Raw genomic sequence first — 144,179 nt, 5'->3', positions numbered from 1 at the left:
TACAAGTTTGCCCTCTGCCCCAACACATTTTCCCAAGTGAAGGGAAGAACTTAATATATTCTGTTATATCATCTAAATGTTCTCAATTAGAAATTTGAAATATTAAACATCTACTTCTAAAAAGAAAAATGCCTCTGCAATGTGAAGAAATTTACCTCCTAAACATGTAACAGAGATGAACTGCATTGGAGAATTAGGTTCTCACCAAAGCTGGTTGATATTAAATAAGTTGGAAGTAAGGAAAATTCAAGGAGGCAGTCAGACCTCAATATGGAGACACTGAGTGACAGAAGAGGGGCCACTGGGTACCCAGGGAAGTAAAAGAACAGAATGGAAAGGAAAAGAGAGAAGTACCACAGTTAAATTTTCCCTAAAGCTTAACATTTTCTTTGGACTACACCTGACTCAGAAAAGTAAGGAAATTCTTCTCTGTGAGTCTATTCTAGACTGCATGACTCCCAGAACTTGGGTTAGATTTTTTTAGTGAATGCTTTATTTGAGTTACATTTATTATCTGTTAACAGACTTCTGAACACTGGTTTCATACCTAATTATGAAAATTTTTTTCTGGGAATGTGTGCCCACTGCCTATTTGAAGTCATTAGAAAAAAAATTTAAATTGACAGAAGCTAGTGAAATCTTACAAACTGCAACTGGAAAGGAGAAAAATGAGCATCGGTTCTGAGGACAGTGGGCAAATGCATAGGCGCACCTCAAAGATGTTGCAGGCTCTGTTCCAGACCCCAGCAACAAAGCAAGCCTGGCAATAAAGAGAGTCATAACCTTTTTGAGGGTGGAGGGTCTTACTCCCTTTTGTAAAATCCACAACCTCTGTGAAGCACAATAAAATGAGGTAGGTCTGTCTAAAGATTCAAGCCATTGCACAAGATGAGAACAAAATAGAGGGATAGTCAGCCACCACAGCTTCAAGGACAGGAAAAGGAGGTGTGGAAAAGCTGACCCTTATCAACTCAAGGTGCCAGAGAACGGAGCACAGAGCTGGCAGAACAGCTGCACATTTAAAGAAGAGATCCTGACAGCAGCCAAACTGAAGGAATGAGACCCCAATCTAAATATAAATTCTGCACAAATCCCTGAATGACAGCTGAATTACTTGTGTGTGGGGAATAACATGTGAGGCATGGTGGGAAATCAGGTAGAGACCAGAGGAATCCACTCTTGAATGGTAGATATGCAGGCAAGAGCTGCAAGTTTGGTGCTTTTATTACCCAGTACATTCTATTACACAGTAGTTAGTTAAGTTTAAAAGACTGATAATACTATGCACTTGTAAGAATGTAGAAAAACTAGAACTCTTATCAATTGTTGATGGGAATGTAAACTTGTTCTACTACTTTAGAAAATAATTTGGCCTCATTATAAATTGAAAATGTATGATTATCATATGACCTATCAATCATGTTCATAGATGGTATTTTCCCAACAATGAAAACATATGCCCACACAAAGCTCTGTATGTGAATGTTTATATCAACTTTATCATAATAGCTGAGATATGGAGATAAAACAAATGTCCATCAATATGTGGATAAACCAGTTGAGGTATTTTTTTAAGTAGAATACTACTAAGCAATGTAAAACGATTAAACAGCTGATACAACAATAACATGGATACATCTCAAAATCATTAGTTAAAGAAGCCAACACAAGAGTATATACTATATTATCCCTTTTGTATGAAATTAAAGAAAATGCAGACTAATCTACAGTGACTAAGTAGTTTGGTGCTTTTCTATGTTGAAGGAGACTACAAAGGAAAATGAGGAAAGTTTGGGGGGTGATGGAATTGTTACATAGGTGCATACATTTGTCAAAACTCTTCAAATTGCACACCTAAAATGGAACAGTTTACTGTATATAAATTATGTCTCATTAAAATTATCAAAACACAGATGGTAACTTGTAGTTTATTGGAGTGATTAAAAAGTAGTTTTCCATATGCCTTTAAACAATTACCTACATAATTTGGTCCATTTTTTAAAAATAGAAAAGTCAGCTATACTTATAACTAAAACACAAAAATGTAGCATGTTGTGTTGGATATTTAAACATTTCCTACTTTCTCCGTTTTCCCTTCATTTGTGTGCACAGCATTCCTCCCATCCCCACACTTCTCTCTTCACACTTCTGACATTTAAAAACGCTTATCACCTGAAAGTTCTTTTAACAGTTTAGAAGTTCAATGCATTAAAAATGGGTACTTTAAAGAAAAGACCTTTTATAATGAGAAAAGAAATACTGGGAGAAGGAAAAGAGGCAGATACTTTCTTTTTATTTGATATCTACAGAAGGCCTTTAGATATTTTATAGCACTATGGTAAATGTTGAGATACATCTTTCCCCTTCTCAATTAACAAAACCATAATTTTGCTTGATATGGCATCACTCTCAGCTGAATATCCAACAAGTAAACAAGTACAATAATAGCACTTCATTCTCTCACCTCCCTTACAATGAGGGGTGGCCATCTAGCACAGTTGTGACTAATGAGATGTAAGAAGAAATGGCTTATAGGGAAATCTTAATAAGAGGTTGATGCAGTTTGGGTATGATTTATATGTTATGCCATTCCACTTCTTTTTTCTTAAATATACACATAAAGCTGAAGTAAGAGAAGCTATCTTGAAACCATAGACTATAAGCCTAACAATAACTCTAAGGCTGATGAAGTAGAACCTGAGCCCTAATGGCTTTCTTGAGCTATCTAGTCAACCCTGTATCTTCTCCATCTGAACCTTTTGTTTGGGGTGGGGGGAGCTGATTGGATTAAGCTGAATTTTATATACCACTGAATTTATGTGCATGCAACCCCTCCACAAAATCTCTTTTTACAGATAGAAGAATGCAGGCAAAGAAGGTTAAGTAGCTCCCTTCATGAAATTCTCATGTTACTTTTAATCAATGGCTCAGTTCTGAAATCCAGGTCTTTTGACTCTCCATACTATAAAAGATTTTCCAATATATGCAAAAGTCTATAGAAGAGAAGAGTTAAAACAAATTTATTTTTTCAATGATACAAATGTAGAAAAGCTAAAGGAAGCCATTAGAATTTAACACCTTGAACTTAGATACTCACATTAAAGGATTTCATTTGTATTAAGAGTAGCTAGGATTTGAAGTGAAATATACTTAACAGAGGTTAAAAGTACTAAAAATTCATATATATGAATTATATATATAATTATATTATATATAATTATTATACTATAATTATATAATATATACATATATCTCTTCTTGAAATGAAACTAAATTAACAAAATATATTTAAAATATATATGCTCTTGGATAGGAGCAAAACATCACTAAGATACTTGTTCTCCTTCAGTTAATTTACAATCTCAATAAAAATAAATATCTAGAAGCTAAGTAGGTCTACTACAAAGTTCATCTAGAAATCAGACAGGCAAGAATATTCAAAAAAACCTGACACCTCCCTCCCCCAATAAAACAATCATGAATAGCTCCAACAGGCATTAATAAACATTATAAATCTAGCATATCTAAAACTACATGATATTAGCATATAAATATCACACATACACACAAGATAAATATGTGAGTTGATGGATGGGTTAATGAACTTGAAGAGGAAAGCCTTTCATATATAATGTATACGTTTATCAAATCATCATGAATCCAGAGTTGTCCATCCTGCAGCCCACAGGCCTCATGCAGCCCAGGATGGCTGTGAATGCAGCCCAACACAAAATCATAAATTTATGTAAAACACTATGAGATTTTTTTTGTGATTACATATTGCAGTGTATTTAATGTGTGGCCCAAGACATTTCTTCTTCCAGTGTGGCCCAGAGATGCCAAAAGTTTGGACACCTATAGTAGACCATGCTGCAAGACATGGGCCCAACTCCCAGTGGCAAACATTTACTGCAAAGCAACTTCCTAAAAACCATGCTAAAACCTTCCAAGGACCAGTGTAACCGGTCCAACCACTTTTGCCTTTTCATTTGCAAATAGCCCTCTTCTGTGATGTGATTAGTGGCATTGGCTCCTTTGTTTTCTGTAAGAGGTAACCACCTAAAGTGAGCCTGTGCAGAGTTAATGAGGACTTTCTTGTAATGTGCCCAGTAAGACAATAAAAGCTCATTGGAGCAAGGGCTGAGGCTTTTGCTCCCCTTGAGAGAAAAGCCATCCTGTCCCTTTTCCTCCACTGGACTCGGTGGTCAGTGCGAATGTCTCATTTCATCCGTAATGAAGCGGACACTGCGGGCTGGTGTCTGCATCAGACACCCCTGAACATTTTAAGTATCTTACAGTTTTGTCAATTATACCTCAATAAACCTGAAAAAGCTCAAAGATTTATCCAATTTTGTCTATAAATTTAGTATACAACCAAAGTGAAATTAATATTATTATAGTCATGAGAAAATGAAAAAGATCCATTTCTTATACCATTCACTAGGATAAATTCCAAAAAGATCAGAAATTTAACTAGTGAAAAGTATAACCATATAAACATTAGGAAAAAACATGGATATATTTCTCTGTAACTTTACTGTTGGGAAAATGTATCTAATTACAAGTCAAATCCATATACAAAAAAAAAAATGGTTCATTTGATAAATACATCATACAAAAATAAACATTTCATGGCAAACAACCACAATAGTGATAGACAATATAAAGCACCATGACATAATAATAATAATGTATAACCTATATTATAAACAAAGTACTAATATCACCAGAATGGATGATTTTCTAGAAAAAAGAAAGTGAAGTAAAACTGGCAATGTGTAAGAATGAATAGTTCACAGATAAAGAAATACCAATGCCCCTTAACCACATGGGAAAATGCTCAACCTATTCATTCAAACTGAATTCAAATTAAACCTAAATTAAACTTCCTTTTGTCACCTACAGATGAAAAAAAACACCAGAACTTTTGACACTACACTTCACTGACCAGGTTGGTTTAAATACTTCATTTCAGGTATGGCTGGTAGGAATGTAGAGTAGAACATGCACAAGGAATTCGGTAAGGCAACATCTGGCAAAATTATACGCACATTTACCCTTTGACCCAGCAGTTCTACTTCTATTGATCAGCCCCAAAGGGACACTGACAAAAGTGTTAAAATGGCAGGTGTAGAAGGATTTTCACACAGCAAGTGCCCAACAAAAGGGACCTGGTTGAATGAACAATAGTTCATTCTCAGAGTAACATTCTACACAGCTACAAAATATAATAAAGGAAATATCTGCTTTATGATTGAGTAATCTCCAATATCTGTTCTTTGGTTGGCACACAATGTTAACTTCAGGTATAAAACATAGTGATTTAACACTTATGTATCTTAATATGTGACCACCATGATAAGTCTAATAACTATCCATTCCTGTTAGTTATTTTTATTTGAAAAAAAAAAAGATGGAGAAATTGGGTACCGAAGAAATTAGGATAAAAAAATATATATATACATTTAACTATAACTGAAGTTTAAATCATATTTTTTAATTAAAATAAGGGAAGAAATAGGGTTCTGTAGATAGTGACAAAAGCTAGACTTCCCTAAATATATTGTCTTATAGCCTTTATATGGAACTGTCAATATTTTGCATAATTGTAAAACAAAAATAAATTTAAGAGTGATCTCAAAAAGCATGGATTTGCAATGATATGAATAAACCTAACTGTGCATTAAGTTGATGGCATAATAACAAAAAGCAAAACTATTCCAAGTTACTCTGAAACACAGTAATTTCATACATCCCAATAGTATATGCACTAAGCCAAAAAAAAAAAAAGAGAGAGAGCTCTTTTAAAAATTCTTCAACTGTTTTCATTAACTATATTTTTTATGGCAGTATCAGTAGTTTTTATTCTAATACTATTGCATAGTGTGTATTGTGGGATAAAAAATTATATTAGTGTCTTTGAAATCCAGAATTTTATGCAGTGGAGATAGAAATGTAAGATTGATGAGATGAAATAAAACCCTGTAGGCCTAAATCAAAATGGAAATGGTAGCATAAATTTATAGCTTTAGACTTTACAAAATAAACTACCATTTCCAAGCTGTGTTCTCTGAAAAAAGCCTAGAAACAATGACCAACTAGTAGTATTGATAGTTCTTGGTATCCAGATTTTCATCTTTAATGAGCTCTAAACACTATTTCTCACTAAAAGTAATTGGTCTTCCTGGGGCAAGACTGACTCAAGGTCTAGGGCAAGAAATGGGCCCGGTTGCCCTTTGTCATAACACAAAGCAAGAAGCTACCAGTGGGCAGTCAGAAGGAAAGAGCCAACAGCCAAAATAAACAGTTCCCATTACACAACAGGAATAACTGTGGATTATGCAGATAAAAGCTACAATGGGTTGAAGCATGGTAAATATGTTTAAATGCATGAACTCATAACCACCATTGGAAGACTGGCCACCATTGGCAGGTGCTATTTTTAAAAGGAGTCAATAAAGGGAGGCTATAAGCATTTATCCGTTCCTTGGGGTACTCACATATTGATGAAATATGAAGCAATTTTTATAGAGGTATTCATGCTAATAAAACCAGATTCATAGAATTTGCAATCTCTACTTTACAACCCCAAAGAGAATAATGGATTTAAACTATAATTATTGACTGTTAAAAATATACAAATGGTAGGCATAATATTCTTATAATAAAATATTACAAAAATGTTGAACAATAACTATAGATTTTATAATATTAGGTCATCTTTATCAACTTTTAGGTGTATTAACCATATCATAGCTATTTAAAAAACACTGTTTAGGGATACACACTAAAGTATTTACAGGTAAAATGGTAAAGTGTCTCATATTTGCTTTAAAATGATCTGGGTCTTATTGGCAAAGCCTATATTGATTATCTCTTAAAGCTGGAAGGTTTGGTTTTTGACATTATGCCTCTACATTTATGTATGATAGATATTTTATATTATGGAAATTTAAAAACATTTCTTCCCCGAACTATGCACGCATACACAAAAGAGCTGAGTACAGGTGGTTGTGCAAGACCTTCTAGAGCAGTGGTATTCACAAAATGCTTTCCTAGCTCTCTGTCCCACATGTTAGTTTTACCTGTAGAGCCTAAATCTACTGTTTACACTGCAGGGACAATGAATGGTGACAGGGAAATATGGCACATGTGGCTGGTTAGAAGTGGGAAAACAGAAGACTTATTCACTGAAATCATTTAAAAATAGGATATCTTCCCCAACAAAAGCATTACACATGACCTTGTCTAAATGTAGAAATATAAGAAACTGGCATGGATGTTCTCATGGAAAATGCTGCGTAGAGAATTACTTAACTTACCAAGCTAAAATTCAAAGGCTTCCATTCATAATTGTATTATCAGAGCACCTTCATATTACCCAAAGTTAAATTATGTTTTATGCTGCAGAAATGAGTATCACATAGCTTCCTTTTTCCCTAAAGCAATATGGAGAAATCAGAAACAGGGCCAATTCAACGGACTTTGCACTGAACTTCACTTTATTTTGAGTCCAGTTGGATATATGTACAAATATGTTTCTATCTTCCCTAAGATAACCAAAGGATGATTAAAGTTACTTTATATATGATAAATGAGGTAAAAAGATTTCACAGTTAACTAAAAGGACATTATTAAAATCATAAAGACTTTAGTTTTATTCAAACAACTAAAATTACAGTAGATAAAGACTATGAATTCAGAAAATTGTATTGTTTCATGGTTTGACAGGTTTTTGTTTTCCACATAGTATTAATTAAAATAAAGTTTTATAGTTGTGTACCTAGTTTGCTTTTTAAAACCTTATAAAGCTTTCAGTATAATATATCTATTCCTGATGAGTGGGAAAAATGTTGGGATACACATTATTCCTACTGTGGTTTTTTATGTTTTTGTCTTGATTGTAGAAAAATAAAAAAAATAAAAATCTAGCCCTGGCTGGTGTGACTCAGTGGATTGAGCACCAGCCTGCAAACCAAAGGGCTGCTGGTATGATTCCCAATCAGGGCACATGCCTGGGTTTCAGGCCAGGTCCCCAGTAGGGGGCATGTGAGAGGCAACCATACATTGATGTTTCTTTCTCTCTCCCTTCCCCTCTGTCTAAAAATAAATAAATAAAATATTTAAAAATAAATAAATAAATATTCTTTTAAAAGAAAGGGAAGGGCAAAAGAAAAGACAAAGACAGAAAGAGAAGATTGTGATGCTAACCTATAGCTCTACAATATCACTTTATATAGTTCTTTTTTTTTTTGAAGGGATAGAAACATAACCTTTATGTAATTTTGTATTTCCAACAAGATATAATGATACTCTGAAAAAGAAAGGACTCATTACATGAGGCAAATGAATAGAATAAATAACATTATAAGATAAACAGTTTGGGGTCTCAATGATGCAGTCTAGCTCTGTTTAGTGATGTGTGATTTGCAAGTCTCCATTGCCCCGGTCAGTCATAAAGATATTGGGATTATTGCACTGAAAATAGGTAGGGAGTTATGCGTGTGCACATGTGTATCCCTAAGAGCTACTGCATATAATCTGACTTTGAAAAGAGTCTAAAAGTTTCTTAGTACTTAAAAGTTTAATTAGAGTACAGTTATTATAGAATCTGTACTTTAAATAAAGCTCAGTTTAAAATAGTAACATATTTTTTAATTATTTTTTGAAGGTTTTATTTATTTAGTTTTAGACAGAGAGGCAGGAAGGGAGAAAGAGAGGGAGAGAAACATCAATGTGCAGTTGCCTCTCACATGCCCCCTACTGGGGACCTAGCCTGAAACCCAGGCATGTGCCCTGACGGGGAATCGAACTGGAGACCCTTTGGTTTGCAGGCCAGTGCTCAATCCAGTGAGCCACTCCAGCCAGGGAAAAATACTAACATATTTTTATTTCACACTTAAAGGAGAATATTGGAAAGTCTCGTACCTGTATGCTTATACACACATACAAAAGAAGATCTCATCCCTTTAATCTTTTTTCTGTGCTAGAAATGTCCATTAAAAACTCCTATAGTTTGTATATAAAATCATTTTGAATATTACCTAGAGGAATAAGATATTAATTACCTCTTGGGGTATTAATTACCTCCATATTGATCAGTTAATATAAAACCAGCCTAAGATCATGACTATATCACCAAAGGAACATATTCACAAAAGAATTAGCCAGATTAACAATTTATTAATGGATTTAATGAATTAGTCAAGTTAATCAATGTACCAGTAACTAAAAGTCCAAATAAGAAGATAATCCATGACTAATTGTTAGTTCCCTAAATATAGAGGCTGCTTAAATTTAGCTATATATTACATTATGTTGAAGACAAATATTAAAATATTAAATATTATCAACCTATTCTCAATTTTGCTATTATAAATTGGCAAATCAAATCACTATAGAATTCTTGAACTTCGAAAATATTTAAGTACATTTACTGATAGCATAACCAAAAGCATGCAATACACTCTAGCTGGTAACTTAGAAAAATATACCTCTTACAAGAGTTTACCAACAAAATACCATCAGATCCCATGTTTTTGCTGCCTTGGAGGGCCATGTGGTGATTAACTTATTCTGTTGGCAGCAGGAACATTTTAAGGAAAAGAAATCATATTGACACACTGTTTTATTTTTGCACACACTGCTAAGTTTAGTTATAAGCTAATTATATGTGAAATATGGTGTGTCTGTTAATGTATGAACCTTGATTGTGTTTTTAATCAAAGAAATAATTTAAGGTCTGTATTTCTGTGCTGTGTTCATCCAATAACTGATGTCCACTGGGAGGAATGAAACAGAGCAGAGCTGGTGGCTGCAGGTTGTCTCCAGTGACAGAGCTCAAAATTTGCCGTTCAATCTCCAACCAAGTTTCTGGGCAAACCTAGACTCCTAGCATCAGTCTGAAGCCAACCTGGTTTCAGTCAACTGATGGTATCAAGATACCAGCTTGTCGGACCAGGTCACAGAATGTGGTGCCGTTCTGCCACCTAGTGGTTGATTTCTCACACGTGACTTGGCAGCGCTTTGTGTTATGTCTGTAAAGCGAACGTTGATGCTTGGAATGGCCAGCAGAAGCTTGGTTCATCACTTTCTACTATGTGAAAAAATAAAAGGTGAAATACAAATGCTCTTGTATGTGTAATATACCAGACAGGTGGGGCCCTTCTCAATTTGGTCTCTCTGCCCACTGTCCAACCTAACCCCCGCCAACATACTTCCATAAAGACCCACTTACTGTTTCCCAAATGCACTGTATTGTCTCATGAGCCTCGCTGGAGACATAATTCCTTCACTTATTTGGCTGCACCGAACAACATCCCTACAGCTTTTAACTTGGTAATCATGTGTCCTCATGAAGCCTCTTCTGACTCCCAGTCAATTTGCCACGTGGTACTGTGTCATATAACTGCTCTCATTCCAGTCGCCCTTTTCCATACCCATCTTACCTTCTAGACAGTCCTTTGAAGGTAAGGATTTTACCTTTGTATCTTTGGATTGCCCAAGCACTTACTGTGCCTCTGGCCCAAAAATACATGATATATGTATTGATGTGTGCGACCCTTTGGAAGGGGTCTCTAATTCTAAATTTAGTACAGTTATTTTCACAGAAAAATAAGCAAACACTTATTGAAAAACTTTTTTTAGGCACGAAACCAGATTTCTGTGTTTCCACATGATTTAATTTCATATGTGTAAATTTTTCAGCAAATTTGAATCCTTGGCCTTATAACAAATTGAATCTTGAGTAGTGCTGGGAAGTTTTTCCAAGATTGATTGTAAAAGAAAAATCTTAAAAATTTGTAAATATTGTTTCAAGTTTCATCCAGCCTGAAAGGGTGAAATAAAAAATAAAACTGGAAAGTATATATACTTTACCTGAGAAATATAATTCCCAGGATTAGTCTCCAGCTGTGAAAAACATTCCATCTCAAACATGCAATATAAATTTTCATGGTGGTCAAAAAAGTGTCAATAATTATATAAAACCACCACCTTTTACTCAAGTGAGCTCATGCTGGCCTATCTTCAAGCCACATCTGCCTGCTGTATCAACCAAAATAAACATTTACTCATTTCCATATTACATAACTGAAATAGTTTGGAGGAGTTGGCTTAGATTTTTCTTTCATGATCTGCTGAGGTTACAGCTAAATTCTGGTTCAGAATTTTTATTGCCCAAAGATATATAATCAAAGATAAAGTTCAATGCTCGAGGTTGACATGTGGAGTTTGCAAAACTATTGGTTATGCACCCTAATCCCCTTACATGTAGATGGGACATTTGATATGGAGAAGTATTAACAGCAAAGGCTTAAAGGGCCTTGATAAATGATTTTGTGTGGCACTCTTTAGCAGGTAACCAAGTACAATCCATCATCAAAATGTTCTTATGTGAGAGCTTAGCATCATTTCTCATGCCTTGGATGACTGTTTGGCAGATAACTTTGATAAATTTAGAATAAACAAAATACCTTCTGTGATAATTTTGTTTAACCAGTTTTAAAAGGGATAAAGAACAGAACTATATGAATTGTTATAAAGTACCATGTATATCATAGCATATATGTGAAATCTTGGCTTATTAGCTCAACATGCTTTTAAGGACGTAAAACTCAGAGCAATGAAATGTCATCTTTTGGAAGGGAATTATGTTAAATGTAAATGTAAAATTGTCTTAAATTTAGTTGAAATGAAATAAACCAAAATTCATTTGATAGAAACAATCTGTATTTATTGTTCTCTCCTTTTACATTGGAGAGATGTTTTATTATTTTTTATTGCTAGCTAAATTCTGAATTTTCAAACCTAAGAAAAGCTTGACTGGTATTATGCCAACCCAACAAACCTTTAGCTCTATACAGACTAGTTTCCAAATTATTAATATGTCTTGGGAATTTTCAATACATAGATGCCTTGGTCCTAGCCAAAACCCACAGAAATAGAATCTCTGAGGGTAGATCCTGGATTCTATTGCAGAAGCTCCCCAGGTGATTCCTACATATGGCCTCTTAGACAGGTGAGTAAACTGATTGATGTTTGAAAATTGGTTCTCAAATTGTGGTCCTCAGAGCAACAGCGTCAGTATCACCTGGCAGCTTGCTAGAAATGCAGATTAACGGAGCTCACTCATATCTACTGAATCAGAAATTCTGGGGGCGGGGCCCAGAAATTCGCTTTTTAACAAGACTTTCAAGTGATGCTGAATCATGCTGAAGGTAATGTTTGAGAACCACTGGGTCTGAAAAACAAGTTGAAAATGGATTTAATGCAGTAACATTTATCAAATGCTCATTGTTTTGAGAAAACAAGCTAAGGCCCCCTAACCCTATTGAAGGCACAATATAACCAATTCAATTATGTCTTTGTGATGTTTAAAATGATTTTAAACAAGTTATTTACTTGTTAATATCTCCATTTGTAGCCATTATTTATTCTCTGTAGGTTATCATTATAGATACTATAAGCAATGGGTTAAGTTTAAACACTTTTTTAAAGGACCTTATTATAATGCCCCTTTCTTGAATTTTGAAAGTTTTACAGAAATCACAGAATTTGGAGGGACTACTAGGGGTGATCATTTAGCCTCATTTTATAGATTGACCAAATGAGAGGCAAGATTACACTTTGAAAATGGGGCAGGAAGCCTTGCCCTTGAGAGCAGAGCCCTAGATACTTACACAGCTCTCCCAAATAGTGTATGGTTGTCAGATCATTGGGGCATAGACATTACTGTTATAACACAAATGTAGGAAATGAAGTTAAATTACTTTTTTGATAAACACTCATCTGGTAAATATTTGGGCTCAGATTCTAAAACCAGATACTATAAATTCCAATCCTATGCTCTTTACATTAGATCCCGCTGTCTAGTCTATCAAAAACACATGCTAGGCATTCAATATATATTTGTATAATTGAACTAAAAAATAACCTCATTTTTAAGATGAGGAAAAGAAAATCATTAGTTTTCTATCCTATTAATTCCCTCTGGAGAGAGATACCTTAAGAAATAACACTGGAATTCCTGGCCATGAGCATAAAATATGAAAACCAATTTATCTACATTGAGAATACAGATTCGTGAAGGTACACAATGAATGAAAATTCTAAAGTGTTCAGTATAGTGCCCAGAGAATATCCAGTGTGAATTTTTTCCAGTATCAAAAGCTTGAATTCACTATTCTTCAGACTATAAAACACATTAGTACTACCACAATCTCAAGAGCTCATGTATTAAATACCCCATCGACATTGTAAATGAGTCATTTATTTTTTGGACATCAGATTTCAGCTGAACTATTGAATTTTTGTGTAATAAGTATGAATTGCTCCACACCATTCAGAATGCCAGATACCTCACATTTCTTTATCTTCAGTCAAATCAAAACTAGATTCTAGCTACCAGGTATCATAGTTGACAAAGCCAATATCAATTCATTTTCAAGTCCTGATCCTCATTATTGATCAGACAAGAACACTGATGTTTACTCTAAAGTTCAGTAAAATGAAGTCTTGCCCCCAGCCCTCCCCACCCCACACATGCTCCTTAATGCTGGTCATTGGCCATTGGCCCTTGCTCAGGCCTGAGGGATGATCAGATGATTGCCACTTTGCATTCCTTTAGTCAGTTCTAAATCACCCTATGGGGACCTCTTAAAGTCCCTCAAGGCATGGAATCTCTTCAAGGGCCCCTGAGTTATGGTTCTCAACACCCAGTCTTCTCAATGACCCACAAGTTATCACTTTCAAGACTTTTGCTCTAGGTATGCTTCAATGATTCAAGAACCAATTCTCAAAATTTCAGATTTTACTGCTCTTGTCCCAGGCATCCCAGTCGCAGGAACCTCCATGGTTTGAACAGGCTGCTTTATTCTCCAAACCTCAACACACAAAAGCAGTTCTCCTCCCTCCTTCTTACAATCTCTCCCAGCACCCAAACTATTTGCTCGATGAACCAATACTTTACACCTTCTAAACAAAAGAACATGTGGATTAGGTATCCACCAGATTTTCCTCTCATTTTATGGAAAACTTTTCTTTCCCTAAAATTCCAAAAAGCCATGTATTTCCCTTGGAGCACAGAGAGGCCATATCTTACAAATGTAATTCTGGCCACTCTGGTAAGTCTAAGGCAAGTATTACTATTAATAATGATGATATGATAATCAGTTAAACATAAAAAAGTATATTTTAATATATTACTGTGAATATATATCACTTAACTTCCCAGGAGCTCTGTGTAACCTAGGAGAATTATGAAAGAATACAAAAGCCTTCTTTCATTTTTTTCCTAATTAACCTTAAAGATCACTTCAACTCCTTCCATAGAGAAGCTTATGAAAAGAACAGAGTGAATGTACAGGAGACCCAGTAATCTTCAGTGACATCTTCTATCAGTAAAGTACAAAAATTATGTGTATGGTCCCTCACAGACACACTCACAAAACACATCCCATGGATTCCATACCTCACTCATGGACACTTCATAATGTTAGAGTAGGTAGCTACATATTAATAAAGGAAGGGAGCAAAAAGAATAAGACATCAAACATACTAAAGTAGGGAGCCCCCTGAGCGCTGGCTGAGGAGGGGAGAGGAGCTGGATATGGAGTTCAATACCAGTGGCTAATGAATTAATCAATCATGCCTGTGTGATGTAGCCTCCATAAAAAAGCAAAAGGAGTAGGTTTGGAGAGCTTCTGGGTTGGTGATCTCGTGGAAGTTTTGGGAGAGTGGTGCAGCGGGCACAGGAGCTCTGTGCCCTGTTCCCACACCTGGCCCTCTGCATCCCTTCCATGTGGCTATTCCTCAGTCGTGTTCTTTGATAATAAACCGATGATATAGTAGTGGTCTAACCCTCCAGATAAAGAATATGAAGGACTTGATAACATGATTCGTGCCCTTTTGATGCTCAAAGTTGCACAAGAAAAAAATAGTTTCCAGGAAGATGGCACCTTTGCTCTAGGCAGCGTGTTTCTCGGCTTCTGGGAAGAGGAGGGAAACTCGTGGTTGGATGGAGAAGGGGAGCAAGTGGACTAGATTACCGAATCACTTCTGAAAGCAGGGCATCAAAAATTATTGCGATCATTGAAAAACCAAACATTAAGGAGATTGTTTCAGGACAAAAGGGACCTAGGGATCAGTGCGGGGACTAGGGGTGTGCAGTCCCCAGGCCCAGTGCTCCCGGGTCTGCCTTGGGGCTCCCGGGAGAGGGGAGTTGCTGCTCCCTCCCCTGGATACGGGGGTTGAGCAACTCCAGGGGAGAGCTTGTTGCTTGAAGGCACAGATTGGCCAGTTGGACTGGGAGGGAATCACCCAGGGACTATGAACACCCACCCAGAGACCTGGGAGAAGTGAAGGCCTCCAGCCGGCATGACCAGGGGCAGCCTGGAAGAGCACCCGCACCCCTAGCCAGGTGGGAGTGCAGATCGGTGGAGGACCCAGAGCCGGGAGGGGCTTGGGCGTTTTCAGGTCTCGGGAGCCAGCAGTTTTGATCTGGGGAAGTGCAGTATTCCCCATTGGGAATACCGACTAGAGCACTGTGAACCTGGAAGGGTCTCGGCACTTAGGGCGTTCCTAGAGCCTGAATCTCAAAAGTTTGGTGGATGGGCACGCCCTTTTATGACTCCCAGGGAGGGCGCAGTGAATCCCAAAATGTCGGGGGTGCCTCCTGAGATCATAGAGCTGGAACCCTGCAGAGACCCCAGAGTCCAGAAGAACGTGGCAGTGAGCTCCGGAGAGTGAGTGTGCTCATGAGCGCCCAGGGTTCCTGAGAGACTTGCTGAGATCTGGCTGGGAAGAGAGAGAAGCATTTCAAAGGTCCCTCAGCCAGCTGAAGCCAGCAAGATTAGAAAAACTGGTCTGGCCAGTTAGAAACCAACAAGAGGTTTTTTTTTATTTTTGTTTGTTTTGTTTGGTTTTGTGGCTGTTGTTGGTTGATTGATTTTATCTTGTGTTTTAAGTGACATTTTATTTTTCAATTCTTATTATTTTTATATCTCGCAATTTCCTATGTTTCTCTTCCATTCGTCCTAATAATATTCTTTCCACTCCAAATTTATCTCTCCTGCACTCCATCTTCTGATTTTCTTTCCATTTTTTTTTAAATTTTGCAAGTTACCATAAATTTGTGTTATCTTTTTCTCACCTTTCTGACATTTTTTATTTTAATAATATTTTTGTATTCTTTTTCTTTTTGTATAATCTTTGCTTGGCTGGTTATACTGTCATCTGATAGGTTCACCCTGGTATCTCAGTCGCAGTGTGTTGATAATTTACTATCCTTCATCTGTGTTCCATTAATAAACCTCTCAAGGTTCTATACTCTTGATTCTTGTTATCTAGATCTCATTGATTCTGCCACAAGACTGTCACTTTACTATTACTGTTAATAAGACCTAGTCCATACAATTGTAAATACTACTCAATACCCCTACCTGATCTCAGCTCACTTTGCAATTTCCTGAACTATACTATTGTGGGGGTTGTCTCTATTCTTTTACACACTACTCCTATATACTAATCTTTAATCCAAACCTACCTTAGAATGTGACCTCCCAAAGCCTCACAGCTTTCTAGATCCAACTATCAATCCTCTCATCCCCAATAAGACTCTTACCCTCTTTCCATCCTTTCTAAAACGTGGATAGTAGGGTGGAGGATGACGGTTAACACTATAAGGAGCCAAAGGATAACCCATTTCTTCTGTACTGGCTGCTAATGTAAATATCATAGTATACTGTCTTGCTCTCTTAAACCATTTCGCCTTACTCCTCCAACTGATCACAAAAAAAAAAAAAAAAAAAAAAAAAAAGAGTAGGGGGAAGTTGTGAACACCAGGATACACAAAGGAGATTCCACCACTGAATCTCACAAGTATTCTACCACAGAAGTTCACACCATAATTGCAAGGAACCAGAACAGATCAATTTAAGAAACAGAGGCTAACAAGAAGAAACCCATGAACAATGAGAAAACAAAGAAACAACCCCCAATTGAAGGGAAATGAGGAAGCCTCAGGAAAAATGCTAAATGAAATAGAGGCAAATCAACTATCAGATAGTGGGTTCAAAACAATGATTACCAGGAAGTTCAATGAGCTCACAATGAGCTAGCAGAAATTAGAGGGAAACTACATCAATCTCACTGAAAACTACATAAACATGAAAAAGGAAATAGAAACTCTCAACAAAGACCAAGAGGAAATGAAGAATACAATTTCTGAACTGAAGAACACAGTAGAAGGAATGAAAAGCAGGATCGATGAAGCAGAAGATCGGATTAGCGAGCTAGAGGACAACGTAGAAAACAACATCCAGAAAGAGCAAGAAAAAGAAAAGAGGCTCAGAAAGAATGAAGAGGGATGAAGAGAAATGCAAGACAATATGAAAAGTAATAATATCCATATAATAGGGATACCAGAAGGAGAAGAAGAACAAGGGATCGAAAACCTAGTTGAACAAGTAATGAAGGAGAACTTCCCTAATTTGATGAGAGAAAAAGTCACACAAATCCAGGAAATGCAGAGTCCCAATCAAGAGGAACCCAAAGAGACCCACCTCAAGACACATCATAATTAAAATGGCAAAATTTCAAGACAAAGAGAGAATCTTAAAGGCAGCAAGGGAGAAAAAGGAAGTAAGATACAAGGGAGCCCCAATAAGGCTAACAGCTGACTTCTCAATGGAAACACTTCAAGCCAGAAGAGAACGGCAAGAAATACTCCAGGTAATGAGAGCCAGAGGGCTGCAACCAAGGCTACTTTATCCAGCAAGGCTCTCAATCAAGATAGAAGGCCAAATCAGAAGCTTCCCAGACAAAAGAAGTCTAAAAGAATACACCTCGACCAAAACAGCTCTGCAAGAGATTCTAAAAGGACTGCTTGCTTCAAGGAAGGGAAGGAAAAGAGAGAGGGAGAGAGAGAGAGAGAAACGCACGTAAATAAAAGACAATGAATAAGTACCTATCAATAATAACCTTAAATGTAAATGGATTAAATGCGCCAATCAAAAGACATAGAATAGCTGAATGGATAAGAAAACATGACCCACATATATGCTGTCTACAAGAGACCCACCTCAGGATAAAAGACCTACACAGGCTGAAAGTGAAGGGCTGGAAACAAATCTTCCAAGCAAATGGACAGGAAAAAAAAAAGCCAGGGTAGCAATACCCATATCAGACAAAATAAACTTTCAAAAAAGGTCCATAAAGAGAGACCCAGAAGGTCATTTCATAATACTCAAGGGAAGAATCCACCAAGAAGATATAAATATTGTAAATATATATGCACCCAACATAGGACCACCCAAATACATCAAGAAAATCTTAGAGGACTTCATAAAAGATATGGACAGCAACACAATTATAGTGGGAGATTTTAACACCCCACTATCAAAAATGGACAGATCTTCCAAACAAAATATCAACAAAGATATTGTGGCATTGAACAATACCCTTGATGAAATGGACTTTACTGATATATACAGAGCCCTCCATCCAAAAGAAGCTAAACATACATTCTTTTCAAATGTACATGGAACATTTTCAAAGATAGACCACATGATAGGACACCAAACAAGCCTCAAGAATTTCAAGAAAATTGAAATCATACCAAGCATTTTCTTGGACCACAAGGGACTGAAGCTAGAAATCAACCCCAAGGAAAAAAACCCAAACACTCAAAATCATGGAGATTAAATAGCATACTATTAAACAATGAATGGGTCAAGAATGATATTAGGGAAGAAATCAAAAGGTTTCTGGAAACAAATGAAAACGAACTCATAACAACCCAAAACTTATGGGACACAGCCAAGGCAGTCCTGAGAAGGAAGTTCATAACGATACAGGCCCACATAAAAAAGTTAGAAACATTCCAAACAAACAACCTAACCCTACGTCTACAAGAACTGGAGGAACAACAACAAAGACAGCCCAGAGCAAGCAGAAGGAAGGAAATAACCAAGATCAGAGCAGAATTAAATGACATAGAGACTAAAAGCACAATTCTAAGGATCAATGAATCCAAGAGCTGGTTCTTTGAAAAGATAAACAAAATTGACAAGCCTTTAAGCAGACTCATCAAGAGAAAAAGAGAGAAGACCCAAATAAACACAATCAGAAATGAAAGAGGAGAGATTACAACAGATACCACAGAAATACAAAGGATTGTAAGAAATTACTACAAAGAACTGTATGCCAAGAAATTTGAAAACCTAGGTGAAATGGACAAATTTCTAGAAAAATATAATCTTCCAAAACTCAATGAAAAAGAAGCAGAAAGCCTGAACAGACCAATAACAACAAAAGAAATTGAAGCAGTAATCCAAAAACTCCCAACACACAAAAGCCCTGAACCAGATGGTCTCACAGGAGAATTCTACAAAGCATTTAAAGAAGAGCTAACCCCTATCCTTCACAGACTATTGTCCAAAAAAATTCAAAAAGATGGGAGTCTCCCAAACTCTTTTTATGAGGCCAACATCATCCTAATTCCAAAACCAGATAAAGACACAACAAAGAAAGAAAACTTCAGGCCAATATCACTGATGAACATTGACGCTAAAATCCCCAACAAAATACTGGCAAACCACTGGCAAACTGTATCCAACAACACATTAAAAAGATCATACACCGTGACCAAGTGGGATTCATTCCCGGGATGCAAAGATGGTTCAATATTCAGAAATCAGTAAATGTAATATATCACATAAACAAAAGCAAAGACAAAAACCACATGATCATATCAATTGATGCAGAAAAAGCATTTGATAAGGTACAGTACCCATTTATCATAAAAACACTTGGCAAAGTGGGAATAGAGGGAGCATTCCTCAACATAGTAAAGGCCATGTATGAGAGACCTACAGCCAACATCATACTCAATGGGCAAAAATTAAAATCTTTTCCACTAAGATCAGGAACAAGACAAGGCTGTCCACTTTCACCACTTCTATTCAATATAGTACTGGAAGTTTTAGCCACAGTGATCAGACAAGAAAAAGAAATAAAAGGCATCCAAATCGGAAAGGAGGAAACAAAACTGTCACTGTTTGCAGATGACATGATAGTATACATAGAATATCCTATAGACTCCACCAAAAAACTGCTTGACCTAATAAATGAATTCAGCAAAACAGAAGGATACAAAGTCAATATCCAGAAATCAAAGGCATTTCTGTACACCAACAATGAAACAGCAGAAGCAGAGATCAAAGAAAAAATCCCATTTGAAATAGCAAAAAGAAAAATAAAATATCTAGGAATAAACCTAACCAAAGAGGTAAAACACCTGTATTCAGAAAACTACATAACACTCAGGAAAGAAATCAAGGAAGACACAAACAAATGGAAACATATACTGTGTTCATGGATTGAAAGAATTAATATCATCAAAATGTCCATACTACCCAAAGCAATTTACACATTCAATGCAATTCCTATTAAAGTACCAATGGCATATTTCACAGACATAGAACAAACACTTCAAAAATTTATATGGAATCATTAATGACTCCAAATAGCTGCTGCAATTTTGAGAAAGAAGAATAAAGTAGGAGGGATCACAATACCCAACACTAAACTATACTACAAGGCCACTGTAATCAAAACAGCCTGGTACTGGCATAAAAACAGGCACATAGACCAATGGAACAGAACAGAGAGCCCAGAAATAAACCCAAGTCTCTATGGTCAATTAATATTTGACAAAGGAGGAAGCAACATAAAATGGAGTAAAAATAGCCTCTTCAACAAATGGTATTTGGAGAACTGGACAGCCACATGCAAAAAAATGAAACTTGAACACTAATTTACACCATATACAAAAATAGATTCAAGGTGGATAAAAGACTTAAATATAAAACGTGACACCATTAAAGTCCTAGAGGAGAACGTGGGTAGGTAAATCTCAGATATTTCATGAAGAAACTTTTTTACTGACTTGTCCCCTAGAGCAAGGGACATAAAGGAAAGAATAAATAAATGGAACCTCATCAAAATTAAAAGCTTCTGCACAGCTAAAGAAAACAGTATCAAAATTAAAAGAGAACCAACTGTATAGGAAAACATATTTACCAATGATATCTCAGACAAAGGTTTAATCTCCAAAATATATAAAGAACTTACATGAATCCACTCTAAGAAGACAAGCAACCCAATTAAAAAATGGGTAAAGGACTTGAACAGACACTTCTCCAAGGAGGACATACAGAAAATCCGAAGACACATGAAATGATGTTGAATATCACTAGCTATCAGAGAGATGCAAATTAAAACCACAATGAGATACCACTTCACACCAGCCAGAATGGCCATCATAAACAAAGCAACAAACAACAAGTGTTGGAGAGGTTGTGGAGAAAAGGGGTCCCTAGTGCACTGTTAGTGAGACTGCAGACTGGTACAACCACTGTGGAAAGCAGTATGGAACTTCCTCAGAAAACTAAAAATGGATCTGCCTTTTGACCCTGTGATTCCACTGCTGGGTCTCTATCCTAAGAACACCAAAACACCAATCCAAAAGAACCTGTGCATCCCAATGTTCATAACAGCACAATTTACAATAGCTAGATGCTGGAAGCAACCAAGATGTCCATGAGTAAATGAATGGATCAAAAAACTATGGTACATTTACACAATGGAATTCTATGCAGCAGAAAGAAAGACGGAGCTCCTACCCTTTGCAACAGCGTGGATGGAGCTGGAAAACATTATGCTAAGCAAAACAAGCCAGGCAGTAAAAGACAAATACCATATGATCTCACCTTTAACAGGAACCTAAACAACAAAACAAAGAAGCAAGCAAAATATAACCAAAGACACTGAAATAGAGGACAGGCTGACAGCGACCACAGGGGAGAGTAGAGGGAATTTCAGGGGACATTGGGAAGAGTTCACAGGAACAAACTTAAAGGACACATGGCCAAAAACTAGGGGGAGGGTGGTAATGGGAGGGAAGTGGGGAGGGCTGGGAGGAGGGACTGGACTGGGAGTAAAATGGAGAAAACTGTATTTGAACAATGATTAAAATAAAATTAAAAAAAAACATACTAAAGTAGGGAGCTGAATTGGACACTAAGCCTGTTCCACTAAGAAGTGGCAGCATTCATAGGCTCCTCAGAAGACTGCTGCAACCTCTGCTCTTGGGACCTAATCCCCATAACTGATGGAAGGATTATTGCTAGTCATTAGCTGGGATTACCCCAGAAAAGATAAAACAATAAAAGGGGAGGTAAGCATATGCCCACAAGAAACCAAGATGGCACAGGGGAAGGTTCTACTAGGAGACATGTGCAGTAGAAGCCATCATGGTGACCATAAATGCTTGTCTGTCTAGCCTGGGAAAAGAATCTGCTTGGATAAGGGACACAGAAGCCCAGAAGATCTAGGAAATGTATTGGTTGGAGGAGGGCCCAGCACAAACTTACAAAGGATTGGGAAATTGATCGGTTAGTTTGAAAGAGCACCTGGTCCTTCCCAAGCCCGAGATTATATAATCAATCAGCCTAACAAAGGCAAGTGCTCTCTTTTTATTTCTTTCTCTCCCAGTAACAAGCTTTCATGCATTCATGTGCTTGCCCATTCTCTATCTGAAACAGCCATGCAGGCCTCGAAGCTACATGGAGCACAGCAGCTGCACAGGCTCCAAGCACAGGCTCCAAGCACAAACCTGGATATGGCAATACACTGCTGGCCAGATCACAGCTGGAGACAGAGATGAAGCTAGCTGGTCAGGAACAGAGGGTGAATTGAATGAAGCTCTGATATGGACTGAATCCATGGCACAGAATGTCCGGACCTTGGTATTTTTTCTGGGTTTGATGAAGACAAGGCTGGAATTCTTCCACAGGGGCACAGAGACAGTCTTTTGTGTTTGCTCTAGATCTAAACTTCAATAAATCTTACTGCCATACCTCATCCTCCTATCTGTCGTCCTTGAAATGCTTTTCTCATCACAAGGACCCCATTTCTACAGGCAGCAATATGACAAGCACTATAAAGGTGGGGGTTGAGAATAGCGATTCATCCTAGTCTGGATATACTGGGAAAGCTGATTATTTAGGCAAATTAGTTAGCAAATCTTGAGCCTGGCCTTGGTAGCTGATCAGATGTAGACAATAAAGAAATTAAAGGTAATGGAGGAGTCAGGTTCATTTTTAATGTATTGAGTTTAATGCTTCTGAGACATGAATGCTTCCTGGGGACAAGTCATGCCATAGACGTTCCCAGTAGAGGGATATTTAGGTCTGGAACTCAGGAGAGAGGTCCAAGCATTAAAATTTCAGCTTTGAACCAAAATTTCCAGCTGCAAGCATCAGAAACTTTAAATTACCTTTTTATTGTAATTATTTTAATCACTTTATTGCTAAAGCCTTATCTTTCCTTGCATTCTACTAATCCCCAGAATTTAAATTCCTGTGCCCTCTTTTTCAGGAGAGAACTAACTTTGGGTACAGTGTCTATCTTTGGATGTGTTGGGGGGGTGAGGGAGTGGGGAAGGCAACTTGCTGTTAAAAACTAATGCTGAGAGATTTCAAAGTTTTAAATAAACTCCAGGGACTCTGAGACCTTGCGGTTGTAAATAAATTTGAAAAATGTTCTGTATTTTATCATCATGAGCAAAATCCCAGGGGTCTAAGACCACATTTATGGAGCTAATCAGTTAATGTAAATAAGTCATCTTCAGCCGTCAAAGATAGCTTAATCTTAGTAAGTTGCTACTTCCCTCATGGTCTCTTCCAGTTTTCTTCAATAAACGAAACCATCCTGTATTTAATCTATTAAATCTACAAAGCTTTTTCTCTAGCAATGTCTCAGCTAAAGTGATTTGGGTCTCTCTCTACCAGACCCACTCTTTTTTCTACAAGCCTAATCTGCCAGCTCTAGTTTGGACCTCACTGACCACCAATAGCCATCATGTCTTCCTGCCTGGAGTTTAGAGTTGGATAAGCCTTGTTATGAATCCTGGCTTTCCTTGTCCCTGCACTCCATCCTCTACTTACTACTTCGAAAAACTCTGGCAAATTATTTAGTATTTCTCAGAATCTCTTTCCATAGGTGTAAAACGATGATGATTATATTTAATTCATGGGAGGTACTGTGAGGATTAATAACATATCTTAAGGTAACTTTGCACTTTAATGGATAAAAAAAAATAATGGTTTGGACATCATAAATTTTTTTTTCCTTTTTTTTGTGCTTTTCTTCCTTCTGCCGCTTTTCACTATTCCCTTCTTCACTCGACTATACCTTTATTCCCACTCCCTCCATGACCCTCCTCACTCCCCCTCCTCTTCCCCTTCTAATTCTTCCCTTGCAATTGTGTTAGGTATTTTTTACATAATAAAGGTCCAACCATAGAACTCCCAGTTTAAATTTTTTTAATTCTCCCAGTGTAAAGGTAAATATCCAAATCCTTTCATCTTGGTTCTCAACGTAACTCTTTAGGAACATGGTAGATGCAGTAACAACATCAGCAAAACTGCCCTTTATGGTGTGGTTACTGCATGGAGGGAAATACTAGAGATGCTCATTCTTCATCATCATGGAAGTCATACAAGGAAGGTATCATTACCATGTTCTATAAGTAAGGAACCAAAAGGTAATGGAAAGTCACTTAGTTGTCCCTAAAAACACAGCCACTAGGTGACAGATGCCAGTACACTGTGACTCTAAAGTCTATGTTTATTCCTAGTACTATGCTGCCTCCTTGGACTCTTCCCAACTCATACATATTCCAGCTCTGCATCTTTGTACTTGACATTTTTTAAATGCTCACCCAAGGGTATGTTTATTGATTTTAGAGAGAGAGGAAGTGAGAGAGAAACATCAGTGTGAAAGAGAAACAGATCAGTTACCTCCTGTACACCCCCAACCAGGGATGGAACCTGCAACCTAGGTATGTGCAACTGGGAATTGAAGCAGCAGCCTTTTGGTGTATGGGACAACACTCCAACCAACTTAGCCATCTAGGGCCAGGGCCATACTGCCATTCTCTGCACCCAGGATGCCCTTTACTCCCTGATCTACATGAAAAACCGAAGCTCATGTTTCTCTGCCAGCTCAAATGTCCTGTCTTTCCTGCAGCATTTTTGATGTCCAAAGGCAGATAGTAGCTTCCTTGAGGCCAGAGCACATTCTATATAACTGTCTATATAAATAACTATTAAAGCATCAGTAAACTGTGAAATCCTCAAGGGCAGAAACTATTTTATTCATCACTGAATCACAGCACCTATCACACTGCCTACTATATATTAGGATTCCAATAAATCTTTCAAAATCTTTTACACATTGCCTGATTTCCCCTATTTCATGCAGCCCTCCACAATGACCTTCTCTCCAAATGTTAGCATGCCCCAGAGTTCAGGCCCTGAATTTTTTTCCACTTATAGACTTGCTTCTTAGATTCAGTCCCTCGACTCTAAATACTATCTAAATGCTGATGCTTGCATTTATTAGTGTAAAATTCATATACTCAGGCTGATTCAGCTACAAACTTAATAGTATATGTCATAGTTAAAATATATAAAACTGAGCTCCCCATCTTCCCCACAGTTTTGCCATCTACAGTAATGGCAATTTCCATCCTTCCAATTGTGGCACTGGGGTCATCCTTGATACTTTACGTTCTCTGATAGCCAGTGTCTAATTCATCAGGAAGTCTTATCTCTTTATACATGAGATAAAGCAATAATCTATTTCTTCCATCCCAATTGCTACTACCTTGGAAAAATGATCACTATTATTGCACCTATAGCCTCTTGTTTTCTTCCAGCTCCATTCTTCTGAAGTTTAATCTCCATGTGACAGGTAAATTGATCTGTTTAAAATATAAGGCAAATCACCCCTTTGCTTAGAACCCTCTAATGGCTTAGTATCTCATTCAAAATCTCATCCAAAGTCCTTACAATGGCCTACTTGTCCCGATATGATCCATACCCTATCCCTACTTCTTTGATTTTATTTCTAAATCTTCTCTCCATGTCTCCCATTTAGCTCCCTTGATGTTCTTTAAACACATAAAATGTCTCCATCTTAGTGTCTATATACTTTCTGCTCCTTTTAGAACTTTTGTCTTTCCAAATGCTCATATAAACTTCTCTCACTTTCCTCAGGTCATTGCTCAAAACATGTTCTGTCTATAATAGTGCACACTCCCACCCCCAACTGTCACTCTCTGTTGCCTTACAAGCTTTAGTTTTTTCTCCATGGCGATTATCACCATCTGGCATAATGTAGGTCTACTTGATTATTTGTTCATTATCTATTTCCTGACCGAATGTAAGAGTCATGAAAACTGGAACTCTTTTTGGTTCATTGCATGATCCCACTTCCTAAAATAGTTCTAAACTCAATAACACTTAAATTTCTTTCATCAAATAAATAAAAACATAATAACCAATGATATAATGAAAACAATCAGTGTGGCCTGGACAAAAACCCTACATCCCCATTTTTTGCCTAGTTTTATTTTTCCTTGACATTTTTTTTGCCCAGTTTTATTTATCACTTGACAATTTCTCTCATACACATTGAAGCATAAAATGCAATGAAACACCATAGGAAAGATAACTGCTTCCTGTGACTTGGCACTCAGCACACTGAATCAAACCCCATGATGTTACATGGACCACTGAACAAATGGATTAAGTCCCATTTGCTTGGCCAAAAATTTAACTTTGACCATTGGCCACTTTATTATACACAGGGACTACTGATGGGAGAGTCTCAAGGAGAAGCCAAATGCAGTTCAGTCCTCCTGAAATTCTCCCCAGAATAAGTGGCAATTATAAGTAGACAGTGAGGGGTAGAGGGGATTGGAGGAGGGATTCATAGAGAACTTAAGAGTGAGCTGCCCTGAAATATGCTCTCCTCAAGCTTTCTTTGCCTTAAGGTTAGTAAAGAGAACTCAGAGTAGATTAAGTCTAAATCAAAACCCCTGAGAGTCAGTTTCAACAGACTATCGAGCCATATATGTGTTCTTGAGTAAAGGCCCATGAAACCTTTGCAATTTTTTGAGCTGAAATTTGTCTTTCATTATCTAAGACAATACTAAGAATATTGGACCAAACTTCATAAAATTAAATACTCCCCAAAAGTAGAAATCTTGTTGCAAGCTCTACTATGCCAGTATAACTTTCAGATCCTCAGATACTCTTTTATTGAGGCTATTGTCTAAGTGATTTCTTTGGAGTATAGGTCTATTTACACAAACAGGGTATGGCTAACAATAATTACCCATATAAAATTTGTTTAATTAGTTAATGTAAATGAAAGATTTCTTATTAAAACTTCATACACAAGGGAAATATCCCTTAAAATTAAGCTTGCTCTAGAACATTTTAATAACTGAATGTATTTAGCCACAGCAAAACTCTTGGGGAAAAAAGTATGCACTTATCGTGCATGCATAGGTGTTAGAAAGTCTGGGACCTTACTGTTGAGGTCAAATGTTTCCATTCTTTTCTGCAGATTCATGCTCTCAATGAATCAACTCATTAAAAGAGCGAACCACAGATATCCTTTCAAAAACAAGAAATGGGCAGATCTTTCATAATAAGACTGTTTCAGAACTGATATTAGTGATTCTTGGTGACTTCAAGGAAGCCCTTTAGCAAAAATATGATCAAAACTATTGATTTTAACCTTTGAATAAAAAAACTGACTCAATTTAACACGTATATACAGGTTGCTCGTTTTGTAGTCTTTAATTTCCTTTGTCCCCTGGGAGAATACAAAGAGGTGTAAGACCCATCTCCTGCCTTTAGGGCCTTTATAAATGAATAAGTCTGAAGGCTCCGACTAACATTACAAAACACAAGAGATGATATTCGATATGAGACAAGCAGGAGATATGTGTCAAATGCTTGGAAAATTTTGACATTGAGAGATCCCACTTCACTGAAGAATTCAAGGGAAATCACACACACACACATTCATCAATGAGTTGACCTTGACGGTTGAGGTGGATTTGAGGAAACTTTTATAGAGAGAAATAAATTCTCAAACAGTAACTCAGAGATAGCCAAGTTCAGGATATGTTTAGGGAATATGATGGGATGGTCCGCATGAGAGGCAGCTTTTAAGATGACCTTCAATGATCCCCACATCCTGATATTCACAACATCATGTTGTCCCTGCCCTTTGAGTGTGAGATGGACCTAGCAATTTGCTTCTGATACAGTAAGTCAAAAGGGGTAGGATGTCATTTCCACAGTTAGATTACAAATGACTTTAACTTCCATATTGCTATCTTCCTTCTATTGCTATCCTGGCTTGCAGATTTTGATGGAGCAAGGTGCCCTATCAGAGAGGCCCATGTGCCAACAAACAGAGAGCAGTATCTGGCCAACACTGAGACAGAAACTAAGGCCCTCAGCTCAATAACCTAAAAGAAACTGAATCCTGCCAACAGCAATGTGAATGAGCTTGGGAGCAGATCCTTCTTCCCCGTAAGAACCTTGGAATGATTATAGCCACAAGAGACACCTTGACTTCAGCCTGTAAGAGGCCCTGAAGCAGAGGATTTAATTAAGCCACGTGCAGATTTCTGACCTAAGTTACAGGCACACCACAGAAATATTGAGGTTTCAAACCCAGACCACCATAATAAAGCAAGTATTGAAATAAAGTGAGCTGTAATAGTTTCTCTGGTGGAGGGTCTTGCCTTCAATTTTTAAAAATGGCAACATCTGTGAAGCACAATAAAAAGATGTGTGATAAAATGAAGTATGCCTGTACTGTGAGACAAGTGTTGGTTTAAACTGCTAAGTTTTGGAGTAATTTGTTATCAGGGACAGATAACTTTTGCAGCCCAGATTGACTGTAGGCTATTGCCTGGAATAATTATTTACATGGGGCTTTACTATTTCCAAGAGCACTTTCTCATGCATTGTCATTTAGTTTTTAACAAGCCTTTGAAATAGAAAAAGCAGGTGAAATACGCATTTTATAGATCAGGAGAAATGGCTGTGGTTTTATGGTTTATACTCAGTGTTATACAACCATCTAGCTTTTTGTCTTTAGTTCAGTGCTCTTTTCATTGCAATACTCAGAGAAATGGAAGGTTGAAAGTGTGAAAGATTTAACATATACCAGGATTACAGTGTTTAACGGGGATGAGCAGAAATGCCAAGTGCCTGCGCACCAGGGGACTGGTTTTGCTATTTATCTTTGCCTTCCAAACTCTTAAAACCTGGATGCTTTATAAATAAATCTTCTACCAATTTTATAGCTTTGTTTTGGTTTTTGTGTGCTTCTTCTAAGTATGCCACTAAAATGTCAAAGTATGTCGACATTTCAGTTCATTTTGAATGGCCTTTGATTTTTAAAAAATGGAATAGGTCTGACAGGCACACAGGCAGGTTCTCCATATGGTACGTAGGTATACATTGTAATGCATTTTACTGGGCTTTCTGGAAACTACTGGCCTACCTACTAAATACTCAGACAGTTAGTGTTTATTTCTTACAGTATTTTTATTTATTTATGTTACTATCAAGAAATCATAAATATATACTCCTCATGAGTGAAATATACAGAACAATAATGAATTTTTCCTGATAAATCAGTTAAGATGAATTTTACTTTAATACAGTACTACTCTCAATAATACTAAATATTGCTACATTTAGTAACATGTACACCCCCAGTCCCTCAGATTTTCATAATTTCTAAACATTGAAGGCTTTTACATTCTTTATTCTTAGCTTGCCATCAGTTTGCCAGTTACAAGTTTTCTGCTGTTAATGTTTTTATTCTTGGATTAGAAACTTACATTTCTAACTTCCTGCCTTTTCTGTGAAAAAAGTAACCCAGAAAAGTGACAATAATTGTAATGATGGTTTTTAAAATAGGACTTGACTCAAGAGTTTAAGCTGAAACATGGTGGAGGTTATGGGAGCCATCCAGCAGGGGTTTGAAGCTTCCACCATAGTAGCTGAGTTAACCTTAGACAACTTAAAATATTTCGTGCTTCTAAAAATAATGATTCTTATCTTATCAAGTTGTTATGGGGACAAAAAAAGATAACATTTTAAATATGAATTTGAATCCCTGGTGGTGAGCAGCAGATATTAGTGTTCAGTAAGATTTTCCCAAGGCGATTCCAGTGAGCAGCATTCATTTAAATCAGTGGTCTCAGTCAGGCTGCACGCCAGGGTCATGTTGGTGGCTCTTCCAAATAACCAATGCTTGGTCCCTGTGTTATTTCCCATTGCTTCTATAACAAATTACCACAAATTGGGTACTCAAAAAAGCATAAATATATAAATTCACAGTTCTGAACGTCAAAAGTGAAAAATGAGTCTCTCTGGATGAACCTCAAGATGTCAGTGAGACTGTTCCCTTCTTGAGGCTCTAGGGGAAATTCCACTTCCTTGCATTCTCTGGCTTCCAGAGGCTACCTGTATTCCTTGGTGTGTGGAACCATGGCTCCCTTCTTCCATCTCCAAAGCCTGCAGAGTAATCTTTCTCACACTGTACTACTTTTACACCAGCTCACCTGCTTCCTTTCCTGTACCACATGTAAAGAACCCCGTGATTACTTTGGGCTCACCTGGACATTTTAGAATAATGCAAGGTCAGTTGATTAACAACCTTAACCCCAACAGCTACCTTAATTCCCCTTTTCCATTTAAGAAACTCACAGGTTCCAGCAAGTAGGACTTAAACATCTTCAGGAGGCTACTGTTCTGCTTACCGCAGGTTTCACACTCCAAAGACAAACGTAATTGCTCTTGGCAAGAATGTGTTTCACACACTCATGAGGTAATTCTAATGCCCAGCTTCCTTTGAAAAGTACTAATATAAATATTACTAGGAGCCAATGAAACATTGTGCCCACAAAATGTTCAATAATGGCCAAATTCGATTTGGAAGAATTCAATTAAATATATTACATATTAAAGGCAGTAAGAAGTTCTGTAAAAGAGAAATCTGTCCAACTTTATTTAACCAGTCTCTCAAACTTTTCTAAGTAACACCTATTTGGAGTAACACCTATGAAGAGCCCAAGGAATTATTTTTCTACTTAAGTCTTTTGAGATCTAATGTTCTTGGGAAGAAAATGAGTATAATGACATCTTATTTTGTTTTCTTTAGTCAGATATTTTTCTAACTTTTGTTTTACTATTAAACTATCTATTGAATTCAGGACATGATCAAGATGTTAAAATTCTAATTTAAGACAATCTATTCATTATTGTATTACTACACATATTAATAAGAACCGCATGGTCAACATAGATAATTTAATCACTATTTGAAAAGAGAAAGCTAGATTTCAAAATATAACTGTTCTACTAAATAAAAAATTTGGTTTCTGCATGCTCATATCTGAGGACTGGTTTGTTTACAAAAATCATATATGACTTCATAGCATAAATACATTTGAAGCACTCTGTTTTATGTATGTATATTGTAAAGACAGTTTATGTCTGAAAAATCATGAAAATTAGGTCTATGTTTCCTACAAGGCTCACAAATATATAAAACATTTAACTATTTTCCTCAAACTTCTCTGCAGAAATCTACCTTCTTGAATAGCAAGTAAATTGGAGCATATGGTGTTTGGAAAATTTTATGTACATTAAAAAGAGACTCATGATTAATAATTAAAGTAATTTCCCAGCTACATTCTCATCATTTAGAAGAGGGATAATTCAGAACAAATAATCAAAGGGACTGAATAAACAGGTTTGGCAGTAAAACAGCAAGCAGGCTACTTTGGAAAGATTCTCCCTTTAGAAAAAATAAGCCAATGGTTATTTCTGATTAGTGAATTATCTACATACAATGGTTAGACTGTCCCCAAACACAAACTAGATTTACAGTTCAGGAGAGCTTTTAGGGTCAGAAATTGAAGACTGTGAAAGTTGAGTTCATGCTATGGTTTAAGGTTGCCAAGAATATGTTCAACCACTGTCTTCCTGCCTTACTCAAAAAATACTGTCCAGGGCTTCTTTTTTCCATGTTGGAAGTGGCACACGCAGACTTCCCACATAGGGTGGTGGTTAACTACCCAGCTCAATAACCCAGCCACCCACGTTGAAATCCTGACTGCACATTTTACTGAGTAGTGACCTTAGATAGGTCACTAACCTCTATGGCCCTTGATGTCCTGCATACAGTAATGATACCTCAATGCTTGGAACTTAGTAAAAGACTCACTAAATATTACCACCTATTTCTACTTCACTATATTTACACTTATTATAAAAGTGATACGGTTAAATGGGTGGACAAATTGATTTAGTGTTATTCAGTAAAATTTATTAAAAGCACATTTGCAATTTATGCAGGAGGTTAGGAAACTAACTGGAATTTAATTTGAAATACTATTACATGAGATACACATAATTTTCCCACTAATTAATACCATTGATTTTTTTAAATAGAAGCAATTTTAAAAGCTCAATTCCCATGCTCTCAAATAAAAACATTAAACCCAAAAGGGATTGATTCTCATATTTTTAAGCACAAAAAATAAAGAACAAAAATGCAAAGTTGCAAAGATTTTATGATTGAACAATTTTACTCTATTAAGATCTAAAACTACTTAAGATTCTTGAAAGAAGCTTCTTTTAATACTTCAGATTCTCCAATTCATTTATTCAGAATTATGATGTGCCAGTCACCTGTCACCATACTAAATGCTGAACAAAAGTTGGACAATTATTAAAAAGCATATGAGAATTCATAAATTGAAATTTGATTGACATTAACATTTTTATATTACTGACAAGGTCATCAAGTTTTAGAAAATGTTTAAATGACTTGCTCATAATCCCTCAGTCAGCAAATGCCATACTTAACTTCTATAACTCCCAGTTTGTCTACCCAGCAAGTGTTGACCTTCACAAGAGATTTTGAAGTATGAGGAAAACAGTTATCCTTATATCGAGCAAAGGAGGGAAAATGCAAAACTGAAGATTTTTCTTAGCATTTATTTCAATTTTTAAAAAAAGTAAAAACAATCTTTTAACTTTCTCAGAAGACATTGGATATTAAAAAGCCTTGAATTTAAAAAGTAGATTTATTTTGAAATTACTGTAGCTATTAGCTATTAGCAATCTAAGGTAGAAACAATCATCAGCTGTCTGCTAGCAGTTAGGGCAAGAAGCTCACGCCTGTTCACTTTTCTAGTAATGTCATTCTGGCTGCTGGTTTACAGCCTGAGATTCTTGATCTGATCTTTGTCTGACCTGTGCTATTTACCTCATTCCAAATGACAACAGTCCTGTTTTTCTGACCTCCTTACATTGGGCTTCTGCAGTGTGCTGGACTGAGTATGTCACTGGGGTTCTGACTATGTTTTATCATTCTTCTGATTCCTACCAGTCCACACACATTGTCAAATTGAAAGGAATTGCTTTCTTTCTCTAATATTTGAAAAAACACAGCCAGAAAATTTAAATCCTGACTCACTCACAACAAAGTTTCTCTGTATCCAGCACTGTGCTGGGCATCACATATTACAGGGTTTCATTGTTCTTCTCCTGCACTATTGTAATAATTTGAGGTTGGATCTTCCTGCTTCCAATCTTGCCTGCACACTCTTCTAAAAGTCCAATCCAATTATACTGTGTTATTTCCTTGATTTAAAAAAGTAAAAACACTACACACACCTATACACATATACAAGTGAATTCGAGTTTAAAAAAAAAACAACAGAGAAAACTGATAAAGTCTGCATTCCAGCTAACAGTAATGTACCTCAGTCAATTCCTTGATTTTGACACTGTACTATAATTGTATGTCGCCACTGGAGGAGGCTGAGTGAGACTCTTCTACTGTATACTTCCTATGAATCCATAATTACTTCAAAATAAAATTAAAAAATTAAACCTCTAAATGGATATCTTCACATTTTCAAAACAAACATGAAACTCAGTATTGTATCTCTGCATGTCCTCCAAAGTGGAACCACTTAAAATGTCATAACTGTGCCTGGTTTGTACTAAGACATTTTTGCCTGAACTTCTAAGGACGTCTCCCCACCCCTGCAGGTTTTGACCTGTTGCACACTTCTCTTTCAAGATGTACCTCAAATGCTGCTGCTCCCTCCATGCATTGCCTGATCCCTCCAATCAGCTAAACACCACATCCTCACCCACAAAATCTGTACCATCTCTCTTTTAACACACTATAATTTTTCACTTTGAGGACTGATTTTCAGCCCCCCCCCTCCCCTAAACAGTAAGCTCTTACAGGACAGAGTTGGTATCTCTCTTATATTTTTAGTCCCCATAGACCCTAGTAAGTGCTTTGTTCACCATTTATTGGAGTGAAATCAGTAATTCCTCTTTCAATATGCAAGGGCCACTGTCTTGTAAAAGAGGAAATGGAAGTCAGTGGGAATCAACTAATAAATCAAAAATAAGCATGTGGAAAGGCAAAAAGAACATGTCTTTTTAATCTAGTGTTTATGTTTCAGATGTCTTTTCTTTGAAGAGTCTTTGTTAGACACAGCAGAAAACAAAGCTGTTCTTCAGGGATAGTCGACTGCTCTGGAGCTGAACTCAAACAACAGAGTCAGCCTACATGACATTAAGGCACAGTCTCTGGTATTCACTGCATAGAAGCTTCACGTCAGTGTAAAGAAATGCCAAATTAATAGGATCTCTAAAACCACACTGCAGTTATACCCTTCCCTATATTTTTTTTTCTGAGTAAGAATGTCTTTCTCTCAGTTTACTTCCTTTTATCTTCTCATTATTTCTCTCCACTGCTCAATAATAAAGGGTTCAGCTAATCCCTCCAGGATCACTGGGGTATAGTTCTTATCAAATAAGCTTTGCAGTTACCTCAACCTGAGGTTTCTATGTTACTGCAAGGTAGTGTTTCAATCCTGAGGCTCAAATAATTATTTGCGTAGCACTCAGTCTGACACAGCATTATATTTCAGCACCCATTTTAAGGAAAGACTGTATAAGCAAATAAACAATAATATTTTTTAAAAAAACATCTTATGCATATCCATTTACTTAATGTAAATCCCTCTGTCTAGTTTCCAAATTTGCTAAAACAACTTATTTTAATCTATTAATAAAGATGAGTTTTATTCAGATAATGTTCCCTACCTTGAACTATTTTTTTTTTCATTTGAGGTGACTAAGCCGCTGACATTATACAATAAATTCTCATTCAACAGAGCATATTGAGGGCCTCTGAAATGACAGGTACTGTGCTAGACACATACTTCATTTGTTTTCCCAGTCTTTGTGATGAATTGGAACATGGTGAATACTCCTTCTAACACCAGTCAGTGTCTCCTTGTTAGTGAAGGGGGTTTAATAAATAAACTGGAGTTGGTGGCAGCACCTACGGTTTGCACAGTTCACGGGTTTCATACAGGAATCAACCCAGAATCTGGCCTCAGTGGCACAAAGATCTGATAAAACTGAACTGACTAAAAATTATTTCTTTAGTTGATTAATTATACTTTTTTTTCTCATCATATATCAGTTGGTAATGAACTAAAGGTCAGTTTAATTTTTGCTTAACAATTGATCCTCAGTTGAGGTAATGACTTTAATTATGGAATATTTAAAATAAACTTATCAAGCTACAACCTCTTTACCTCCTCCACTGAATAATTTCTTTCAAAATTTGCAAAGTCACAGAGAAGAGTATGTTTATCAAGAACAGTGCCCTGCAAATATGTTTTGATAATTACCTTAAGCTCAGAACCATGATAACTCTGTTCAATGTAATCTAGAGTTAGCCTGATACAGATTTTAAATTTTATATAATAATTCCAAACAAACCAATGTTTTGGCATCACATAACTTCACAGAAGCATTAGGAAATCCATTTATTTTAACTCTGTGAATTTATGAAGAGACAAACTTACATTAGTATTAATTGCAGAGATAGAGGTTTCTAGGTGCCATTATTTTTAATGTCCTTAATAAAATTTCTTTGAAGAAATAACCAGGAGTTAGGAGAAAAAAAGTCTAATTTTTCATAGATCTCTCATCAGGAATAAGAGTAGAAAATATTTATAATCTGGAGATTTGGGGGAAAATAATACAGGTTGGTATAATTTATAAAGGGTACTAAATGAAGTAAAATATAATGAATCAAATTTATAAACACTTTAGTTGTATACACACAATAAAAAAAACAAGAATTTGATCATTTCAAGGTCAAAAAAACACTGTATATACAGAGCATATTAATTCAGGGTTGTCTTGAGAAACTAAGTTAAGCCTTGAGAATGTAATGAAAGCTTTTGAGGAAACAAAAACATTAAAGCAATTGGGTTTTGTTGTTTTTTTTGGGGGGGGTGTTGGTATCATTGCTTCTATCATGTGTGTATAAATTTTCTTTCATGAAAGAAATACAACACTGAGCTGCTGCCCTCAGAGTATTCTCTGGATAGAGCAAATTTCAAGATTTATTCACAATAAATATTAAATAAAAGAGAAATTAGAACATGAGCTGAAATCTAGGATAATATGTAGAATTTGTATCTTTATTAATAATATAAAACTTTTACAGATATAGAAGAGAGTGGAAGGAGAACCATGGACAAATTTAGTAACCAGGCAACCTAGAAGTGAAGATTTTTTTTTATTATAAAGCTAGGTTAGAATTATTTTAGACAGCCAAATTTAAAAATTTATAGTTCAAATGTAAGACTTGAGGAGAGTAGGCAAAAAATCCAATGGCATGCCAATCTGGCAATAAATCAGTGGGAGAAGCACCTAGAGTGAGTGACTTAAGAAGCTGGTGTGTATGTTCATTTGTGCAGTGATAGGAGCTTTCCTTAAGGTGGTAGTAATTGGATTTGAAAGTCAAGGGCAAATCTTAAATTTCTATCAAGTGAAAATATAGTATAACTTAATGATATGATTAGTGATACCTGAATATTTGATAAAGTAGATAAGAGTTAAATTTAATTGAAATTTTCAAGACTATGAGAATACAGAAAAAAATGTCACTACATAAATTTGAGGTGTGAGAAGGGCAGTAAATATAAAAATATTGAGAGTAAATTCTAAACAGAGTTCAAAGGATATATAATGTAATTAAGGAATCTCCAAGTGGAGGTTATCTATAGGCATTTTGAAATGTGTGAGTAAATCCTGGATAGTGGTTTGGGCATATATGTCAGTGTTGTGAAGCATTAATAGAGAAATTACTTTAGTCCCTGAGTGTTGAAGATGTTTCCAAAAATAGGGAACAATGGACAGTCATGGAGGATCCTCCTCAGAATAGAGTAGAAAAAGAAAGAAACAGAATAACAGAAGTTCAGAGAACAGTGTAGTATGAAATAAATCTAGGAAATGGGTCACTTTTATCTTGTGCTTCTTTTTTCTTCTAGGGCTTTTGAGTTCTCTGCAATTGGCCAACAAATAGGAAAAGAGAAACAATTTTGGAGGTTTTATGGACCAACTTTGGAAACGGTGTGCATTACTTTTCCTCACATGCCATTGTCTAGAACTTAGTCACATGGTCTTACTTAATTGCAATTGTATTTGGGGAATGTAATCTATAGGCTCAGAAAGAAGACGAATGTGGTGTGTGGGCAGTTATTCTTTGCTACTGTCAGTTCTGGGGATATATCTGATTAATAATGATGAAAGGACAGGGACCAGATAAAATCTCAACATTTAATTTTTTTATGCTATTCATATGAATGTGGAAATCAAATAATTTTTTTCTTCTTTCAACAAAATCATCAACATTCTATCTTTAATATTGCCACTAAGTCCATGAATTTAACAAAGTACATTTCCCTTATTAGTAGTTATAATAATACTGATATTAACTATTAAAAGTGTTTGTGGGTGTTGGGGAGGAACAAACTTTCCTCAAGGTTCTTTTGGCTGGTCTAATAATCAAATTGCCATGAGACAAATTAGCAATAAAAAATAACCGAGTTTAATACATACCTATGTGTGGGACCCCTACAAACTTGAGAATCAGAAACTCGACTTGCATGAAAAGTTCAGAGACAGAAAGGGAACATGGGTATGTAAGACATCCTGAGGTAGGAATGAGGTAAGGTGCCTTAGAGGCTTCAAATGTTCATCATAGGATTATAAGAAAAGCAGATGCTTAGTAAATGGAAGTTTGACCTGCCCTGTGGGTAGGTCAAAAGAGGGTATCTCTGATAATTCCTTATTATGGGCAAGCCTTCTATTTCAAGTTCTTCTAGGTAGGTAAGGGAGAGACAAAAGTTTCTCTTAAGCCTGAGGCTAAAGTGGCCTTTATCTCAAAAACAATCTGCATAACACAGAGTCACATCTTGTGATGACTGGTTGTGAACCCCTACATAAGGATATTAAAAAATTTGAATGTGTTATATTGTGATAGAAATATAGTAAGTTAAGTGAACCAATGTACCACTCACTCATTTTTTGTGGGTAAACACACAAAACAAGGAGGAAAGCTAGCAGCACTACAGAGAATTTCACATTCTGTGGACTGCATGAGGGAGAATAAGCAACAAAACAGTGGACCTGGGAGAATCAGCCTTGCAGTAAAGGTGAATAAGCACCATTCTTGGTTGCCCCAAAAGTGGGGACTCATGTTATCCTTAATAGCATTGTAATGAGATAAATAACATGCACATGAAGCAAAAAGTCATTCAAGTCAGAGAAAATAGAAAAGTCTAATGAACAAGTCTCTTAAAAAGTTCTGAGATGACAGGAAAAAAACGAATGTAAAAGGATTCAAATTAAATTTGCTTGTCTCAGCTTGCAAACATATTCTCTCATCAATGTATATATTGATAAGTATCACAATGTCAAGTGGTTGCACTCTAACATCATCTTTTCATCATCCTTCCACTCTTTGCTGACAGGAAGAAGAAGCTGGCTTGAAAAATGATAGGTCTCATTGATCAGCATAATTTGGTGGGGAACTGTTGCAACCTATGGCTTAGATTTAGATGAGTCGTTCTCAAACTTGTCTACACTTAGACATTGAAACATAGGAAAAAATTAAATACTGATGCTTGATTCCCATCCCTACCCATTTTGGCTCTCTTGATGAGAGCTGCAGTTTGAAAATCTGAATTGTTAATAAATTCTGTGGGTCATTCTCACATGCAGCCAAAGCTCAGAAACACTAATCTGGATTTTTCTCCCTGCTCTCTTTCTATTGCTCAGGGAGTTGGGCCCTCTCTGAGAAGAGAGAATCCAGGAGACTGGAATTAAGAGTCAATACAGATTATTACTTATTAGCTGGATTTTTTATGTAAAATGTGTTCTTAAAAGAAGGAAGGGAGGGAAAGAGAAGGAAGGAAGGAAGGAAGGAAGGAAGGAAGGAAGGAAGGAAGGAAGGAAGGAAGGAAGGAAGGAAGGAAGGAAGAAAAGGAAGCGCCAAAATGGACTCACTTGCTAACCAAAACTTAACAACTAACCTAACTACAGTTTCAGCATCTCCCAGGTATAGAATTTTAAACCAATCAGTCTGGAATTTTCTGATTAACATCTATGAAGTAATTGTCTCTCTCTATCCCCTGTAGAAAGAAGAGACATTCTGCATGATAAAACCATTGCCTCTTCTTTCCCCTACAAAAGAAGTCAGGCCTAAAAATAACCAATTTTTTTCTTTTGTTAAAAGTTCCCTTGCCCCAAGCTTCTTCCTATAAATACCTCCCATTTTACAACCCTGGAGTGCCCTTCTAGTTGCTAGGTGGGATGCTGCTGGATTCATGAATGGCTTAAGAGAGCTAATTAGGATTAGCTTCAAATTTATAGGATTAAATTTTGTCCTTTACATGCTGAATATACTCATTTGTGTTTATGATGTGTCAGACATTGTTCTAGAGTCTTGGAATTCACCAGTGAACAAAACAAAGTTCCCTTCTCTTCTGAAGCTTCCATTAGTCAGGAGAGACACAGCAAATAATATAATAAATGAATAAATGCCTTTGAATATGAAAAGGTGATAAGGTGCTATATACATAAATAAAAAAAAAAGTCTGGCCAGGTAAGGGGAATCAAGAGCAAAGGGAGGAGTGAGGTAATTACAATTTTAAATAAAGTCACCAGGGAAGCCTTTCATCTGGCCTCTGCTAAGCACTTTCTGCATCTTGTTTCATTCTTTTTCCCTTGCATCCTTGGGATATTATTATCAACATGACACAGAGAAGTAACTGAGGCTCAAAATGGTAAAGCAACTTGCTTAAAATCACACAGCAATAAGGTTGGTTGCAAAACCATGAACAAAACTCAGGTTTGTTTGAGCCCAAAGCCAGTGTTCTTATTCACTTCACACATTCCCTCTTTCTTTGCAGCCTTATTTATCAAATTAATACATCCAGTTGTGTTCCCTCCATTTACACACTACATTGTTCTTCCTGGAGTGTCAGTCTGAACTAATGCTCCCACAAGATCATCTGCATGTAATGTAAGCCTAAATGCTACATTTAGGAAAATGATGTCAGATTGCAAAAGAAGATATGTATGGTTTTCCTCACATCTCTGAGTTAGCCTAAATATGTGCTGTTTTCAATGACTCAAAAGCTAAAATCACAATGTCCAGTTTACTGATGTTTAATGACCATCTTCTCACTGTAACCTCAAGTTGCTTAAGTGGCAAGACATCTCCCTTGAGCCTCTTTATGGGGCATTAATCACATCCCAAAGACCTACTTCTTTTTTTAAATTATTTTATTGTTGTCCAATTATAGTAGTCTGCATTTCCCCCCATCACTCCCCCAACCTCAGCCAAACCCACCTCCCTCCTTTGCTTCCACTCTCCCCCTTGGTTTTGTCCATATGTCCTTTATAGTAGTTCCTGTAAACCCTTCCCTGCATTGCCCCCCACCCTCTGGCTATTGTTAGATTGTTCTTCATTTCAATGTCTGTGGGTATATTTTGTTTGCTTTTTGCTTTTGTTGATTATGTTTCAGTTAAAGGTGAGATCACATGGTATCTGTTCCTCACCACATGGCTTATTTCACTTAGCATAATGCTCTCCAGTTCCATCCATGCTGTTGCAAAGGGTAGGAGCTCCTTCTTTCTCTCTGCTGCATAGAATTCCATTGTGTAAATGGACCATAGTTTTGGGATCCATTTATTTACTGATGGGCACTTAGGTTGCTTCCAGCACTTGGCTATTGTAAATTGTGCTGCTATGAACATTGGGGTGCATATGTTCTTTTAAATTGGTGTTCAAGGATTCTTAGGATATAGTCCCAGCAGAGGAATTGCTGGTCAAAAGGTAATTCCATTTTTAGTTTTCTGAGGAAATTCCATACTGTTTTCCACAGTGGCTGTATCAATCTGCATTCCCACCAACAGTGTACTGGGGTTCCCTTTTCTCCATAACCTTGACAACACTTGTTGTTTGTTGCTTTGTTTACAATGGCCATTCTGACTGGTGTGAAGTATGTCTCATTGTGGTTTTAATTTGCATCTTTTATGGCTAGTGATGTTGAGCATCTTTTCATATGTCTCTGGGCCCTCTGTAGGTCTTCCTTGGAGAAGTGTCTGCTCAAGTGTTTTGCCCATTTTTAAATGGGTTTGTTTAACCCATACAACTCCTGGAGTGGAGTTGTATGAGTTCTTTATATATTTTGGAGATCAAACCCTTGTCCGAGGTATCATTGGAAAGTATGTTTTTCCATATAGTTAGTTCTCTTTTCATTTTAATGCTATTTTCTGTAGCCATGCAGAAGCTTTTTAATTTGATGAGGTCCCATTTTTCCGAAAGCCTACTTCTTAATACAGTTATGATTATACAGTTACAGTTGGGAGTTATGATTTCAACATGAATTTGAGGGGAACACAAACATTCAGCCCGTAACAGAGGTGAATACAGTACTTGATGAAACTGTCAAAGTGCCAGGTGATCATGCTTCCATTCCTAAATATGTGTTGGATGTTGTAAACCAAAAAATGGGCTCTATAGAAAGTCACCTCCCAGGGAGATCTGATCATAAATCTCTAATTGGGCTGGTCGAGATGGGTAGTCATGCTTCAGGCCTGTAACTTTTTAGTAAAATGTTCAGATTTACTTTAAACAAGCCCTGTCCATTGTTCTTGTGCATCTAGGTTAATACACTTTTGAAATAAGCATACCCACCCTCAAGAAAGCACATAATCTTGTTAACTATCCTGTAATCCAATGTCATCTACCTTCTTCCACCTTCTTGTAATCTTCCTTGGGTTCCTTCCTTAATTTCAAATGCATAAAAGAAACTGTAAAACTGTTATTCTCTGGAGCATTTGAGATTTTGCTCTCAGGCATATGTTACCAGTCTTGGCTCAAATGAACTCATGAAAATTCTCTGTAGGTCTGAATATTTTTTGTGTTGACAATATAAAACCTGGTTGTGTGTGTGTGTGTGTGAAATTATATCCTTCCCGCTGCAACATTTGCAACTCTACCATGATGTTGGAAGCTATATGTACATATTTAAATATCTGGTTTTAAAGCTTTGTTGTCCACTTTCCACTACCTTGAATTAATAACTGATTTTATCAGAAAATTTCCTTGAGAGTTAAGTTCTTTTTGCTCCAAGATAGTATTTTAGACACGGAAAAGGAACATCTGATTCATTAAATTTAGAGTATCTAGGGAGAATAGTTAAGTAAATCAACATGGGCACTGTGAATAGTCAATCTTGTTCTATATTTAAAATATATCTTTGGTATATTTCTTCTCAAAGTTCTTGTCCAAGTCTTTCTTTTCCATCCCTGAGGAACTTACTGTACATAGGTCCCTTCAAATATCCACTGTTGCTCATGGAATACAACCCAGGATCCTATGTGGTCCATGCATCTGGCCCCTTCAGAGCCTGGTTCCTACTAGCTCTTCACCCTCATCTCATGGCATTTACCACCTTGACCACTACATTGCAAGCACAGTGGCCTTCTTCCTTCCCCATGAACATGTCCAACCCTTCTCTACCTACAGACCCACATGTGTTTCCTCTTCTGGCAAGCTTTCTCCTCAGTCTCATCACTTAGGTCTCACCTGAAATGCCCTGTTATTTGTAGCTATTCGTCTAAGGTAGCATCCACAGTTAATCTCTCTTATCCTACTGTTTTTCTATGCACTATTTAAAAACCTCTTGTTATCTTGTTCATTTGTTTATTGGTAATTTTCTGCTTCACCCAGTAGAAAACAGAACCCCTAGGCACAATGACCTTATCTATACACATAGCCATCTAGATCTACAGCAACTAGAATCCCGCCTTTAGTGAATACTTGTTAAATCAAAAATTAATGAGTAAACATCTGGATTATATGTGACAGACATTAAGACCTGATACATTTGTTGTCTACTTTCCACTACCTTAAGTTAATAACTGATTTTACAAAAAAGATTTCCTTGAGAGTTAAATTCTCTTTGTTCCAAGGTAGTATTTTAGACATGGGAAAGGAACATCTGCTGTGCTGTATTTAGAGTATCTAAGGAGATACACTTTATCCACAACATGAATGAAATATTTTATCCACAATGTGAATGAAAATAAAGAAAAAAATGGAGAAATAATATGTTTGTCTATGTATAGGTTTATGTATGTATCTTAGGAATTACTTTAAGTGTAAGAATGTATGCTCTGGTCTTTCAGATCACAGAAAGATATACATATAATTCTGAATTATGAATTTTGTATTTTCTATTATATAAAAATTTCCTTTATACTGGTTTTGTGAGTACTTGCATTAATTTTTGGGAGAGTTATTAACACATGGACACATTTGACCTCTTATCTTCTGTGATCCAGTAGCAGAGAGTGCGAAGCCACTGATAGTTTCTAATACCAGGGAATAATAAAATATAACAAGGCCTTCAAATATGCAAAGGAGAAAAGACATTTGACAGTTTTATACTACTTACAGTTTGAAAATTCAAACTAGGTAGTGCTCCATTAAATGATCCTGCTTTAAATGTGTTGAAAAGAAACATGAGAAGAGAAAAAAATGACTTTGTAGTTTTACTACAGTCCATCTCCAGTGCAAAAACAGTGGATGAGAGAAATTTAATGTTTGAGGAAATACTTTTGTCAGGAGAAGGATTCCCAAGAGGTCAATAAAACTGCAAAAGTTACCTTTACTTCCCCGGCAAGGGTGTGGGCTTATCTTGAAAAAAAATAGGAAAAATTAAGAAAGCATATTGCCTTAAGAAGGATATAAAGGGGAAACTGTTCATTTAAAACTCCTACAGACAGCTTTTGACTCACGGTTGCAGATCTCAGCAACGCTCTGACCAGTCAAATACTTGTACCAGGAACATAGGAGGACACCAAGAGACCATATCAAGTTTACATACTTTCTGCATTTACATTTTCTCTATCTCAAGTGCTTCTTATATCTGCAGTCCTTTGTCATCAAGCTGAATGAAATCTTCCGGCATATGAAGGTCTGCTTTTAAGATTGTATTATACTTATTTTTATAGATTATTTTTTCTCCTGTCCGCAGCCAAGATAACTAATATTATTCAAGTGCTTAAAAGATATATTGCTTGCACTTTGCAAACAATACTAGGTATCGCCTCTGGTTAAGTCTTTATGAAAAAAAGCTGCTTTTTCCACATAAGAGAAAACTAGTGTGGCAGGACAACAAAAGACTTCCACACAGGCATTCTTAAATCTGAATGAACCTGCTGGATTGATAAGAACACTAATACCGCAATTAGCATATGACTCAAACTGGCCTTCCAGCAGTACCTCAGAGCTATATAATTCCTTTTCACTCTTTGTCATTCTCATAAGGGAAAAGGAAAAATAAATTCTAATGTACATATTAATATTGGAGTTCTGTGAAAGAAAATGTAAACTTCTCTAGGAGGATGAATGATGATAAGATTTTCTGTATGGAAATCTCTTAAGAGTGAGAATAAGCAGCACGACTTCGATTTCTTAAACACATACATGCACACCTGGGCAAATCTTCTGTTCTTAAATTATGACAAATATTGGTGGTATATCTCAAAATCACCATTTTTAGACATAGAAATCAGGTGTACAATAAACTAAAAGAGAAGTCAACACATTTCTCAAAAGGGTCCTTGAAAAAATGCAGAAAAATTATATTTAGATTATTTTAAAATCTTATTAACAGTCTGAACCTTATTAAATACTAATGATTATTAGTTATACTTTTGAGACTATAGAAAAATTGTCTGTGATATCATCCCATCTCCAGCCTTTTCTAGAAACCTTTTCTAGCTTCAGCCATTCTTGTATTCAAAATGACCTGTTCTGTCAGCTAAATTATTCTAAGAAGCTCATTTGCATTAAAGTTCTAATGAGTAACAGCGGCTTGATATTTCACCCAGAAGGATATTTTATTTAAACAAAGGGAAATAGAGAGAGAGAGAAAGTTTAATCTAGAGAAATCATTCTTAAATGGTAACATTTTAGGTATTCTTGCCAGTGCACACATGTCACAGAAACAGGGCCCTCTACCATTAATATCACAAAAGATATCTTTTGTTTGGCTTTCATGTGGCCCATTCCCCTGAGACTGTGGCTCTTCTGTTTCAGCTCACGTGCAAAGCACCTGGAAAACTACTTGAGACACAGATTGCTTAGCACTAGCCCCATAGTTTCTGATTCAGTAGGTACGAAATGGGGCCGAAGAATTTGTATTTCTAATTATCTCCAGTGCTGCTGTTGATGGGCACACTTCCAGAGCCACTGAGCTAAGTTTATGATTCCCATGCTTGTCTGAAATTATCTAAGGAGCTTTAAAAATACAAATGCCACTTACAGAGACCCTGGTGTCATGTTGTCAGCCATGTGACCTAGAATCAGTCTTTTTAAAAGATCCTTGGTGAGTCTAATGTGCAGCAAACTTTCTGATCCACCCACTCACAGTTCTTTAATGATAATAACATATAATTATACAATACTTTTCTGATACTCCCAACTTTAACTTAACAATATTTGAAGTATGTTCATTAAACACTAATTGTGTGTCCCATGCTAGAAGTACCCTGGCTTGCAAAGTCTTGTGTGATCTGACCCCTGGAAATCTTTCTGACCTCACATCTTACTCTCAGCTCTGTCTGCCCACTACCTCTTTGATGCAGCCACAACGGCCTCCCCGTGACTCCATCAGTTCATCAGTACACTCAGGGCCTTTGCACTCATTCCTCGTCTTCCAGGAACACTCTGCCCCTATGACTTCCTTCCTCCCTTTCTCTAGTTCTCACCTCAAATATCACCATTTCAAAAAGGGCTTCTTGTCCCCTCTATTTAAAAGATCCTTGCCTTATCTCCAGTCCATTGGCTTTATTCCTTTTCCTTCTTCATTTGTCTTCATAGACTTAGTACTGTCCAATACTAGCCAACTTAGTACAATTTATTTATTTATTGCCCATCTCATTCCACTAAATACAAGCCCATGAAAGCAGAGTCTACGTTTCATTCACTACTATTTTTCCTGTGTCTAGAGATGTGCTTGACATACTATAGACACTAAATAAAATACTGTTGAACAGATGGGAATACAATGAAAACAAGATGAGCATGTCTTCTTGTCTCATGTCAGCTTGCCTTTGAATGAGACTCATGGGGTTAAAAAGAAAATGGGCACTAAACAATATAAAGAGAATGGTCCGTACAGCTGGAAGAGTACAGAGGAAGAGCAAGGAAACCAGCCTGCAGTGGCCAGAGAAGGCTTCCCAGAGGAAATGATTTCTAAACTAAGAACTGAAAACGAGTAGGCATCTTCCAGGAGACAGCTGGCAGAAGTGCACCGAGTAGAGCACATCGATAAATTCAAAGAAGTTCAATAAACAATTCAGCCTGGTTCTACTCAATGTCCACTAAGAATAAGTGGTAATATTGAGCTACAAAATACATAAATATAACTCATATTGAAATCGAAGATTCAGACTGATGGATTTTTAAAATCCTTTTTCCACCCTACTATTATTCCAGTAGATAATATTGAACAGACAGTAAGTTCTCTACCAGCATTTTGATGAATAAGTATATGAATGAAGGAATTGCAACCCAGTACAGTTCAGGGACTGCATTTATATTTCTTTAGTACATTACATACTAAGGGGCCTCAAAAAAATAAATATTGATCAGTGATCCCTACAATGAATGATACTCACACTTTACTCAAATTCCAAACCATATGACTCATTCTACATAAATATTAATTATATCTGTCATAAGAAAGCAATTATTGTTTCACTCCATTAAATTTCTCCAAAGGTTACCATGAAATGTGACTATGTTTTCAGCTTCAATTTTATGCCAAATTTTCTTTATGAAAATGATCCAATAAATTATTTTGTGTTAAGACGATTCTTTGTACTAACCAAAAGACAGACATTTTTCTTTTTTTAAACCTGCCAAACTCACAGAATAATATATTCAGGTTTTTGTAATCTTTTTATCCTATTTTTAATCTTGAGATACCACATCCTTTCACTGCGACAGCTCAAAAATGATATCACAGAGGAAATCATACTGAATATATCTCTGACACTCTAATTTTTTAAGTAATTAAGTTAGATTTAATAAACATTTACTTTTTCAACTTCAAACACCTTCTATTAGAATCCTGAAGGTATCAAAACTTTGATTCAGCCAAAATGAGCAATATCTAACAAACCCATCACAATTTTGTTTGGCAAACTTTACAGTGGCCAACAATGATTCCTGCCTTCTGGTATTCTCTCTCGTGTACTCCCTTTGCCTTGACCAAATGGGTTGGGCCTATCAATTTACTTCTACAAATTAAGTATGCAAAAGAGATGAAATGTTACTTTCAAGAGCAGGTTGCAAAAAGACTTTTATCAGGGACATACTCTAGTTCTATCTCTCTTTTGAGTCACCAGTTGTGCTTTTGTGGAAACATTCAGGTAGAGCCTACATAGAGGCCTACCAGGTGAGGCCTACCAGTTGAAGCCTACCAGTGCCCATATATGAGAGAGCTGGGAAACAATCTTCCGAAGAAGACCTGCAGTAGCCATGTAAGTGACCTTGGAGAAGGATTTCACGGCCGCAGTTGAGCACTGAGACAACTTCAGTCCTGGCTGACAACACACCTTGAATGCAACACCACATGATGCTCTGAACCAGAGTACCGAGCTAAGCCACACCTAGATTCCTAATCCATGGAATCTGCGAAATAAATACTTGATGCTTTAAATGGATAAATTTTAGATAACTTGTAATTAGGACAGTAATTCCAAGAAAGATGTCATTATTTGGTTTCTGCCTTCAAACTCTCGCCTCCCTGGTGCCTCCTTCTGAGGCAATATTGTCTTCTCAGACAATGTTAAAGACTGGATAGAGCACTGACTCTGGAGCTCGACATGAGTGTGAATTGCAGCTCTACTCTGATAAGTAACAATATGTGATGAGAGCATCTATCTACTCATAGTCTGGTAGTAATTAAATGAGACAGGAATTTAAATTTCCTCGCTGATACTTAGCATTCTGTGATTTAGCTGCTTTTATTGTCCCTTCTTTACCTCCCTACATAGACATTCTCTGCTTGAGTTCTCCTTTCTCCACTTTGTTTTACATCAACTTATCTCATTCTCCTGCCTTAAGCATTCTTTCAAGAAATATGTATTAACACCCACTATTTGCTTTTATATATACCATATTTTTCAGACTATAAGATGCATTTTTGCCCCCCAAATTTGGGAGGAATTATGGTTGTTAATGCTGCTGTTGAGTTCTGTTTACATTTACATTGGTGAAATATTATGTTATTTATGTTGTTAAATATTTTACCACATGTTTTGCTTCAAAATTTTTTTTCCTATTTTCCTCCTCTAAAACCTAGATGTGTCTTATGGTCCAAAAAATATGGTAAGTGTCCTCAGGTACACAATTTAGAGAATGCTATTTTAGACAATTGGGGGGAGTAACTTTGCTCTTGATAAAGACTAATTCGAGGAGAAAAAAGACTTAGGGAAATCAGGTAGGAAATGACTAGAGTGCTAAGTAAGGACAGGGTAGTGGGATGTCATTAGTAAGATCATTAGGTGGCAGAAGCAACAAGACAGGTGTCTGATTAATGGAGGAGTAACAGGGAGAGAGGAGTTTAAAGTGACCCAGAGCCTTTATCATTTAAATCAGGTACTTGGTTCCTTCCTTTTAGGTGTCAAACAGAAAAATTCAAAGAGTTATAAAAGAGACACTGTCCTCAGGAACTAATGGATAGGTAGAGAATGCTAAACCAAAAACAGAGCAAACCCATTAGATGGTAAGGTTTCTTCAGTGTTCATAGACTTTGCCCACAGAGCCATTTTTCCTTTCCCTGTGGAGCCTCGTTTCTCCACGTCCTCTACCAGTGCCCTTTGCCTTTATAATCCTTTTCCCATTTCACTTCTTTTTCCAGAAAGGAGTCCGTTCATTTAAAACTAAGTGTAAATTTAAATAGATGGCTTTTTCTTTGGGGTATTTCTAATTTAAGCCTTAGTTTTAATACATATTAAAAGCTTTACATTTTAGATATAAAGTGCATCAACAAGGGGGACAAATTTAAATACTTAGAGAAAAAGAAAAATGTTGAATTGCCCTAAAAGTCACAGGGCACAAACCTATACTTTGTCAAGTATAGCTCTGGACTTGCAAAGGGGAAAAAAGGAACACCCCATCAACTTTCCTCCAAACACCTGTGACATATACTTTGCAGCCCCATCTCCTAAAACATCTGGGAATAAGGACAATGAGATGAACATTTCTTCAAGTGCAAGTCACTATTATTTACATCACTATAGACAGAGTAGTTTATTTAAAAACATGCAGATTTGTAGACTTCATCCCTAAGAATCTCTAGGTTGGAGAGCAGGAATCAGAATTTTTAACCAACATTTCTAAATGACTTTTTAATGACCACTAATACTCAAGAACTATTACATAAATAGAACATATAGAAATTATATTAGAAAGATGGTTTAATATAAAATATAGGCAAAGAACACTTGCTTAATGAATTTAGGGGCTATTTTTCTTGCCAGTGGCAATGCCAGAAACAAATTTCACTCTGAACTTGCTTTAAGTAAGTTAATTATAGAGGAATTTACCAGTGTTCCGCAGACTGGATTTAGAGTCAGCTTGGAACATTTTTATTATCTTGATTTAGGAAGGATTTATTTTAAATCAATCCAATTTAAAACAGCTAGTCATTTAATCAAATTTTAACCAATAAAGGTATTTAATTATTTAACTTTACCTCTGTCTGTTGTTCACAAACTTAAAATAAAGAACTTTTTGTACAACATGTAAAATGTAAATTCTAAAATAATTATTTTGGAATACTTGCACAACATCACAAGACAATTATTATTTTGTATGCCATTATCAGACAAATATGATACTCTGTAAGGTTGATTATCTCCATTATAAATATATAAATTATACCTTATATATTTATATTAAAATATAAATTAAATTTTTAATATGAAAAGCAAATTATCTGCATTTTGGAAATTTCCATCAAGAAAATACAGATATAAATATATATGTAATACTGTTTAGAAAAAGATTTCAGGTGGAATTTAAACGTTTCTAGAGGTACATGTTCTGTGTTTAATTTAGATGTTGCATAGATGAAATTTGCCCAGGTGAACATAAAAAATTAAAAGGATATTTTACCCTGTTAATTGCCTTTATCATATCCCTTTTGTTTATTCTCAGACCAGAAGGGGAAAACTATATTTTACTTGCTTGAAACTCAATTTTGCAATTAGTATTCATTAAAGCAATATTTTCTATCCTTAGCTAAATATAGAGATCATCAGGAAACCTCTTAAAAAGTACTAATGCTCAAGTTCAACTACAGACCTATTTGAGGGGCAGAGTTGGACTATTATGTGTTGTAGAATCTCACTGGGTAATTCTAAAGTCAGGCTAATGTTAACATACTGATACATAGAAAAAAGGCAGTAGTTCTACATATGCAGAAGACTCTGATGTTGCTAGCTGGGCTTATTCCATAAATAGCTTCTGTTAATGCAATCAAGCTGTGTATGTGACTCATGCTCTTCATTACTATTGTTTGTGTGTGCATGTGTGCATGTGTTTGGGGATTTGTTTGTTCATTTGCTTGTTTTTATCATTAGCAGTAACTAAACATTTCTGACTGATTCACTTTGGACATTGTACTCAAACTCAAATTTTCCCTTACATGTCCAAATTGTCCGTACCACCAAATATTAGTAAGGAAATAGCTGAAGATAGCCCTTGACTTGTTAGGTATCATAAATTTATCTTACATTTTTTAAAATATATGACCTGAAATACCTGAAAATCTGTAGATATAAAACACTTTAAATAAAAATTAAAACATAGATCATTTCCAGATTTTGCATAACTTGGTTTCAATATGTAAAATCAAAATTATTCTAAAATCACATATAAGACTATTTAGTGATAAGGCCATGAGAATATACTAAATATATATAAAGTGAAAAATTCAAGTTGAAAGATATGTATGATATAATCTCAGGTTTATTGGAGAAAATGAGCATCCATATGTACAGAAAAAAAGACAAAGGATGTAAAATGAAATTAACACTGCTTATGTCTAGGTGATGAGTGTAGGTAATCTTATTTTTTATACTTTCAAAAATTTTCCCCAATGAATATTGCGTTAATGAAGAAGCCAGACTACTTCTAAAATGGCTTTATGCAGACTTATGATTTATAAAACAAATTATATTAGGTTTGTTTCTTAAAAATATACTAAATATTATTTGCTTTTAAAAAATAATGTAAAACTACTCACTATACCCATACTTTCATAATTGTTAAATTCTTAAATTCAAGAAGAAATGATTCTGCCTGTTTTTACCTTGGCAGAAATTATCTAAGTTGAGCTGATTTGGCTTATACATCTTACTTAGTTGGATTCACACATTTGCAGAGCCCAGGAAGGCAAATATGTTAAAAAATATGCAGGAAAACATCCACATGCCAACTTTAATTTTGTGTCTTCATTTTCTAATTTTTTTCATCTTCTTTTCCTATGCTTTTCTTTCATTTTTAATAGCACATTAAGAAAAAAATTAATTATGACACTTTATTAAATGTCATTGGTATAGTGACTGCCACATGCTAAGCTACCAACATACAAGGTCTATATGGAAAAAGTCCAGTCATTATTAATATAACGAGAAGGGTTAACATAACATAGATACAACCTGGCAGCCAAGGAGGGTGGACTGGAACACACATGCATGAACAATGACCACTTCACTGCATTAGTCAGTGGGGGCGGTAGACACCATTGAGTGAGCATATGTACTGTGTGACTGTCCCATTCAAAATGACTGAGCAAGTAGAGCAATAAATTTGCATCAAATTTTGCATTAAGCTTGAACAGTCCTCTGACCAGAAACAATTCTGATAACTCAGAAGGCCACAGCTACAGGCAGATGGTGATTAGCAACATCATCACAACACACACCCACTCATGCACACATCTCATACAGAATACAGAGCTTTCTGGTGAAATGTCAAATCACCTAGGTTACTCAGCCCCCCTACAGCCCAGATTTGATGCTCTATGACTTCTGGCTTTCCTCAAAGTTAAAATCACCTTTGAAAGGGAAGAGATTCAGGATGTTGATGAGATTCAGGAAAATATGGCAGGGTAGCTGATCCCAACTGGGAGAACTGTGTGAGGTCCCAAGGTGCCTACTATGAAGTAGACTGAGGCATCATTGTCCTATGTACAGTATTTCTTGTATCTTGTATTTTCTTCAATACTGTCTCTCTTTTTCATGCTACATGGCTAGATACTTTCAGAACAGAGCTCATATATGAAATAAACTGTGCAGCCTAGCTTTTGGAGCTGTGAGCCAGGCAAGAATGAATCAATTGTCATTTGTCCAGAGATGTCTCTATTTTTATAGAGCAATAGAAAAAAATCATTGTCTAATAATCAACCTTAATTTAGGACCCCATTATTAATAGTATGAAATATAAGTAACATTTAGAACAAAAATAGATCAAGTGATATGATTTTTGAGAAAGAGCTTTGGGTTAATGACAAAGGAAATAAAGGTGAGAGACAAGGCTGAAACTGCTACAAATGAAGTAGAAGGAATTAGTGGATGCTGGACATTTCATTGGAGACTTCCTACATGGCTCAGAGCTGATGGAAGCTTTCTCTCCTATATTTCTCTTTCTCTAATTATGTTTCTCCAAGTTAGTTAGAATGGTACTTACTCAGCAGCCATTTTCCCTTTACTTTTCTGGGAAAAAGGCATTTATATTATATGTAATTTTAAAAACCAAATTTCTCAGAAATCCTGTTCTTAATAATAGTGGATTAGTAAAAACTTATTTAAAAAAACCTTTTGAATGATATGTAATCATGCACATAAAACAGGTAGGACAAAAGTAGATTTACAGTTGTGAGTTTACAAAACACAGTTTTATTTATTATTTGCATTTTTTCTATACAAACAATTATAAACCTACTTTTGCCCCACTGTATATAATATTAAATAACAAAAGTAGGATACAAATTTATAAATAAGGTGAGTTAGCAACTATTTAAAAATAAACATATATGCCTAGGAAAACAGATTGAAAAATAAATATATCAAAATTAAAGGTTGTTAATAGTTGTGTCTGTGAGGAGGAATTAAAAATGATTTTCAAGTTACTTCTGCATTCTTTCCTATTTTCTAAAATGCTTAATTCAAAAAAGGAACTAGCTGTTCCTCAAAATATAGTCATATCAAAAGCATATAGAGTTAGATATATAAAGTTAAAATACTTTGAAATGAAGAATTTTTAAGCTAATAGCCCAAGAACAATAAAAAAACACCTATTTAGACATGCTGAATGTAAAGCTTAAGAATTAATACTATTTAAAAACAGTGGAACAGTCAATGGGGAATACTAGAATTTAATGGAGACACTTTCTATACTTTCTTAATTAATCATATTTTTACATATACTATTAGTCACATAGTATGAGGGGGGAAAACACAGAATTTGTGAGGTCAGGATCTGAATACACAGAAAATAAATTAAGATCTATAGGCTATGCTTCTCAAAAAGCAGGTGAAGACATATTAACTGATTGTTGATGGTTCCAGAATATCTCTGAATACAACGAGACAGTCCAATATAGCATTTCAAGGTGAAAAAATGAATTTGATATTTAGACCGAATATTAAAAGAATATTTAGACTGAAAGACGTGGGGGGTTGCATTAGTCCCACCTCCCTATCTTCCTAGATAAGTCTCTACTTAACACTTCCCCGATCATAAGGTAGCCTATGCATCAAAGAGTCTTTCTACATTCACATTGTCCCTAACTACTTCTCTCAAGTTATGGAACAAGAAGCTACCTAAATTTAGCCAAAGATCTCATCTACAAAACCAGCCTTCAACAGTTGGATGACAGTTATTATGAGCTCAGCCAGACTAACCTCTTTCAGACTTCTCTTTGTTGTTGTTAGGGTTTTTTTAATGCTCTAGCTTGTTGGTTTATTCCTTAAAAATTGGCACCAAAAACTAAAGACTACTTCAGATTCAGAAAGGGAGTTTCACAGGAAGTGTGTCTTCAATTTCCACCAATACTCCAAGTCACAAATTTCACCATAGTAATTTTTGCAATGAGAGTCTCAATGCATTGTTGGATATGCACACACACACACACACACACACACACACACACACGTATAGTGAAAGGAGTGAGGTATGCTGCAGGAATATGTATTTGGTGATTAGCTATAGGATGGATTTCAGAAAGAAAGTATACAAATGCAGAACAGTGACAGATAAGTCTGGTCACTGGACAAGAGCATTATGTGTCATCTAAGGAGTGATTGCTCTATAGAAGCATCATTCTGGTGACTAGGGACAATGTGGATTGAATGGTAGCAAAAAAAGAGGCAGGAGGATATGTTGGAAGACTGTTGCAGTCATCTACATGAAAATGATGATGTTCTAATCTAAGGTGCTAAACTTGTAGAGAAAGGTCATAACTGAGATATACAGAGTTAGAGTCCAATTTGGTGTGGTCAGTAGTGGCATGAAGACATCTGAGATTATGCTGTGTTTCATTTCACTTTTTTTAGGCATGCCTAGTAATTTTTATTTAATTTTGCAAGCCTGAGGTAAACAGCATAAGCAATAAGTTTTACTAGTAAATAAAAAGCCATTCTACCAATCTACTGGTAATTAATACATTAATAAGAGTTAGGAAGCATTTTACTGAAAACACATAATTGAGAGAAAATATTTATACAAAATTATAAAATGCTTATAAGAATATGTACATTTAAAGGAAGACACAAACTCATTTTAATTTATAGAGCTAATTAAAGCCTTAAAAATTAAGTAAAAATTGAAATATTGATACTATTTGCTAAGTGAGGAAATCTACAACATCAATGTGGATATTTAACAGGCAGTTGCATATATGGGCCACAGATTGGGAGAGAAATCTTGACCAGAATTTCACTCATGGTTCCCAAAATTATATAAATTTGCAATTGAAGTGACATGATCTTGAAAAATCTAAAGACAGAAGTCTTCCTATGACGTGAACATTTTAATGCTTTCCCATCTGCTCTCTCAATGGCTCTACTGGCACCTGAGTGCCTGACTTCTCCTGCTGTAGAGCATCCTTTCTGAAGAATCTCTACTCTAATAAAAACATTCCCCACATCTGAACATTCTAAAATTTACCTTCCTGTATATTCTAATTTTATTTTTTCCATTTAGATTGCATTTCTTACTCTGTACTTCATTTTATATCATCTCATGCTACTATTCTACATCATTGTTAAAGGCTACATTGTGTTTTAGTGCATACATGAGCCACAGCTTTTTTGTTTGGTTTTCATTTTTATCTCTTCTCCATCACCATTCATCCCCCATACACTCTTTTACCTCTCCCAACCCCACCCCACCCCAATCACCACACTGCTGTCTGTGTATGGCCTCAGTCACTATTTCTAGCTTCATTCAATGCCACACCACAAACTTCCTGTGAGTAAAGGTAAGAATATGTAAATGATTTGTAGCCTCTTGTTACATCTTTAGCTAGAAAAGCAATTTTCTTTTCCATTCACAATCAGCTCCAAGAAAGACCAGCTTTAAACAAGTGTCTGCTCTGCAGTATCTGGTGATGTCTATCTAGGACTACAGGTAGGATGGGAAGTGATTAAATGCACCGGCTGGGCAGCTGGACTACTTGGGTTTAAGTCCCAACTCTGCCACCTTCAGGCTTTATATTCCTGAGCCAGTGACTTGACTCTCTGTGCCTCACCCTCCCATCTCTGAAGAGGAGATGATAGGATTTACTTTCTGGTACTGTCATGAGGAACACATAACCTGACACAGGGAGAGCACTGCAATAGTGCCTCATAAGTGTTAGCTACTTTTTTACTATTTGTTGTTATTAGCATTATTTTACCTATCCGTCAGGCTTTCATAAAGCATTCTTTATATCTGCCAAGACATTATCAAAAAAATAAAAAATATATTATTTACTAATATTGTCAGTTTCCTATAATGAGAAAAAAAAGAGCATGGGTGAAGAATTCCTATTTAATATGTGCCAGGAAAAAAATATGCTAAATGTTTATTCTATTATGACGCCTGTACACTTGTAATATCAATCAATAATTTAAAGATATATAATGAATATTTTATGGGTTATAGCTATTGTCAACCACTCATAATTCCCGGTTATGTATAGCTTCAATAAATATTTAATATCTTTAATCAAAAATAATCAGGGTTGGAAGGAAATTAGAATAGGCAAGTAGAAGTACAGTTTATTTTGAAGTGGAAAACCCTCCATGTAGCCAGAAGAACTGACCATTAAATACAAAAATCCATCAGCTTTGCACTGCAGCGGCACTACCAAAGAGACAGTCCGGCCAGCACTGTGTCACCAGGCACCTCCTGGCAATGGTGTAGGACACACAGCTGTCATTTCATCTTTAAAGTTACTGTGGGAGACTCTGGGGGCTGGTCCACAAGGCTGCAAGGTTCTTTCAGTGTCTTAAAGACTTGTTTACTTTATAAGGATGATTTTGTTATGAGTAACAGTAAATACAATTTACACACTCTGGTTCTTGTTACTGAAACATGAAACATCAGGTATGTTTTATCACACCTTACGCTCCATTTCTCTTCCATTGTCTCTTCTCCATCCTCGTCTATGTGCATTTCATTTTCAGCCTCATGTCCATCACATAGCAAATTGACTGAAAAAGTATCACCCACCAGACACATAACAAATCTTCTAGAAAACAGACCATTTCTCTTCTGCAACCACAGATCAAAAGCTCTGAGGGTCACTCAGTTAGGACCAGCTTAGGTCACAGTCCCTTCACTGATCAATCCTTCTGCAAGAGAGATGTGATTTTCCTGAGTCATAGTGGCAGGGCAAAGGCAGAATGGATCATAAGGATGCAACACATTCCTCAGTTTAATGTTTTTTTAATGTGAATGATGCCATTTCCACAGTTTCATCGAGTTTACATTCTGTGCTTGGTATTATATAACAAACAATAATTTTAAGTCTATTGTGATTTCAGATTTTAAACAATTACTGTAAATTAAATAAGATTATACTCCCCTCCCCCCCCAAAAAAAATCAGGAAAGCTTCCTCCACTTATCAATAAGAAGGATCACTTTAAGAGTGCTATTTCATAGCCACAATTGTGGAGTCAGGTCTGAGATTCCTATTCTTAAAAGCATCATTTCCTTCTATTTCATGGAGCTAAACCACCATCCATAGGATAAATATAGGAGCATTGTTTTAACAGATGCCAGTAAGTCTCCAGGTGAGTCAGCTGTGCAGTGTGACCATAAGCTACGGCAGCAGATGTTGTCACATCTGGTGCAGCTCATATCATATAAGGGTTAGTACTTGCACAGGTGATGGAAAGTCTTTGCTAAACCAGCATATTAACACAAATGTTTAAGATATATTATCTTAACTTAGTATCTATTGAATTTAAGATTGTTGGAGATATTAATTATTTGAAGGTATTTAGGAGAAGGAACAAACACACTTTTCCAGGAGTTTCCTACCAACATTTTATCTGGATATTCTTGGTTCATTCAGCTGTAAGTCAATATAATACATAATTACATCTACAACTTGTTTGAATGATGCATGAGTAGTTTTTGCTTCAGGATTCAATTTTATAACTTCCTCATAGTTAACTTTATTTTCTGTCAATAGATGCAAGAATTCTGCATTTTCAATAATTTGACAGAACACTTACTACACACCCTTGGTTATGGGTTGTCTTCCAGTAAATCATTGAATTCTTTAACTGGCCCCAAATGGGCTAAAACAATAGAGTCTTAATTATTTCCTGTTATTCTGGGTTTATCATAGCACTATAACTCAGGTAACATTTTTCACCTATATTTATCAAAGGCTGAAGCAGGAATTTATATACATTTGTTATGTGTATAAATGATACATTTGTTATGTGATAAATGAAACAAGTCTGTTTACTGAATGTTAATGATTCCATAAGACTAGTCTTATCTTTTATTTTTTCCAAAACAGGACAATGTTTGCCTGCATTATCTTTTAAAAATATTCTAGATATACAGACTGAATCAAGAATACAACCTTGAATTGAAAAATTAAAAGACTTCATGGTGACTTAAAAGTTTTTCACATTAAGTAGAGAAAGTGTATTATCTAAAAATAATGTGGCTACTCATGTGACTTTATTTTCTCTCACATGTTTCTTGGAATAATTCATTATCCATCCATGCTGATTTTTGTGTACTGCACTAAATTAGTAAAGACAAAAGATTTATATTTTTAAAGTTCTAGAATTAGCTAATTTTTAAAAAATTTGGATATAAACTGGATTGCTGCAAATGTTGATTTGATTTCTTCTTTGAATTTCTGATTCTAGAAGCTGCATACCCTGAATTTTATGCCATTCCTTTTGTAAGTAAATGTGACATATTCTCATTTAGACCTACTCTCCAATTTTGTAGAGTTGCTCTCTAATCCAATTTTCTCTATTGATAAATGACTAACTTTTCTCTAAGCCTCTGAGCAGCATGAATATCAGCAGGTAATTTCTCCCAGTTGGTGTTCAATATGTGGATCCCATGAATTTTTTTTCAACATGTATACCAAAGTCAGTTTGTTAAAATCTTTGGACTACCCAAATCTTTGATGCCATGGTAGAACCTTTTTAAGTATAGTTGTTAAAATTTCTATATTGTCTCTGTTGCATAAGAAATATTTATAATGGATCAGCTATAATTTATAAGTTAAATTTGAATTTCTAAAATAGGACAAGAAATTAGATTCTTGGCGAAAAAAAACCCTGTGTGCAAAACTATAGTTATTCATTTTTACAAGGCTCTAGCTTACATGTAATCCATAAACATTTTACTTAGTAAATTGACTTTATCGTGTCTTTACAAAGACTATATAATAATTTTATGCCAACAACTCACTTTTCCTGTACATTCATCATTGCTTTTTAATGTTAATTAAACTGAATCATTAGCATAGCATGTGTAAAATTGCTACCTCCATGACCCCAGCCTCCTGGTATTCAGTGTTCTGCAAACTTCCTCCTGACTGTGAACTATCTAGTGATTTGCTTCTAATAATATATAAGATGGCAAAGAAGACGGAATGTCACTTCTGTGATCAATCTATAAAAAAATGTGATTTCTGTCTTGCATCTGACTTTTGCCTTCTTGGCTTACATGCCTTGATGAAAGAAGCTGCCAAGTTGGAGAAACCAACATGGTCATGAACTAAAGGTGGCCCCCAAAATAGCCAGCTGGGAACTGAGGCCCTCATTTCAACAACTCCCAAAGACGTAAATTCTTCCAAAAACCACATGAGTTTGAAGCCTAGCCTTCCCATGAGACCACACGCCTGGCTGATACCTTCATTGCAGCCCTGGAGAGCTTGAGAAAAAGATTGAGTTAAGCTGTGCCCAGACCTCTGACCCCCTGAAGCTGTGTGATAATAAAAGTATGCTGTTTTAAGTTTATGGTGATTTGCTAAACAACAACAAAAATCTAATGTACCTGCCATTAATAAGTTTGAGAAAAAAATCAAAGCTAATTCAAGCTCAAATAAAAAGGACAGAGTAATCAGGTATACTAGCGAATAAACTAGTATCATGGTACTTTCAAGGTCTTACAGAAGGACTGAACAGCATTAGATTCCGTTAAGTCAGTCAAATAAAGGTATATGGAAAGTTTTAAACACTTTTGGGTTCACGTGTTCCACAGGGAGCACATGACACTCTCCTAGAAATTGACTGTATAATGGAAAACAGGAAAGACAAGGTCCCTGCTCTCATGGAGCTCACATTCTTGTAAAAGTACAGTACAAAGTAAGCAAATAAACTAAAAGGAATCTCCAAATGTAAGTTCTAGGAGAGCAAGAATTCATCCCCTTTCACTGCTGCATGACCCTCTGACCTTTCAATAGCCCCTGCCCCATTGTAGGTATCCAAAAACTTTTATTGAATCAATAAGTAATTAATTAAGTGAAGAGATTCAAAACAGTATAATGTAACAGAGCGACTAGAATTGTTACTTTAGTTAGATGGAGGAGTTTGGGAGAGGCTATAAGGAGAAGCTGACATGTGAGTTGAGACACGAATGATGAGATGGAGCCAGCCTTTTGAAGATTGAGGGAAAGAGCAATTAGAGGAAAGAAGGCGACAAGGTCAAAGACCTGGAGGATTAAGGGTGCAGCCTGTGGCTGGGGACAAGTTCACACGTAAACACAGCGAACCAACCTGTCCGGTGACTGAACCAATGACACTGCCAACAAGTATGTTTCCTGAGAAGCCTTTCAGCATAAGCAGAAAATACCATTAGACTATTCAAATGCCCCCAAGAAATAGTAAATAACTTTTCTTTGTGAGGGTGATAGGAACCATGCTTAGTGTTCATTATGGGTTTAACTATCCTCTGATTAAGAAGGTCATTAACATTATGATTTTGTAAAGTGAACATTCGTTAAAGATGTACCTTAATGGAAGACGGTAATTTTATTGTGGTTAATTCACTTTCTCTCCAATATAGTACACCATCCCCATCTATTATTTCCCTGTACTTTTGTAAGGGTGATTCTCTTAATCTAAGAGGCAAATGAGAAGGGTAATTTTGCCAAGTTTAGCACTGGAGTTGTGATTATATTGAAAGCCTCTGTAAGTCTCAGAATAACTCTAAAAATATCTGTACCTATTGTCTTTCTTCTTATAAAATTTTAATGAAAGTTTACAAATAATGAGGAAATTTTCTAATACTTACTTCATCACAAGAATTCAGTTCTGTATAATTCAGTCAGTCATCTGGTTATACAATGATTATATATATATATATAAAATGAATATGTAAATTATATATTCATATATAATATATTACATATATTATATATATTCACATATATTATATATAATGAATATATAAATTAAGTTTCTACTTACTTACTTATCCATTACTCTGTTCCCAGACAATAGTGGGTGAGGTTATACCATGTTAGAGTTTAAGTTTCCAATGTTTTGTCTTAAATATAAACTAAATGATGTAGTCCACTGTCATAGTGCTTTGGAGGGGTATAGAGAGTACCTCAAAAGATAGCTGACATCTTCCAGAGCAGCTTACCAGGGTAAATTGCCGAAACAATAATTAGCAGGATATTGACACCCTTTAAGGAATATGTAATGTAGGTAAGAATGTATATGGACTCTGTGTTGCCTTTATCACAACAGTTAGTGCTGCATTTACTGAGAAGAGGCAGTGAGTAGAGAGCTAGGAGCCTGAAGGGCTACAGCACCCTCGTGGCACCCTGAGTCCCTGCAGTAACATTTCCAGATCCATATCAAGGGTAGAGGATTGAGCATTTCAGACAAGTGGAATAGGGTCTTACTCCTGAATCAGAAGAGTTTCAGCATTTTCCATCCAATTATCTCTGGGATTTGCCAACCTAAGAATAAATAATGCCCACTCATCCCAAAGGAACTGCTGACTTCTATCTTTAGGATCACTACCAGTAACTACTTCCTACATCCTTAGGGTATGTTTCACAGTGCTCATGTGCAGGGGGCTCTCAGCTCTCTTATAGTTCCATTATTTTCCTTTTATTTAATTCATATCTTCTGCTAAGATTAAGTGCCTGTAGAGTGACTTGGAGGCACTGGTCACTTTTTAAAGTTGCCAACTCACTCTCTCTCTCTGATGCTTGTCCATTAAAATAGGCTTTACCAAAAAGCTTGGAGTTGTATATGGCATGTAGAATGTGTTATAAAAGGACAAGCTGCTGCTGCTACTACTACTACTACTGCTACTATTTGATTCAGACTTATGATAAATTAATATCCATTTGACTTTTAGCAATGACCCCAAGTGGAGGAAATACCTTTCTAATTTTCACCCCCTTTCTCACCACCAACAGACTGAACTCTTAAGCAGGGGTTATAAAGCAGTATAGACTTTGAGTTCCTCTTTTAAAAAATTACATGTTTTTTGTATCTGTACTGTATCTTCTCCTAAGGGTTTAAATTGTATTTCACTTGACTATTTTAAACAGTGATCTGAATGATACCTATTGTACAACATATTTTACTGTCACTCTGTTGTAATTATCAAGAATAGTGTCAATATCAAGTCTGTGGGCTTCATATCTGTTTCCTCAGAATAAGGAATTTTTTAAGTCCCATTAAAATAAATCCCACCCCACCATTGCTATAGACATAACAGGAAGTGCCTAAATTCTGGAGATAATATGCTTATTACCATCATCCTTTATATTTTCACCTTATAACATAAGAAACTGGGATTCTTTTTTACTTGTAATTAATATTAGAATTCATGCATTCCCAATTTTTGAATCTAGGACTCAGCTTATCTTCATCTGTTTACATGGTACTTTGTAAGAATAGCATTAACCTTCATGTACAATCAACCTCATACCACTTCCATTACACTACCATATCTTCTAACACACTCTCTGAATCATACATTTGCCTGGAAAAAAATTAGTGTACTGCACATTACTTAATTCAGAGCCATGCTGAATAACAAGCTCTTCTATCTGTAAGTTGCTTTAAAAAAATCTGCACAAGGGAAAGGTCAATGTTAAAATCATAACCATAAAAGTGATAATCTAACATACCCTGTGAACAAAGTTTAGTCATTGAACCAGAGTATATATTTTAGATAATTGAAACTGCACCATTAATATTTAATAATCTATTATGAGGTTTGTTATTTTGTGACCTGAAATCCCAGTCATAAGCTGTGGAAACAATGAAATTCAAGGTCAAGCAGTCAATTACCTGGATATGATATGAATATAAATGTCATTCTTCCCTCAATCAGGGGCTAAGAGAACTCTTAAGAAAACAGGGCATCCTCTTCTCTACCCAGAGGTAAGTCTACAAATACCACAGTAATGCACTGTCCTGATTCTGAATATAATACCACTGACCAATTATAAGTGAGTCATTTTAGTATTTTTGCATTAGCGGTAAGGATTTTTTCCTGTTTTGCCCCTTTTTACCATTGATTTACTGGATTGGAACCAGTCTCCATATGCACTGCAATCAACTGACCTGCTCAGGAGGGAGCAAACATAAAATCAAACCCCAAACCACCTTAGAACAGTATCCTGTTACTGTATCCCCATGTACAGAATCTACATTATAAGCTCTACTTATTTGGGTAGAAAACAATAACCTCAATGAGACAGTGAAACACACTGCCTACTGAAGGATTAAGGGTCAATAAGTAGCAACCAATGTCTCTTCCGAGTTTGGAAACCATGGGAATATAGAAGGCAGACAGAGAGGAAAGGAGCAGGGATTATGGGGATTGTAACAGACTTACTAATGCTTCACCCTTGACTCACAGCTCCTGGAATAAACAACCCTGATTCTGTGGAGAAAGGCAATTTATTACAAGGCAGAGTGTTGACCAGAATATACTATCAATAGGCAGACAGATAAGAAGATGACCAGAAGTAGCCACACCAAGTATCTCAGTTCTGTTAAATTTTTTTTTTAAAGCCAAAAATACTACTCCCTACCCCTAGGAAACAGTAAGAGAAGGAGCTGCAAGAAGTTTGAATTGCTTTCCCCATATATATCTGTCCTGAGGAGTTAAAAGGAAATTCCTTCCTCTTCCCTTTGAAAATATGAAGAGTGAAGAATAAGTTTTCTTGTTTCAACAATAAACAGAAAGTGCCATCTTCTTTCTATAGATTCTGAATTTAATGGTTGGTTAGATTTTGTTTTTATAATTTATTATCCATTTCAGTATTTCTTTCAAAACTCAGTCACAGAAGGATAACATATCTGATCATACCTATGTAGAAATACCAGAAAACAACTACCTTGACATAATTAATAAGTCTGCCCTTAGTTGATATGGGCTTGTTTTAAAGTTCATGTGAGTTAAAAGAATAATTTTATTTTCAGAAAAAAATAGTTGTAAAATCATACATAGGAGAAACACACACAAAATTGAAAGATTTGTAATTGTAACATTTCACTGATCTAAAAAATAATCTCCTTAACTCAAAAATAAATATTTCTGCACACTTGATTATAAAATTTTCTTGTGAATAATGGTTATTTTAAATTATACCATATTCATCAAAATATTAAACAATGACAGTTTGAAGTATTAAAGTCTTATTACATTTTAATACATTTTTCTTGAAATGTAGTTTTAAATTCATACATTTTTCTAAAATAATTCAAATGTATTTCAAATGGAGCATTCATTGAGCATTTTTTAAATGGGCCTAAATAACTTGATTGTACTACTTAATCTGCAAGCAAGAGAAATGAAAGAAAAAAAAGTTTGACATTCTACTTGTTCCCTCCTAATCATAAATTTCAACCTTATGTTTTGTACTGTCATCCAGTTGACTAGCTATTTCTCCATGTAGTATCCAAGACAGAGAAATCCTCAATTGTGAGATACATACACAGAGTAAAAGTGGAGTGAAAGGATTGCTTACCAGCCATGATTCCTATCTCAATTTCTGAGGCATATGCTACAGCAAGGGTTGTCAAATGCCTATTAGTCATCCTTGTTAGACATTCCTTTACAGGCACATAATTTAACCTGACATACTCAGAAAACAATAAAAAGTCAAAGTATTGTATGGTTCATTACTCCTTTGCAAATAGAAAAGTTTTATAAAAATAATTTTATCTTCTATGATTTAAATACATTTTTGTCAAAACTTCAGAGCTGAAAAATTATTTGATTCAATTTTTGGACAATGTCTCCCCTTGAAACTAAGAAGCAAACTAGTCTTCCATTTTAAATTCATGAGAAGACTCAGACTCAATATTTTTCACACAAAAATTAAAACTTTTTTCTTTATATAATAATCTATATTTTATCTCCTCTAGGGTCAGTTTTATAAATTAAATTTTCTAATAGATCATATTTTGTGAATATTTATGCTACATTTTTAAGTACATAGGGATATTCTAATTTTAAATTGCAACATTAGTGTCATACAATGGGCTTTTTGCCTTGTTTCTTCACCTATGTTCACTGGGATGCTCAATGTAACTTTATTACATCTGCTGGCAAAAGCATCCTTTCCCTAAGAACCAAGACTTCTTGTCATACTGAGCCTCAATTTTCAGGGATATGAAATGCACATTCCCCAAGTGAATCACTACAAGTGAGTTGGTACCTGAACCCATCTATTCAACCCATCAGAAGCACAACATAATATTTGGCTGTTATTTCAAAGTATATGTCTAAGCTGCATCTTTCTCTATACCTTTAAGAGATCATTTCAATGTTTCATGAGGTCCAGAGCTTCTAGGTGGTATGAATATGGTCATGTGCCTATTGTCAGATGCTCACTGCAAAGTGGGTCACTTGATCTGAAGCAAGTAAAAGAGCATGTTGCTGAAGGATATCCTCCTCAGAAGGCTCTTCCTTCAACACTGTCTTTGAGGGCCACATCTGCAACAAGGCAGCAACAGTGCATTTGGACTCATACCAATCTATCAAGCTAACCCATCCATGAACCAGCTCAGATATTTTCCACCTATGGCCCCTGGTCATAGAAACCTTCACAAGATGTGAGTATGTACAGAACATTGGATACCTACAAAATTCATCATGGTAGCAGGTCCCTAAATTTTAATATGGTATGTTTCACTCTCTGGAGCATATGATTTTAATACAACATCAAAAATATTTTCCACTTCCTGCCCCCAGTACTATTGATCTGATGTTATTTTGTCAAGTGTTTCCAGCACTTGGCTATTATAAATAATGCTGCAATGAACATAGGGGTACATAGATTCTTTTGAATTAGTTTTTCAGGTTTCTTCAGATATATTCCCAGCAGTGGAATCAGTGGGTCATAAAGCAGTTCCATTTTAATTTTTGAGGAAACTCCATACTGCTTTCCACAGTAGTTATACCAGTCTGCATTCTACCAACAGTGCAAAAGGGTTCCCCTTTCTTCACATCCTGGCCAGCACCTGTTTGTTGATTTATTTATGATAGTTATTCTGCCAGGTGTGACATGATACAGTATTTCATTGTGGTTTTAATTTGCATTTCTCTGATGATTAGTGACATTGAACATCTTTTCGTATGCCTATTGGCCATCTGTATGTGCTCTTTGGAGAGGTATCTATTCAGGTCCTTTGCCCATTTCTTAATTGGATTGTTTGGTTTTGATGTTGAGTTTTACAAGTTCTTTATAACTTTTGGATATTAACCCCTTATCAGATATATCATTGATGAATATGTTTACCCATTCAGTGAACTGTCTTTTCATTTTGTTGTTAGTTTCCTTTGCTGTGAAAAAAATTTTAGTTTGATGTAGTCCCATTTGTTTATTTTTTCTTTTGTTTCCCTCACCTGAGGAGATAGATTAGAAAAAATATTGCTATGAGAAATGTTCGAGATTTTACTGTCTATGTTTTTCTCTAAGGTTTTCATGGTTTCCGGTCTAACATTTAATGCTTTAATCTATTTCCTATATTTGGTATCCTTTAGATTTTAAAACTCTGGAGCAATATGCATCAATAGGATTTGAGGTTGATGCGGGATATGATTATCTTCTATAGGACAAAAAACCACTCTGAAATCTGAAGAGGTAGGTTCAACCAGAGACACAACACATACGTGGGCAAGAAGCTGCTAACAGTATAAACTTGTAGATATATTGAAATGGTAATTTTGATGAATTGCTGGAGGCTGACAAAGAACTAGTATGAGACCCAGAAACTCATTGAGGTAAATATTTGAAAAAACATTTTTGTCTATTTTTTCTCTAGGAACCTCACCAAGTTGCATTATGAGGTTTAGAGAACGATCTCCTTGTGGCTCTTGCAGGGACTGGGGGAAAGTCCCCACAATTTACTAGGGAAAGGATGAAACTTTCAATAAATGATATTGGAGCAATGGATAGATCAAATAAATAACAATAATGGTAAAAAAAACTCCTTTTTTACACCATTTATTAAAAATTAGTTCACAGTGGACCACAAACCTAAACATGAAAGGTAAAAAAGATATTCTCAAGATCACCTTACTTTGGGTAATGCAAATATTTCTTTAATAGAATATTTAAAAAGCACTAACAACAAAAGAAAAAATAGTGAATTAGACCTTATTAAAATTAAGTATTTTTCTTTATTAAAAGACTCCATTAAGAAAGTGAAAAGAAGGACTTCTGGCCAAGATGGAGAAGTAGGTAGACACACTTCACCTTCTCGCACAAAAATAAGAAGGATAACAGCTAATCTAAAAACAAAAAAAGAACCAGAACTGCCAGAAAATTGAACTATATGAAAGTCCAACAATCAAGGAGTAAAGAAAAAACATTCATCCAGGTGGGAAGGAAGGGCAGAGATAGGAAGTCCAAGCAGAGAGGACTTGCAGTGGAGGCTGGTGGAACAGGTGGGCCTACATTCATGTGTGGCAGACAAGAACCAGGAAGGACAACTGAGGAGTGAGCAATCCCAGCCCAAAGCCAGACTACCCAGCCCAGTGTTCCAGTGCCAGGAAAATAAAGCCTCATAACCTCTGGCTGTTAAAATCAGTGGAGGTGGTGGTGGTGGTAGAAGAAACTGCTGATGCCTCAAGAGAGTCCATTTAAAGGGCCCACAGGGTCCTAGAACACATGCAAACCCATCCACACAAGGAATCAGCATGAGAGCAGCCAGCCAGAAGGGCACCAATTGTTTATGGGAAGTGAGAGAAGTGATTGAAAACCAGAAAAGAGCCAAGAAAGTGGTACTGATCCCTCTTGACCCCTCCCCCACATACAGCACCACAAAGCAGAAAAGTGGGTTGCCTCACCATGGTGCATAACTAAGGCTCCACCCCTTACAACATAACAGGTGCACTGACGTGGAAGTCAAAGCAGCTCTACCTAAATACACAGAAACACAGGGAGGCTGCCAAATAGAAGAGACAAAGAAATATGGCCCAAATGAAAGAACAGATCAAAACTCCAGAAAAAGAACTAAGTGATACAGAGATAGCCAACCTATCAGCTGCAGAGTTCAAAACACTGGTGATCAGGATGTTCAGAGAAATGATTGAGTAAGGCCACAGAATAAAGGAAGAAGTGAAGGCTGTACAAAGTAAAATAAAATAATATATATACAGGGAACCAATAGTGAAGTGAAGGAAGCCAGAATTAAATTTAACAATTTGGAATGAAAGGAAGAAATAAACATTCACCCAGAACTGAAAGAAGAAACAAGAATTCAAAAACTGAGGAGAGGCTTAACCTCTGGGACAACTTTAAAAGTACCAATATCTGAATCATAGGTGTGCCAGAAGGAGAAGAGGAAGAGCAAGAAATGGAAAAGTTATTTGAAAAAAATAATGAAAGAAAATTTCCCCAATCTGGCAAAGGAAATAGACATACAAGTCCAGGAAGCTCAGAGAATCCCAAAGAAGTTGGATGCAAAGAGGGCCACACCAAGAGCCATCATAATTAAAATGCCAATGATTAAAGATAAAGAGAGAATCTTAAAAGTAGCAAGAGAAGAGAGTTACTTACAAAGGAGTTCCCATATGAGCTGATTTCTCAAAGAAATGTAGCAGGCAAGAAGGGACCGGCAAGAAGTATTCAAAGTGATGAAAAACAAAGACCTACATCCAAGAGTACTCTATCCAGCAAAGCTATGATTTAGAATGAAAGGGCAGATAAAGCTTACCAGACAAGGTAAAGCTAAAGGAGTTCATCATCACTAAGCCCTTATTATATGAAATGTTAGTTAAAAAGACTTAAGAAAATTATGAACAGTAAAGTGACCACAAACCCACAACTATGAACAACCGAACGTTAAAAAAAAAAGCAACAACCACAACTGAACAAACTAGGACAGGAACATTATCATAGAAATGGAGATCACATGGAGAGTTATCCTCAGGGTGAGGGACAGGGTAGAATGGGGGAAAAGGTACAGACCCATGGACATGAACTGAGGGGAGGGAGTGCTGGAGGGAATGGGGATACTGGGCAGAGAGTGGCAAAGGGAAAATATGGGAAAACTATAATAGCATAATCAATAAAATATACTTAATTTTTTAAAAAGAAAGAGTAAAAAGATAAGCATCAGGCTGGGAGAAATTACTCAGTGCACATATGAATCAAGACTCACATCCAGAATATATAAAGCATTTCTACAGATCAATAAGAAAAAAATGACAACTTATTTAAAAAGTGGGAAAAATACTTAAATAGTTACTTCATAAAGAGCACATCCAAATAGTCAAAAATAAAAGGGCAGGGGGAGGAGGAATGTTGTTCAAAAGTACTACTTTTCATGGAAATGCAATGAGAAAGATATGTTTAGCTAAAAACTCAGCATTTTGGTAGTTAGCATAAATTTTAAATTTTTAGTAGAAATTAGGAAATATTAAATATTTAAGATAATTTAAAATGAGGGTTAATTAAATTTGCATTAAGTTTATCATATAACTAATAAAATATGTCTTAGCTACCCTATAACACACACAGATACTGAAAGAAATTACACAAAGTTTTATTTATGTGTTTTATGGAATGTGCTATAAAAGTTTTAATATTTCCAAAAAGAGGCAGCATTACTATTCTACAACATTTTTGGGAATGACTATTGAGAATTACAAGTATTAGTCATATTTAAATACATGGAAAGGGACATTTTTAGCATTCACCAGTTCTTATTATTCTTCTGCTTTACTCCAAAGCTAGGCATTTTTTGACACTTCCATCAAGGGACAGTGGAGGAAAAGATGCTAACTGAAAATTGTCATGACCTCTATTATCACCACTCTATTATACAGCTAAATTCAGGCATACACTAGGTCATCCAAAACCCTGTTTTTAAAGCCAAGCTTCATACTTAACAATATTAGATATGGCAGGGAAAGATAGGTATAAAAATGTATTTCTTTAGTTCAGTGTTATTGAGATTTGAAAACCTGGGGGCAATGTGCATTAGCAGGACTTGAGGTAGATGAGGGATATGATTCTCTTCTAAATAATAGGAGAGAAATTATTTTGAACACAGTTGCTTTCAAATGATTTTAAGATCAACTTTAGAACAATTACATATGGAAGTTCAAGATGAGGAAGCTGGAAAATCTATGCAAACAGTCAATCAGATCAGTTTGAAAGACACAAAATTTTGTAAATTGTATCTCATAAATTCTATAAAATGGAGATGAAATGATAGAAATATCTCTCACCTGTGAGTTGTCTTAGGCTGTAGAAATCAAAGCAAAGATAAAGGAGAAAAAAATTTCTATTTGTAAATTCAAAACTTGATCCTTAGTAATATATGCAAAATTAGGTAGAAATGATTGGAGTATCTAAACGTTGCCACTATACATAGTAAATGAGAGCAATGTGTTCTCAGCTTTGTAAATAATAGATACTAAATGTAACTGAAAATGAAACTTAAACTGACATTGTCCTAGATTTTTAAAAGTGTGTTTTAATTATTAAAAGAATTTTCAGTTTTTTTCATTGTTGAAGATGGGCTTAGCATCAACCTCTACAGGGTTAAAAAATGGTATTAAGACAATCATTTTTGAGCCAATTCAACTTAAGATATTTTCCCTATACATTTCCTTTCAAAAAGGGCTTATTTTGAATTAGAAAATAAAACATACCTGGCATTTTCCCCTGGTTGATTCTCTAAATCATAGTTTTGCTTATTTGAAAACAATTGCCCAGGAACATAAAGTAAAATAAGTTTGCTGCCAGGAACACATTCTCAACCTCTTGCCCCCAGATGAGTCTCTAAAACTTCATACATCTTATGATCCATCTAATGATAGTGAGGAATAAATTGCTTTTATTTGTATATATTTTTTCTCCACAAAATCTATTGGGTTGTCAGAGGAGAGCCTGTGTTCCTACAACGCTATCACTCAAAAGTACTAAAATGACAAAATACTTCTTCCTGGATCTGATAAAGAAAGCTTTTTCCTCTAAAAAAAAAAAATAAGTCACTAGGAAATAAGTTCTCTCAGCCATAATCCAAGTTAAATATCAGGAGATTTTTTAGGATTTCACTTCTTCCTTCTGCTGGTTCAATAAAAGGCAGGAGGAGTTTAGAACTTCTTTTGGACTTAGTATTTATTTAGCTGATCATCTGAAAAAGAAGATATCTCTCCAAATCATTACTATTTCATGGGCCTGTGCAGGCTTACTCATTTCTGCAGTTAGGGTCACATCCCTTTTGATCTCAGTTACATAGATAGGTTTTGGAACTCTGACACCCGTTTCAGGATTTAAAACTAGATCTTCCTGCTCTGCCCTGTGAACAGCCCTCAGCCCACATTTCACCTGTGACAACTCCCCGTTTTCACAATCCCTCATTATAGCATTTATTTATTCATTACTTGAGCATGCCCTGTGTCCCAAGCTATTCCTGGATATTGAAGTGATTGATGATCAAAAAAAAATCTCTCCCCATTTACAGGTTATATTTTGTCATAATAGGATATAGAGAGATAAATTTAAAAAGTGTAAAATTTAATTATACAGGGTGGATGACAAAGGGGTTCTATGGAAAGTAACCTTACAGGGTGATCTGACCATAAATTTCTAACTGGGCAGGTCATGGTGGGTAGTCATGCCCCAGGCATATAACTCCTTCAATAAAAGGCTTATCTTTGTTTTGAGCAAGCTCTGTCCATTGTTTCTGTGCATCTAGGTTAGCACACCTTTAAAATGTCCCCTATCAGACCCTTCCTTCTAAAGTGTGACCAATCTCAAGAGAGCACATAATTTTAGCTATCCTGTAATCCACTCCCTGCCTTGCTCTCTCCCACCCTCACGAAAGTCTCCTTCCAATCCCTCCTTAATACCAAATGCATAAAAGAAACTGCAAATTGTTATTCTCTGGAGCATTTGAGATCTTCGTCCCTGGCATATGCTATCCATTTTGGCTCAAATAAACACATAAACATTCTCTATAGGATTGGATATTCTTTTTTTTCATAGGATATACTTTTTATGTATATAATCTTTATTATATTTTGCAGGGTCAGACATTCTTATGCCAACAATAGTATTTTAAAAAGTAACAGGTACTATGGAAATAAAAAAGGATAGGGGAGATAAGGAATATGGAATGCAATTTTAAATGCAGTGGCCAGAGTAAGCCTGACTGAAAAAAGACATTTAAGTAAATCTTAAATGGGGTGAGGTAATTATCCCAATAGATATCTGGTGGAAGAACGTGCTGAGCAGAGGTTTGTCAGTACAGAGGCCTAAGGCACAAATAAAGCTAACCTGCTTTAGGAACATAAAGAGAGCTCTTAACCCTGGAGATAACCAAGAAGAGTATCAGCTGAGGCCGTGGTGAAGAATGCGACATTTACTTTGAGACAATGGGAGCCAATAATATGGATGTGATCCATCCTAAATGTTCAAGTCACTGTCTTGAAAGCAGGATGCAGATGCAAGGACTACTAACAAGAGGCTACTGCAGCAATCCGGAGAGAACTAAAGGTGGCCTGGCCCAACTGGTAGGACTATTTTAATAGAGGTGATAAGAAATGGTCATAAAAGGAAGACATTTTGAAGTAAAAGCTAGCAAGATTTCCTAACCAAATGGCTGTAGGGTGAGTAAGAAAAGGAAAAGAAGACTCCAGGTTTTAGACCTGATATATCACTGATTGTATTCATCAGCATAACTGTATAAAAAGAAAGAGCAAAAAAACAGAGAAATGGAGACAGACACAGAGAAATGGAGACAGAAAGAAAGAAAGAAAGAAAGAAAGAAAGAAAGAAAGAAAGAAAGAAAGAAAGAAAGAAAGAAAGAGGAAAGGAAGAAAGAGAGGAAATTAGATAAAATATTAAACATTACATTTTAACTTTTTATTACTGCGTTGTGGATGACTTAAGTGGAAAAGACAGTTTTCCATTTATTATGCAAATCATTTAACTTCCTGACCTTCAGTTTACATGTCTCTAAAAATACATATCATCCATTAAGATGTTGAAAGAATTTAATAAGAGAACATAAAATGCCTACCATACTTTTTCTTCTTTTTAAAAGTTAGGTAAAGGAAAAGTGTGTATCTAGATACTCCACATCAGTAAATCAGCTCAGGAATTGGCAAACATATTTTTTCAGCTGTCATTAAGTCTCTATATACTATATTAGGTTTACAGTTCTTTTATTTTCTCTGCCTATCAAAAGTTACCCTAAATTCATCTAAAAATGATCATTTCTACTTTTTGAGAGCAACGCAATACGAAGCAATTTCACGTCAATATGTTCCTATTGAGACTGAGTCTCAATTATGATTTTTCCTAAGTGGAAACCAAAGAGACACATATTGTACCAAATAGAAAAGAAAAAGGAAACATGGTACTCAAGTTGTCGATGAATTGACAGCCTTACAAGGTAAACTCAAATCTATATCATAAAATAAACTAGAGCATTACTCTACACTGAAGAAATAACTCTCTTCAGCATGTTAGAGATTTTTAAAGTATATTTTATTAATTATACTATTACAGTTGTCCCATTTTTTCTCCTCTTTATTCCACTCTGCCCTGCAACCTCCTCTCACCAGCATGCCCCCCCACTTAGTTCATGTCCATGGGTCATACATATAAGTTCTTTGGCTTCTCCATTCCCTATACTATTCTTAACCTCCCCCTGTCTATTTTGTGCCTACCATTTATGCTTCTTATTGCCTGTACCTTTTCCCCCATTTTCTCCCCCATTCTACCCCTCCCTGCTAATAACACTCCATGTGATCTCCATTTCTGTGATTCTGTTCCTATTCAAGTTGTTTGCTTAGTTTATTTTTGGTTTTGTTTTTAGGTTCAGTTGTTGATAGTTGTGAGTTTGTTATTTTACTGTTCATAGTTTTGATCATAGTCTTTTTCTTAGATAAGTCCCTTTGACATTTCATGTAATAAGGGCTCGGTGATGATAAACTTCTTAACTCTACATTATCTGTGAAGCACTTTATCTGCCCTTCCATTCTAAATGATAGTTTTGCTGAATAGAGTAATCTTGGATGTAGGTCTTTGCCTTTCATTACTTTAAATGCTTCTTTCCAGCCCCTTCTTCCCTGCAAGGTTTCTTTTGAGAAATCAGCTGATAATCCTATGAGAACTCCTTTGTAGGTAACTGTCTCCTTTTCTCTTGCTACTTTTAAGATTCTCTCCTTATCTTTAATCTTGGGTAATGTAATTATGATGTGCCTTGGTGTTATCCTCCTTGGGTCCAACTTCTCTGGGACTCTCTGAGTTTCCTGGACTTCCTGGAAGTCTATTTGCCAGATTAGGAAGTTCTCCTTGAGTATTTTTTCAAATAAGTTTTCAATTTCTTGCTCGATCTTCTGGCACCCCTATGATTCAGATATTAGAATGTTTAAAGTTGTCCTGGAGGTTCCTAAGCCTCTTCTCATTTTTTTGAATTCTTGTTTCTTCATTCTGTTCTAGTTGAATGTTTCTTTCTTCCTTCTGCTCCAAATCATTGATGTCAGTCCCAGTTTCCTTCCCTTCACTGTTAGTTGCTGGTATATTTTTCTTTATTTTACTTTTCATAGTCTTCACTTTTTTCTCTATTTTGTGACCATACTCAGTCATTTCTGTGAGCATCCTGATTACCAGTGTTTTGAACTCTGTGTCAAACAGTCTGGCTATCTCTTTCTTGCTTAGTTCTATTTTTTGGAGTTTTTGTTTGTTCTTTCATTTGGGCCATATTTCTGTCTTGGCACACCTGTTATGTTGTGAAGGGTGGAGCCTTAGTATTTCCCATGGTGAGGCAATCTACTTTGCTGCTTTGTGGTGCTGTATGTAGGGGAGGGGTCAGAGAGGGAACAATGCTGCCTGCTTGGCTTTGGGCCCACTTTCAGTCACTTCCCCCACTACCCACAAGTGAATTGGATCCTTCTGGTGCTGATTCCCAGGTGGGTGGTTTTGTGTATGTTCTAGGACCCTGTGGATCTCTCCAACAAACTCTCCTGTGAGGCTGGGAGTTTCTTCCACTGTTGCAACCCCACAGGGGGGTAAAAAAAGCCCCACAGATTTTTATAGCCAGAGGTTTTGAGGCTTTCTTTTCCCACACTAGAACTGTTACAGAACAGAGCTGGCGCGGGGGGAGCTGAATGATATAAAAGGCCCCCCCCTTTTCTCCAGGGGTTCCTCCCCACCTACTGGGTTCGTTTTGCCCGTCACCTGAAGAAAGATGTCTCTTACCTGGCTGGCGTAGCTCAGTGGATTGAGCACGGGCTGGGAACCAAAGTGTCCCAGGTTCGATTCCCAGCCAGGGTACATTCCTGGGTTGCAGGCCATAACCCCCAGCAACCGCACATTGATGTTTCTCTCTCTCTCTCTTTCTCCACCCCCCTTCCCTCTCTAAAAAAAAAAAAAAAAAAGAAAAAAAAGAAAGATGTCCCTTAATACCAGAGATCAGTGAAAGGGAAAGGAATTTATTATTTATTTGAAATAACACAAACTAAAGTTCCTCACAAATGCATGCAGTCCTCTGGGCATCCTCCATGTGGCAAAAAGGAGCACTTCCAAAGTCTCATGGTCCTGACTCTCACCCAAGCTGCATGGTCCCACCCAAGACACCAAAGCCACATGGTCCTAAACAGACACGTGGTCCCAAAAAGAGAGATGCCCAATGCCTGCCGTACCTCCATTTAAATCCCAGCGCCAATCTTCCTCTGCAGCCCCATTTCTGGTTCCTCCCACAATTGGCCACAGCCAGCATTCTGGGCAGGTGTGACCCTGTGGTATGGATCCAATTATCTCCAAGCTCTTCTGGACCCTATTACAATCCCTATTTGGGGCTCCCCTCTTGGCTGCACCCTTGGTTGTGCACTCTGTCTTGCTCCTCATTTGTTTCTCCTGGTTTATCTGCACACAAATGTGGGTACACCCAATCCACCGGCCATCACCTTGCATGCCTGGTTGTCCAGCTGCCACCTTGCCATGCATCCTTTCCTCCCATGCTGCCCCTTCTACTGGTCTGGATGAATATTTCTTCTTTAACTCCCTGGTTATCAGACTTCCATATAGCTCTATTTTCTGGCAATTCTGTTTTATTCATTTGTTTGTTTTTAAATTTTTTGTTGTCCTTTTTTTGGTTGTGCAAGGAGACAAACTGTACCTATGTATGCCTCCATCTTGGCCAGAAGTTCAAGTCCAGAGATTTTTAAAAAGTCTACTTTTTAAACCTTTTCAACAAGCTTAAAGTATATTCAATAAAGGTTTATTTTTCCCGGAACAATTTCATGCCATATTTTAGACCAGATAGTAACTTGAAATCTAACTCACAACAAAAGCAAACCTAACTTGTCTTTTATTGGTTCTCAGGTTATAAATTTAAATTCATACATAAAAGGCTTTAGAACACTGGTAAACTGCTATTAAATGATTACCAATACTTGTTAGTACACCCCGCATAATGTCATCTAAAAATAACAATCCAAAGTACTTTATACTCAGTGAAAGTTTGGAAATTAATGAAAGAGGGGTAAAAGGGGGTTAGGGTGGGTGGGTGGAGAATCATATATTAAAGAAAGTTCTCTACAAAGAGAAAAGTTGATACCAGATGGATACTTGGCTTTATATAAAGGAACGAAGAACAACAAAATTATGAGAGTGTACATTTTTTTAAATCTTCATTTTTAAAATTCTTTCATAGATAATTGGCTATAGCAAAAAAAATATCATGATGCATTATGGAATTTATAGCTTAGGTGAAAATAAAACTATGACAATAATAGCTCAAAAAAAACAAGATGAAAAATTGGATTATATGGTTATAAGTTTCTTACATTTATGTAAAGTTGTATATTATTAAGAAGTAGAACATGGTAAGGGAAAGATTCATATTGTTAACCCTAATATAACCACTGAAATACTTTCTTAAAAAGAGAGATGCAAGTAATTCTACAGATACAATTAAATACTTAAAAAATACTCAATGCAAAACAAGGCAGGAAAAGAGAAAAAAAAATGGAACCAAAAAACAGTTAGACAAATGCAAAACAACTTGCAACCTTAGAGACTTGCCCATACCAGTATCAGCAGTCACAGTAAATGTAGATGGTCTGCACTTCAACTAAAAGGGATACCTTTTCAGATTGGATTAAAAAATAAACGAAAAACCCACTACATCTTCCCTATACAATTTTAAAAATAGAGACCCGTGTTAAAAATAAAAGAATGGAAAGAGGCGTATCACACAAACCCTAATTATAAGAAAGATTTAGTGGCTAAATTAATGCCAGAAAAAAAGTATACTTCAAGATAAGAATATCAATACAGGGATAAAGAGATATATTATAATGATTAAGGGTCAGTTCATCAAGAAGACATAAAAATTCTAGATTTATTTGCCACTAATAAAAACTTCAAAATATATGAAACAATAACTGAAAAAATGAAAGGGAAGTAGACGAATCCCAAATTATAAGTTGGAGATGTCAGTGCTCCACTCTGAGTGATCGCTAGTACAAGTAGACAAAAATCAGTAATGCTATACAAGACTTGGCAAAGCTGTCAACCAGCTCGACCTAATTGACATTGCTACAACTCTCCAGCAAACTGTAGCAGAATACACATTCTTTCCAAGCTTACATGGAATGGTCATGTAGATAGAACACTTTGGAGGCCTTAAAATGCCTTAATAAATTTAAAATAAATTAAATCTTCCAATAATTGAATGAAAATAGAAGCCATTAACAAAAATAGAAAATCCTTAAGTATTTGGAAATGGAGTCACACACTTTTCAATAATGCCATTGAGTCTGCGAAGTCACAGAAGGAAATTAGTAATGAAACTGAATGATAATGGAAACACAAGATGTGACATCTGCAGTGAACAAATGTAAGAGCGTTCGTATGCTTCAAATTAATACTACCAAAGATGGAAGGAAGAAATAACACAAAAATGTCTCAGAAAATATCAGAGTAGAAAAATACTGACCAAATCATTTTGTAGAGCAGCATTAGTCTGAAATCAATAACACACAAAGATATTATAGAAAAGTGAGGTACAGAAAAGTGTTTTACCAGTAATAGACTAGGAATGCAAAGAAATTTTGTATTCCCTAAAACATAATAGAAAGAAAGTAGGTTAAGGAATATAAAAAACTTTTTCAACCTAATAAAGGATATTATGAAAAAAATTAATTGTGAAAAACTGAACGTTTTCTACTTGAGATCAGGAAAAAGTAAAGGATATTTACTCTCAACACTCTATTACACATTGCAATGAAAGTCCTGGACATTACACTAAGGCAATAATAAGAAATAAAAGACATGGAGAAAGGAAGATATAAATCTCTTCACATCATCATGTATATAGAAATGGAATCTACAAAACAGCTCCTATAGTCAGTAAATGATTTTTATAGTTACAGGTATAAGAGCAGAATCCAAAAATTAAATATATTTCAATATACTAGCAACAAAAAGTTGGAAAATAAAATAAAAAATATACTTTACAAAAGTATTCAGACTTAAAATATATTAAAAAACCTGGTAATATTGAGATACCTATTTTCCCTTAATTGACATATGGATTCAATGGAATCCAATCAAATTCCTAACAGGTTTTTTCTGAACATATGACAAGCTGATTTTAAAAATTATGGAAATAATAATAATCCAGAAATGGAGTATTTTGGAATATAATAGAAAATGGAATACATTTACTCTTCCAGGGTAAATAATGAATAGAAATAATCTAGGTACAGTAAGAGAGTTTGTTATTGTATGAGGTTATTTAGGGAGATCAATGGAACACACCAGAAAGTCCAAAAATTGAACTATACATGTACAATAAATTTACTTTCAATAAAGCTTCCAAGGTAAATCAGTGGGGAATAAATTGCCTTCTCCGCAAACTGTGCTGGAATAATTAAAAACCCTTCTGGGGAAAATAGGAACCTTGATTCCACTACATGCTCTACACAAAAATTAAATTGGCATAGACCATGGCCCCCAAAATCTTAAAAAACAAAAATACAAAACCTGGGGTTAGACAATTTCTTAGAACAGAAAAAAGCACAACTGTTAAAAATATTGAAAAATCACACTTCATCAAACTTAAAATCTTGTGATCTTTGAAAGCCACCATAAAAATGAAAAAGAAAAACTATCCACAGTCTAGGTGATAATCCCCAGTGTTTTGGGTATACATATTTAACGAAGAACTTGTAACCAGAATATATTTAAAAGTGCTTACAACTTTAATAAGAGAAAATAAAATAAAATTTGGCAAAATTTGACTGTACATTTCATGAGTAGATATACAAATGACCAAAAAGTATATGAAAAGATGCTTGTTATCATTAGATCATGGAAATTCCTATTAAATAAAAATTAAATGAGATCCACTTGAATAGATAGAACTGAAAAGACTCTCCCCACACTTTGGTGAGAATACAGAGCAACTGAAGTTTTAATGCCTTACTGTTGAAAGTACAAAATGATACAACCACTTTGGAAAACAGTTTGGCAGTCTCCCCAAAAGTTAAGCATATGTTTCCCAGACCCCCCCACCACTTCACTCAATATTCCAGTAATGGAAATGATAATTGCATGCCCATGTAAATACTTGCACATAAATGTTCACAGAAGCTTTATGCATTATAGCCAAAGCTGGAAAACGACCTAATGGCAATAGACAGCTATTGGTTGAATAGAAGAAGCAATTGTGGTATACACATTGAATAGAATATTACTCAGCAATAAAAGTGAACAAATTAATGATACACACAGTGAATCTCAAAACACCATGCTGGCAGAGAAGCCAGACTCAAAAAAAAACAAGCTATATGATTTGATTTATATCAAAATGAAAAATAAACAAAGGAAGAAAAATGTATTTCTTTCTGGAACAATTCAGAAAACAATTAGTGATTTCCTAGGACAAGGTTTGGAGTTTCCTATAAATGTCTATTTATAGGAAAGAACTTTTGGGGGTAATGGATTTTCAGTATCTTAGTTATGGTGGGGTTACAGGAATATACACTTAAAATAGGTAGAAAGAAAATAATAAAAATAAATGCCCAATAATCTGTTGTCACATCAAATTTGTTCTATAAATTGATCACTTTAGTCCAGCCTGAATTATTTTCTCTATATATTTAATAAAATAATATAGTTCCTGACATGGAGTAGATCTTCAAAAAACATTAGCTGTATCTTATTCTGTAATCCTGACATATGTAGATAGAAATGTGCTTTTATATCCAAAGTATGTTGTATTTTTGGTCCATATTTAGGAATTCTCTATTAGGCACCATGTAAAAGGAAGTTACACTACCTTTAAATTTTCTTTGAGTGTACTGTACTTTCTTCAATCCGTAAGTAAATTTTGAAGGTTTAATTTTTCAAGTTTAATTAAAAAGCTCAATGGTGTGTTCCATCTCTTCACTAATACTGCAGAAGGAAAAGCCAGTGATCCATTATGTAAGGTTAACTGAACTGTGAACACCATGGTTTTTAAGACCCAGAGATTATATGTTCTTACAAAAATTCACAGCTAAAAATACACCTGTAAAGGTTTTCTCAACCTTTTGCAAGTAGATAGGCAAAAAACAAATTGCCTTTACAATAGAAAAAATAATATGCTGCCTCACTGCAGGCTTGGTGGTATTGTACCAGCACATTAGAGGCTGCTTTGAGCAAAGGGATGCTTGCTTGTGTTACAGAATTCACTCGCATCATTAAGACCCTTACATCATAGTAAATTTCCAATGCATTATTTACTAAAGTAAATTAATATAAGAGGTATCTATACAAAGTCAAAATATCTAAGTGATAAGGGAAGAGATGAAAAATTTATACCCTCAGTTTGTTCTGCACAACCCAAAGCCAATGTTTTCAGGATTTGGTATTGGAAGAGAAATATGTAGAATAAAATGGGCAGACAAAGAACAACTTAACTGATGCTTCATTATCTTTTTTCTTGGTATTTTTAACAGTTTTATTGAGGTATAATTTATGTAGAAAAGTCTGCATCTGTTTACACAATTTGGTAAGTTCAGATGTAGCATGCACCTATAACAGCATCACCTCAATCAGAGTAATAAACATATACATCACCTCCAAAAGTTTTCTGTGTCCCTTTGTGGAGGTTTTATTTTTGTTTGTTTTTAAAAATTTTCTCTTTCAGTAAGAACATTTAACATGAGATCTGCCCTCTTAGCAAAAGTTTAAGTGCACAGTGCTGTACTGTTAACTACAGGCAGTGTGTTGTACAGCAGATCTCTAGAACTCACTCATTGTGCATAACTGATCCTTGACACCCATTGAGCACAACTTTCCATTTCCTCTCCCCTCATCCCTGGCAACCACCACTCTTTGCTCTGCTGTGATGGGTTTGACTATTGTAGATATCTCATATAAATAGAATCATGTAATATTTGTTTGTCTTTATTTAGCATCCATATTGTTGAAAATGGTAGGATTTCCCTCTTTTAGAATACTATTCCATTGCATGCATATACTACATTTTACCCATCTTATTACCCAGAGATGGGTACCACATATTACCCATCTCTGTTGATGAAATTTGTTTCCATATCTTAGCTGTGGTGAATAATGCTGCAATGAAGATGAGAGGGCAGATATCTCTTCAAGATTCTGATTTCATCTCTTTTGGAGTAGGATTACTGGATCATATGGCAAATTTATTTTTAAATTTTAGTGGAAGCTTTGTACTATTTTCCATAGTGGCTGCACCATTTTACATTCCCATCAACAGTGTAGAAGGATTTCTATTTCTCTAACCTCACCAATGCTGGTTCTCTCTTGTCTTTTTGGTAATAGCCTTCCTAACAGTTGTGAGGTGATACCTCATCATGATTTTGATTTGCATTTCCCTGGTAATTAGTGATGTTAAGCACCTTCTCATATACCTGGTGGCTAATTGTATGTTTTCTTTAAAGAAATGCCTATTCAAATCTTTTGCCCATTTTTTAATTGGGTCATTTGTTTATTTGTTATTGAGTTATAGAATCTTTTTAAATGTGTATTTTGTACACAGGGAATAAAAGTAGGTTTATAATTGTATGCAAAACACAGTATTATTGTATTATTATTTATTAATTATAGTATTATTTGTATTATAACTATTGCCCACCCCTATATTAATGCCTTACTAGGTAAATGGTTTACAAATATATCCTTACATTTCATAGGCTGACTTTTCATTCCATTGATCATTACCTTTATTGTTTAGCTTTTTAGTTTCATGAGCTTTTACCTTTCTATTTTTGCTTTTTTGCTGTGTTTTTGATATCATATTCAAAAAATTCTTGTCTAGACTGATGTTAAGAAGTTATTTTTCTATGTTTTTTCTAGTAGTTTTACAGTTTCATCTCTTACATTTAATTCTATATTCTATTTTAAGTTGATTTTTGTATATAGTGTGAGGTAAGGGTCCAATTTCATTCTTCTGCTTGTGGATATACAGTTTTCCCAACATCATTTATTAAAGAGACTCTCCTTTCCCCATTGTGTTTTGTTGGTACCATAGCCAAAGATCAGTTGACGTAGATGCATACATTTACTTCAGGGTTCTCTATTCTGTTCCATTATTTTATATGTCTGTCTTTATGCCAGTACCATACTACTTTAATTATTGTAGCTTTGCAGTATATTTTGTCAGGAAAGTTAACCCCTCCAGCTTTGTTCTTCCTTCTCAAAACCATTTAAGGTACTCTAGATGTTTGTGTCTCCATATGAATTTTAGGGTTCTGTTCTATCTTGTTTTTTTTTTAATGCCATTGGAATTTTAATGGACATATCATTGAGCCTGTAGATCACTTTGGGTAGCATGGGCTTGTTAACAATTATTACATCTTCCAATCCTTGAACGTGAGATGTCTTTATTATTTGTGTCTTTTTTAAAAAGATTTTATTTATTTATTTTTAGAGAGGGAAGGGAGGGAGAAAGAGAGGGAGAGAAACATCAATGTGCAGTTGCTGGGGGCCATGGCCTGCAACCCAGGCATGTGCCCTGACTGGGAATCAAACCTGTGACACTTTGGTTCGCAGCCTGCGCTCAATCCACTGAGCTGTGCCAGCCAGGGCTATTTGTGTCTTTTAAAATTTCTTTTATCATTGCTTTATAGTTTTCAGCATTCAGGTTTTTTATATCCTTATTTAAGTTTATTCTTATTTTATTCTTTTTGATGCTGTTGTGAATGAATTATTTTCTTAATTTCTTTTTTGGATAGTTTATTGTTTATGTATAGAAACACCACAGATTTATGTGTTACTTTTCTATCCTGAAACTTTACTGAACTCATTGATTAGTTCTAATAATTTTGGGGTGGAGTCTTTAGTATTTTCTATATTCATATGATCATCTCATGTGCAAAGAGACAATTTTATGTCTTACTTTCCAATTTAGAAGCCCTTTATTTTTCTTCCCTAATCACTCTGAATAGGATTTCTTATACTATGTTAAATAGAAGTGATAAAAGTGGGCATCTTTGTCCTATTTCTGATCTTAGAGGAAAAGTTTTCAGTTTTTCATGATTTAATATGATGTTACCTGTGTCTTTTATCTTAAGGTAAGTTCTACATTTAACAGTTTTTTTATATGCATGACTCTGTGTTGTGCATTAAAAAAATTAATAAAGCATTGTTTCCATCAACAGGGAACTCAGTCTTGTGGAGGAGCAGCTAATGGAGGAGTTTATTAGTTAAAGAGATATTGTGACTTTTTTTTTGCTTTTGTTTGTTTGCCCTATTCATCACATATTATAACATAAGAAATAATTTAGAAGAACATAAATGAATTTTTTATCTGGAACTTCACAGGTCTCTTTTTTGAGGAGTTCTCTTTCCTTCATAGTCTTCCTTTTCATCTAGACAAAGCAAAATCTTTTTAAAGCTTCTAATATTAATCTTCTCTTCAGGCTTTTATGATGTATATATTCTTACCTATGAATTGAACATATTTTTGTATAATATCCAAAGGAGATTTTAAAAGAGAATCAATGCCTCTCACACTGTGATGAGACAACATCAAGCTTCTCTCATTAACGTCACCAAAAATGTACACACTATATTACTACATAAGATATTTTTTTATTTTAATTGTTGTTCAAGTACAGTTTTCTGCCTTTTCCCCCATCCCAGCCCACCTATATAAAATAATTTTATAGCAAGTGTTATCTTTGCTCACCAATATATTGCAATTTCTTTATACAAGAAAATGTCTTCTGTTTATTTGTACCATGGTGCCTAGTGAATGTTAAGGGCATTGTAGGTGTGCAACAAGTATTTCTTGATTTGTACGTAAAATTAAATTGTTATGGACTTTATGTCTGTGTCCCTTCAAATTCATTTGTTGAAATCTAAGTAATCCCCAATGTGATGGCATTTGAAGGTGGGGCCTTTAGGATGTGGCTAGGACATGAGGGGGGCCCTGTCATGAATGAGATTAGGGGCCTGTAAGAGGAGGCCACCGAGCCAGCTTGCCCATCCTACCACTTGAGACTAGAACCAGAAGTCAGCAGTTTGCAGCCCAGAGACAGTTCTCACCACAGAGCAACCGTGCTGGCACCCTGGATCTCAGCCTCCAGAACTGTGAGAAATAAATCCCTGTTATTTATCAGCCACCAACCAATGTTACTTTGTTATAGCAGCCCAAAATGACTAGGGCAATATACCTAGAATTATGTTTAGGAATAATAACCTTTCTTCCATAGCCTCTACTTCACGTATTGCTTCCTCACAGAGTTTATTTGAATCTCCACATATTTCTTGAGAAATATGATAACTTTTGAGGTAGATAGATTAATTTCAAAGCAAAACTTTCAACTTGCCACTTTTTAATCGTAAAAATAACATTTCTGACATCTAGATTGAATCAGGTGAGCATTCCGTTTTAGCCTGGCCTACCACATAATATGGGGACAGTAGATGCAATCCTGGCCTGAAATCAATAAACCTATATTCCAGCTTCACTTACTTGCATCTCACTTTCCTTTTTTATACAAACAATGGTAAAATCATTGTCCTAAGCAAACCACAGGACAAAGTGGAAATTCACAATAATATTTTCTTGTGGCTTAGGGGTTCTGGGAAATGTGCCATGTGAATAGTACTTTGTATGCACTCTTGTCATCTCTGATTTCTGGCACATAATAGTGAGTCATCAGGCATGTCTCACTATAAAATATATGATGATAGACAAGAGGGCATAGGAATTTTTACAATAAAAGGGGTGGATGGAAAGCAACTTAAAGATTTTCTGTATGTTTCTAAAATTCCATTAGACATTCCAGTTTCTGGTTGGGAAAACAACATTCATGAGCAGTTTTAAAGAGAAAAATGTCCTTTTCTATATCTTTTTGGCTGCAAAGGTTAGCTACATAAAATGAACCTCAGGATACAAACTGAAGTAGATAGTTCAGGCCACTGGTTTCCAAATGTTGCTACATGTAGTTATGAGCTGGGGATCTTTAAAAATACTGATGCTAGGCTATAACCCCTAGACATTTTGATTTAATTGATAAGGGAAGCAATCTGGATATTTGCATTTTTAAAAAGCTCCTCTGATGATTCTAATATGCAGCCAAATTTGAGCACCATTCTAATTAGCCGATCTCCTCTCAGTCTCTCTCAGCTGCCCCCTAGCGGCTGAAACTCTTCAGATTAAGTTTTGGTCTTTTAGGCATAACATTCCTAACTGAAATACATGAAAGATTTAACATTTTGTTCTAATTGTCCTTAAAGTGTCCATTAAATCCAGGTGAAAATTATTAATTTCCTTGGTGAAACTAGCAACTTTATTTTTAAATAAAATTCAGACCAAAATCTATGCCAGTTTTCACCTTCACCCAAAATTATTCTGTTCATTGAGATGTCCCTCTTGTATACACAAAGTCAGAGAGACTTCACCACACTGGGTGCATCACCTGGTTCTGTTTTCAGCAAGCTGTGCTCTACAAGGCATCAAGAGCAACTTTGTTCCATTTCCTCAGGGCACCAAAGTTACTCTAATGAATTAATCTGTTGGAAGGCATCTATTAGAAACACCTCATCTCTTAACCTTTGCTCAAGCTGCATATTTTCCTTAGAATAACCTTTCTCACCCCATCACCTGGTTTTCGGACTGTTGAGCACAGGTTCTGGTTCCATGGCTCAGCCTGAACATGGCCTCCACTGCGAGGTCTGAGCCCACTTTTCCTAGGGAAGGTTGATCACTGCATCTTTTCAGTCCTCCCTGAGAAGCTGATCTTTCTATTTTAGGCTTTAAAACTTTCTTACCCTCTCAGTTTACAGTCTGGCTCTCTTTAGGTGGCTATAAATTACTCAAATGCAGGAAAAATGTCTTATCTTTATGTCCCAAGTCCCCATCACTGTACTTGAGACCATAGGTTCAAAATAGATATCCATTTACCCAGTAAGTTAAATTGCTTTATCAATATAAAATAAGGGGTTGAAAGTTAAATATGAGCACAAATTCCATTTCTGCTTCTACTAGTATATTTTTAAACAAACTACATAAATTTGTAAGTCTAAATGATTCCTTTCATAAAGAGTTACCTTTTGGGAATGCTCTGAGGATGCTATAAGATGACATTACATAAAGTATTTCATAGCACATTGTCTTGCAAAGCCTCATCTCTGGTAAAGTAGCACCAGTGCAATTTAGCATCAGTGTCATTTCTACTCTCCAAAGCGTTTCTCCAGATTAACTTTACCAGCACCATCTCTTTAACCAAACTTTCCCTATCCTAAATACTTTTAGTAACAACTTGATGAACATTTTCCTCATTTTTAAATGATATCAAGCTCTGCTTTCTAAATGTTGGAAACTAGCATTTATTCTTATCAAAGTACACATAAATCCAAAAAAATTATGTCACTAAAATTATACCAATGGAGCCCTGGCTGCTGTGGCTCAGTGGAATGAGTGCCAGCCTGTGAACAAAAGGTAGCAGGTTTGATTTCCAATCAAGGCACATGCCTGGGTTGCAGCCCAGGTCCCCAGTAGGGGATGCACAAGAGGCAGCCACACATTGATGTTTTTCTCTCTCCCTCCCTTCCCCTCTCTCTAAAAATAAATAAAACCTTTAAAAAAGAGAGAAGAAAAAGAAAGTAAAATTATGCCAATGGATCATGTTAATCTGATTATCTCCAATTGTCAAAGAAACATCGTTCCTAGGAAGAATATCAACTTTTCTACTTGCTGTCACTCTAAATTAGAGCTTACAAAATCTCATATTTTGGAGTAAGAAGAGACTGGTGCTGGGGTAAAACTGAGTGAGCCTCTCACTTCTGCTCCCATCTCCCCCTGCCACACCCCTAAATGAAAATAGTTGTTATAGCTATTTTACACTTGAGATAAATTTGTGACACTACTTATCAGGTTATCAATTGTTTATTACTTCAAACCTCATAAAGATTTAATAATTGTTATTTTATATATGACATTTAGAAAAAGAAGAAAATGCAACCTTAATTTCTTCAATGAAGAGGAATGAGCAAGCAATGCTACATTACTCTACATTTGTTCTAAAGCAGATTAAAAATAAAGACTTTAGCCCTACCTGGTGTGGCTCAGTGGATTGAGTCCTGGCCCGCAAACCAAAGGGTGGCCAGTTAGATTCCCAGGCAGAGCACATGCCTGGGTTGCAGGCCAGGTTCCCAGTAGGGGATACACAAGGGACAACAACACATTGATGTTTCTCTCCTCTTTCTCCATACTTTACCCTCTCCCTAAAAATAAATAAAACCTTTTCTAAAAAAGAAAAAAATAAAGATTTCATTGAAATCCCATGGTTGACAATAAACTATTTGAAAAGCCCAATCCATTTACAAAATACTCATTTTTGGAAAGCAAATATTTATCTAGTTTTCTTAAAGTAAAATACAATAGTACATGCTATAATTCTACTGTAATATACCAAGAAATGACCAAAACTCTAGTGAGTTCCAAAACTTCTGATTTCATTAAGAAATTCTAACCCTGGCCCCTTGGAAAATAGCACATAATAATTTGTGTGTATGTGTGCGATTTTTGAGAGTAATTTATTAAAGCTGGGGTCAGTGAAACAAGGAAGAGCTTTGGATAGAAGAAGCAACAGGAGAGGCTAGGCTGGGCTGCTTTGGATCCCCAGAAATTTTACAGAAAAGAAAGGACCGAGGAGGGATTGCTGCTGGCTCATGAAAAAGTCAAACAACAGGGCCTTGGAGACAGGCCCAGGGGTTTTGCTGCCCACTGTTCCCCTGGCTGCAAGTCCCATGAGGGCCCCCCAGAGTTTAAAATATATGCAGGTGCCCAAGAGAAGAGCACAGATGCACACGTTTAGTAATTATAAAAAATGTGGCTGGGGTGGGGGAGTGGTGAGGGCAAAATGGAGACAACTGTACTTGAACAACAATTAAAAAAAGAAAAAAAAACATTAGTACCTTTCACCATTGAGTGTCTTGGTTCACTGTACTTTACGATTTAGCGCATAGGTCTCAACTAATATGATAGTTTCTAAAGCAAAATTCTTCCATACCAAGACTAGGTTAGGTGCATTCCCTCTGTATTAATGTGATAATGACTGCCTATCTTTATCCCAGAACTTATCACATGACCTTCCAATTGTTTCTCTGCTTGTGTCACTGACTAAGCCCCAACCCCTTTGCCTTATTTGTGTGAATATATGCATGATTGTATATATCTTTATATATTTATCTATATGTATATATATCTACATACATTTATATGTCTATATATGTCTATATCTATATATCTATATATCTAAATTGTAGGGCCTAGTGTGCAGTAAGAACTCAATAATCATTTCTCAATAATTAAAAAGTAATTGGACTCACTAGTGGAGAGATGAAAAATAACAGCAAAATAAACACATTTTTTTCCCAAACAAGAGCAGAAATAATTGCTGCTAGTCAACATACACTACAAGGACTGTTAGAGAAATTTCTTTTTGTAAATGCTGAAAAGTTTACAGCTGTACAAAGGAAAGTAGAGCCTATTTTTTAAATTTTAATTTCCTTAAAAGGTAATTGTCTAAAGCCAAATATTGTAACAATACACTGTGAGTTCTACAAAATATGTATGCGTAGAATGCATGACAATAGCACAAACACTAAAGTGGGAAAAATGAGAATATAGTTATGGTGTTTTACACTATAACATACAATATTTTTGAAGATAGATTGTGTAAAGTTAAACACATATATTATAAATCACCCAAAAATTTAAAATAAGTATAACAAAGCAATAGTGGAGAAAACATATAATTAATACAAACAAGGCAGAAAAGAAGAAAATAATTATAAAAAGTACGAAGATATATAGAAAGCAAGCAGCAACATGGCTGATATAAAAGCAAGTGTATAATTATATTAAATGCAAATGGTCTAGAAATGCCAGTTTAAAAAAGATTATTATGCTACATTTAAAAAGTAGATCAAACTCATCCTGGCAGGTGTGGCTCAGTTGGTAGGAGCATCATCCTGTAAACCAAAAGGTTACGGGTTGATTTCCAGTCAGGGCACACACCCAGGTTGCACATTTGGTTCCCCATGGGGGCATATTCTGCAGGCAACAGATCAATGTTTCTCACTCATATCAATATTTCTCTCCTTCTCTCTCTCTCTGTCTCCTTCTATTTCTCTCTGGCATCAATTGACATATCCTCAGGTACAGATTTTTTAAAAAGTATATGTAACTGTACACAGCCTACAAGAAACTTAACTGCAAACATAAAGAAATAGATTAAGTTAAAAGTAAAAAGATGGAAAGGTATGGCATGCAAAAACTAATTTTAACAAGTTGGAATGCTTAAAATAGCTTTTATTCATAATCACAAAAAATTGGAAACAATGCTAATTTTCCTAAAACGGTGACTAGATAAACAATAAAGTATTATTCAGCAATGTTAAGAAATGAATTTCTGATTCACACAATAACATGGGTTAATCACAAATGGGTTACACTAAGTGAAAGGAGTTGGTCTCAAAAAGCTATATAATGTATGATTCATTTGTATGATACTGTGGGATAAGCAAAACTATAGGAACTTAATTCAGATCAGTGTTTTCCACATGCTAGTTTTGGGAGGAGGGGTTAGTGATGAAGGGACATGAATATTTAGGGGTGATGAAATTGTTCATTAGACATTAAAAATATGTCAGTCATCAGGTCAAATATTTTCTTCTCTTGATACCCATCACAAAAAGGTATAAATGTCCTTTTAGAAATATGTGTCAAGCAGCATTGTATTTCAGAACCAGCATCAAAGCTTTAGGGTATAACACTATTAATTTTTTCTAGGTCAGCTCTAGGCACCCTGGAGAGCACTAAATAAACAGTCCTTGACTGAATGACTGTTCTTTATAGTCCCTGCAGCACCAAGTTTAGAAATCATTGATTAGAGAGTGGAAAAGAGAGGTTGGAAACTATAATTTTTGAGCAAGTAGAATCAAACCCCCGGAACTGTGTTCCAGGGCTTAATCTTCGTGTTTAAGCATCAAGAACAGATACAGCAAAACAATCAGGGAACTATGCTCACCTCTTTCTTTGTCCCCCTACCCCACACCACCTTCTCTCTCTTTCTCTCTCTCTCATGCATACACACACACACACACACACACACTTGTACAAGTACTATTACATACACTGAAACTTTGAATTGTTTATCCTCAACGAAGTGCAACTATCTAAAAAGAGATTTATTTGCATTTTGAAAATGATCAATATATTACACTTTAGCTACTGGATATCTACCACTTTTGAGCTGAAGAGGAACTCTCTAAACTCTCTAAACTCTCTAAATCACACTTCTGTGGCCACTCCCCTAACCACAAAGCAGACCACTCCCTCCCATTTTTAAATTACTACCAAAAACACACTGAACTCTGGAAAGATATACAATGTTGTCTGGATATTAAGGGGTTCACAAAGCTGATTAATTTAGATGTAGATCATATTCCAAAGGGCCTTATTATGTGATGCTTATGCATCAAAGCCATTGGCCAATTCTCTGCTCTTAGAAAGATATTTGGAAATCATCAAGGGTTTCAGTAGACCAAAGCTCATAATAATAAAAAATCTGGGGCCCCAAAATAATAAGTTTAGTGGTGACCTGCTCACTTTGTATAACTGGACAATAAAAATTTTTCAAATTATAGGTAAGGACTAAATTAATTATAAAATAAATAACCTGCTAGGTCATGCAGGACAGAAGCACACAGCAATAGCAGCACTGTTCTGTGCTAAATCTATCTAACTCACCTTCCTTTCCTTTCTGCATAGTTCTTTTGACACAGGACAGGGAATATATACATTTCTTGGAGATTGAACTCATCATCAGAAACACCTGGGTTATATTAAAATATATTAAGAATGCAACTTTTCAAGATGGACTGAGGAGATTCTATTTCATATAGGCAGTGGATGAACTCAAGGTTCATTCACATGATTCTGATGATTAGCCTAATCTGATGAAAAACCTTGCTGTTACTCCTTACCTTTCCTCATCATTACATGTCAGAGGGAAAGGAGTTAACATTACACAGGGGCATTGTACAGATATTTTATACATATTTTGAAAATATCTCTTGGTTGAATTTCATCTGGTTTAGGTAGTGTCCAGCACAAATAATGCCCCCTTTTTATTACAAAATGTTCTATTACAAAAATCATAAGCATGTAATTCTGTAATATAATATCACACCCAAGCACACCATATTACATTTTAGGTGAAATGTTCAAATTAAAACTATAAATTATTACACCCACATTAATACCCTACCAACCACACTCAAGCAGGTGTTACTTCTGCCAGATGCTGTATATTACTTATTTTTGCAGTAGCAACTTAGCTCTCTATATTAAGGGATTAACAATCCCAAATTATGAGCTGCACTGAAGTTTAAGAGTCATGTATACTATACTAAACAATTAACTGAAGCATAATTCATTTTGCTTCTCAAAAAACACACCTATAGTTCAGATTGTAACTTCTGATTTTTTTTTTACTAGTACACCACCTTCTCCATGAAAATTTAAGAACTTTTACAAGGGCAGATCTGAACTGAGTTACAGGTTTGCTAGATAAACATTTGCTAATGAGAACCTTGGAATCAGTTCCATTTATGAGGAGTTGTTCATGTCCTGACCCTTCTGTTTTCATAATTATTCAATATCATGCACATTTCTCTGGAGTAGTCACTTCCTTACATTTGGAACTTTAATACAAATAACAGAATATTCTCAATCTCTCTGACTACCATTGCTCAAAATTCTTATTTAATTACAGTTTCATCAAATAGGGTTTTTAAGGAGTTTCCTTGTCTGGCTTGAATTTTTGCCTATAAAATCATATCTCTCTCTCCTGCACTTTGAGCAGTTTTTGCCTGAGCAGTATTACAACAAGACTATACGTCCATTCCACATTCCAATACAAGAATTATTTCAAGATGCAGGATAGGAAAGTAATAAAGGGGTTGGGCTTTGCAGTAAGATGCAAACTGAGTTTGAAATCTAACTCTTCTGACTCTGTGATTAAGCCAAATCACATAATCTATCTAAATCAGGCCCCCCAGGCTTTATTCTTTCTTCAACAGATAGTTATAAAACACTGGCATCTGACCCTTGTCAACCTTACCAGTCCCATCTTCCCAGAAATCTCACCCCACCCCTTCACCAACTCAGTGCCAATAATAAGTATTGAATACACATAGCATATTTCTAATGATGCCAGGAATGCTCTCACATCCAGTTCTTTGTACATGCTTTGTTTCACTTGCCCAGAATATTATACCACCATCACCTCCACTTTAGCAAATTCTTACTATAAAATAATGCTCAGAACCAGTTTTGCAATGTAATGAATAAATGAAAACTAATGTCTGGGTACTGAAGGAAAAAAAAAAAAGGCTTCTCAGAGGAGATAAATGTCAAAGGATGGGTATCTCAAAGGGAAAATTGAGAAGTGAAATTTATACAGAAAAAATAGCTCAAGCAAAGGAATGGGGATACAGAGGGAGGGTAAGTCAGAGAGTAAAAAACATGAGGAGAAATGTCGCAGTACAATGTGATGTAAGGGAAGGGCAGGATCTGAACAGGATCAATAACAGCCAATATAGCAACTCCCCTGACCAAAGAGAAGCCATAGGTCATCTATAAAATGTATCTTGGCTAGATTTCAAATTCAGAAAATTTCTTCAGTAAAAATATACTTTCCTTTCCCTGTCTTCTCCCTGCTACATTTCATGCTCCCACTTTTCTCCTTCTGCTCCTCCTGCATAGTCTCAAGACCCTGCTGAAGGCTTGGCTTTGTTTTGGATTATAAATTTTCCATGGAAAGATGTCTCAGATCTTAGCCTAACCATGCCCTGTCTCCTTTAGTAAAATTCACTCCCTCTCACACTTGGCCTAACCTGAAGTTGGACACACCAGGTCCCAGTCAGAGGCCTGGGCTCCCTCTTATCAAGGATGGGGATGAGATGATACCAGTGATCCAGATGTGCATCAACTCAGCAGTCAAGATAAATTAGAGAACAATTCTGACTAACTTAACTTTCTAAAAAATTTACTGGGATTCTTTGCTACCACCAAATCAGAAAACCACCAGTACAACCAGGGCTTGAAGAAAACAGGAAGTAGGACCCCTCTGGAGACCACACTCAGAAACAGCATTGACGAAAGATATCAAGGAAAAATATCAGATGTCAAAGGAAATATCTTTGAGACTCTGTCATCAGAATGACTCAACTCCAAGTTCATTCCATTGGTGGATTACTACACACACTCAAATCCTAGGAAGCAGATCAGTCTAGCTCAGTTTTTATGTGGGTTCTTAGGTGAGTGAGACCAGGGCTTGGGAAACATGGAATATGCAGTACGTGTAATTAACAAGTCCTTCATGACCTGTGACATGGAGGTGGAGAAATTCCTAAAAAAGGTAGGATGATATTACCAAAGAAGAAACAGCGACAAGTGGAATTTAAAATGCCTTCTATAATTTTTATGCATCTTATGGATAAATCTGGCCACAGCATACAATTATTATTAAGGTAGTGTTCTCTACTGAGTAGTTCTCAATTTCAATAATCTACAACCTATTGTGTTTGTAAATCTGTTATGTTCTCAAGAGCCACATGTAAAGCTTGGGCAGGAGACTGAATGCATCCCATTTATCAAGTGAGCAATTAGCCCAGCATTCTCTCACATTCCAGTCTTGTTTAACTTCAGGAAGGTAACCTATTATCTCATCTCAAATGTGCTCTTTGGTTATTTAAGAATCACGCATAGGTCCAAATCCAGAAAACAAAAATGATTCCACAAGCGACACACAGAACTGTTCATGTGGAACAGAGCCGAAGGTGCAGAACAGTGCTTTCCCTGGCTACTCACACTCACCTACCGAGGGTGTTTTGTGTTGTCTGTAGGAAAGTGGAAGTTCCATGGCTTGCTAAATTTTGTCCCAAAACAGGTTAATGAAAAAATGCAATGTAATTTTTTCCAAACTCCTCTTTTGTGCCGAGCTTCAAGAGACATTGGAGAGGACCCAGGAAAAAAATGTGAACTAGGTATTATTTTGCTTCAGCCTCCATCCTCCCATCTCCCCACCTTACCTGTTTCTGTGCTGAATTCTTGCTTTGATGAGCCCTTATACTCTCACCTTCCTCCATGCCTCCCAGTGGTTAAAGCCAGAAAAGGCCCCACTGTCAGTCACTTGCCTCTGAGCTTACATTTACCTTGAAGCTATCAAGCCTTAAGTCAAGTTGGAATAAAATGCTTTGTTTTCTGCTGAAAGAACTTGGCATCACCAAAAAGAGTTTTGGGACAGAGAACTTTCCCAGGACTCCTGAAACTATACTTGTAGAGGAAAAAGGGGGCCACAGATTACACCTGACAAGCTCAGGAGGGGTATATGTGGCAGAGCTGACAAACTCAGAGACTGACAGTAACCTCATTGGATGGTCCAAACATAAAAATTTCTAACTCAAAGCGAGTTATGGCAGGTAGTCGAGTCCTGGGCCTGTAGCTGCTCTGACAAATGTCAATCTTTACCTTAAGCAAGCCTGTCTGTTTTCTTTGTGTATCTAACAGGACAGATCTTTGGAATGTCAGAGTAATCTCCTTTTCCAGACCCCTCAGGGCACAGCCACCACAAGAAGCAGGAGACCACAGAGCACCTCACGTTTATCTTGTTCTCCGCATACCATCTCAATGTGCTGTAAAAGTTAGTTATTAACTATTCTGTGCCCACCACGTGCTTGTCTTTTCATTTCACTTTTTATCCAATCCCAGAGATTTTGCTGCTTTGCTTTCCTTCCCCATTAATCTATCTCCAGTAGATTTCAGGTAACCCTCCTTACATGTCTTTTTTATTCTAATGTATAAAATAAGCTGCAAAACTGCCACCCTCTGGAGTATTTTCTATATCCATTGAGATTTTACTTCTTATCAGTTCTTTGCAATTTGGCTCCAAAAAAATCATAAAATTCTCTACAGGTTTGGATGTTTCTTATGCTGACATACTATGTGAACAGTTAGTAATTTCTTACATTTAGAGAAAGAATTATCTTTAAGATGATATTTTAAGTATTTTTCTGAGTTTTCAAACTGTCAGGAGTTTCTCAAACTACATCTTTCATCCCACTACCTACTGGAAGAGTACATTTCTTTGGGAGTAGCAATCAGAAAACACCAAAACTGTATATTTGACCTCATAACATGGTGAAAGACGTGCACTGAGTGCTAGCAATTTTTCATGTTTGAAAAATCACCCCTGTTTCTAATCAAAACTGCCCAATCATCCACAGGTCATTGACCTGGAATATTCAAGTCTCATAAGTGATTCCTATCTTTTAATTAAATTATACTCTGAAAATAGTCCTACATCATTTTGGAGAAGAGCTAATTCTAAAGAAAACTACTGGAAACATGGAGGGACAGACAAAGTTTTTCAAAAGTTTTTCTGTAACAGCTCCCTTTAATAATGTATCATTTTTATTATATAAGCAACATATGGTCATTATATAAACATTAGGACTAAGAAAAATTACCTTTAATTTCACCATTCAGAAATATCTTGTTGACACCTTGGTATATAGCCTTTCAGATTTTTCTACCCACAATATATCTATATTATAAATTAAATCATACTGCATATATTATTTTTAATCTGTTTCATTCATTGAATAATATATCAGGCACATTTTCCTCTGTCAACAAATATAAATCTAAAACATATTAAGTCCTCTGTACTCCAAAGTCTGAACATTATACATTATTATTTATTTACCAATTCCCTATCTTTTAGACAGTTTAGTTATTTTCAAGTTTCTTCTATTATATAATATGAAAAACTTGCAATGATTCCTGAACAAGAATCATTGCAAGTTTTTATTAACTATGCTTGAAGGATGAGACTATAGCAATGTTTTGTCTATCTGAAAACCACTTATCAAGTAATCTCAAATATCTGAAAATATATTTAAAACTGAATAATAGCCAAACATTTTCTAAACACATGTTCTTTTGTCATAAAAGTAATCATCAGTTACTTGTTCATAAACATATAATTTTATCCAAAGTACAATTAGAATAAGTTTGTTTCAGTCCTTCAGAAAAGTAGAAACAGAAGAGAAATAGAATAAAAATATTGAAGGTAACTGCACACAAAAGGAATTTTGAATGTTGCCTTTGGGATTTCAGAAAAACATTCAATAATACTGGATATACCAAGGTGATCACTGGTAAGGTATACAAATATCTAACTTACTATGTTTATACCTGAAACTAATATAATGTTGCATATCAACTATTATCGAAAAATACCTTTAAAGTAATAATAGTAATGACTGTTGTGATTTAAACATACATACAATTCATCGGGTATTTTCTATGTGTCAAGTACTGTTCTAAGTGGTTTATATTCACTATTTCATTTAACTCTACCAGACAGATAATACTATTGTTATCCCTCATTTAACAGATGGAAAAACTATGAAAAGCAAATGAGCACTTGTGTTCTTAGGAAACAGTGAATATACATAGAACACCTACTTTGACAGAGAGATATGAAACCATTATATGTATAATGTGCACACACCATGATTTATAGTCCTATTCAAAGATTAATGACCTAAATCACCAAAAATACATAAGAACAGGTGTAAAACCATATATTTAAATATTTCAATCTAAATTGTTTTGTAATTTAATATTTAAATGAATAAACTTTAGTTTTCTAAAAAAATGCTGTTTTCTATAACTGTGCTATCTAGTAGCCACTGGCCACATGGTAGCTACTGAACAGTGGGAAGGTAGATAATACTGCTAAGAAAATGAATTTTCAATTTATATCATTTTAATTAAGATAAATTGAAATGTTTTCATTGAAAACTGCTTTTGTGGGACTACACCTCACTTCCTTCATGTACTATAAGGCAGTATTGAAGTTCCCAGGTAGTTAACGTGGATAATTGTTCCACTTATACATAAACATGCCACTGATCTCATTGGTGTCCATAGGTCAATTAGATTTGAATAATCTCTTTTCTAAACAGCAATGTAACATTATAATGTGTTTATTTCAATATTGTATACAGTCAGCCTGAGCTAAAGTGATAACATATAAATTGCATTTGATAATTAAATTGAAGTATTCATTATATTTTAATAAGAATATGATGGAGTTATTTTTACAGTTTAAAAATATATATAAAATATATATAAGCCTATTATTAAATTTAAAGCATAGGCTTGTTATTTATGTAAATTAAGAAAAGATCCAGAAGCTAGTATTATAACAAAACAGTGAAGAAAAAAGAGAATGGAAGATATGTAACGCATTCGCAACTAATATCAGTTGCAATATGCTATATCATAAAGAAAGGAAAAAGTCATTTATTGTATAAAAATAAACATAATAAGTTATATAATATTAAGAGATTTTTTTCAGCATAAACTTAGGTAATTTGATGTTTCCTCTGAAAAGTCAAAAAAAGAGTCAATTAAATTAGTAATCGAAATCAGGATTAAATGTCATAAAATTTTAAATTCTTTTAAACAAAATTTGAGCTTATAATTTTGACAATATATAAAATGGTTTAAATTGTTACAAAGTAAAGAAATCATCATAGATGGCAATATCTAAAAAATTAGTTATAGAGTCTTTGTAAGGAAATTATAATACTAACAATATTTTACAAAAGTAAAAGAACTTCAATTAAGTTATCAAATAACTATATTATAAACATTAATTATTCAAATTTTGAAAAAATGTGAAAAATTTGAAAAAATTTAAAATTTTTTTAGCTTTAGTTAAGTTATACAGTGTAAGACATACAGCCTGATAAATATTTTAGGGTGGTTTTTTTCTCAAAGAATTTATATTTCACAAATAAAAACAATGTCAATTCATAGCCTAAAAAAAAACAAAGCTGTGGAATAATTTTCAATCTTCTAAATCTGTCAAAGAAGAATTACACCTGATTATAAAATATTTTGTTTCCATCATTACAGATGGTATTCCAGCCATGTTAGATCAAATTCTGGATTTAATAGTATTTTAAGACAAAAAAACTGATGTTTCCTGAATTGCTTTATTCTACAGAATGATGCATATTAAAATATTTATGTCCAATTTTCTAAACTAGGCTATAATTTTTGGATACACATACTGATACGTGTGTTGGGGAGGGCAGTGTATAATTGCTGTGAATCAGTGCCAGTGTACAGAACTATGAAAAGTTATAGACTATAATGAATTTAAAGATCTTAAGTTTTTTTTTCTTTCTGCCAGTGCTCATTGGTTAAGTACTGAATGACTTTACAAAGATTCTATTTTGTCAATTCCATTTCAAAATTTCTTCAAAGAAAAGAAGTGCTCACCTTTCAATAATGAAGGAAGAAAGGGTCACGGCCATTTAATTTTCATATTGATATCACACTGCATATGAGTGTGCAAAACTCAAAGTTACAAAGAAAAGTTGGTTTATGACCTAGCTAGAGAACTACAGGGATTTATGTTGAAATTGAATTTTTCCTAGTAAAAACCAATAACAATGTTTTAACATATTTGTCTAACAAGAATCAATATGCAGAAAACTTTAATTTAATTAGGAGCATTATTCAAACTGGCTGCCAAAACAACAAGAAAAATTTGATGAATGCTTTGTTGACATTGATAAATTTAGGTTTTCTTTATGCAATAACCTTTCAAAGTTCATGTACTGGGTTGACATAAAATTAGTAAATTTTTTAAATTTAGAACAATTTTCTTTGACAGTGCTATGTTTTTCTTCAAGGTCAAATCTTTTCTAAAGAAATGAATGGGTATTGTCAATGTGGAATATTCTTGGTATTTGATTTACTTGTTTGAAACTTTAAAATCTATTTGAAACAACCTGTGTAGGTGGATTCACTTTTTCAAATGTAAGTTTTATGAAATGTAAATATAGTTCATATATTTCCAATATAAATGTATGGTCCAAATGGTGATATGCTATAAATGTAAAAGTACACCCTTCCTTCCTTCCTTCCTTCCTTCCTTCCTTCCTTCCTTCCTTCCTCCTTCCTTCCTTCCCTCCTTCCTTCTCTCTCTCTCTCTCTTTCATTTCTTTCTTTCTTTCTTTCTTTTCCTCACTGGATGATATGTTTATTGATTTTTAGAGAGAGAGGAAGGGGGGACAGAGAGAGAGAGACATCAGTTGGTTGCCTCTAATATGTGCCCACCACTGGGGATTGAACCTGCAACCTAGGTTTATGCCCTGACTGGGGATTGAACCCACAACCTTTTGGTTTATGGTTCGACACTCCAACCAACTCACCCACCTGGTCAGGCCATAAAAGTACACTCTCAATTTCAAAACTTATTACCAAAAAATCAAGGGATATAAAATAACTTACTAATAAATTTATATCGATTATATATTAATTATTAAAAAGACAATATTTTGATATATGTAATTAAATGTTATATTGTTTAAAATTTATTTGCCTATCTCTTTACACCTTTATAATGCAGCTGTTGGAGAGTTTAAAAGTATATTTGTTTGCTTATATTATATTTTATTGGAAAACACTGATATATAATAACTTTCTTATCTCTAGATAAAAGATGCTTTAAACACTGCCTTTCAGTTTTCCCAGAATGCTGTAATTTTAGTAAATTTTCTCTAAAAAATACTTATTGTAGAAATGTAGAAAAATTTTAGAATACCCATAATTAAATTCAGAATTACTATTAGCATTTTGTGTTTTCTGTTTTATTTCCCCGAATCAATTTCTTTCTCTCTCACCCTCTTTCTCTCTCTCCCTCCTTTTATCTATCTCCTTCCTCTCTACACCCCAAGAATTAAAATATAATATTTTTTCCAAAAAATATTTCAGCAAATGAAAAGAAATGAAAACTAAATTCATTCTGTATCCAAGAAAAGATTGAAGAAGTTATTCCTTTGGGAGATTTAATGATTAAAAGCAATATATTTCATTTATCTGCAACAGATACTGTCAAGAGAACAAAAAGACAAGCCACAGATTGGGAGAAAATATTTGTGAAAGACATTTGATAATAGACTATTATTATACAAAATATACAAAGTGTGGCAAAGGTAGGTTTACAGTTGTCAGTATGCGAAACATAGAATACATTCTTGTATTGTTATTTACTAACTATTGTGTTATTTTCTGTATGAACAACTATAAACCTACTTTCATGTACCCTGTATATAACTCTTAAACTCAATAATCACGTCCTGGCTGGTGTGGCTCAGTGGATTGAGTGCCGGCCTGTGAACCAAAGGGTCACCAATTCAATTCCCAGTCTAGGGCACATGCCTGGGTTGCAGGCCAGGTGCCCAGTAGGGGGCACTCAAAAGGCAACCACACATTGATGTTTCTCTCCCTCTCCTTCTCCCTCCCTTCCCCTCGCTCTAAAAAATAAATAAATAAAATCTTTTTTAAAAACTCAGTAATCAGAAAATAAATAACCTGATAGAAAGTAAGCTAAAGACATTAACAGATACCCCACCAAAGAAGATATATGATGGCAAATAGACATATGAAATGATGCTCTACAACACATGTCATCAGGGAAATGCAAATTAAAACAATGAGATGCATTACACATTTATTATAATGGTCAAAATTCAGAATACTGAAAATAGGTGGATCAATAAGAACATTTATTCATTGCTAGTGGGAATGGAAAGTAGTACAGCCCCTTTGGAAGGGAGTTGGAAAGTTTCTTCTAAAACAAAATATATGCGTACTATGTGATGCAGAAATCACAATACTTGGTATTTATTCAACAGAGTTAAAAACATGTCCACACAGAAAATGGCACACAGATGTTTCTAGAAGCTTTATTCCTAATTGCTCAGACTTAGAAACAACCAAGATGTCCTTCAGTAGGTGATGGACAAATAAACTGAGGCACATCCAGACAATGGAACATTATTCAGTACTAGAAAGGAATGAGTCATTGGAAGATCCAAGATGGCAGTAGAATGGGTAGAAGCTACACTCACCTCTACCCAGGACCAAATTAAAATCACAACTAAAATATAGATCAATCAACCTGAATAACAAACTGAAGACTAGCTAAAGAGAAGTCTTATAACCAAGAATTTACAGAAAAAGCCACATCAAGAATGGTAGAAGAACCAAGATGTGAAAAGGGTTGGCCCCATTCCCATGGACAACGGCTGAGATTCTGGAGAGATATCTCAGCTGCAAAGGTTCCCCTGAGAAGAATGGAGTCTCAACCCCAAGACAGGCTCCTCAATCCAAAGCACCAGAACCAGTAAGAGGTGTCTACATGATATCTAGCTGTGAAAATCAGTGGGATTGTGTCCATTAGAAATAGACGGTAGTCTGCTAGAGACACAGGCGTTCTCTTAAATGGCCAATGCACAAAATCTCATTTACAGCCACTCACTCTGGGCTCCGGCAGAGGGAAGATGGAGTGGACTATAGTTGTGTAAGGAGAGACTAGGGTGTATGACTCTGGCGAGAGTGCTGAAGAGACAACCATTAGGGTCCCTGAGCTGAGCTTTTCTCCCACACTGCAGATGCCATCATTCTTGGGTGGAACATTCCCCTTCATATAACATCAGCTTGGGGGGATGCAATAACCCCATCTTCTGGACTCTGCTGCCCCATCCTGTGGAGCTTGACTCTGCTAAGGAGTCAGCTGCCTGGGCTGTGGTGTAGAAGTATGAGCAGACTCAAGATGTATCAGTGACTGAGTTGTGTGTTTTTAGGGGCCACTCCTCTCATTTTACCATGACCTGACTGGTGCCTCCTGCTCACAGATCTGCTAGCCCCACTCTCCATGCTCCTGCAGGACCTACCCTCTTGATTCCTGGTAGATCTATCCTGCTGAGGTCTGGGCAGAAGGTAGGGCATATAAAGTTTTGTGGCACTGGATTAGGGGCTACTTCTTCCACCTTTTCCCAAATCTGACTGGCACTTCTCTCTCCCTCCCTCCCTCTTAGGGAAGATTCACTAGCTCCATCCACCCAACTCCTGGTAGACCTGCCCTGCTGAGTTCAGGCTCCTGGCAGAATCTAGGGCAGACTGAGTTTTGTGGCTGTAAGAAGGGGGACATTTTTCTCTAGCACACCTGATTGGTGCAGAACCCTCCCTTCATGTAGCCAAATTTTCATCTGTTTGACCTGATAAAATCTGCTGGACTCACTCTGACAAGTCCCTGAAATCCTGTACCAACATAAAGGTACAAGCACCCAGTGGGTGTCAGCTAAACTAGTATATTCTGGGGACATTTGCTGAGTAGCCTCAGACATAGCAGTGGCACTGAATTTGAACCTGTATCAGTCTGAGATACCACTCACACCTACCTTGTGACTCACTGAGAATCCACTGCATTCAACTCAAGTACCAACAGAGGCCCTTAGAGTGATTGAGCTTAACAGGCAGCCGGCAGGCAAAGGCAGGTGGAAGTAGATTTTGGGGTGCATTGGGACTATAGTTGACCTGCTCCCAGTCTCAGTGCTGGTAAAAGCCAGCTTGGTGAATAACTTGGCCCTTTTCACACACACCCAGGCACAGTAGAGGAAGCCACAAACTGTGGAATACTTAGTAACTCCAAACAGGTTTCCCAAGGGCAGTGATAGGCAGTGTCTAACATTGGCCTGTGCCAAAGTCCTTCCTAAAAGGCCCCAGAACCAACACACACAGTAGCTAGCTGCAGACAACATTAGAGCAGAATCCAATGAGTTTCACAAGTAGCATATCCAAAGAGACCCTGCTGAGATGAATTCCACTTCATATTGTCAGCACCTGCACAGCAGTTCACACAACATTGTTGGGGCTGATTCTCACAGTCAGCCAGCCTGAGGGTCCATCTCAAGCACAAATGGGCCAATAGCAAACAAGACTCAATTACAAAAGGAGTGCCTACGTAACTCACACAATGGACTTTCCTGGAGCACCCATCTCTGGTGATCAAGGAAACTACACCACTGGACCCCACAGGACACCTATTATATAACGTCAGCCCAAGAAGATGGGGAGTCATAGCAGATCTATCTAATACATATGAATAACACCAAGAGGTAGCCAAACTAGGGAGACAAAAAAACAGGCTTCCAAATAAAAGAACGAGAAATCTCCAGAAAAAGAGCTAAATAAATAAAGGCAAGTAATTTATCAAATATAGGGTTCAAAAAAATGGTTTACGGATGCTCAAGGGACTAGTGAGAATTCTAACACATGAAAGGACACAGAAACCATTAAAAAAAGAACCAGTCAGAAACTGAAAAATACCATATCTGATGAGACACATTGAAGGAATAAAGAGTAGGTTGGATGAAGCAGAGTTCTAATCAGCCACTTTGGACAAGGTAGCAATTGAACATACCCAGTGAGAGAAAAAAAAAGAATTTTAAAAAATGAGGATTTTAAGGGGCATTTTGGACACACAAGCAACACTGCATCCTAGGGGTGTGAACAGAGAGAGAGCAGGGAATTAAGAACCGATTTGAAGAAAATATGACTGAAAGCTTCCCTACCTGTGAAGGTAAGACACCAAGTCCAGGAAGCAAAGAATCCTCAAAAAGATGAACCCAAATTGGCTCACACCAAGACAATCATAATTAACCGCAAAGGTTAAAGACAAAGAGAATCTTAAAATCAGCAAGAAAAATGCAGTTGCTACCTATAAGGGGCTCCATAAGACGTCAGCTGATGTCTCAACAGAACATTGCCAGGCCAAATAGATTGGCATAAAGTATCAAAGTAATGAAAAGCAAGGACCTACAACCAAGACCTACTTTATCCAGCAATGCTGTCATTTAAAATTGAAGGGGAAATAGAGAGCTTCCTAGACAGAGTTGGTAGAATCGCACTACCTGATATCAAACTATATTATAAGGCCATAGTAATCAAAAGAGCCTAGTACTAGCATAAAAACATACTTATAGATTAATAGAACAGAATAGAGGACACAGAAGTAAAATATGAAAAGATGCTCAACGTCAATAATTACTCAAGAAATGCAAATTAAAATGATAATGAGACATAACTATATACCTATCAGAATGGTTATCATTAATAAATCTACAAACAAGTGTCAGTGGGGATTTGAAGAAAGGGAACCATCACGCACTGTTGGTGGGAAGGCAGATTGATGCAGCCACTCTGGTAAACAGTATGGAGTTACCTCAAAATATTAAAAATGGAATTGCCTTATGACACAGTGATTCTGTTTTGGGGAATATATCCAAAGAAACCCAAAACATTAATTCAAAAGAATCTATTCAGTTTTATGTTCATTGCAGCCTTATTTATAATAGCCAAGGTTTGGATGCAGCTTAAGTTCCCTTCAATAGATGAGTAGATAAAAAAGCTGTGGTATATTTATACTGTGGAATACTATTCAGCTGTGAAAAAGAGGAATTTTTTCTCTTTTATAACAGTATGGATGGACCTGGACAGTATTATACTAAATGAAGTAAGCCAGTCAGAGAAAGTCACATATGTGGAATCAATGAACAAAATAAACTAACAAACAAAACAAACAGACTCACAGATTTATAGAACAGACTGACAGGTGAGAGGGGAAAGGGCACTAGAGGGGTGGGTGAAAAAGATAAAGGAATTAATCAAAAAGGAAAAAAAAACCTCATAGACATAGACAGTATGATGATTACCAGAGGAAAAGGGGAGTTAGGGGAGGTAGAAGAGGGTATAAGGGGAATAAATGGTGATGGAAGGAGACTTGCCAATTGTGTGCCAATGGTGGTGAACACACAATACAATATAGAAATGATGCACTATTGAAGTGTACACCTGAAACCCATATAATTTTATTAACCAATGTTACCCAAATAAATTCAATAAAAATGAAAAACATAATTAAAAAATTAAAATTAAAAAGAAGCGATAAATATCAAGCCATGGAAAGACATGGAAGATCCTACACAAGAAAAAGCTAAAAGAGTTCATCACTACCAAACTAGTTTTACAAGACATGGTAAAGGAATTTCTTTAAGGAGAAAAAAAGAGATAAAATATGAATAATAAAATGGCAATAACTGCATACCTATCAATAATTACTTTAAATGTAAATAGATTAAATGCTCCAATCTGAAGATATAGATTGGCTGAATGAGTAAGCAAATAAGACCCACCTGTAACAACATGGATGGACATAGAGGGTATTCTACTAAATGAAATAAATCAGACAGAGAAGGACAAATGTCATATGATTTCACTTATATGTGGAATTTAACAAGATGAAATAAATGAGCAAAAAATAGAAACAAACTCATAGATACACACAACATTTTGATAATCATCAGATGGGAGGGTGTTGGGGGATGGGTAAAATGGGAAACAATTAAGATATATAAATTGTCAGTTATAAAAGTGGTCATGGAAAGTACAGCATAGAAAATATAGTCAATAATAGTGTAATAATTATGGTGTCAGATTGTTACAGGGTGCAGCCAAGAGGGGGGACCCCAAATAGGCATTTGAAATGGGGTCCAGAACTCAAGGTGTCCAGGAGATTTTAAGGTGTCTTTACCCCTTCCCCCACAGGTATGAGTTGGAGGAAGGGACACACAGAACAAGAACATGCAGGGCAGCTTTGCAGCTAATCCATGACATGGTCATTTAGCATACCTATAGCCTTTGGCTGGTCACTTAGATATGCTAAATAGCTATGGCCATGCTCAAGGCCAGGGGGATGGAAAGGGACCTTCCCCCCAAGATGGGACCTGGGAGGCAGGTCCCCTGAGTTACAACGCCTGCGTGGGAGCTGGGAGAAGACTGGCTCCATGACATGGGGTGACACCTGCCCAGACCCACGATGGCGACCAGAAAAGCTGGAGAAGACAGCAGATTGAGGGCAAGTGTGCCCAGGTGTAGGAGGAGTCGGAAATGGGGCTGCAGAAGATTGGCGCAGGGGATTTAAACACGGACATGGCAGCCATTGGGAGAGAAACCATGCGGCCTTGACAGAGTGGAGACTCCTGCAGCCCTAAGAGAGGGAGAGACCATGCGGCAGCCCTGGAGGAGAGAACTATGCAGTTTTGGCAGAGTGGGGACTCTCCCTTCCTGCAGCCCTGAGAGAGAGAACCACGTGCCTGGCAGAGTGGGGACCCCCACAGCTTTAGAAGGGGGAACCACCACCTGGTTTTAGCAGAGATCCTGGTGACTCAGCCGAGGGTGCCGGGAATCCAGGGAGGTCTCCCAGTCGAGATGGAGTTCTAACTGGGAAGAACCAGAAGACTACCTAAGCCATGGACTTCTATTTCCTTTCCTGAGATACGGTACTCTGGACTGGGCAAAGGGGGAAGGAAGGAAGGACTGTGTGTTTGTGGGTGTTTTTAGGGACTTTAGGATTTTTTTGATAAAGACATTAGGTCACTACTTTAAGTTAGTATAGCATTAAATAAGCATTTTCTTTCCTTTTCACGAATCTCTGGCATTGAGAGACGTCTTTCCTAGGGCGACAGACATGACGGACCTGGGGCCTTCTTTCAATAATAGTATATCGTCCCAGGCTCCCCCCTTGTGTGTTCTGTAACAAGATGGGTTAACAGACTTATTGTAGTGATTACTTCCTAAGTTATATAAATATCTAATCACTTAGTTGTATATCTGAAATTTAAAAAATATTATATGCTTACTGTTCCTTTAAAATAAAAAGTTATTTAAAAATAAATTTAAAAATAATAAATGAATGCATAAATAAATAAATAAATAAAAGATAAGACTAAAAAAAAGACAAGCCATGAAAGAAACTTAAATGCATATTACTAAATTAAGAAACCAATCTAAAAAGGTTATACACTGTACAATTCCAGCTATATCACATGCTGAAGAAGACAAAACAATAGAGACAGTAAAAAAGATGAGTGTCAGGAGTTGGGAGTGTGGGAAAGAGGTGAACAGGTGGAACACAGAGGATTTAGGGCAGTAAGAGTCCTCTATGTAATACCACAATGGTGAGCACGTGTTATTATATATTTGTCTAAATCCATTGAAGGTACAACACTAACAGTGAATGCTAATGTAAACTGTGGATTTTAGGTGATTATGTGTCATTGTGGGTTCATCAATTGTAACAAATGTTTCTCTCTTGCAGGATGTTGATAATGGGGCAGGCTATGTATGTGTTAGGGCAGAGGGAATATGGGAAATCCCTACACTTCCCACTTGATTTAGCTGTGAACCTGAAACTGTTCAAAAAAAATAAAACCTATTTTTTTTAAAGCTCTGAAGTTAAGATATTTTTCCCTTGGATTTTCTGTCTAGGCTTCCCAAAAGAAATAGCATATCTTAGAGGTTGAGAGATGTTGTTCTATTTAAGTCCATTTCAATCAATTTACAGAGAAGATGCCTAAAAGTTAAATGATTTTTTAAAAGATTTTATTTATTTATTTTAGAGAGGGGAAGGGAGGGAGAAAGAGAGGGAGAGAAATATCAATATATGGCTGCCTCTTGCACGCCCCCTACTGGCGACCTGGTCTACAACCCACGCATGTGCCCTAGACCAGGAATTGAATTGGTGACCCTTTGGTTTGTAGCCTGACACTCAATCCACTGAGCCACAACAGCCAGGGCTAAAAGTTAAATGATTTTTAAAAACTTGGACAATGTTAACTTCTTGGAAGAATAATAATATCTTTAAGTAAAATCATAAAAACTCATACTAATATGTCATAAGCTTTTCAAGTAATCATTTGTAAACACAGAGCCATTCTCACCATCATGACTATGGTTAGTACCTGACAGACAATTAATCTAATATTTTCTATATATAGAACAAAAGCCTATGTATCTTTAAAATCTATTTCATTTATTCAACAAATATTAATTATTGAAACAACAAAACACTAATTATTGCAATACCAGTAGTTTCAGGTAACACAGTCCCTGTACAATATATTTTTTTAAAAAACTCTGAAGTGTGTATGTGTGTTAATAGCAAAGTGGAACTTCATACTCCTTATTTAGGAAAGGCTAGACTAGAAGGTGAGATTTAAGGTGGATTTCTTAATGTAACTGTGTACTACAAATATTTCTTCTCTACATAAAAGTTGAAGTTTGCATCAATTGACAACAAAGCAATTTAAACTCAATTCTTCTGTTTCAAAGTTTAACTTGAAATCCACAAATCTAAAATAAAGGCTTATTAGGTAACAAACCACATGCACTAACATTTGTCTCTACACTAGAGTCTATACAAAATCCATCAAAACATGAATTTCTGCTTGACAGAAATAACATTTCTTAAAAACAGGTTATATACTTTATGAAAATTATCAAAGGTCCAGGTATATTATCTTCTTGTTTTTCCTCTACACCATCCATAAATGCAACATATCCCCTCAAGTAGATGGCTTCAGATATAATTTATATTTCAGCACTAAAGTGCATTCTTTCTCCATCCTTTACTCTCTGGGGTAAGCCAGAGCTTTGAATTTATGAACCATCTCAATTTCTCTGAGAGATGTAATTTGTCCTGAATTGAAGCATTAAAAGAGTACATATTTCCCACGTCTTTGATAAACTATCTAAAGTAAATATAAGATAATAATAGCATGACTGTGGGTATTTTAAATTCTTGTAACCCATAAGAAATAGAACCATTTTACCCTAACTTTTTGCTTTCTCATTAAAACATGACTAATTTTATGTTTTTTACCTGTATATTTCTTGGTGCAAAAGATGCTAATGTTACATTATCTTGAATTGAAAGTTTGTGTTGGTGGCCTTTTCTCTCCATTTATTGCTTGGTTTATTGCTTCAAGAAGAAGTGATGACGTTTAATTACTTTTATGAAAATGAATTTAAAACTGTTGTTATTTTACACAAGTTCTAATGGCAATACCACTTTAGAATGAACAACAAAAGTAGACTGAGTCATAGTACTTACAGTATGCAAAGTAATAGAAAGGAATTCTTATTTATCAGAACAACATTAGCCTTTAATAGTACAGGAAATTAATTATCCTTCCTTGATTGGTTTGTTTTCTTCATGTACTACGGGGCTATTGCTTTGCTTCTGTGTAAGTCTTTAACTTGTTATTTCCCACTAGCAATAAATAGTACAGCTATTACTTTCTTAGATGACACATTATGATAAGTTAAAATGTAACCATACACTACAATTTATAACATCTAAACTCTTAGAACACAGATCTTTATCTAAAGAAGTGTCATACATTATATTTGCTACAAACAGGAGAAGCAGTTTCTTCCGCTTGATTTGTGTACATATATTATTGAGGATACTAGAAGAATTTGCTCAATTTTTTCACAATTGCAATAATTTTTTTCTTTCCCAAAGAATTCTATAATCTTCTCTTATTCAAATAATTAAAAATATGACAAAATTGGGAAACCCCAAACTCCTACAGTTTTAACAAGGGAAGAAGGACATCTTGTAATTCTTGACATATAGCACTCAATAGCAGATGGGAAGGCATATAAAATTTATCTCAAATATTTACTAGTTATGTGACCTAAGGCAAGTTACTTAGTTGCAGCCACTGTTTTCCTTAAAATTCCATGGGATGTTTAATGAAGATTAAGAAATAAAATTCATATAAAGAACTTAGCACAAAACCTAGCTAATATTTAATACATGTTTATTTTTATCATTATTGTTATTATTAGTACTAATTGTCATTTTTATCACTGTTAGTTTGCTGTTATGAGCACTATTATTTCATTTCCCCCCAGAGCAATATATAAGCAGAATGTATCCTACCCATCCATTCCTATCACAGAAGATATTTCCACTCTGAGGCTTAAAGTGTTTTTTTTTTTAACTCATTTATCATTGAGAGCATCAACTCAATTTCTGGCACATGTGTTAGGTGTAGAGTGAGCATAGAAGAAGTATGAGGACAAATATTAATAAGGTGCTTCGGGTCCATGCAGCTAAGACTGCTGATGCAACAACAATAAAAATAGAATCTGTGCTTCTCTTCTTCACAGCATTTAAATTAGCTAGAAAAAAAAATCAAATTAGTGGAGTGCTGGCCTGTTTCATATGCTTTCAGAATAAAATTGGTAATAATAAAAAGGTTTGCCTGCCTCTGTTTCCATCCAGTTTATTTTTAAATAATGTTGAAAGTAACAAATCCCAGCAGAACTTGCTGTAACACAATATAATTTGTTAGAAGCCAAGACCTCCCCTGTCATGCATTATAATCTTAGGGATAATCTTAGAAGATGAACAAAACAAAGAAGAAAGAATATTATTTAAGATACAGTAAATTTTGCCATAGTATTCATATAAGTAAATAGAAAAAGAGAAGGACTTTCTTTAGGGCATATATTTGTAATTTTTTCTGGAAGGCACACAGATGTGTGTGCTTGATTAAATTTCCTAGGTAATTTATCACCATATGAGTATCAGTTGAAAACTATTTATAACCTGAAATAATTAAACATGATCATTTAAACATAGAAGACAATAATAAGATAAATGGAGATGTTGAGATGAAGCTTTCTTGTTACTGTTTTTTTTCTTCTTATTTTTCTTGACTCACCCCAAAAGATAGATGATGCCTAAATAGTAAATAGTGGTAAGAATAGAAACATGCAAACTGAATTGTAATATGAACAAAGAAAAAAAGAAAACAAATGGCAAAGCAAAAGAAAATAGAAAGTGGATAAAGAAAAAGAAAGAAAAATGGGATGTTATACAACTAACAATAAAAATAACAAGGGGAATAGGAAGAATATTTTAAAACAAGAGAAGATTGGGGGCAAGTAAGAAAGAAGTAGCATAAAAATAAAAGAGGAATGAAAGAAACTGAGAACAGGAGAAAACACGGTTGAAAACTTTTATGATTTGAAAAAACTAAAATAAAGGTGACAGCAATAATCACAGCTAACTTCAGCTAGAAAAGAAACATTGAGAAGCCTCAGACATCAAACAAACTTTGAGCTTATTTTCTTAAAATGGACTTAGATAAGTACGCACTGAAATTACAAATAGTAAAAATTCCTTCAGATAAAAAGATCAAGGTTGTAAAAGAAAAACAGTCCACGGAAGAAAGAGAAGTCTAGTTATAGGTCATTGGCACTTCCTAAAATGTATCTTTCCTGTTTCAAAAGTGCCTATTGCCAGGCCACAAACAGATAAATGGAGTGCTAGGTGTAGCAAGCATCTCTTTTTGTGTTGTAACTGAACCCATGGTAAAAGATAAAAGACAAAAGACATTCCAGGTTTATCAAAGATTCAAAGAAACCAAATCTTTCTCTTTAGAGTCAAGAAGGGGATAACATTGAAAATCATTTACGTGATAACATGATACAAATGAGATGTTATTTTGTCCTTGGGAAAAAAAGAAGAGAGAAAGCATCAATTAAATACTGTTTTTAGTAAAAAGATGTAAAGTTAGGGGAAAAACTCTTTAGAAAGGCTCTACTAACAAGAGGTAAAGAGTGGTGGTTCTACCATTTACTAGATGAGGGATGTTTAGCAAGGACCTTAACCACTCTGTGTCTCTGTTTGCACATCTATAAAATGGATATTACAAAATTGATCTAAAGAGTAAACTCACCTGTAAGAGGAAACTAATAAACAGAACAAACAAACAAACAAACAAATAGAACCAGAGGCATGGAAACCAGGAACAGACTGACAGCGACCAGAGGGGAGGGAGGAAGCGGATAAGAGGGGAAAGAAGGGGAAGGATCTACTCCACGAGCAGGTATAAATGACCCTGGGACATAGACAATGAGGGTGGGGATTGATGCTGGAGCAAGATAGTCGGGCCAGGCAGAGAAGAGCAACAGGAGAAAATTGGGACAAGTGTAATAAAACAACAACTATACATTATATATACAAATATAGACATATATATTTGACAGAAGATACTGTAAAACAATAATACATAATATATTTGACAGAAGACACTATAAAAAGGAGAAAAGAGGAACAAAAGAATATACCATTAAAATTTCAAAAAAAAACAAAGATTAAATAAGATTAAATATGTCACTTGGTATAGTGGTTGGTACATAGTAAGTAGTCAATCACTATTACTGTATTTGTTACAGATAAAACAGTGCAAACATTTAAAAAATCTTGGTGATAACTGGAAAACAATTTTTATTCAGACTCTTTAAATGTCTCATTAATATTGTATAATTATATCTTAGTAAATATCCTACCACTATATAACCATGTTGATGGAATTCTCTTTTTTTGAGAAATTAAAATTAGCTCATTTGAGACTTTTGTTTTTAAACATTCATACACTGCCAACTCTGTGAGAAAACAATAGCTCAAAGACAAGGAATGAATGAAGGACATTGTGATGACAGAAACAAAAGTAAATACTCAAAAATAAAACTCCAGTGTGTACAAGAATTCCATGCTAATATGCAAAGGACTTTTGGGTGCAGCTTACTTCTTAATAATTCAATGAAGGTGTTTCAGGGAAAAAAAATCACACTCTTGCATTCTAATTTCTGATAGGTAAAAATGTGTCTTTCTCTAAAAGATCTATCAGAGTTGAAAGAGAAATTTGTTTCAAATAATTTTTTACATTTTTTATTTTTGTTCAATTACAGTTGTCCCCATTTTTTCCCCATTACTCCACCCTGCTCTACCCACCCCCCACTTTCTATGTTCAATCCTCCTCCCCACCATTGTCTTTGTTCATGGGTCCTTTATATACTTTCCTCAACTTGACCTTTCCCCTTCTTTGCCAGGTTATCTCCTTCCCCACTCCCCTAAGGTCACTGTCAGTTCGTTCTTTATTTCAATGTCTCTGGTTCTATTTTACTCACTTATCGATTTGCTGATAAGGTTCCACTTATAGGTGAGATCATATGGTATTTGTCTTTTGTCACCTAGCTTATGTCACTTCCCTTAATACTTTCCAGTTCCATCCATGCTGTCCTGAAGTGTAGGAGTTCCTTTTTTTTTTTCTGCTGCATAGTTTTCCATTGTGTAAATGTATCATTCATTAACTGATGGACACTTAGGGTGTTTCCAGCACTTGGCTATTTTAAATAGCACTACTATGAACATTGGGGTGCATAGGTTCTTTTGAATTGGTGTTTCAGGATTCTTAGACTATAATCCCAGCAGTAAAATTGCCAGGTCAAAAGGCAAGTTCCACTTTTAGTTTTTTGAGGAAATTCCATACTGTTTTCCACAGTGGCTGCACCAGTCTGCATCCCATCAACAGTGCACTAGGTCCCTTTTTTTCCACATCCTCACCAGCACTTGTTCGTTGATTTGGTTATGATGGCTGTTCTGACCAGTGTGAGGTGGCATCTCATTGTGGTTTTAATTTGCATCTCTCTGATGGCTAGTGATGTTGAACATCCTTTCATATGTCTCTGGGCCCTCTATGTCCTCCTTGGAGAAGTGTCTATTCAAGTCCTCTGCCTGTTTTTTAATTAGGTTGTTTGTCTTCCTGGTGTGGAGTCATATGAGTTCTTTATATATTTTGAAGATAAACCCTTGTCCAAGGTATCACTGACAAATATGTTTTCCCATACAGTTGGATCTCTTTTCATTTTGCTGATCTTTTCTTTAGCGATGCAGAAGTTTTTTAGTGTGATGTAGTCCCATTTGTTTATTTTTCCTTTCTATCCCTTGCTCTAGAGGACATATCGGTGAAAATATTGCTGTGTGGAATATCTGAAATTTTCCTGCCTGTGTTCTTCTCTAGGACTTTTATGGTATCACAACTTATATTTAAGTCTTTTATCCATATTGAGTTTAGCTTTGTGTATGGTGGAAGTTGCAAGTTGGTGGTTGAGTTTCATTTTTTTGCATGTAGCTGTCTAGATCTCCCAACGACATTTGTTGAAGAGGCTAATGTTACTCCATTTTATGCTTCTGGCCCTTTTGTTGAATATTTAGTGACCATGGAGATTTGGGTTTATATCTGGGCTCTCCATTGTGTTCCATTGATCTATGGGTCTGTTCTTTTGCCAGTACTAGACTGTTTTGATTACAGTGGCCTTGTAGTGTAGTTTCATATCAGGTATGGTGACCTCTCCTACTTCCTTCTACTTTCCCAAAATTTCTGAGGATATTTGTGGTCATTTAGGGTCCCATATAAAATTTTGAAATGTTTGTTCTATATCTGTGAAATATGTCATTGGTATTTTAATAGGGATTGCATTGAATCTATAAATTTCTTTGAGACTTTTACAAAACATTTAAGGAAGAGCTAACTCCTATCTTTCACAGACTATTCCAAAAATTCAAAATGCTGGAAGCCTCCCAAACTCTTTTTACAAGGCCAGTATCATCCTAATCCCAAATCAGATAAAGACACAACAAAGAAAGAAAACTACAGGCCAATATTGCTGATGAATATAGACACTAAAATCCTCAACAAAATACTGGCAAACCACATCCAAGACTACATTAAAAAGGTCATACACTATGACCAAGTGGGATTCATCCCAAGGATGCAAGGGTGGTACAATATTCACACATCAATAAACATAATACATCACATAAACAAAAAAAAGACAAAACTCACATGATCATATCAATAGATGTGGAAAAAGCATTTGATAAGATACAGCACCATTTATGATAAAAACACTTGGCAAAGTGGGAATAGAGGGAACATTAGTCAACATGATAAAGGCCATATATGAGAGACCTACAACCAACATCATACTCAGCGGGGAAAAAACTAAAATTTCCCCACTAAGATCAGGAACAAGACAAGGATGTCTACTTTTACCACTTCAATTCAATATTGTATTGGAAGTCCTAGCCACAGTGATCAGACAAGAAAGAGAAATTAAAAGCATCCAAATTGGAAAGGAGGAAATAAAACTGTCACTGTTTGCAGTTGATATATGGTGTACATAGAAAACCCTATAAACTCCACCCAAAACTACTCTTATAAGCAAATTTGGCAAAACAGCAGGGTTCAAAGTTAATATTCATAAATCAAAGGCATTTTTATATACCAACAATGATAAATCAGAAAGAGAAATCAAGAAAAAATCCCATTTGCTGTAGCAACAAGAAAAATAAAGTACCAAGGAATAAACCTAACCAAGGAGGTAAAAGACCTATACTGAGAAAACTATACAACGCTGAAGAAAGAAATTAGGAAGATACAAATAAATGGAAGAATATACCATGTTCACAGATTGAATGAATCATCAAAATGTCCATACTAGACAAATAATTTTTAAGTAGATAAATACCTAAACAAAATATGTCTGAATTAAAAATAAAAAGCTCTAAATAATTATACAAATGTAGAAAAATTCTGACAAAAAAGTATTTAAAACTCTGTGGATAGTAATTTTATGTCTATATGTCATCCTTCCCACCATTATAAACATTCAAAGTATAATACCAACATTCAATAATATAAACTTAAGTGTCTAAAGTACAAAACAGCCCTGGCTGGTATAGCTCAATGGATTGAGCATGGGCTTGCAAACCAAAGGGTTGCTGGTTCAATTCCCAGTCAGGGCACATGCCTGGGTTGCAGGCCACATCCCCAGTAGGGGGCACATGAGAGGCAACCACACACTGATGTTTTTCCCCTTCTTTCTCCTTCCCTTCCCTGCTCTCTGAAAATAAACAAATAAAATTTTTTAAAAAGTACAAAACATACTACACATATAAGTTTAAAAAGGTATGTGAGATTTATCATGAAACAATCACCACTCAAGTATTTTCAGTTCTACTATTTTTTATTCTATAATTCTTTAATTTTTTCTGTTTTGATTTCTAGTATCTATTTTAAGATTTTATTGAACTTATATTGTTCTTTACCTAATTTAATTCAATATTAATACACTGATTTTCTTTTCCTGTTTCACAAGTTTTTAAGACAAATTCTCCTTTGTGTACTACTTTAGCTGTATTGCATAGGCTCTAATTCATAGTAATTTCATTTTTATTAATTTCTTTATAGTCTGAAGTCTTGACTTTGATCTCCTGTATTTTTCATCTTTTTCATCTGGACTTGATTATATCAATAAAGAATTTTCATTGTATCTAGAGGATAGGTACTGTTTTCTATCTTACTCACTGTTTTTATTTCAAAGTAGGACAATGTCATTGACCTGGCAGGGAAAATAATTAGTGATTGACTAATGAATTATAATTAGTCTTATTTTCAATTTTAAAAATATTTCAAATGATAGGCTCACTGAATAAAATATTTTACAGTCATTTAAGAGCCATTAAATGACATAGAAGGAAAAAGAAGAGGTGGCAGAAGAGAAAGAGGAGGAAGAGGAAAACAGTAATCCAGGATTTAAAAGCCTCTAGTTCTAGGAACTATACCTAATGGAATATACCAGATTCATCTGATGAGCCTGTAGATTCATTTTTTCCTTAAATATAGAACAAAAGCATTCTCTTACACATGATACCTAAGATACGTGTGTGTGTGTGTGTGTATGCCTCACATATATATGTTATATGGGCAAAAGTAGGTTTTCAGTTGTTCATATAAAAATATAAAATCATTAATAAATAATAGGATAAACTCCATATTTGATGTACTCACAACTGTAAACCTACTTTGCCACTCTTGTATATGTTGTTCTGGTTCAACATAATTAGATAGATGGATAGATAATATATTACCTCCATATAGACACATACACACATATGTGCATTTTAATCATTAACATATTTGAACAGGTAATTGTAACTTCTCTGAATTAGAAAGATAAACACCATTTATTCACCATCTAGTTCAACAACTCAAATGATGTATAAATTTACTAAGCAAAAACACCTACCAACAATTCATGTATCCTACTGTGCACACCTGTAGTAATTGGGAATATTAGATCCTGAATCAGCCAGTCTGTCTTTGAAATGGTGACTCATATAAAATGTGTTTTCCATAACATCCTGCTGTCCATTCTCACTGTGTCTAATGGAGCCACACCAAGTAAAGCCATTCAATCACATACACAGTCACTGATGCAACTTTTTCAGCCAGTGTAAGACTATAGGACCCTACTTCAAATTCATATAGAGATAATATAACAACGATTATATTTACAACTAATTACACTTCATTTAGTAACAAACACAATTCATACTTCCTGCTATAATAACATTACCACCAACCTGTTACCTAGTGGAGTATGTCATTGTGGATTATAAACCACTGCATAAGACACATAAAACTCTTGTCCTCTTCCCTGATCCCTGAGAATGTTACTCTTTTGTCTCTGCCAGAGCAACACTCTCCAGATCCCACACAAACTTCCATTCCCCCTTTCCTCATGGAATTAGTTGCTTCCAAGAGCACGCTGCAAGGCTCCCAGACTCTGAAGGTCCTAAGCCAAGGGAGGCAATGCAACCCAGCTGAGGACAGCAGTTAATGGGGGAGATCATGCCTCCTATCAAAAGGTCAGCTGGTACTCAGCTATCATCATGCTTCCACATCGTACATGTCAGAAATTAAAAACTTCCAAAACCAAAATTATAAGTGAAATCTCCTAAATTTTATATGTTGACAACTATTTACAATTTTTTAAAGACAACAAAGATCAGGAAAGAAAAATATATGTCTGTAGGTTGAATTTTACCCAAGGTTTCCAATTTAAAATTTCTGGCCCAGGCTTCTGATGTATAGCAAAGTGGGGGAGAGGGGGTTGGGGGTTGGGGGGGGGGGAATTTCAGTGTGACCGGGCTCTTAATTCTTCACTAGAAGTAATGAGAGATGGGATTTAGCAACAAACCCTATATTTATATTCACCAAGTATAAAATTTTGTAAATGAGAGGTATTGAAGATGTTTGTGATGATATACTTGCTATTTTGAAAAACATACATTGGAAAACTACTATTATTTAGTTACTATTGGATTTTCAAACCATGAATGCTGTAAATTTTTCAGATGCTGAAACAGTGTTTCCGTCCGGGTAATAATTAATTTATAATTAGATCACCAAGATACCAAAATAAGCAGACCAAGGAGAATAATGTCTCATTCTTCCGTCTGGTCAGTTTATATCCTCCCAATGTTCCTCCAGCAATTTTATTTTAATTTTAATAAGCTTCCAAGATGGATCATTTCTATAATCCAAGCAGGGATCAGCAAATGTTTCAGTAAAACACCAGATAGCAAATTTTTAATAAATAGTTTAAGATTTGTAGATCATATGGTCTCTCTTGCAAATTTTCAATACACTGTAGTGACAGAGCAGCAAAAACAATATGTAAATGATGATATGCTTGATTACTAATCACATTTTATGTACTTACTAAAATTGAATTTCACATAATTTTATGAGTCATAAAATCTTATTATCCTTTTGTTTTTTTTCAACCCTATAAAAATGTAAAAACATCCTCAGCACGTGGGATCACACAAGACAGGAGTGTGTACTACCTGTGTGTACCACGGGCTGTGCTTCACTCACCTGTGATTGAGAGTGCATCATTCCCAGTATCAAGACACCTGGAACACCAAATTACTTATAAAATTTAATAATTTTTAAATTATTTCCCAAATTATTAAGAAATGGCTTAATAAGTGGCCAATTGGAACAGAGGGAAGTGTTTTTATTTGAAAGAACGCTTAAAGCTAGGGAAACTGTTCATATTCCACACTCCAAAAAAGCCTATTGCATTGAAACTACTAAGTAAATACCTCTTTGCCCACTTGGGAAATTTCTTTTTTTACAAATCCACAATCTAGCAGAAAGCTTAAAATTCCAATGGGATAACAGTACTCCTAATGGTTGTGCCAGCTCTGACTTTGATCATTTGTCCTCAAAGATGGTATTTCTGGCCCTCTTATTTCCTACTACATCCCAGAGGCAGATAATAGTCAGGGGATGTAAGACCAGTCCCTAATATGTGGGCAAGTGTGGGATGCATTAGTAGAGATATTTTTCTTAATCTTACCTTTTAAACATGTTCCAGAGAAAACTTAATATTTGTTGACTAAATAAGCCGGTGGGTTTCCATTTTGAAAAAAATTTAAATTTTTTAAATGTCCTAAGCAACCAAGTATTATCCCTTACTTTTAAAGAATTAATAAAGCTATTTATTTTGTACCATTCTTAGAGGTTGTTTTTATTACCAAGACATTATAAAACCATTTACCACACATTTCTTGTGTGTGCAGCTCTATCTTCTGTACTACACTGAATGTCCCTTTCTGCAAAGGGGTTGCATTCAGAATAAATAAACCTCCAGGAGAATGTGGTGGAGTTTAAATTATATAATAAAATAATAAGTGGTGTTTTAATAATTTTTGAGTATTTTTCTTCATGTATTTCAGACATTATGTCTGTTCTTAAAATACATAAACTAAGGATACTAGCATTTTATACTTATCAGCATTTTATACTTAGAAGTCATTTAACATCTTGTCTTCTGGAATATCTCTACTGGAAAGATAAGCTCACCTTTCACTTTGTAAGCAGCAATGGATGAATGCCTGTAGTGTTTTTTAAAAACATTATAATGCAGGGGTGGAGTGCTTGACCAAAAGGAAAAGGACTCCTGGATGTACAACAGTGTAGTGATTGCAGGGGTGAGGGGTGTATAAGGGGATTAATGGTAATGGAACACTACAATAAAATTTAAAATAAAATAAAATTTTAAAATCCTGGAAGCCTCATAGAGTATGGTTTAAGTATGTTATGTTCTACTGACATCCTGAAATGGGGTATGATTGAGTATTTCTAAAGTGTGGTTTCAGGAAAGCTCTTTTTGTGTTAATTGTTCTTAATGTGCCAACAATTTTATTTAAACCCAAGAAGACTTCTTCACTTTTCTTCCTTGGAAAATATATGATTTTATAAAATATTTACAACTAGTGTTCTATTATCTTACTTGGTAATAAATCTCATAAGATTTCATGTGCAGAAACTAAGGGTCTCAGAAGAAGTTATCATTATAGTTTTATGGCTGTGGTGATGATGGTGGTGATCGTGATGGTGTGTAGGGGCGTTTTGCCTACATAGCATTTTTTCACATCAAATTATACAAAGAGAGTTCATTCCAATGGAACAATTTTTAACAGAGAAACAAAGTGATAAAACTCTTTGTATACATCTATAATTTTTTCCTTAGATTGTCATTAATCAGTATGCCTTAGATTAACTAGCTATAAATATGTTATATGCCTAATAATATTATCTGACTCAAATTATCTGACTCAAATTTAAACCCTTTAACCTTAAGGAATTTAGGTAACTTTTGTCAAATGTCGCACTAAAAAAAAGAGATAATCTATGCAATGAAATCTCCATGATGTAATATTCTAATAATTATTTTTAAAAGGTTCTCTGTTTATCTTCATTCTTTATAATAACATAGATTTGCCATTTAAGTGATAGTTTTAAAATGTTATCTGAGACTTTGAACTTATCAGTTTTTTTTATCCAATATCTACCACATCCTCCTACCACACATGAGCACACACTAGTTGGAACAATTAAAAACTGAAGCTGTCATATTATAAAGAATTATAACGAAACTAGCACTTGTCTACTTGCCATCCAGCCTTAGAAAATAAATTTTATAAATTATTAAATTGAAAATATTCAACTGGCAGATGTGCTGTTTTAATATTGTCACTGTAAGAAAGCCCTACAATAGCAATTAAGAGGGAGATTTTTAGTGATGTCTCTGATACCAATAGATTATATAGTCCTCAGTAAGTCTTTTAAAATCTTTGTTCCTCTCAAAAATGGATTAACAATGTCTGTCTAATCTATAAAGTTGTGTTGCATCTTAAGAAGCTTATACACATGAAAATTTTTGAAATTTAAAAAATGTTCTAAAATTCTAGTCTAGTATTATATCAGTTGTACTTACAATCACTTATGTATTAATTTTTTATTTTACTTTTAGGTGTAGATAGAGTTACAATAATCCTAATCAATGACTGTGGGATAAGGGCAGGATTATGACCATAGGACTAGTAAAATGAATCTGATAGTTTGAAAAAAATCTAGATTTTTCCCACCCTGCTCCACAGCCTCAGCATGTGTGTGTGTGTGTGTGTGTGTGTGTGTGTGTGTGTGTGTGAAGGAGAGAGAGAAAAACAGAGAGAGAGAAATATTTACAGTGGGAAATGTACATTCAGAAATTTCAGTCCAAGGATCTATTTAGCGTCTATTTTTCATGCTGCTGCATGTCCCCAGGACAATGAATTAGACTGAGGTCATGAAGTATTATGATTCACTTTGTTCATAGCATATCAATTTAATCACAGCAGCTAGACACAATTCATTAAGAGCAACATGATGTATATTTCCTAGTCTTGTGTCCAGCTATTACAAGTTTTTTTGTGTAAAAAAATTAGGCTGTCTTAACCAAGCAAGTCACTTAGTACCCTAACACATATCCCCACACTAATAAGTTAGAAGACAAGACAATGACATATATGCTGTTAGTGAACAGCAGATATCATTCAATCAATCAGGATGATAATATCAAGATTATTAATGATATCATTAAAGGTTCACTCATATAACACTCTTTGCACTATTATTGGTTTGTAGATGAATAATGATCTGTGTATGCATAAAATACCAAAATTTAAGATGAAAATATCTATATAATACTGAATACTACAGTATCTGAAAAAGGCTTCAGAATTTAAAGTACTTCAGTAGATTCAGCAGTATTTGGAAAATTGTGACTCTTTAAAATTATACATAATCCACACTTGCCTTCAAGAATGCTCATTACAAATAAATTGGTCACCAGTAAGTCTCCTCCCATTAACCCTCTCTGGTCCAGGTTAGAATCCATAGTGATTCCTAAAATCATTTTCAAATCTGACTTACTCATGTTGGCTGCTGGTATTTGTAATCAGCTGTAGGTTCTAGCCAATAGAAAAATATCTCTTAACACCCTTTGACTAATCTTTAAGAGACCTATGTATATCAGCATCACCTATTTATTAGTTACCCATTCATTAGGCATAGAACCTTAGAGCAATTCAGAGAGTAAAATTTGGATATTGTTCTCCAGTAACAAGGGATCCAAGAGGAAGGGAATAAACAAGGAAATTTCCTCTGAATGCAGAGAGAAATATCCACAGTAAACATTACTTGCAAATATTTTCACAATATTTCACATTACTTTCACAACTGTAAAGTAAAAGAAAGAAGAATATGATCTACTGGAGGAATTTTATGTCTTCTTACACATAGTTTGTCCAGAAAAAAGTCCAACCATTGTTAATATAATAAGAATGGTTTGCGTGACAGCGATGCAACCGGTAACCAAGAAAGTGGACTGGAATGTGCATGTGTGAACAATGATATCCTCACTGTACTAGTCAGGGGGGTGGGTAGATGCATAGACTGAGCATGTGTAAATGTGTGGCCATAGCATTCAAAATAACTGAGCAATATGCATCAAATTTTGTGTTAAACTTGAACATTCCTCTCAGAAACTACTCAGATGATCCAGTAGGCTGCAGCTATGGGCAACTGGTAATTGGCAGCTTCATTACAACATGCCCATTCATGCATCACATCTCACACAGACTTTTTTGGAAGAATATCAAACACCCAGGTGGCTCAGCCCCCTAAGGCCCAGATTCGCACCCGTGACTTCTGGCTTTTCTCAAAACTAGGATCACTTTTGAAAGAGAAGAGATTTCAGAGATTCAGGAAAATATCATGGAGCAGCTGATGACAACTGGGAGAACTGTGTGAGGTACCAAGGTGCCTACTTTGAAGGGGACTGAGATGTCATTTTCCTATGTAGTGTTTCTTGTATCTCCTTCAATAAATGTCTATTTTTCATAGTAAATGGCTGGATATTTTCTGGACAGGCCTCACATCAACTTTTACTTGACTCTGAAGTATCATTGGGTTGTTTGCAGCAGTGCTTTGTTCTGACCCATCTGCTCCATTCAGCCTGGGTGACCAAATGATGGGTTAGAAGACATGGCTTGGTTAGAAGAGATTTTCCTTGTCTAAATACCTAGAAAACTTAAAGTAGATACCACAATATTTTATGTGTAATCAAAGACCAATGTTTACTGTTGGCTATTATTGCCTATGTTAATTACTGTTTCCTTAAATATATTATTTAAGGAAAACATATAAATATTTTCCTTAAAATTTCCTTCCTCTCTCTTAAAAATGAAACCCATGTCTTATGCATATATTCCTAGTTAACATAACTGAACAACTGGAAGGCATTTACTAAATATGTACTGTTTGTTGGTTGATAAAACCAACTTAGTAAAATCTACCCAATAATGTTTAAATAGGACATTCAGTGGAATCTCACCAAAAGCTCAATAATACAATAGTGATATATTTTGTTACCTACTACATGTCCTAATAATTCACAGGTCTGAAAAAGTACCCAAATTAATTTAAGGTCCTAATTTATAAACTCAGAATTTGTCTGATTAAGGAAATTTCATTTTGGTAATATTTTCTTTCTAAGATTATAAATAAGTAATTTGTTAGAAAAACAAAATTTTCAAGATGTGTTTATTTATTGTTTACTTAAATAATAATCTGTAATCAATCATAACTGCCAGGTTATTTTCAAGAGTTCATCAAATTGAGATCATAATTATAATACTGATTCAAGGCATAAATTTGCACTCTTAATAAAGATGCATGTTTTAAATGGTGACAGTAATTATTATAGATAAATTTTTATAATGTCTCATTTTTTTCTAAACAATGAAAAATATCTATCTTTTAAAAGGATCTCTCTCTCTCACTCACTTTCTCTCTTCCTCTCTCTCAATTTGAGAGATAAAGGAGGTCTTTGCTTTGCTATGGGCAAAAGCCAAAACTAAAAATTAAATTCAGATATCATTTAAGATTTTCATCTATTTTTCAAGTAGTTCTCTTTCTTTTTATTTATTTACTTTTTATTTATTTTCTTTTTTAGAGAAAAAGAGGGGGAAATAAACATCAGTTTGTTGTTCTATTTATTCATGCACTCATTGGTTGATTCTTGTACATGCTCTGACTGGGGATCAAACCCACAACCTTGGTATATGGGGGCAATGCTCTAACCAACTGAACTACCCAGCCAGGGCCCTTTTTATTTATTTTTGAAAAGCAAATTTGTGCATATTCACATAAAGAAGGAAGAAATAACAAATTTCCCCATTGCTTCTTTCTAATTTTATGTCTCTTACTCCAGGATAGAAGGTAGTCATGGGATGAGTCATCTCTTCTCTCTGACTATATGTGGCTTTGGTAGGATACCATGTTAATGACTATCAATGGACAAAACATCTCCTCTGAGAGTTTTTGCCCCAAAAAGGAACTGAAACAATAGATTGTGGTATCAGGATCTTATTGAAAAAGAATAAATACAGGGAAATCACAACAAAAAAACAAAAACTTGTAACAGAAACTCAGATCTTTTATGCCTCTAGTTCTTCCCAATCACACGTTCTTTCATATTGTCTCAGTTCTCTTGAGTATTGGGACACAGAGCAAGGAAGAGCAGATTGTCCAACTACTATTAGCTCAGTTAGTTGATTTTCCTTTGAAGCACCTACTTAACACTAAACTTTCTCTTTCCTGCATGAGACATTTTTTCACCATAGTTATCATTTGTTTCTAATTTTGTTTTAGTTAAAACATGTATGTTGTATATCCTAATTATTTGTAAACTTAGAGAAGTTTTTTGTTTTAACTTTAAGCAAGGAAAAATAAAAATGTCATGAGCTAACCCTATGATATAGACATCCCTCATTAACCCCAATACCAAGATGAAGTACCTACATAACCACATCATATACATGTTACAAATTTAATAGTATTTTTATTTTTAATTTTATTATATTTTTCCATTACCATTTATCCTCCTTATACTCCCCTCCCCCCTGCAATCATCACACTGTTGTCCATGTCCATGAGTCCTTTTTCCTTTTTGCTCAATCCTTCCACTCCCTAACCCCATGCCCCAGAGCTGTCTGCTTACTATCTTATTCAATAGTATTTTAAAGACAAAGTACAATTTCAATAAGTCAAATATTAACATATTATGTGAAACTCAAATTAATAAAAACATGTATGTTTCTTCATAAATATAAGAATCCCTGGTCTATTAGTAATCTTATTATTGACATAAATTTTACATTGTAGTATGCCTGAAGTGCTCTGAATTATTTTATCTTTCTTACATATTTTCTCAACAAAAATGTTAAGACATCCTAACTATATTTTATAAAATTATATACATAGCCATAATTTTAGTATATAGTATTTTAAGATTACATGTCTAATAGCCAAGATATGAAAACAACCCATGTACCCATCAATAGACAATTGGATTAAAAACCTGTGTTACATATATACAATGGAAAATTACTTGACCATAAAAATAGAATTAAATCTTACCATTTGCAATATCATAAATGGACCTAGATGGTATTAAATTCAGCGAAATAAGTCCATCAGAGAAAGACAAATGCCATATGATTTCACTTACATATGGAATCTAAAGAACAAGATAAATGAACAAACAAAATTGAAACAGACTCAAAGACATAGAGAGCCAAAGGGAAGGGGGTTGGAGGACTAGAAGACAGAAGTAAAGGAATTAAGAAGTACAGATTGGTAGTTACAAAATATTCATGAGGATGCAGCAGAAGGAATACAATCAGTAATATTGCAGTAACTCTGTATCATGCCAGGTGGGTACTGGAAATATTGGGGGAAATATTATGTAAAGTATGTGATTGTCAACCCACTGTGGTGTACACCTGAAACCAATACAAAATAATATTAAAAGTAAACTGTAATTTAAAACATAAAAATTAAAAAAGACTGTATTGTTATAGAAATGGTTGTGGTTATCCTTTCTGACAGTAAAGAGAAAATAGCATTTCTCTATATATTACCAAAACAATCATTTGAAAACTGAAAAACATTTTTATTTTATTTCATTCTATTTTTAAGTGATTTTTATATACAAAGTAGCTCAATTTAAAATACCAAGATAAGTGTTGCAGGTTCGATTCCCAATCAGGGCACATGCCTGGGTTGCAGGCCATGACCCCCAGCAACCACACATTGATGTTTCTCTCTCTCTATCTCCCTCCCTTCCCTCTCTAAAAATAAATAAATACAATCTTTTTTTAAAAAATGCTGAATCTATTTTAAAAATACCAAGATATTGGTAATATTAGATAGGTTGTCATCTACATGCGGTCATTTCAGAATGGTTCTGCTTAACAGTAAATGTGTTAATTAAATGCAAATAAAATTTATATACTAGTTCTGTCTCTAAAGAAAAGGATGGAAGGTATCTTTTGAACATTACTCCCTTCCTGGTTCTGTAATAGGCTTTCACTTAAATCACCTAATTTAAATCTTATAATGACTCTACCCAAAAAGATTGAAATAATCATCTACATTTTTCCAAAGAGAAAACTGATATTCGGAGAGACCAGGTAATTTCCTTGTGGTAATTTTTATTATTATTGAGTTGTTATTTATATACTAAGGTTTCCAACAAATTTAATGTATCTTATAAAGATGAATACATATGATAAACTAAAATATATTTGCAGTAAGTGAGGTTGAGGTATAGAAAACTAAGCGAAGTATTTATAGGTTCTATAGTTACATTGTAACTTTGTTCAAAACTTCTAGCAGGCAGAATTTAAATATAGTCATGCTCTTGTAACCAAAAGCTGGTCCACTGCCTGCCACTATGAAAGCCAATACTCGAGAGGCGGGTGCTGATGTAAAGGGAATGGGTTTATTTGCAGATACCAGCCATTTGGATTATGCGGGACTCACGTGCCCAAGTGCATCCCCTAGAAAATGGGGGGCTCGTGTTACAAAGTCCATCTCCACCTCTTTTACAAGGAGGGAGGCAAATAGAGCACAGGGTGTGCTCAAGGGAGCTCAAGGGTGTGGGTTGCAAAGTTCTTTACATGTAGACAAGCACAGTCCATTCCGATAAGGCAAGTGATGGTCCCGTGAACATCATCCTGGGTTAGTTATCCTGGCTTCACATCATCCCGTCTTCACTTTGTCCTGGCTCCAGGGTTGGAGCTCAGCAAATCTCCCAGAGCTGGGATGCCTAAAGGTCAGGGTCTGTATATTTCAAACTAGATCCTAGGATTCTCATACAAACATGCTGTTCATCTGTAAGTTCCATATTAGTCAGAGTCAGCACTTATAGAAACATTGTCAAAGGAATGGTGGGTGGGTTACAATTTTCCACCATTGCAATTTTACAGCGTTACCCTGACTGGTGTGGCTCAGTTGGGTGTTGTCCTGCAAAGCAAACAGTCACCAGCAATTCCCAGTCTGGGCACATCTGGGTTATGGGTTTGGTCCCTGGTCAGTGCATGTAAGCATGCATCCAAGAGGGAACTACTCATCGTTTCTCTTTCACATCACTGTTTCTCTCCCTCTTTTTTCCTCCCTTCCCCTCTCTCCAAAAATAAATAAATGCCTTTTGCTGTGTATAATGCACACCCACGTTTTTTGCCAAAACTTTCAGGAAAAAAAAACTTTTGTTTTAATTTATAATTCAACTTGGTATTTATTTATATTTAGATACTTGTTTCTTGTATTATAAAAATTAGCATTTATTTTTTAACATACATAATTGCTTTCTAGAGTTACATTTTTAATGCATAAGCATAAATCAAAAAATTAAAACCATTTATATAGTTACAGAATTAGTACTACCAATGTATAATGTGCATCCTTATTTTTTCCCTCAGAAATGTGGGCAAAAAGTGAGCATCGTTCATAGCAAAATACAATAAATCTTTTAAAAAATAGTTGCTTCTATGGCATATACTACCCAGAAGTTAAAATAAGAAGTTGCTTAGAAAAACCACATCTAATCAGAGACTAAAGGGAAATTACCTTCTTTTTAAGTAACCTGCTGGTGTGATCACTGACACTTGGGGAGTTTCATAAACCTTTATTTTTAATTCATGTGCTCTGATGATATTATACTTTCCTAGAATACAGAATAGGTCTTACAGCAGCAACCTATTGGTTGGTGAAGAAGAGACTTCCCTTTAGGAGAATCCAATGTATCCACTGAAGATAATGTTTCTGAAAATATTGCTATACTTAATAGTCACAATAAAATATTAAGCAAGATAAATATATGCATTTCACAATAAAGTGTTAAGTGGGAGAAAATAAAATTTATTTTCTCATACAGTCATCATATTCAAGGTTTTCTATAAATTCCTTTCCAGCTGAAACATAAATGCATCTAATTCATTCCTACTAGAAACAGAAGTCATAGCATTAGGTAAAATTAGATCATATCTCTTCCCACCCACATCTATCAAGTTATAAGTAACATTTTTTACTGTTCCAAACTAACAAGTATATTAAGGGAAAATGGCACCCTTAACAATTCTCTTTCAAATGTAAGTCCTCCGTACTTTCTATTTCACCAAGAGAATGAATTGGTAATTAACCTGTTGTCAGAGGATCTAAATTCCACTTTGCCATAGTACTTCAGGACCTTAAAATACACAATAGTGCAACTCTTCTTAAGGTAATGCATGTCTGCATAGATTAAACTTTTGTAAGGAATACATACTTTTTCTATTCATTATCATTTGCCTGATAGGTCAACTAGCCCCTGGCCAAAATAATTCATTTTATGGCACAAGGCTAACGATTTCCAGTTCCCAGTTCTCTAGTAAAAAGAACCATAATACATTCCAGAAAACAGAAAATACTACCTTCAAAACACATTGGACACTTACAAAAAGCCAGGCTTTTCATTAGTCTTGTAAAATTGATTGTCACTTCCACTTAATATTGGCTTTTTTTATTCAGAATTACATTATGTGGCTTCTATGTCTTTCTCGAGTTAGCATTTATCCCTCTACCATAGCTCATTAAGCAAAGAATAGAGAAGATGTGAAATACAAATTAAATGGTTCATGTGGGCCCTTCAGGCAAAAAAAGACATCCACACTCCCCAGAGAACTGTGTAGACTCAAAAGGTCAGTAGGAGTTCATTAGTTGTTTTTCATTCCATAGTATGGTTAATATTTTCTTGATAATTCTTCCTTGAATAAACAGTATAGGACTTCAGCTTAATTACAGAGTCTGGACAGAAAGCTTGGCAAACACAAAAAAAGCACAAAGAAAATTACTACTGCTGAAATTTGATGTACATCACGTTTTTCTATGCAAGTAAAAACACATGTACTTTCTAAGTTATTTCATATTATACATTTCTTAGCATTTTCTCAACTCTAGTAATGTATTCTGATACATAAATTTTAGTAGCTAAATATTATTTTACCATATAGGTGTATTATCATTTACTTAAATAATTTTGAGATTATTACCACTTTTTGTTATGAAAAATAAAGAAATAGCATGCACCTTGTAGATATATCTTTACACCTATCTGAATTTCCTTGTAAATTTCAGGAATTTTAACATTTAAGTCAAAGAATAAAACATTTTAAAATCTGAGTGCCAAAAAACAATTTTTTAAAGAACTATCATTCCCTACTCCTTGCAGCAGTGTGAATTTCCTTCTTTAAAAAGTCTACCGAGCAATAGATTTTTCTTTATATTTGCCAATTTTATTGATCACCATTACATCTCATGAAGTATTTTTAGAGTGAAAACCAAAAAGAATTAATCTCCATTGCAAGGAACACTGAAAGAATTTTTATAGTCTAAAGTTAAAAGATATCAATTAGAAACTAGATTTTATCAAAAGGAATTAATAACTCCAAAAAAAGAAAACTGGTCAGTAAATATTAGAGGTAACTGACATTATTATTCCAATATTTACATACATATTTTCTTGTCTTTTTAACGACAGCCATTTAAAGTACAAATAACAAAAATGGCTTTTATAAAATATTTAGAAGTAAAATATATGGCAATTTAAATATTGCTATAAATTTCTTATATTTTTATGAAGTAATACAATTTTTAATCTATACTGTAATAAATTATGCATGCATATTTTATTATCTAGAGAAGCATCATCAGAAAGAACAAGGAGAAAAATAACTAAAATGTCATAAGATAAAATGAATACTGTTCAGGTTCACGTACACATGAAACTTTAAAATCTGCACACAAGTAGACCCACGAAGTTCAAAATTGTGTTGTTCAATGGCCAACTATATTCTTTGGCTTGCCTAATTTTTCTAGTTAGAACTTCTAGTCCTATGTCAAAAAGAAGTGGCAAAAGCAAACATCCTTGACCATGACCTTAGAGGGAAGGTTTTCTGGTTTTCACTATTGAGTATAATGTTCACTGTGGGTTTTTCACATATGGCTTTTATTGTGCTGAGGTTGTTTCTTTATATTCCTCTTTTGTTAAGAGTTTTTATAATAAAAGGGTGTTTAATTTTGTCAAATGTTTTTTCCTACGTAAATTGAAATTATCATATTGGGTTTTTTTCCTTCATTTTGTTAATATGGTGTATTACAATGGTCATTTTTATATATTGAATCATCCTTGCATTACAGAAAAAAATCCCACTTGGTCATTGTGCATAATCCTTTAGCATGCTGCTGAATTTTGTTACTAGTATTTTGAAGAGGATTTCTACATCAATGTTCATAAGAGATATTGGTCTCTAGTTTTCTTGTAGTGTCTTTGTGTTTGCTATCAAGGTAATGCTGGCCTCATACAATGAATTAGAAAATATGCCCTCTTCAATCTTTTTGAAGGTTTGAGAAGGGATCAATATAGGTTTTTAATTATTGATATAATTCATCAGTGAAGCCATCAAGTTCCAAGTCTTTCCTATTATAGATTTTTGGTTAACCTGGTTCAAATCTCCCTACTAGTTATAGGATATTCAGGTTTTTCTATTACTCATACTGACTTTGTCTTGGGAAGGGTATTTTGTTTATCCATCTTATACATCCTGCTGTTTTGAATCTTTATTAATATAGAATGTCCCATTTTTCTCACAATGTTTTTAAATACGTTTATTTGTTTTGATTTTATATAGCCACCCCTGCTCTCTTTTGGTTACTATTTGTATGGAATATCTTTTTCTATTCTTCTAATCTACTCATATTTTTTAGGTATAAAGTGAGTCTTAAACAGTATATAGTATTGGATATTGTACTTTATTTTTTTTTCTTTTACCAATCTCTATCTTTTGATTGGAGCGTTTAAACCATTTACCTTTAAAGTCATTGCTGATAAGGGAGGGCTTCTGTCATTTGCTATTGTTTTTTCTCTGCTTATATCTTTTGTGTCCTTCATTTACCTACATTGGTCTTCTTTTGTGTTTAGTTGTTTTTGTTATGAAACATTTAATTCTTCTTTCATTTCCTTTGTGTATATTCTTTAGCTATTTACATTGTTATCACCATGAAGATTACACTTAGCAGTCTAAGGTTATAACACTCTAATCTGAATTTATACCAGCTCAACTTCAGTATCATACAAAAATTCTGACCCTTTAATAGCTCTGATCCATTCTTTTTGGTTGTTGCTTTCACAAATTATGTATTATGTATAAACATGCCCCAAAACATAACATTTTTTAAAAAATGTATTAGTGTTCTTAAAACTGTATATAAAAACCAAAAGTAGGGGTTACAACGGTTGTTTAAAATATATTAGCTTTTATAATTGCCTATGTATTTCCTCTTTATTAAAAATTTTACTTCTTCACATGCCTTCCAGTTACTGTACAGTAGTATCCTCTCATTTTACCCTGCAGGACTCCCTTCAGCACTTCTAGTGGGCAGCAAACACCCTTAGTTTTTGTTTATCTGGCAATATTTTATTCACCCTCATTTTCAAAGGACAGTTTTGTGAGGTTATAGGAGTCTCAGCTGACAGTTTTTCTCCTTTAGAATGTTGAACATTTACCTGCCTCTGGCCTCCAAATGTTTTGATCAGAAATGTACTGATACTCTCATTGAAGACCTCTTGTATGTGATGATCCCCTCTTCCGGTGTTCATAGGATCCTGTCTTTGTCTTTCCATTTTGATTATCATGTGTCTCTGTGTGAGTTCTTTGATTCATCCTACCTGGACTTTATTGAGCTACTTGGATGTTCATATTTATATACTTTTGGCAAGTTTTCAGTCATTCTTTCTCAAATATTCTCTCTGCCCCTTTCTCCACTATCATCCTCTTCTGAAACTCCCATAATGAGTATATAGCTTTGTTTTCTGGTGTGATAAATATGTTCTGTTCACTTTTCTTCAATCTTCTTCATTACTGTTCCTCAGACATGATAATTTCCTTTGCCCTATCTTTAAGTTGGCTGATTCCTTCTTCTGCCTACTCAAATCTACCTTTAAATTTCTCTAGCAATTTCAGTTACTGTCCTTTATAGCTCCAGAATTTGTTTTTTTGTTTGTTCTCTATTTATTGATATTTCTTTTTGTTCACATATTATTTTCTTGACTTTCCTCCAAATCATTCTTTAGTTCTTTTAGCATATTTGAAACAGTTGTTTTAACATCTTGTCTAGTAGATCTGCTAATACTTCTTTTTTTTTTAGTTTTTTGTTGATATTTTTCCTTTGAATGGGGTCATTACTTTCCAATTTCTTTGAATGCCTGATTTTTTGTTAAAAACTGGATATTTAACACTAATTATATACTAACTCTAGAAATCAAATTTTTCCCTTCCCCAGAATATGCTGTTTTCTGTTACTGTTTTTATTTATTGTTTTTCCACCACTATCTCATAATCTGCTTCCGTTAAATATTTATTTTAAATGCTATGTTAGAATATTTGGCGGGTATATAGCAATACTTCTGCTTTAAAGTTAAACATTTCAAAAGTTACCAGGAGTATCAAAAAACAGAACCCAAATTAATTAGGAGAAACAAAATAATGGAATTATAATAAAGTAGAACAAAAATAGAAAATAAAATAGGGAAAATTAACAAAATCACAGGTAGTATTTCAAATGATTAGTGAAATTAATAAACCACTACAATGAATGTTCGAGGAAAAAAGTAAAGACACATAGCAACATGATGGATGAAAAGGGGGATTCTCTAGATGCCACTTATAGTAAAAGTATTATAATGGAATACTGTGAGGAACTTCATGTCAATAATTCAACAACTTAGATTAAATGAAAATTTATCAAAAAAAACAAATTATTAAAATTGGCCAGAAAATAAATAGAAACTCTAAATAACCTTCTGACAATAAAGAAATTGAATTTGTACTATTAAACAATTTCTCACCAAAAAAAAGCAAACAACAAAATAAACTTTAGTCCAGGTGGTATCATCAGTGCATCACAATAAATGTTTAAATAAAAACTCAATACCAATTCAACACAAAAGTTTTCAAAGAATAGAGAAGGAAGGCAGAGTTGACAACTCAATCTATTCCTTTTATAAGGCTAATATTATTCATTATGCAATCAGACAAAGTTCATTACAAGTAAATGGCCCTATAAACATGATCCTTCAAGAAAATATATTCAAAGCCTTTTAAAATATTAATAAATAAAATCAGCAATAAATAATGATTCTATATTATGAGCAAGTTAAGTATGTGAGCAAGTTCAGCATTGGCTTAATATTGATAATCTATAACTATAATTCACTACTTTAAACAGTTGAAGGCATAACATTATATCATCACTTTAATAAATGAAGAAATGACATTTGACAAAACAAAACAATATCTGATAAAAATCTCTTAGCAAGCTAGAACAAAAAACCTTTTATCTGATAAGGGAAACAATAAAAATTTACAACTAAAATGTTAACAGTGTGATATTAATTATTTCCCACTGAATTAACATAAAAGGGAAAGGTATCAGATCTAACCACATCTTTTAAACATGGTATTGTAGTCACAATTCAATACAAAGTGCAAATAAAAAATGATGAACAGATATGAAAGAAGAAAAATTGTCATTATTTGCAGCTGAGATGGTCATGTACATAGAAAATTCTAGAACTCTTTCCGCCAAGGACTAATAGAACTATGTTGCAAGATAGAGAATTAATAGACTACAGTATTATATTTTTTAACATACTAGCAACAAATATTTAAAAAGCAAAATTTTAAAACAACATTTAAACTAGCATCAAAAGATATTTAGGGATAAATTTAACAAAATAAATATAAATTTATATACAATGCTATAAAACGTTAGTGAGAACAATTGAAGATACCTACATCAATGGAGGACTTAAATAATTTTTTAAGATTCAGATGATCAAGTATTGAAAAGATATCATTTTTCACAAAATTGATATATAAGATTTGTACAAAGTCCAACCATTGTTAATATAATGAGAGTGGTCATCACAATATCAATGTGACCTGGTAGCCGAGGAGAATGGACTGGAATGTGTGTGCATGAACAATGATCACTTCAATGTACCAGTCAATGGCGGTGTTTGATGCCATTGAGTATGTGTATTCTGTGGCATCACATTCAAAATGACTGAGTGAGCAGAGCAACAAATCTGCATCAAATTTTTGTGGTAAGCTTAACATTCCTCCTCAGAAGTATTCAGATGATTCAGAAGGCCACAGCTATGGACAACTAATGATTGGCAGCTTCATAACAACAATGTGCCCACTCATGCATCACATCTCCTCCAGAGTTTTTTGGCAAAACATCAAATCACCCAGGTGACTTGGCCCTTCTATGTCCCCGATTTGGCACCTTGTGACCACTAACTTTTTCCAAAACTAAGATCACCTTGGAAAGGGGAGAAATTTCCAAATTTCAGATTCAGGAAAAAAACATTGGGGTAGCTGATGGCAACTGCGAGAACTGCATGAGGTCCCAAGGTGCCTACTTTGAAGGGGACTGAGGCATCATTATCCTGTGTACAATGTTTCTTGTATCTTGTATGTCATTCAGTAAATGCCTCTATTTTTCATTATATGTGGCTGGATACTTTCTGGACATGCTGCATCTAGATCCAAGGTAATCCCAATACAAATTCCAGCATGATATTTTTTCCAAGTAATTGACAAGGTAATTTTTAAATGTATTTGAAAAAACAAAGGACCAAGGATAGTTAAAACTACCTTAAGATTATGTAGCCAGATATAAAGAGAAAATAATAGAAGTACATTAAACAGTTAACTATTAAAAACATGTATTAACTTCCAGATTTTGTGTTCTTACCAATTACTGCTATTTATTAGACTTTATAAATTACAAATTTTGTATTTTTCATCCTAAATACATATTTCTTCATTATAAAGTTGGTGTTATAATTTTATTTTATTTTGTCTTAAGAGGTCTCTCACCTAATTGAAAAAGCTGCAGGGTCCACAAAACCCATTCTACCCCTGGTCCCAAGCTCACCAGATATTCTGCGTTGTATTACACAGTCCAGAATTGATGTTTTTTACTTGAGACATAAAGCCAATGCACTTATTTACAAAATTCTATTAGTCTATTTTCATTAACAAGATCACAACTTTGAATTATTTTCCTTCTATAAAGTGTAATTCACAGCAGCATTGCCCTTAATCTATTATTACCCTTTCAAATCTTGAAATGCTCCACTATGGAAAGAAATGCAGAGTCATTAAAGTGGATAATCTCTTTAAACAAAAAACTGTTTTAGCTCTTGATTCTGATATTTCTTATTAAAAGAGATATAGAATGTCTCTTATGAGGTTTCCTGATGACTTTATTGAAAAGGAATAAAAAGGGGAACCAGCTTCTCCAAAGTCATTAAATTGTATCCATCCCAGTTAAATTCCAGGGCCAAGGAGTAGCATGAAAGGAATATTCATTGTTAATGGTAATTGCTACACTTATGAACAAAATAAATTCAGTACTGAAATATTAGGTTGCTGAATTTGTTTTTGTTTTGTTTAAAATGTGCCTTTTATTTGTTTAAGAAACAATTTAAAACAAACATCTATAAAATATTCAGAATCTAGTGTAAACTATAAAATGTAGTGAAGATTGGAATCAATAAATAGTGTATATTAAATATTTTTCAACAAATATTAGTGGATGTGTCAGTGTTCTCAAATAGCTGGAACTCAATAAAATATCTGTTAAATGAATGATTTGTTAAGAGCCATCTAGGAAACACTAGTATTTATATCTTTAGTCTATTTGTTACAGCCTTTCACCACTTCAACATGCAGAAAGTAAAATCATCCTTATCAGCTACTATTCTTTGCAATAATATTATAGGAAATAATAGCCAAAACTTTTCCAAATGTAGTAAAAATTATAAACACACAAAAGCAAGAATCACAACAAATATAATGCATAAGAAACATGAATATTACACAAAGGCATATTACTATCACATTGTTTCAAACCAATAATAAAGATAATATATTTAAAAGAGCTAGAGAAAAGACCATGCAGAAGAAAAAAGATAAAGATAAAAAATTTCTCATGTAAAAAAAAAACAGGACTTATGGCCAAGATGGAGGTGTAGGTAGATACACTTTATCTCCTCACAGAACCAAAAGAAGGACAACAACAAATTTAAAAACAAAAAATAACCAGAACTGCCAGAAAATCGAACTGTATGGAAGTCTGACAACAAAGGAGTTAAAGAAGAAACATTCATCCTGACTGGTAGGATGGGCAGAGATGGGATGCTGGGGTGGAAAGGAATCATGGCAAAGCAGCAGCTAGAGGACCAGGTGAGCAAGGCAGAGGTGGCAGACCAGGTGGTCTCACATTTGCGTGGAGATAAACCAGGAGGAACAACTTGGGAGTGAGACAGACTATGCAACCCAGGGTTCCAATGTGGGGAAATAATGCCTCGAAACCTCTGGCAATAAAATTCTGTGGGGGTTGCTGTAGTAGGAGAAACTCCCAGCCTCACAGGAGAGTTCACTGAAGAGTTCTAAGACCCCACAGGGTTTTAGAATGTATACAAAACCACCTGTGAATCAGCACCAGAAGGATCCAGTGTGCTTGTGGGTAAAGGAGGAAGTGACTAAAAGCCCACCGAGAGCTGAGCAAGCATCATTGTTCCCTCTCAGACCCCCCTCCAATATACATTGCTACAATGAAGTGATGTGGTTTGCCCTGCCCTGGCGAGCACCTAAGGCTCTTCCCCTTACTATATAACAGGCACATCAAGACAAAGAAATATGGCCAAAATGAAAGAACAGATCAAAGCTCTAGAAAAAACACAACTAAATGATAAAGAGATAACTAGCCTATCAGATGCACAGTTCAAAACACTGTTAATCTGGATTGTCACAGAACTGGCTGAGTAGGGTCACAAAATAGAGGAAAAAGTGAAGGTTAAAGTGAAATACAGGAAAATGTAAAGGGAACCAACAGTGACAGGAAGGAAACCAGGACTCAAGTCAATGATTTGGAGAAGGAATAAATAAACATTCAACCAAAACAGAATGAAGAAACAAGAATTCAAAAAACAAAGAGAGGCTGAGGAACCTCCAGGACAACTCTAAACATTCCAACATCTGAATAATAGGGGTGCCAGAAGGAGAAGAGGAAGAGCAAGAAATTGAAAACTTATTTGAAAACATAATGAAGGAAAACTTCCCCAAACTGGCAAAAGAAATAGACTTCTTCTTCTAGGAAGTCCAGGAAGCCCAGAGAATCCCAAAGAATTTGGACCCAAGGAAGCACATACCAAGGCACATCATAATTGCATTATCCAAGGTTAAAGATAAGGAGAGAATCTTAAAAGCAGCAAGAGAAAAGGAGATAGTTACCTACAAAGGAGTTCCCATAAGACTATCAGCTGATTTCTCAAAAAAAAAAAAAAAAACCTGCAGTCAAAAAGAGGCTGGAAAGAAGTATTCAAAGTCATGAAAGGCAACAACCTACATCCAAGATTACTCAAGCCAGAAAAGCTATCATTTAGGATGGTAGGGCAGATAAGGTGCTTCCCAGATAAGGTCAAGTTAAAGAAGTTCATCATCACCAAGTCTTTATTATATGAAATGTTAAAGGGACTTATCTAAGAAAAAGAAGAAGATCAAAAACTGTGAACAGTAAAATGACAACAAACCCATAACTGTCAACAACTGAACCTAAAAAAATAAAAACAAAAATTTCTCTCATAAAAAATATAAACTAGATAACAATGTTAAAGCAGCATCTCTAAAGAAATAAAGAGAAAAAATGTCATTTCACAATTCTTATAGCAATGAAACAATATGTATATTATCATCATAATTTTATACAAAAAAATAGATAGATACATGTTTGTAGAAGCCTAGTAACATCCAGAAATATAGGTATATGCTCACAGTGGGCAATATAACAGCAGTAGAGGAAGATTCTGGAAGAGCAGAGGACTTTTGACTTTATACATGTAATCACACAACAACCAAATTATTAATTTGACATATAATTTACATAAATAAATAGCTTAGAGAGATTAAGACTTCCTGATAAACGTTTTATGTCCTTTCTTCTTATTCTTCATTTGTATTTCACCAAGTATAATGATTATTTTTTATTCCAAGACGTACAGCAATAAGGGGAAGGAGTGTTTGCTTTTGCTAAGGATATTACTCAATGTTATTTAAACCTTACAAAGTGATCACCATGATAGTTCTAGGACTCTGTCACCATACAGAGTTATGATATTATTGGCTCTACTTCCTGTGATATACCTTACATTCTCATGACATTTATTTTGGCTGTTTTAACATACACATGTTGTCTTATTTCAAAAGACCCCTGAACACCAGGTAAATAAAACAAAGGTAAAAACAATCATAAACTAAAAGTACTTACAAATAGTTTTTATTTTGACTAGTAGTTAATTAAAATCTTGATTAATTATTTAGATCCTGGTAGCTATACAGATGGATTCTCTGTATGAATGAAATCTGAAATAAGCAGAACAAAATGGATAAAATAGCCAAAGTGGCAAATTTAAGGCCCAGAAAGCTGGCTGCCTCTAGTGTATAATTGCATTTATTTCCAGAGAACCTCACCCCTTGAATTAATGAGAACATTTGGATTTTTTAAAACTTTATCTCCATTTGATATATAACAGACCAAAATAGAAGAAAGTACAAAAATGGTTCCATGAATCTTTAGAAAAAACAGTCTTTGGCTGACCTTTACACTAGTAGGTCTATTTAAGGACAATGGATTTCTGATACAGCTAAATAGCCAACATTTCAAATTGCTTATAGCCTGGATATGTTATATAATTCTTATAAATTAATAATGAGTTTTCAATGCTGAAACACCCTATAGAACATAAAAGAAGATTACCATTCCTGCCTAAACAGACTGTTTAAAGAATCACTTTTCATTTAGAATAACTTTGTGACATAGTCAAGTGCCAGCTTCACCAAAGGTTTGTAGCAAATAGATTGTGTTCTAAAAGTCCATTTGTAAATCTCTTATTTGGAAATTGGAATACATTATTTACTTTGTTTAAAAACAATGTTAGATTTAGTTCTAGGCAGACAGACCTCTAAGCCTATTTAGTATCTCTTTAATACATACAGCATATGCTACAAGAACTATATAGTAGAAACACCTTTTAAATATTAATTTTCATAAATAAATAAAAGAGTTCTAAGTTGGAATTTGAGAAATGTACCATCCCCTGCTAAGGTGGTAGCTAGAACTTCCCCATTCCTGCATATTTCTCTCCCTAATACAAAGGAGAATCAACATACAAAACTGTAAAATGCCTTTATCTTGCTGATTGTCCTTATCCCTCATAGAATGTAAACTCCAGAAGAGCAGGGAGTACACTAAAGAGGCAGTTCTTAATGAAACAAGGTGGGGATGAAGGGTAACTACATAGAATCAATATTATGGTTGAGAGTTGGAGCAGAAAATAATGATAGAAAGATATAAAGGAAGTTAAATTAATTAGAAACTCCACAAACAAGTTATACAGAAGCCATGGTTCAAATATAAGGTAATGGCTCTAAATTAAATCAAGCAGGCTTTAATAAAAATAGAATACAATCCAAGACATAGATAGAATTACAAATAGAAAGATAACAAGTAAATGATAACAAAACACATATGTTTATTCCTCCAACTCAAAAAAAAAGGCAGTAAGAAATTCCAGGAGATAAAAAATGTGTAAAAAGATTAATTTTAGAATACCATGCAATTTAAATGTGGCATAGTTTTCAGCAACTCGTAAAATTCAGTAAGAACACATTTGAAATTTATACTAGACATAGGGATCTATATTAGGAATTCAAGAGAACAGAATATAAGTTTAGCGAAGTAATTTTTTCTTCACTGAGCAATATTTACAACACCATAAGCAAATGTTTATTCGTTTTCAATTTTTAGAATTAACCTGTAGACAAAACATCATGTTTTTAAAAAATGAAAGGAATTTGAATATTATCAAGCTTTAACAGTGTAAAAATAAACATATGTCTGAAAATGTTGGGTGACAGGAATGGAGAAATTGGGTGGTCAAAAGAACAGGAGCACTGATAGTCTTATTAAAAAATGTACAAGAGGTATGGCCTACAGTTGAAAGAATTATACATTTGTATTATATATAGTCATCATATCACTAGGAATTTCATCACCACAGAAACTAGAAAAGGATGATGTAAGTATGTTGGAAAATTGGCAGGTAGAAAATGCTAGACATAAGTTAATCTTCTACAGTGATAGGAAGGAAATAATCATTTCTAGGATTGATAAATCAAGAAATAACAGTATAATGATTTCATTTACTTGGAATCTAATGAACAAACCGAACTAACAAGGAAAAGGGGGATGGACTCATAGATGGGGAGCAAATAACAACTAGTGGTGGGGAAGGTTGGGGGCGGAAGGATTGAGCAAAAAGGAAAAAGGACTCATGGACACTGACAACTGTGTGGTGATTGCTGGGGGGAAGAGGTTATAAGGAGTCTATATGGTAATTGGAGAAATACAATAAAGATTAAATAAAAGAAGAAATAACAGGATAAACACACTGAAGTACTAGGGAACCACGAAACAAGGAAACCATTAAAGAGGGTTTTAATTGCTCTCAGGGGGACAGCACAGGTACTCAGACAGCTGTTTGTCAATATAGACGTTTCTGTGCCACTTGACTTTTTAAACATTCCTGTGCAATATTTAGATTTTTACAAATATTGTATGCGATAAGAAGCGATAAGTACAACACATCTATGCTCAATAACATGCAGGAGCAGGTTCAATATGAGTCCTGAGCAGGAATGTATGAGCCAAACTATAGTCTGGAATTCCAGGAAATCATAGCCCTTTAGGTGCAGAGAATCATGAAGTCAGAGAAAGTAAAAACCCTTTGGCTGACCTCTGTGCAGTCACACCCAGAGTCTCCAATCCCCACTGATGAGCTGAGCACATTTTTTAAAGTGTTCACCTACCAATTATGGGATAGACACCTCATCAAACTTCAAAGACACAAGCAGTTAGTCAAACTTAAGAACAGTCTCTCCCGGTCCCTGCCATAAAAGCATTGTCTCTGGCCCTGGCCATTGTGGCTCTGCTGGTTAAAGAGTCTCCTCCAGGAGACTGGAAGGTCTCCTGCTGGATTCCTGTGTCAGGGCACATGCCTTGCTTGCAAGTCCGGTCCCAATTGGGGTGCATGTGAGAGGCAACCAATCAATGTTTCTTTCCTTCTCTCTCTCCCCTTCCCATCTCTTTAACATCAATAAGCATGTCTTTGGGTGAGGATAAAAAAGAAAATTCTCTCTGGTAAACTGTTTCTCTGTGAGTGTAATCTGAACAGGTCTGTAGGGACTTTCTTCTATGAAAATCAGTCTTGCTTGAGAGATGAAATTAACATGCATTGTTTAATTTTTGTGAAACTACTCTACTTTCCAACTTTATAGGTATCATTTTTTAAAAAGATAAAAGATATGTTAGATAATTAAAAATATTACAGAGGGAAAATAAAGCAGGGTCAAGGATAACATGTTGACATTTCAGGTAGCATTTCTAGGCACTTTATTGAAAAGACTGAAGGAAATGAAGCCGTTGGCCATGCAGGGTATGGGGAGAAAGGGGATAAGAGCTGCAAAGGCCCTGAGGTGCAATATTTAGAGATTAGTTGTGAGATATAATTTGCGCAGGAGAGGTGGTGATGTGGCTGGAGAGGTAGAAATATCATATAGAGTCTTGGTCAAAGTGAAGACTTTGGGATTTACTCCAGAGGCAGGAGAAACCTTGAAGATATTTGAGCAGAAGGATGACATGCTGGGATCCCTCAGGCCCCTGGGTTAGCATTGTCTGAAAACATGCCAAAGCAGAAACAGGGAGACCAGTGGTAGTGATGAGAAGTAGATAAATTCTGGATTTATTCTGAAGGTAGAGCTGATAGAGGAGAAAGAATGGCATTGAGTATGAAATAAAAATGTTTAGCATAAAAACTGGAAGAATAGAGTTGCCCTTCACTGAGATGTGGAAGACTCAGGGACAAAAACGGGGTGGAGGGAGCATGTCAGGAGTTCAGAAATATCTGACTAGAACAATTCCTTCTAGATACAAAGAGATCTCATTCATATTTTCACCATAGTAAAAATTTGAGTGAATCAAAATACTTTTCTATTTTTTTAATTTTTTGGTAAATGAGAGCATGACCATTTAAAAATTTAAAATATTACTAATGGTGTCACTTTTTAGAATTATATACAAAACCTATTTCTGGAGTATGTCAGTCCTGTCTCAGATATGTATTGCAGGAGAATCTACCTGCAATGCAACAATTAGGCATGCAAAGAAGCAGCTCATTTATTTTGGTCCTGAAAAAAATATCATTAATCAAATGTATAAATGAATGAAATCACTTCTTCCATGTTTATTAAAAGTCATTATGAAAATGTTATCTCTGGGCTCAGCTGACAATTTTAAACTTAATGTGGCTTTTAATCAATGGCTACAAAATCAATTATGGCACCACTGGGCATCTTAAGAAAGGCAAATTACTATCAGTCAAAAAGCATTTTCTTTTAGATTTATATCCTTACAGATGATGTTTTTTTAAAAAGAGACTACAACTATAAAAAAAATACAGAACCATGTTTTCCATAGTGCTGTGCAGTGGGAAGGCCCATCATGTAGTACAAAGAGGCAATCTTGAGTTCTGTGATCTGCATACCAGCTGTGTGATCCTTACCAGCCATGTGATCCTTACCAGCCGTGTGATCCTTAAAACGTTACCCAATTTTATTCATTCAAATATTATTGCTGGCTTAGTGCAGATCAAACTTTGAAGTCAAGCTATTCATTTGCTTGAGAAGTACAGATATGTGTTCACGACAGGTAAAAGATGGATGGGTGGATAAATGGACAGCCAGATAAATCTATCAAATGTTGGTGTACCTGAAACTGTTTTGTAAAATTTAAAGTGCTATTTCAATGTTGATTATAAGGTAAAATATTCACCTGCTTTCATAATGTATTTTTTTCCTC

The sequence above is a fragment of the Phyllostomus discolor genome, chromosome 10, assembly GCF_004126475.2.
Source record: "Phyllostomus discolor isolate MPI-MPIP mPhyDis1 chromosome 10, mPhyDis1.pri.v3, whole genome shotgun sequence".
Classification (NCBI taxonomy): Eukaryota; Metazoa; Chordata; class Mammalia; order Chiroptera; family Phyllostomidae; genus Phyllostomus; species Phyllostomus discolor.
The sequence above is the reverse complement of the archived record's forward strand: the minus strand, read 5'-3'. Positions refer to the sequence as shown.